The following is a 144,179-nucleotide window of genomic DNA, read 5'->3' as shown; positions in this document are numbered from 1 at the left end:
GTGAGGACTCTCTGTAGAATTCTAAGACAGCATACAAGAGACAAAGCTGATCTAGACTTTGTAACATACCGTCTTTTAAGACAACCTATCAGCCAGAGAACCCCCATGGGAACAGAATTTAACCCCCTCCCAAAGATCCCACTGCCCACAAAGCCTGTTCCTTTCTCACAGGAAGATGTCTACAACTTTCAGCACCAACACACACCAGAGGCAATGAATACTATACAGATCCCTGAGACCCACCTCTACTTCAGGGCTTGATTACTCACTCTGCTTCTGTATCCCCCAGCTTATTTCTGTTTCCTTCCCTCTCGTCAACCTGCATCTTTGCTGTCTCAGAGAACCAAACCCACCTAAGTTAGTATACTCACCACCTATTATTATTTACAAACTTATGGCTATGGCCTATAGCTCAAGCTCCTTGCTAGTTAGCTGTTATATCTTAAATTAACCCATTTCTATTAATCTATGTTTTGCCGCATGTTCCATGGCTTTACCGGTCTGCTGGCATGTTGTTCCTTCAGCAGCGGCTGGCATCTCCTCTGCCTCTCCCTTTCTTCTTCTGGTCTCCTCTTCAATTTCTTGCTTGGCTATAACCTGACTTGCCATAGACCAAACGACTTTATCAACCAATCAGAGCAACACATATTCACAGCATACAGAAAGACATCCCACAGCAGAGGAAACTTGAATGGAAGTGTCACTTGTATCGGTGGAGTGGGAACCAGGGGGCTAACAAAGGGATGTGGCTCCCAGAGACCACCAACAGACAACGGCGCTACCCCTTCCCCCTAGGACAGAAGACCAGGGGAGAGAAAGGGCACAGGAGCCCAATGAAGACTGGATTCCGCTTGGAAGGGTCACTCCAGAAGGATGGAGCTCCCTATCTAGCAGGTAGTGGACGTATTATTCCTCCACTTCCATCTGCCCTCGAATCTCAGGCAACTCCTCCCTTTGGTTCAATCTAAACCAAAGCCAGAATGCAAGAAGATTTAAAAAGTGCCGTCCATAGCTAAGGTTAACTTCCGGGGCACGGATCAAAACCCAAGCTGCTTCTGGGCAAGAAGTGGCAAGCAGATGGATACTTTGAGGCAGGGCCTTATTTTGTTTAACAATGGTGGCAGCTTCAGCTTTAGTAAGCCCTGACATGGCTCTCCTGGCCTCCCATCAAAGGGTTTCTCTTACACCCTTCATGAGGGTCTACCCAGCATAATGGTGTCCAGAATGTAAATTGCTAGTCCATCTACGTGGGTGTGAGTAGTTGGAGGCTGTGGCTCTGACTTCTCCCTGTGTCTAGGAGTGGTGGGTAAAGAAAAGGGATTCGGTGCTGGAGTCGCTGGGGACTTATGGGAAGAGGCTGTGGCCACATCTCTCCCAGGAACTGACCATGGCGAGCACAGGCAGCTTCAACAGAAACAAAGGTGAGGAAGAACACACTGGAAAGACAGAGAGGGCCTCTGGTCCATCCACTAGGCAAAGGAGGCAGAGAAAGGCCCTCTTTTCCTTCCAAAGGATGGCGACAGGGTCAGATGGCTTTGACAACCACAACCATAGAGCGGTGCCCATTCCAGGCTCACACCCCTCATTCTGAACCTAACACGAGAGTTCTTGTGTTCACACATGGACACATGCCATAATCCTGTGCTGAATTTCCTGAAATGGAAAATTTTCCTGCTAGAGAAAGGAGGGATATCCATAAGACTCAAGAAGTAAATGAAGCTTATAATTCTCAGGAGACGCCTTAAACATGTAAGACTCATAAAGCCCACTCCAACGTGACATATGCAGTAACAACTGCCAGGGAGATGGGGCTCTCCAGCCAGCCAAACTGCCTACAAGTTGTACAGAAAGCCTAGGGATGCAGCTTTCATGAGCTGTCACCCATTCTGGAAAGGGCTTTCTCGTGACAAAACTGCCCCCATATAAGTTAGTCTTGAGTCTGTCATCGGTGTCCTATCTGGGGTTCACATGCCCCCAGAAAAACTCCCCCAAATGTCTGCCTTCAGTACGTGCTTCTGCACCTGCTCTGGTTCTTCCTGCCTTTCTCGTCTTTTTTGTGCTATCCCTCACTCTTCTTATTGTCGCATAGTTCCAATGTTGTGTTATTGCCAAGTTAGCGACTTAAAAATATAGTTGCCATAACAGCTCCTGCAAAAATCACAGGCTGGGTGTTTCATTAAGCAGCTGGCAAGTCTTCCTAGAAACATACCTTGGGAAAAGGAGAGCCAGGTTTCTCTTTTATGGTGACTCAGCACCACAGTCACCACACTCACTGTTAGGCACATACATTAACTCATACAACCTTCCCATCGATCCTCTTAGTCTATTTTATAGATAAAGGAACTAAGGCTCATAGCCGTTGAGGAATGCATAATATTAATAAGGTCCAGAAGTGGGGCATATAAGTATATAGAAACAGGAATGGAATGTGGATTACCAGGGACAAAGAGAAGAGAGAGATGCGGGCCAATATGTCACAGGGCACAAAGATGTATTTGGATAAATGTATAAGTCTACAGATCTAACAAGAGCAAGATGACTATAGTTCACAACATTGTATTGAATGCTAAAACTTTTCCAAAAGAGAACTCAGGTGCACATCACACACACACACATACACACACACACACACACACACACACACACACACACACACACACACGCACGCACATGCATACTCAAGACCAAGCTAGAGGAACAGCTTGCAGACGTTATAACACAAGTGGGTTATAAACACATACCAAAATCCATAAACAATGTACTAGCTCCAGATGTGCAAGTCTCAACAAAGCACAAGCAACGTGAGAAACTAAAACAGAATATGTCCTCCCCAAACCACCAATACCATAGTAATGGTCCCTCATAGAGCAACTTGGATGAACCTCCAACCAAAGAATTCAAATGAACCATCATAAATGTGTTCAAAGACTTCAAAAAGGACACAGATAAACTACTGACTGAAGTTAAAGAGAGCAGAATAAACTCCTCAATGACTTCCAAAAGAACATAAACAAATAGCTGAATGAGATAAGGTTGACAATTCAAGACATGAAAATAGAGTTCAATAAGGAGAAAACGATGAAGAAAACCCAAACTGAAATGAGGCTATAATTCAAAGACTCACTGAGTCAAATAAAAAACTCAGTGGAAAGCCTCGCCAATAGAATGGATCATGAGGAAGACAGAATGTTGGAGCTTCAAGACAAGGTAAAGGAATTGGATCAAAGAAAATAAACTTTTTAAACCCATAAACTGAACACATGAGATTTTTCAGAAACCATGAAAAGGCAAAATCTTCAAATTCTGGGGATAAGGAGAATTCCATACTTAAACCCTAAATAAATAAATAATTAATAAATAAATAAATAAAATTTTCCAGATCTAGAGTAAGAGGTACCAGTACTAGAGGCATACAGAATATCAAATAGATATGTCATAAAAGAAATTCCTCACATAATAATATAGTTAAAACATTAAATACATAGAACAAAGAAAGAGTTTGAAAGGGGCGAGAGAGAAGGAGTAAGTCATATATAAGGATAAACCCATCAAAATCACAGCTAAATTTCCAACTGAGACTTTAAAAGACCTGGAGGTGAGCTCTTCATGGATCCTGACATAGTATGGCTTCTGACCTGGAAATTTTAAAAAGGCTTGGAACGCTGTATTTCAAGTTCTAAAAGATCAGAGATGCCAACTAGAGTATATTATACCTTGCAAAACTATCGATCACAAAAGGAGAAAGAAAAATTTTCTATGATAAAAGCTTGCTAAAGGAATTTATGATGTAAAAACCAGCCAAATAGAGAACAGTAGAAGGAACAATCTGGACTACACAGAAGGGCATAAGCACATCCAAGAGGCTACAGGGTTGGGGGGATTGAATTGGAATACTGTTAAGCAAAAGGGGACTAAGGAAAAACTACAAAATGACAGGAATTAATACACACCTGTCAGTCACAATCCACAGTGTTAATGGTCCTAATTCCCCAATCAAATGTCATAGAATAGCAGATTGGGTTAGAAAATAGAATCCATCTACAGGAACTATCTCATCTTCAAAGATAAGACACTACCCTAAAGTGAAAAGATGGAAAAAGGTATTCCAAGAAAATAGAGCCAATCCAATATCCGACAAAATATTCTTCAACCAAAACTAATCAGAACATTTCAAGACGGTCACTTCATACAGATCAAGGAAACAATCAATTGACAGCACACTTCAATTCTAAACACACCACATTCAAGTAAGCCCAATTTCATAAAACAACAACTACTAGACACCAGGCAAGATTAATCCCAACATATTAAATGTAGATTACTTCAATACCTCACTCTCACCAAAGGATAGGTTATCTGAAAGAAAAATAGACAAGCATTGAAGTTAAATGACATCAAAGATCAGATAGCCCTAACAGACAGCTAAAGAATATTCCATCCAAACACACAATCTTTTCAGTATCCCTTGGAACATTCTTGATAATAAGTCACATAATGGAGACATAAAGCAAGTCTTAACAAATATGGAAAAATTGAAATGGTTTCTTGTATTCTATCTGACTCACAACCAAATAATTCCCAACACTTTCATCAAAGTGGTAAGATACAAAATTAATATATAAAAGTCAGTAGACTTTCTGTATACCAATGACAGATATACTGAGAGAAAAATCAGAGAAACATTCCCCTACACTATAGTCTAAAAAAAAAAAAAAAAATCTTGGAATAAACCTAACCAAGGACATGAAAGAAATCTACAATGAAAACCCTAAAACACTGAAGAAAAAAATTAAGGAAAACAGAAAATGGATTAGAAAAATTAATGTTGTGAAAATGACCACCTTAACAAAATCAATCTACAGATTCAATGCTGTTCCACTCAAAATCTCTATGCCACTGTTTACATAAATAGAAAAAAAATCACATGAAAACACAAAAGACCTGAATAGTCATACAATGTGGGAGACATTACCATGCCTGATTTCATATTATAGTACAGAAGCATAGTAACTGGCACCAAACAGACATGTAGCTCAATGGAACAGAACAGAAAATCCAGATATGACTATGTAACTACAGTGACTTAATTTTTTATGAAGATGTCAAAAGTGACACTGCGGGGGGAAAACACATCTTCAACAAATGGTACTAGAGAACCAGATATCTACATGGAGAAGAATGAAGCCGAGGCCCTTTATCTGTCACTCTACACAAAAGTCAACTCCAAAATGGATCATGATAAGACCTGGAATTCTGAAACTGCTAATTTTATTAATTTGCTACATTCTAATTTACTAAATACACTATAAGTTATAGGCATAGGTGGGGCTGAAGGAATAGCTTGATGGTTAGGAGCACTTGCTGCTCTTCCAGAGGACCCAAGTTGGGTTTCTAGCACCCAAAATGGGCAACTCACAATAACCTGTAACTCCATCTCCAGGGGACCCAACACCTTCTTCTGTATCTGTAGAGACCTGCACATCCATGTTCATGGCTGCTCTATTCATGATAACTAGGAAATGGAAACATCCCAGATGTCCATCAACTGATGAATGGATTATGAAAATAGTGAGTAAGGTAACCTAAAACCATGAAGACAAACACTTTGTGCCCCCTTTTATATGGATCTTAGACTCAAATGTTGAGATTTCCATGATTAAGTAGGAGAGTCCATGGAGGCTGTGAAGCAAAAGAAGGAGCCATTAGATGCGGGGTAGTGAAAAAGTCTGAATGGAGCAATAGTAAACACATCTAATATGATTGTTGAAGGGAATACTAGAGTATGGAATGGTGATGTGGTATTGTTGTTGTTAAGACAGGGTTTCATTGTGCAGCCATGGCAGAGCAGAAACTCAGAGAGATCCACCTGCCTCTGCCTCCAGAGTGCTGGATTTAAAGGTACATACTACCATGACTTTAGAGTAGAGAATGTTTAAACAGAGTTGAGGATAGAGGGGTAGAGGGAAGATGGGAAAATGGAATGGTGAATCAAAATCATGTACCAAAAGACCATATAGAAACCTCGTACACTGTAAGCCAATTAAAATATGTGATTTTTGTTTTGTTTTGCCTTGGTTTTGATAGGGTCTCACTATGTATCCCTGGATGGCCTGGAACTTATTGTATAGACCTCTAACTCAGAGATCCACCTTCTTCTGCCTCCCGTATGCTGGGATTAAAGGTGTTAGCTACCACACATGGAATAACATAATCTTTTAATGGAGCTTTAGTGGAAGTACTCCACATGGGTGGACATCCCTGCTCACATGAGTCAAGTTTCTAAACCGAAATCCCTATCGAGTGTGCATGTTTCTTCTCTGTGAGTTTTTAGCCAAGGAGGTGCCAGAGGTACCCAATACAATGCAAGCTATTGCCATGTCTCATGATTGCCCATCAGAACTAGACAGTTAGACCTATTGCTGAAGGCAACACCAAGTTTGGATACAAGAGAATTCAGGCTATAACTGAGCTGGAAGCTTCCTCTTCATTGGCTAGTGTTCAAAATGCCAGAAAATGCTATTGGCGGTTGGGAGAGAAAAGTCACCCATTCTGTGGGGTGTCTCTTCATTTGATTGACTGTTCCCTGTATGAAGTTTTTTTAATTTCACATAATCCCATTTGCTGATTCTTGGTGCTATTTCCTGTGCTATTGGGGTCTAGTCAGAAAGTTCTTGATCTAAACCAATTGCCAGCCCCTGCTATTGGCTTCCCACCAGAACCATATGGTATGACTCTGTTGCTGAACACCAATAGAAGAATGGCAAGTCTGCTATGGGGAAACCAGTGTCTTCTGCTTGGATTTGAGACACATTCCACAAGTAGGAAGCCGTGCCTGGTACCATAAATTTGCTCAATGAGGGAGCTGATAGATCCTGGTGGGGAAACTACTGCTGTTGCTTTGCTAAATGAGAATGATATACCCATTAAACTGCCTCCTAAAAAACTATTGTTATGCCCGTAGATTATTACTACTGTCAGCTTCGGCTAGAGAAGCCTGTTTGCAGACTCAGCTTGACTGCAAAGACTCAGTAACTGATCCAAGTGTAGAGAGTATGCGACTGTTAAATGCTTAGCCAGAAAGGGCACATGTATATATCAGCTACCAGGAGGTTTCTGGAGCATCACAGAGGAGCAGGAAGAATGGAAAAGCCCTAGGAAGGCAGGGAACGTTGTGGAACACTGACTTCTGGAAATCCCATGCCTCTTGCACACTTGAACTCACAGCAGCTATGATTCCCTGCACAAGATCTACAGAAGATTTGTCTGTGGTGAATAGGGTGGGACTTATGGGAATTTTCCCCCAACTCTCCCGGAATATTTATACACAGTTAATGATTGGTGGAGAAGAGGAAAAGACATTTTCTTCAGTGATATAGCTGCTGTTTAAAGTGTCAGCAACCTCCTGAATGTATTCCTGTCAGCAACCTTAGCTGAATGTATTCAGCCAGAAAAATTAATTAATTAATTAAAGTAGAAGAGGGGTTCATTGGGAAGAGGAAGGAGGTCAGTAAGAGTGGGAGGGGACCTAGAGGGACCACAAGGAGTGAGTGTGTATACATTATATACATAGATGAAACTGTCACAATCAAACATAATACCCTAAAGAATATATATGCTAATAAAAACAGGTGGGAAAAAATAAAACTCCTGCATAGACCTGTACCCTAAAGGGCTTTATTTTGGCAGCTTTGGTGTTTCTGGTTCTACACTGAGGTCTTTGGTCTGGTCCAAACTGATAGGTGAAAAGGATTTTCCCAGTGCAACTTTTTACACATTTGGACTTATGATTTGCTTTTGTTCTGTGACTTTGAAAGTCCATGTAACCATTTCCATTTCCGTGTAGGAATATGCTATTCAGGTAAGCTGAGCCCATGTTCTTGGCACATGGCCACTCATATTTGGCTCAGATTAAGTTACTTTATTCTCTTTGAAATGAAAGCTATGTTTTTGTCAACAGTTCTAGGGTCTGAAGTGTGGTGCCAAGGATGATCCACTTGCACCAAATCAGTCACCCGGAGTGACACTGTGTCAACATGGGCCCCTTTATACTCAAATGTTTGTGTTGCCATCTCAGGTTCAAGTTGGTAAGTTCTTCCCGGGGCCTGGTCCTTCTTTTAATTTGATCAATAGTTCATTGAGTTATTGGAAATTCTCTCTCTCTCTCTCTCTCTCTCTCTCTCTCTCTCTCTCTCTCTCTGTGTGTGTGTGTGTGTGTGTCTGTCTGTCTGTCTGTCTGTCTGTCTGTGGTTTTGTGTCTCTGTCTCTGTTTCACATGCATATTTATTTGCTAGCATTTGGCCATTTTCTCCTGCCACCGCCCCCCCAATATCTAATTCTGCACTTCTGTCTGGATCCTCGAAAAGCCTATCAAAAGTTGATTCTTCTGGTTTAGAAATGCTGAGTGCCTGATGGTAAGTATGCTGAAGAGGCATTTATTCCTCCAGCCCAACAAGGGAGGGGGATATCAGAGGGGACTTCCCAGGATGTGCAATGGCCTCTTGAGAAAGCCAAGACAGCATACCTAGACTACAAGGAATCTTATTGGCTCAGCCAAGTAGATACACAAGGGAGGTCGTCACCCGGTGTCTTAACCCACTCACATTCCCACAAACATGCAGGGTAAACCAGCTACAGTGAGAAAGAACCAGTCTGGGGGTGAGAGCTGAGGGGGCCACTCCCACATGCAGCGCCTGGATTTGACCTGAGCACAAACTCCTCCAGCTGACAAAAAGAGGTTGTAACTTCCAGAAAAAAGAAAAATACTAAACTGGAAACAGCCCACCATTTGGTACTCCAGCTCATGTTGTGTTTGATTAGTATGATAATTTAGCTCACAAATATTTTTAAATGAGCAACATTTCCAAATTGTTTTGTTTTATGTTTTACACACTCAACTGAAATCCCGGGCAATGGAACTAAAGATCATAAATGGGCAGCCTACTTTATTTGAAATTTATAAATCTAAGGAAAAAAGATGATAATATTGTTAATTTACTTTAAAAAAAGAATTAAGAGTTTTGAAAACTGGAAAGAAGAGAGGGGGGTAGAGATTAAAGAACAAAATTAATAAGCACGTTTATAGGTGCATCAGAGTTAAAGATAAGCAACTCTTGGGACTCATGAGTCTCAGCTCAGCATCCTCTCTGCTTCTCTGACCTTCTGTATCATTCTCTCCCTCTGTTCTCTCCTCTAGTAACCTCTAGCAGAACAATTCTGTACCAACAGAAAGGTTGACTTCCTATAGGATTTCAGTCCCTACTTAAAACAAAACAGGACTTTCCAACTTTTATTAGGATGTCACTCTTTCTGACGATTAGCGCCTAAGACAGGGAAGGACATTCGAGTATTAGCCAAAGTCTGCCTAAGAAGCTTTGTCCTGCGGTCTTTCATGGGCCCCTATTACAACTTAAGACAGAGAGATATTTGATTTCAGCCTTGTTTTACTGAGACTGGACTCTGATTGATGGAAATGTGTTATGTGTTCTTCAGTTTGTGTTCATGAGAATCGTTAATTCCACATAGTCTCTGTGCTGTGCTGTCTGTTACCTGTTAGCCTAAGACTATGATTTGATATTCTTACTTGAGGCCATAATACAGAGGTTTTTATTTAACTACAAATGATGGGTTTGTAGGTGTGACCAATTAGCAAGCCGTCTTATGTTATCCTAATTCAGATTCCTACAACTTGTCTTACGACTAAATATTAAAAGTTATTTCATCTTTGTGTGTCAGTGAATATATGTGCTATCGTGAGATATATGTCTGTGGTACACTTACATAGTAAAGCCGTCTATTCTGTGTATGCTCTTGTGAGATATATGTTCTGTGGTATGCTTACATAGTAAAGCCTCCTACCCCATGTATACTGACATGCTACCATGTGTGTACATGTGTGCTACCATAAGATGTATGTTCTGTGGTATGTTTTCCATAGTAAAGCCTCTCACCCAAGAATGGTTTACTAAAACTGGTTTATAGGTCAGAACTCATGTAAAGTTAATTAAATTCCTTTTTGTTCAGAATGTAAAATAAATTTGAGGGCAAAATCTCCTCCACTCCAGCAGCCTCCAAAAGACTAGGTTTGGCTATCTGTCTCAATACGCCAATCAAAAAGACAAGTAAGGGCAAGAGACGAAGAAAATAAATTTGTCTGATGTGGCCCTATCAGGAAGACCAGGTAAAGGGACCCAGAGACCCGTGTATGTCTTCCGAGTATAACATCACTTTAAATTTAAAGAGATAACTGAGACAAGGGACAAGCGGTGCACGTGATTAATTAAGCAATATGGTCAGGGTGTAGTCTGTTGGTCATTTTTTGAGTTTTGGCTCTGCAAGGTGATTCAAAGAAGTCCTTATTGCTTGTGAGGTTATACTGGTTCTTGAGGGGTGATTGCTGCTGCCCCAGGATGTGGCCATGATGCTCTCATGGATAATTCTCTCATATGGAACATGGCACCCAGTTTGCCTTCTATTGCCATGATAAACACCATGACCAAAAGCATCTTGGTGAGGAAAGGGTTTATTTCATCTTACAAGTTTCAGCCCATTATCAAGGAAAGCCAAGACAGGAACTCAGGGCAGGAGCTTGAAGCACAAACCACAAAGGAGGGCTGCTTACTGGCTTACCCCCACCCCCTGACTTGCTCAGCTACCTTTCTTAGAAAGCCCAGACCCACTGCCCAGGAGTGGTACCACCCACAGTGGCTGGGCTTCCTCCATCAATTAACAATGAAGAAATGTCCCCACAGGCCTATCTGATGGATGCAGTTCCTCAACTGAGAATCCTTCTTCTCAGGGATGTCTACATTTGTGTCACGTTGACAAAAACTGATCAGCATGGGTGGTCTGTCCTGGGATCCAAGGTGACTACAGGTTTGGATTTATTCATATTTGAATGGGATGAAATGTAGACTTGCTTAAAGAATCAACACATCTACACAGAAACAAGCAGGCACATGGCCCTAAGCAAAAGAGACAGGCACAGGACAAAGACTGAGGTGCCAGACTTTATCCCAACCTTTGATGGTTTGTAGGCAGGCCCAATCAGTGGTTGATGCTTTTTAGAAAGGGCAGTGCCAGCTGGGGTGGTGGTGGGGCACGCCTTTAATTCCAGCACTTGCCAGGCAGATCTTTGGAGTTCAATGCCAGCCTGGTCTACAGAGCGAGATCCAGGACAGGCACCAAAGCTACACAGAGAAACCCTGTCTCGAAAAAAAAGGGAGGGGGCAGTGCCTTTGCACCCATTATAATAAGACCTGCCTCTTTAACAACTAGCCAATTTAAATTTGTCAGTGAGAGAAAATGGAAATGTCTCTGGGACAGTCAGCATATTCTGCACGTTTCAAATACAGCTTCTTGGTTTTTCATCAGAAAACAGAGTTATTTTATTAAGAAAGAAAATTTATAAAATTTATTAAGTAAGATAGAAAGTGTGAAGAGACAAAAAGGGATATGGGTGTGGAAATATGTTTTTGGTAAAAATGCAAATACTTTGGGGTAAGGAAAGATTTTGTATAGTAAAATACTATACAGTTTTGGCCTAAAAAATGAAGGATTGTGTCCCAAATTGACATATGAGGATGCTCTGAATGGAGAACCCTGTACCTGAGCCTGCCACCCAACTGGTTTGCGACTGTCTTAGTTAGGGTTTGTACTGCTATGAAGAGACACCATGAACACAGCAACTCTTGTAAAGGAAAACAGTTAATTGGCTGGCTTACAGTTCAGATGTTTAGTCCATTATCACCATGGTGAGACACGGAGGCATCCAGGCAGACATGGTGCTGGCTACATCTTGATCAGAAGGCAACAGGAAGTGCACTGAGTATGACACTGAGTGAAACTTGAGCAAAAGAGACCCCAAAGCCCACCCCCACAGTGACACACTTCCTCCAACAAGGCCACACCTCCTAATAGCACCACTCCCTATGAGTTAATAGTGGCCAGCTACATTCAAGCTACCACAAGGAACTGCATGCTAGTTCACTGGTCATGCCCCTTACTCTGGCTTTCAATTCTCCCTCTTAGGAAAAGCTAATTCCAGGGTCCACACCCTAACCACCCACGTTCCCTGATTAAAGGAGACTGCCAGAAACTCTGCCATCAAACTCACAGCTTTGGAAAGTTGTTACAGACTGTCCAAGAGGTGTCCTTAGAACTAGACAATTGCTACACAATCCTATAAAAAGATCCAATAGGATCCTATTTCTCTTTTAAATTGTCAACTAGACGCCACTTTACCTGACTTCTTTTACAAAGCTTCCAGGAGCTTGCTCCTTATGCAGGAGTCTGATAGAAACAAATGACTAATTACAGTTACCTCATCCTTCTACAGAGCTCTGGTACATGGTCCAGCCTGTTATACAATTACATTTATGCTAACTTTTATATTTAGCCTTATATTAATTTATCTTAATCTTGATTTTAAAATTTTCCTCATTAACTTTGTTCCTTAATGTCCCCCACAAAGTTGTACAGTTATTACCTCCCGACTTACGTTCTGAATCTTTGTTCTCTGTTAGGTTTTATTGTAGCCCCTTGGATGGACCCTGCTCTGAGGTGCTCTGACTGCTGCCCCTTCTACGTGGCCCGTTTTGTCTGCTGGAAACAGTTAAAGAGAGACCAGTGCCCCCAGACCCCTGAAAGCAATTTGGGTGATCTCTGTGGGGGACTAATGGGCCATGGGCCATCCAGCTCACCCCTGTTTTTACCACTCCAGGTATTGTTTTCTAGACTCAGAAATAAAGCAGCTAGGTTGAAGCCTTCTTTATGTCAATCAGCCTCTCGGTTTCATGAGCTCTCAAAATCCACTAGGAAAATATCAAGTAAATTTAACATCCTTCAAGACCAACTTGATTCTCTGGCTACTGTGGTACTCCAAAACTAGACCTGACTACTGCTGAGGATGGGATTTGTACCCTCCTCCACCAAAGATGCTGCTTCTGTACTAGAATTCTAACTGGTTTGAGATGGGCCCATAGACCAGACCAAAATTCAACCCCCGGCCTCCTCCTGTGTGCGGGCTTTGGATGCTCCCCACTCTGGCTCCTCCCTGTGATCACTTATGTTTCACCCTGTCTTTTAAATGTTTTACTTACTGAACTCCCCCTATACCCAAACAAAATGTTCCACATAGGCTCTCCCAGTGGTTCTCACCCTACAACAGCTCCATTTGCTCTGGTTGTTTCTGAAACATCTGCAAAAGGAACTTTCGGATGCTGTGGAGAAACTCTGGTTACAATAGACCTGCATCCCTTTCATCCTAGACCAGCTACAGTTCTTTACATTAGTCTCCTGTTTTCTTCTGTTCCCTCCCTTCAATGCTCTGTAGCTCCCTGATGTTTCTGCTGGCTCACTTTGGTGCAGCACTCTTGGCACTGGGACTAGTCACTGTCACCCTTAATCAACTCGATCCCTACTTGGTCTCACTGGCTCACTCTGTCTCTCCTGTCTCTACCCTTCCCCTCCCTCCACCACCCTGGGCAATCTCTCATTTTTACACTGAAACCAAATCATCTGCTTACAGCCCCAAAAAGAAATAGTACTTTTCAAATGTCTCTCCAGGAATGCAGGGCAGCAATCCCATGATCTATCAGGGTGGATCAAGTTAAAGCTCTCCTGCAGTCACCAGAGGACCCCTCTTCAAGGTGCGGGGGGTGGGGGTGCAGACCTGGCACTACTCCCCTCCAACAATGATGCTTCTCAGCAGGGAATGGCTAAGAAAGAACTTACACCCCCGCTCCACATTTTCTATACCCCTTTGGGGTTTGAAATGATGGGCTATCTGTCTTGGTTAGGCGACTCCAGGAGGGGGGGTCAGGCAGGACTGCAAGAGGAAACATGCTGCCCACATTCCCTTCCCTTTAGGATTGCAGCCATCTGTCCCCTCACTGGGTGTCCAATAAATACCGTCCTGACTGCTGAAACATTAGATTCCCGTCTCTTTAAGATACCTCAGAAATCTAACACATACACCCTCCCTCACACACAGACTCATGCACAAGAAGAGAAAATACACAAAATACATCTAAAATTTAGTAATTAAAACTTAAAAATTAAATTTTAAAAAGTACGTGGAGTAAGGACTTTACTAAATGTGCTGCCCTAGATTGGAACATTCATTTTTCATCTCTCCCGCTACCAGTTATACAAAATTTATTGGTGAAATTTGGCAGCTCAAGTTCCTGGATTCAGACTAGTCAATGCTGTTTACATATCAAAATGTTTCATTTCAAAATCGACTGAGCACTTCAGGTGGAAGCTTTGAAAACAGCTCAATAATTCTCTGTCCTCTGTGTCTTCTTTCCTTAGGGTTGTTTTTTTTTTTTTTTAATACATCACAAAAATTGATCATCTTCATTATTTTAAAATTATGGTTCAGTGGTACTACATATATTCATGTTGTCAAGCAGACCTCTGGGCATTTAAAACTTACAAATCTGGAACTCCATATGTATTAAACAACAGGGCCCTTTCTCTCCTTGCTCCAGCCCCAAACACCTTACACTAGTCACATTGTACTACCTGTTTCTATGAATGTAACTGAACTAGACAGCTACATGATTGCAATGACATGGAGTTGTGTTTCCTCTGTGACTGTCTTATGTCACCTGGCATGTGGTATGTCATCATCTTGTCATATTCATCATTTTTGTCAATGCACAAAACTTTGATGTGAACTCATTCACCTAATTTTGTCTTTTTCTTTTTTGGAGGGGGGGGTGTTATTGAGGAGTGCAAGAAATCAAAACTAATCCTCCCCCTCCACTTCCCTGAGAGCTGAGATTACACATGTGCGCCGCAATATCTGGTCTCAATGCCACAATATCTGGTCTTAATTTTCATTTACATGTTAGATTCCCTCCCTCCAATTTTTCAAAAGTATAAAAAGGGGCTGAAGAGATGACTCAGTGGATAAGAGCACTTACTACTCTTGCAGAGGACCCAAGTTCAGTTCCTAGCACCCATGTCAAGCAATTCAGAACAGCCTATAACTTCACCTCCAAGAGATCTGATGCCCTCTTCTGGCCTCTGGGTACACCAGCACTCACTGCACTCACCTGCTTATAACCACACATAGACACACATTCATGCACATAATTTAAAAATAAAGTATAAAAAGAAGAGAGTCGGCAGGTGACCCCCTTGTATTTCAATTTCACCTCACATATTTCATTCCAAAAGACATTTACTTCCTACCTTAACGCCGAAATATCATTCTCATCTTGATTCAAATTGTTCTTGTTAATTTATGATTTACTATAAAAAAGACTTTGTTATAAACATTTTCAAGCATGCAGAAAAGTCTGGCCTCGGATTCTAGCTTAGTAGTGGAGTACATATGCCTAGTACTAAAAAGACCGATAGACAGATAGGAAGCCAGATCTCTGGACTCACCAATATAATCACAACACTCAGCAATAACACTGAAACAGAAGCATTGACAGAAGCAGGCTAACACAGAATTCAGGATGCTTTTGGACAAACCGTGTTACTCCAGGGAGGCAGAGAGAATAGAGAAGGCTATGTTTATGCCCGTGTGTCATAAGCTCCAGATTGACAAGGTAAAAGCTTCAGAAGGTCTGAGGGAATCCTTATAAATCAAACATTATTATCCAGCACTGCAGAGATTGGCACTATTTCACACAAATGTGTGGTCAGTTACTATTCGGTCTCTGTGGTGAATTCTAACTGTGCCAACTTCCTCACCCTGGGACATTTTGAGAGGAAAAAAATGAACCCTGGGGGCTGGGCTGGAAGTACAGTCTAGAAGCAGAGCACTCAGCCTGGAGGTGATGGCATGTGCCTTTAATCCCAGAGGCAAGCGGATCTCTATGAGATCAAGGTCAGCCTGGTCTACAGAATGAGTGCCAGGAGAGCCAGGGCTACACAGAGAAAACTTGTCTCAAAAAAGAAGAGGAGGAGGAAGAGGAGGAGGAGGAGGAGGAGGAGGAGGAGGAGGAGGAGGAGGAGGGAAGAAGAGAAGGAGGAGGACTTGTCACATGCTGAAGGCCCTGGGAGAGAAAAAAGCAACTGAAAATGAGCCTTGCTGACTTGTCCCTGCTTATTGGCCTAGATCAATAAGAACCCTTGTCACAGGTCAGAGCCACTAAGAGCCTTGGAGCTGCTTCCCAGAAAATGTCTCCAGATTGCATGGTTTATTTCACTGTTAATGCAAACTATGTCACTCACCCTTGAGTTAGGAGAACCTTGGAGAACTTTGCCACAGGGTAATCAGGGAACTCTACTGCACTCAAAGGGCTTCCAGCTCATCATTATTCCATGTTCACACAAAGCAAGGCCCACTTTTCACTGTGTCTGATCTCTGCCCCACATATGGCCTATGAAACAATGTAAATGAATTTGTGTACAATACTGTGTTCTCACCCCAAATCCTCTGCTCCCCCCACCATCAAATCAAAGCCAAAGATTCCCAAGGACAGCTTTTTAATATTGTTTCCTGATATACTTTTAAGTACGTTTATTCCACCGGAATGAGAAAACCATTAGCATGGTCGTATACAGGATTCTACCATTTTCTTTCAAGAAAGCCTGAGAAGGATTATGGATGGATTGTAAAATTTTGTAAAAATCTAAATCATGCTTGAAATGGCTTTTAAAACAGAACCATGAGGGTAGAGGCATAGCTCTACTGTAGAGCATTTGCCAGCATATACAAGGCACTCGATTCTCAGCAGTACAAAAAGGAAATTTTGTGAAATGAAACTGATGAGAAAGTATGAATCTTTGTCCCCTGAATCCTTTCCTTGGGCTTTGGGTTTTTTGTTTTGTTTTGTTTGTTTATTTTGTTTTTTTTGTTTTTGTTTTTGTTTTGTTTTGAGACAGGGCCTTCCTATGTAGCCTAGACTAGCTTTGAACTCATAATCTCTCTGCCATCATACTTGGCTTAATTTTGACTTTTAAAAACTAGTTCCTGGGGCTGGAGAGATGGCTGCATGGTTAAGAGCACCGACTGCTCTTCCAAAGGTCCTGAGTTCAATTCCCAGCAACCACATGGTGGCTCACAACCATCTGTAATGAGATCTGGTGCCCTCTTCTGGCCTGCAGGGACACATGCAGGCAGAATACTGTATACATAATAATAAAATAAATAAATAAATCTTTAAAAAAAACTAGTTCCTGGACAAATGTGATTGGATTCTCATTATTTTATGCTTTATAATTTATAATTACTGGAAATGGAGACTATTAGCCTTCCATTTTCTTCTACTCTTCTCTTTTAAACTTATTTTATTAGTATTTTATGTGTATGAGTGCTTTTACTTGAATTTATGTCTGTGGACCACATGCGTGCCTGGCCCCATGGAGGTGAGAAGAGAGCTTCAGGCCCTTGGGAATGGAGATACAAATGGTTGCCAGCTTCCACGTGGGTGCTAAAAATCGAACCCAGATTCTCTGCAAGAGCAGTAATTTCTCTTAACCATTGAACCATCTCTTCAGCTTGCTTCTGGTCTTCTTGACTTGTCACATAACTATCTGGGACTTCTTCACTGTGACCTTTCAAAAGTCGTTTGCTCACTGGGAGTGTGTAATCAGTAAACCTATTTGGAGGCACACAGACACCACAGAGAGGAGACCACCAACAGTCCCTCCATGTTGGGGGGCGCACTCTCTTTCCTTAGGGCTTCATGCATAGGCCAGGAACCCCTATTGCCTACATTCCCCCAGCATGTCAGTGTCTGTTGAACCAGCCAATAGTAACAAGGTTTCAAATAGAAGTGAAATAACATCAGGTACTCTCTATTTTGTCCTTGCCTGGGCTGTGTCAGCCTGAGCATCTCTTCTAAGATCACTGTTCTAAAGCCCGTCTGATGGGCTGCCCATCACTCTCCAACCCCACAACCAGCAGCTAATCAGAGGAGGCCTGTGGATGACAGTCCAGCCTCTCCTCAGCCACAGTAGCAAGAAGTCGCTAACTCTTTCCCTCTACTTTTACCTGTCTGCCCCACACTATATTGTGTTCCTAACCCACACAGTCCCTGGCTCCCCAGTAAGGGATTATGCAAGTGAAAAATAGAAATCTGACTGTGCAGAAACTCATTTATAAACTGCACCACACAGCCTTTGAGCAATGATGTCCTCAGTCGCTGCCCAGAGCTGGTGCACCTGGGTGTGGGCTAGAATTCTGCCTTTATATACAGCTGTCTACTTGTTACTATAGTTGTGCATTCAAATCAGAACTTCAGTATTACACACCATATTTCTAGCTAACTCGTAGTTTAGGAAATTTCTAATAATTTGTGATGTCAACGCTTACACGGTTCATTGGTGAACATAGAACCATATCAAGGGCCTTGCACTTGTTGAATGAATAATTCCTCTAGACTTCCAGGAAGAAAATAACATTTTGTGCTAGTTGCTTAGGAAGAAATCTGCCTAGACTCTTACTGAAAGACTGAAATGCAGATTCATAATTGAGTGTCATTGTTGGAAGAATAGAGAAGCAAAAAATGGGTCATCAAGAAGATTTGTTGTTTTGTTCTTATAAAGACCTGGAAGAATTCTGTTTTTAAAACCATAATCATTTAAAAAAAAAACTTAGAGGCTCCAAGACACAGCCCCCGCCATAGCTGCCTCTGTTCCCACCGTTCTCTTTCTCCAAGAGCGTGGCTATGCCTCCCACATATGCTGATCTTGCCAAGTCTGCCAAAGATGTCGTCACCAAGGGCTACGGCTTTTCCTTAATAAAACTTGATTTGAAAACAAAATCCAAGATTGGACTGGAATTTACCATCTCAGGCTCAGCCAACACAGAGACCACCAAAGTGACTGGCAGCCTGGAAACCAAGCACAGAGTATAGGCTGACCTTTGCAGAAAGTGGACACAGACAACACCCTGGGCACCGAGATCACCAGCTTATGTGCAGACTGAAGCTGACCACTGATTCATTCTTCTTACCTCACACTGGGGGTGAAAATGCTAAAGTCAAGACAGAGTACCAGAGGGAGCATATTTGCTGTGGATGATTGATTGATAAATAAAGTGCTGATTGGCCAGTAGCCAGGCAGGAAGTATAGGCAGGAAAAGGAGAGAAGAGAATTCTGGGAAGTGGAGGCTGAGGCAGAGAGACGCTGCCAGCCACCATAATGAGAAGCAGATGTTAAGATACTGGTAAGCCACAAGCCACGTGGCAAACTTATAGATTAATAGAAATGGATTAATTTAAGATTAAGAACTAGATAGCAAGAAGCCTGCCACGGCCATATAGTTTATAAGTAATATAAGTCTCTGTATGTTTACTTGGTTGGGTCTGAGTGGCTTCGGGACTGGCGGGTGATAGAGATTTATCCTGACTGTGGGCTAGGCAGGACCAGGAAAACTCTAGCTACAGCGTATTAACTTGGACTGTGATGTGGACTTTGACATTGCTGGGCCCTCAGTCTGGGCCCCTTGGCTATGAGGGCTGGCTGGCTGGGTACCAGATGAATTTTGAGACCTTGAAATCCTGAGTGACCCAGAGCAACTTCACAGTTGGCTACAAGAGGGATGAATTTCAGCTTCATTCTAATGTGAATGACAGGACAGAATTTGGTGGCTCCATTTACCAGAAGGTGAACAAGAAGTTGGAGAGTCCTGTCAATCTCACCTGGACAACAGGAAACATGTAACACTCACTTTGGAATAGCAGCCAAGTATCTGTCAATCCTGATGCAAAGTAAACAACTCTAGCCTGACTGGCTTAGGAAACACTCAGACACTAAAGCCGGGTATCAAACTGATGCTTTCAGCTCTGCTGGACTGCAAGGACATTAATGTGGGTGGCCACAAGCTTAGTCTAAGACTGGAATTTCAAGCATAAATGAATATTGTACAATCACTAATTTTAAACTATTTTGCAGCATAGCTACCTTCAGAATTTAGTGTACCTTTCAATGTATGTTGGGGATGCAAGAATTGATACATACCATGTTAGAACTCCAGGCTAAGGATGACTCGGCTTTAAGGTGTTTACCATTTCAGAGGTACAGCAGAAACCCCATTCCTGAAAGGGTCCTTTTAGCTGTAGACATGTGGTTGAGGATGCCAGGCCTCAAGTGGAAGCTGGAAATGTGCCGGTCCTTTGTCAATCTGTATCAAGTCCACAGATGAAACTGTGACTTCCTGAGCATTGGTGTGAAGAAAGCACACACATGTGTGGAAGGGACCTCTTTTGACAGATCGCCATGGACTCTTCCCGTCCTAGCCCATCAGTTACTGTTTTACAGCAAGAGTAGTCTTTGGGGTGTGGTTCGCTATTTCTTTTGTGCCATTTTAGGGTGGAGAGGGTGGGCATGATGGAACCAGTCATTTTCTTTTCTTTTCTTTTTTTTTAAAGATGTATTTATTATGTATACAGCATGTATCCCTGCAGGCCAGAAGAGGGCGCCAGATCTCATTACAGATGGGTGTGAGCCACCATGTGGTTGCTGGGAATTGAACTCAGCACCTCTGGGAGAGCAGCCAGTGCTCTTAACCTCTGAGCCTTCTCTCCAGCCAGTCGTTTTCTTCCTTGTGCTGTAGTGTGGTTTTCTTTTCTTCTTTTCTTCTTCTTTTTTTTTAAAAAAATTTTTTTAACCATTGCACCAGAGTAGAAACAACTTCCAGGATCTCCAGCTCTGAGCTGGGCAGATGACTGTAGTCCCACCATGACAACGCTGGGAATCTAAATGACCTCTGTTAGAGCCTCACTGTTCTATTTAGCAGTTTAATGGGTACATTATAGAGTCTTCCATTTTGTGTGGAGTTAGCGCCTCTCCTTCAAATGCTGTAATTAACATCACTTAAAATAAAACTTGAAGAAAATATTGAAACCTAAAAAAAAAAAAAAGAAAAAAGAAAAGAAAAGAAAAAGAAACTCCAAACAAAGGATTTATGTCCATTCTCACTAGCTTTCAATGTTGCCTTGGGTGAATATGCTTTGATGAATTAATGATTGTAGCCATGTATGGGATGTACACTTTGAATCCTAGCACTCCAGAGCAGAAGCTGGAAGATCTCTGTGAGTTTGAGGTCAGTCTTGTCTACATAGTGAGTTCCAGGCTAGCTGGGGCTACACACTGAAAGTCTTTCTCATGAAAAACAAAACAACAACAAAATAGAAATGATAATATTGTATTGACTCACATGAGTCCACAAAGAAAGCCTTGTGTGGTTGTATGTTTGCCTCTGGAAATGGCTTTCAGTGAGATAATGATGTAGGCTCTGAACCAGAGAAAGGACCGAGGTTCTAATGCAACCATGGGACCCAAAAGTAGTGATGCTGCCATTGTGGTGAGGAGGATGTGAATTGTGGAGAGACCAGGGCTAGGCCTCTGGTCTCTTTCTATAGCAGAAATGGCTGAAGCAACATAGAAATAACCACTAAATAAAGCAAAGAATTTAGCACTCAGGGACTGTCCTGGCAGGAAGAAAATCAGAAAGCAATTAAAAAAAAAATGTGGGGTGGGGGCAATCACACCACTGCACAGAGATGTGTACACAGCAAGGCCTGGTAGTCTGGGGTTCCTCCAAGAGCCTGGCTTATTGAATTCTCCTAGGCTTTCATGACCTTGGCTAAGGGTCATACAACACTTGGCAGTAGAGCCCTTCATGATTCAGAACCCTCTCATGCTTGTCGTTCAAAACAACCGTATGAAAGGAAGCCCAAATGGAGACGCACAGATTTGGTGCACACGGAGTTGAGGGAAGACTGTGAGTTTCCTCCTCGAAGTGAAAGTGAAATGCAGGCATGCCTTACCTTAAGGTTGGACTAATACAAAAAGGTAGACATGTAACAGGGGATTACATGCATTCCACAGGACTGACGTAACAATGGACCATCAACTGATGGCTTCGAATGACAGGATGACATTCCTAGTTTGGAGCTAGAAGTCTGAAAGTGAGGTTCAACAGGCCACACACTCTCTGAAAGCTTCTCCTAGCTTCCCATCTTTACAGACCATCTTTCTATTCCTTGGTTACAGATGCCTCACACTACTCTGCACTCCCTCCCTATGTCTCTTTCCTCTTCCAATAAGGATGCTCACCATAACAGATAACTAGTCCCATGTTTCAGTATGACATCATCCTATTTAACTATATATGCAATTACCCTGTTTTCAATAAGGCCACATTCTTCTTCTTCTTTTTTTTTTTTTTAATGTGCATGTTTTGCCATGGGTGTTGGGTCCCCTGGAACTGGAATTACAGACAGTTGTGAGCTGCCATGTGGGTGCTGGGAATTGAACCCTGGGTCCTCTGGAAGAGCAGTCAGTGCTCTCAGCCGCTGAGCCAACTCTCCAGCCCCATAAAGCCACATTCTTAAGTTCCAATATTAGGGCTTCAACACAGTTTGGGGGAGGGGGGACACCATTTGTGCTAGTTAGGTGTGGTTGGTGGTGTTGTTGCCGCCGTCGTCATCATCATCATCATTATCATCATCATCGTCATCGTTGTCGTCAACTTGACCCAGTCTAGAGTCACCTGGCAAGAGAAAACCCCCAGTTAGGAATTGCCTCCATCAGACGGCCTATTGGGGCTTTTCTTGACTGATTGATATGGGAGGGCCCAGCTCACTATGGACAGTGCCACCCCTGGGCAGGTGGGCCTGGGTAGTTTAAGAAGCAGGCTAAGAAACCCACGGAGTAAGTCGGTAAGCAGCTCTCCTCTGTGGTTCCTGCCTCTGCTCCTGCTTGAGGTCCTGTCCTGACTTCCCTCAGTATTGACTGTGACCGAGACACAAGCCATATGTGCTGGTTTGAATGAGACCCTCCTAGGATCGGATGTTGGATGTTTGGGTAGGCGTGGGCTTTGAAGTATCTAAAGGCTCAGTCTCTCTTTCTCTCTGCCTGCGACTTGTGTATCAGCTGTGAGCTCTCAGCTACTGCTCCAGCACCATACCAGCCTGCCCCTGCCATGCTCCCGGCCATGATAGCCATGAATTAACCCTCTAAAACTGTAAGCAAGCCCCCAATTAAATGCTTTATTTTATAATTTACCTTGGTCATTTTTTTGTCACAGCTATAGAACAGTAACTAAACACCAAATCAGCCCTTTCCTTACAAGCTGTTTTTGGTCACAGCCTTTGACACAGCAGTAGAAAGTCAAGTAGAACACAGTTCAGTCCCACACGGGACCTGTTGGAGAAATGACTGAGGCCCCCGCAGCACTTACATTCTGTGTATCTCTGGGACAGTGAATGTGAAGTGCTGAAGAATCAGTAAATGACACATGTAAAGGGTCGTGGCTACGTCATGTGACCGTTGATGGGGACAAGGCTGGCTGAAGACGCCATTCTGACATCTGCCATCGGATTCTGCTTCATTCCTAACTGGACATGCTGGTCTGGCTGCTATTAGGGGAGACTCCCCTTAGGACAAGGGGACTGGCCCTTTGTAGCATCAGATCAGTTAGTCCTTAGCTGTGGCTGTGGGGTGAGGGGTGTGAAGGTAGAAGTTCCTGAGCAAGGACCCTACACAAGAAAAGGTCTGCATAGTGGATTGTTAGAAGCTAGTGGCCACCTTAGATGAGTGATATCCACACTGACTGATGAATCAGGTTCTTGTGCAGATCTAAAGCAAAACTTCTCCCAGCTGCCTTTCAAGTGGAACACCAACAGCATCCTCTACAGTTGGTACTATGTGTGTGGAAGAGAAAGGATTTGGGTCAGGTTATAGTGACCCGTACCAACTGGTTGTCCAGAACTTAAGATGTGGGCCCACAAGATAGCTCATGGGTGGAAGCATTTCCCACCAAGCCTGATGACCTGAGTTCAATCCCTGAGATACACATGGTAGAAGGAGAGAACTGACTCCTACAAGTTATCTTCTGACTTACACACACACACACACACACACACACACACACACACGGGTGTGTGCATGCCCATACACATAGACATATACAAAATAGACTAATGTAAATTTTTAAATTAAAATGCTTCATTGTGCTGGAAGTCTCCCTTTGTGATCTTGCTAGGAAACTCTGCCCGCTGTGCGCTCTAATTCCCAATGCCCAGAGGCTATTAGTACAATTTGCCCTGGTGCACGCTTGCTAGAATCACTGCTAACACTCAGTCAGACATCTCATTAGTATATTTCCCACAGCCATCTCAGAGCAGCTTATGCAACTGGAAGCAGGCTTTACTTTGCTATGAATTATACATCTGAGAACCCCCTTATTAAAGGTGATTTAAGTAACAGTGAGGGAGAAAACTATCAACTAGGCACGCTTGTTGTCTTCTGTTTCTAGAACATGTCCACTCGGTAATGGTGTTAGGAAATATGGGAGCATCTTGCTGGGAAAATGCTTCATGATAGCGTTTTACGCTGACACTGGTTGATAGCTGGAGTGTGATGGGACTCCCCAAATTGCTACTGATTTCTGCTGTATTGCAGAGAGAAGATAAATTGCTTTGGTTTTGTCATCCTCTCCTAAACAGTTGGCAATGACTTGCTTCTTGGTACAGAAGGTGTGAGTACTTGTGGGACCATTAGATGGGGAGCGGGCCAATGCTGTGGTTAACTGGGTGACCCTGAACTAAGAATAATTCCCTGAGATGCAGGACAAGGAACAAGACCTTCTCCCAAAAGCATCAGGGTGGGGCTTATGGCACCTAAAGGGCACACTGAAGCTTTTCAGAGGGGTCAAGGATCAGGCAAGGACATAAGTCTCAAGCCTGCTGACTCAACAGTGATTTACCCTTTACCATCACTGCAGCTGAAGGGAAGGGCATTGGTAGGCATCATGGAGCCACTGAGCCAGTTCTGAGATGGAAGAAAAGGCAGCTGGGAGAGGGAGGAGTTTTCAGTATCGATGAAAATTAGAAGAAAGGCCTTGTTGATTTTCTTGATCTACTTCTCTATTCATAAAGGATGTAGTTGGTGGAACATGGCAGCACACACCTTCAATTCCAGTGTGTGGAAATGGGAATAAGGAGGATAGTGTGTCCAAAGCTGCCCTGGGAATATAAAGCTAGTTCTAGACCACATTTGAGACTTTGTCTCTAAATAAAACAAAGAAAAAACCATCATGACTAAAGTAAAACAGTGTGAAAACACAAACAGTGTCTCCCCATAAATTCCACATCATTCCCAACCTATTATGAAGATAGTCGTGTCTACTCCCCCCATATGTACATGTGTGATTTACATAGATGAATTACATATGTGTGTAATGTGAGCATGAATATAAGAGCTACCCACTACTTCATTTATAATTTACATCTGTCTATATAATTTGTTGACAGGCTGTATGTGTAGGTCAATGGTTGAACACTTGCTTAGCAGATGCAAGGCCCTGGGTTCCATCCTAAGCAACCTCTAAAATAAAGGAATGGGGCATTCTGCTTTACAGTCTCTTGTGAGCACTTTTCCCACAAGACCTTTGTGGTGGTTTGAATGGAAATGGCCCTGACTTAGTCACTGTCCTTTTGTTGTGAAGTGACACCATGACCGAGCCAATTTATGGAAGAAAACATTTAATTGGAAGGGGAGCTTGCTTACAGCTTAAGAGTTAGTCCATTGTCATCATGGTGGGGAGCATGGTGACAGGTAGGCACAGTGCTGAAGAAGTAGCTGAGGCCTACATCCTGATCTGATGGCAGTGGGCAGAGAGAGCGGTACTGAGATTGACATGGACTTTTGAAACCTCAAAGCCCACACTGACAGTGGCACACCTCCTCCAACAAGGCCACACCTCCTAGTCCTTCCCAAACAGTTTTACTTCCTGGTGATTAAGCATTCAAATATATGAGCTGATGGGGCTCATTCCCATTCAAACCACCACAGGCCTCCATAGGTTCATGTGGGAGCCTGTGTGAGAAAGCTGTGAACTTACCGTGAACTATGGATGGGACAGAGTGTAGAATGTTCTCCCTGCAAGGTAGCCTTGCAGGCCAATCTGATGGAGGCATTTCCTCAACCGACTTTCCCTCTTCCTAGATGACTCTAGCTTGTGTCAAGTTGACAAAACCCAAACCACTAACCCCCACAACTGGGGAGAGAGGCAAGCCTGTCTGACTTGTGCTCAGCCCCACACAGGGGCCAACAGTCCCTGAGTTCATCAGAGGTGCTCGACAGAACGCAGCACATTCCAGCTCTCCAGGCTCCAAAGAACATGGTGCTTCATGGGCTTGTAGAACACACAGGTGTTTGCAAGCTCAACTTGCTCCTGGGTAGGCAATTCAACATTCCCAGGCAATCAACACTGCTTATCTAGTCAAGGGCACAGAGGCCTATGTATGAAGAAAAGTCAAGAAAAATTATAAGTTCAAGTATTTACTTGAGTTGGTTGGCAACTTGAAGCTATATGCCAATTTTTTAAAAAAGAAAACCTTATCAAATGCCTTCTTTTACATGTTTATCATTACATTTATTTATTCAGTGTGTGCTCACTTATGCATGCTCACAACATAATACATGTGTGGAGGTCAGAAAACAACTTTCAGGCTTAAGTTCTTTCCTTCCACCAAGTGGGTCCAAGGGATTGAACTCAGGTCATCAGGCTTAAGTCATGGACCAACCCAATGTGCCAATTTCCAGAATAATAGGAAAGTCCTTATCTTTAGGAAACACCAGGGAGACAGAATAGCCCAAACTAAGTGGAGTCCCAGCTTACTAAACTATTCCCTATACTTGTCTGTCTTAGAGGTGGGACAGGATTTGAGTGATAGATGAAGACAAGGTTAGAAGAGGTGAGCTAGTTAGGCTGGTACCTGGTCCTGGGGTGTGATGACAGGGGTATAGTAAGGTGGTAGAAGAGACCAGATGAGAAGTGAATGATTTGTGCAATAAAGTAGAAGTAAAATGTGTGTGTGTGTTCTACAAGTGACTTTTTTGTTTTATTTTTTGAAACAGAGTATAACTGTATAACTCGGGGGGAGAGGGGCCAGGAACAAAACTATATAGTTCTGGCTGTCCTGGAACTTGCTCTCTGTAGACCAGGCTGATCTTGAACTCACAGAGAATAGCCTGCCTCTGACTCCTGAGTGCTGGATTAAAGGCATGCACCACCATGCTTAGCATAAGTGTTACTTTATCTATTCTTATCACATCCTGAATGGCAAGAGAAGAGCCTGGCATCAGTGCCACCTGGGTGGTGTGTGAGCTGAGACAGGCAGGGAGGGGGTGGTGTTCAATCATTCAGACATCTTCTCATGGTTCCTTTTCTGGTGACAAAGACCTGTGCTGAACTTTCACTGTTGTTACCTTTAACTGACCATCCCTGTGAGATGCCCACAGCCACGGTTCAGATGGCCGCTTTCCTATCAGACCATTTGAAGCTGCCTAACTCAAACTGTGATGGCTGGACATTGACTCCCAGGGGCTCTGAAGTCAGCGTAGCCTTGCTCCCGCTCACCTTCTGATGCTGGTTAACAGTGTGGTTTTCTCTGTTTCTCAGCGCCCTTCTGCCCTTTTTGTGACATCGAAGTGATGCTTTCTAGCACTTTCTTTTTGTAAATGTGTTTAAGTGATGCTTTCCATAATTTGTTTAAGCAAAAATGACTGCTGTAGTTTTCCACATAGTCTTTTTGGGGTTAATAGTTAAGTGTCCTGAAAAAGACCTATATGTATTTGGGAGCCATGTAGCAGCTTCTAGAAATAATTGTGACTCCAAACATTAATGCGATGCCTTTAATATGCCCAAACAAAAGGACATAGTGTGGTTATAAATCATTTTTTTCCTAAATCCAGGCTTCCTTTTCAGCATGTCCATTTAATAGGTAGCAACCTGTGCAAGTCCATCAGCACACCCTGCAGACTTGGCTTCCTGCTGGAAGAAAGGCTTAGCAAATGGATTGGACTGCATTCTCGCCTCCACATCACTGCCCAGGCACCCTGTGTAACACAGGATCTGCACCACCGCACTCCAGTCTGAGTCCACGTGAGCCAGGCACCCTTCAGTTAAAGCCAGTCAACTGGGGCTGGGGAGATGGCTCAGAGGTTAAGAGCACTGCCTGTTCTTCCAAAGGATCCGAGTTCAATTCCCAGCAACCACATGGTGGCTCACAACCATCCTTAATGAGATTTGATGCCCTCTTCTGGAGTGCAGGCAGAACATGGTATACATAATAAATAAATATTTAAAGAGAGAGAGAGAGAGAGAGAGAGAGAGAGAGAGAGAGACCTTGTCTCTCAAAAAATAAAATAAAATAAAATAAAAAATAAAAATAAAAACAAAAAAGTAAAGCCAGTCAATTATCCAGATACCTTAGACACGCATTCCTGCAACAGCTCCGCCACTCCTGGTCCATTATGGAAATTCTTCTACTGTTCATAAGTTACAAGGATCTGAAGTCATGAAAAGGTCACAGGCAACAACGTCATCCACTGTGCCAAGCCTGGCATCATAGTCTGCATGCTCTGTGGGTGTTGCCCCAATCTGACAGCCTCCAGGTCAGAAAGTTGTCAGAGGAACAGTCAACAGCATGACCAACCCCCTTGGAGCTAGCCATTCCTGTGCACGCACTAGCTTCCAGCTGTGAGTGCTTGTAACTAAGTGCCCCCAAAACCACCTCTGGCTGGTGGATACTCTCAGCAGTAAGCGCAGTGCGTAGGGTGTGCCGAGATTCCATGTCCCCACAGGTTCTCTTCAGCCAAGAACAGAAGGGGATTGGAGGAAGGGCCTCACTCTTGGTGGTGGCAGCTCTGAGAGCTCCCTACAGCCTCACAAACACCCCACTGTCTGGTCTCCCCACTCCCTCTGTGGTCTCCTCCCAGACATTCCTGCATACAAACCATGTGTGCTCTCAGCCTTACCAGGTAAGTCAGCGCTTACTAGGTGAGGTAAGTTGATTCTGCCTTTCAATCTTTTTGTTATTGTTGTTTATTTTGTTTGTTTGCCTTTAGATCTTGACTTTCATTCTTCAGCCTCCAGTGTAGACAAGAAGTGATTTTCACAGAGGAATCTAAAATCTGCAAACTCCATTCAGTCAGCAGAGTAAAACTTACTACTTCTGGCAACCTCATTACGCTCACACTCACCAAATATCAGAAAAGAAAATGTCAAAACAGGTTACAGGAAAACACAACACAGCCATCAACCCCAGCCAACACTCTCAACCCCAGATGAACAAGCCTGTGCTGGAAGGAGCTCAGATCTCTAGAGTGGGGAGAGAAAAAAGGGAGAAGCAAGCATCGTCCCCCTCCAACATCCTCTCCACCTTCATTCAGCTGTCCTCCCATGCTCCTGGACCGTCCCTACCTCCAGAACAGCCCTAAAGGAAGTGCAAGAGCCTTGTGAGGAAATACTGGTACCCTGTCCACCTGTTCCCCGATCTTTTAGAGAATGAGGACTGGTAGTTTTCTTTGCTTCTTTCTTGCTCGGTTCTAGATAAAAAGCTTATCAATATAGTTGGCCTTTTCAGAGAATGAAATTTCTAGTCGTGGTAATTTTCCCAGTGTTCTTAGCCTCCATTTTCATCTCTAACGCTTGTTGCTCTCTTCTTCCCACTTAATTTAGGTTTACTTTGCTCCTTCTCATTTTCCTTCATCTTGAATTGTTTTCTAATCTCCCCTGTGAGTCCTTGTTTTCATTTCACAACCCATGAAGTGGCTGCAGCCTATCCAGTGCCTCGAGGTGACTTTATAGAAGACAGCCATTGGGTTTGCTCTATGTGGAGCCATCATCCTGACCTCCCTCTGCAGGGACATGGAATTGAAGAGATGCTGCCCTGAGGTACCACTACCAACGATCCTCCTTAATCACACAGATCTAAAATTTAAAAAAAAAAAAAAAAAAAAGGCAATTATACTCCAACTTTCTAACAGTGCTCAGTCATATCATAACCATTACAATCACATCAACCAGAATTTTAACTAACCTCAGGCTTCAAACTATCTGAGGAATAGTCTGGCAGTAAAGAAGCAATCGTTCCTGAAGGGTAAGATGGCTCAGTGGGCACAGGCGCTGGCCGCCAAGCCTGCCAACCTCAGTTCAAGCCACATGGAAAGGGAACCAATTCTGTCTCTGGGGGAAAAAAGAATTATTACCATTGCTTTGTGAGTTTTTTGTTTGTTTTCATGACAGGATCTCACTCTGTAGCCCAGGCTGGCTTCAAATTCACAGCAATCCTTCTTTCCTCTCAGGCACTGGGATCACAGGCATGCGCCACCACCCCTAGCTGACAAGTGACATTTGGATTGAAGGGTTAGGCAAGAGGACTGTCTGGGGGTCATGAACAACTAAATCCTAGGACTCAATATCATAATGAAGCAGGCAGCCTCCCATTTCACTTTCAGAGGTGCTCTAGGGTGTAAACAAAATGGTGCTAATAAAATCTTAGTCACAGAATAAGCTTCATTGTGGAGAGCTTTCAAAACATTACTGAAACTACTAATAAATCTTCCCACATAGTATTGTAATGGCTTACGATTATCATTATTTTATCAGTTCTGGTCCTCGTGTACTAAACTACATCCCAGCCTTATGATGGTCTATTTGAACATCTATCTTTCTGATTAATAACAGCCAAGGAATGACTTATTTGTCTCTGCTTATTATTTTCATAAGTGAAAGGACAATTCCAGGCCATTTACTCCTGCCATTACCTGAGGACCAAGGCTCCTTGTACATACCCAGTCCGTAGTATACAGGAAGGGGAGGGGAGGGGAGAGAAGGAGAGGGAAGGGGAGATGAAGGGAGGGGAGAGGAGAGGAGGGAAGGGGAAGGGAGGGGAGAGGAGGGGAAGGGAGAGGAGGGGAAGGACTTCAGAAGCCAGTGAATAGTCAGGATAGAGTTCTATACAGCAGCTTCTCCATTTCCCTAAATGCCTCAGGTTGTGTTTTTGGAAACTTCTACCCTCCCTTCCCACCAGGACTTATCAGAATCATCACTGACTGAAATTCCCCGACCTCAGTATGTTGATGACAGGATTCAGCTGGTGATGCATAGGAGAACCATGTTTCTCCCCCCACCCGGGTTCTCATTGCTCAGTTGCTTTGCTGGCTAGTGTTGCCAACCTGAGAGAACCCAGAGTCACCTGGAAGACAGCCTCTGAACAGGCCTTGGGAGTTTTCTTGTATTAACTGAGTAGAAAGATCCGCCCATGGGAATAGACTCTTCCAGGGTGGAAGCTTGGACTGTGTTATGGGAGGCCAGCTCCCACCTTTTGAAGAGTTCTTATGAAAGAAGGATAAAAAAAAAAAATATTAGGGGCTGGAGAGATGGCTCAGTGGTTAAGAGCACGGACTGTTCTCCCAGAGGTCCTGAGTTCAATTCCCAGCAACCACATGGTGGCTCACAACCATCTGTAATGAGATCTGGTGCCCTCTTCTGGCCTGCAGGGACACATGCAGGCAGAATACTGTATACATAATAAATAAATAAATCTTTTAAAAATATATTAGATAGAAAAAGAGACCTAGTTGACAAGAAGAAAGACAGAAGCACAGGATAGCTTCAGGAGGGCCTGGATCACTACCCAACGGCCTCTTCCATCCAAGGAGTGGGGCAAAAGACCTCCCCATCGCAAGATCAAAGCACATGGCACAGCCAAGTATAGCCCCTTCCAAACACCTGGTAACCATGCCTGTGGTCAAATCATCTCCTTATGCAGCCCTGCTGGACAAAGCAAGCTCAGATTCTTGAGCCCCGAGTAAGTTCTCACTAGGAAACCTCTGTGGGTCTTTACACTGTGTAAGTGGAGGAAGGGAGCCATAGGATATACTCACCCCTTTGTCCCCGATGGTGGATGGGACTGGAATTACAGACAATTGTGAGCTGCCATGTGGGTGCTGAGCATTGAACCTGAATTCTCTGGAAAAGCAGCCAGTGCTCTTAGCCACTGAGTCATCTCTCCAGCCCTCCACAAGTTATTGAGGACATAACTTTGCCTTGTTGTACATGCACCCAAAACCAGTTCAGGCTGGATCAGCTGCCTCTACCCTGTACCAGGAAATATTGAGAATATATTTGAATAGAAACTGTCCAAGTGATGGTCATTGAGGGGAGGAAACAAGTCCCATTGTTCCAAAGGGGGTATAAATGTAGCCCCAGTTCAGGTGGGGGTCCAAGGTGAAGACCCTGTGCACAGTATGTGCTGATGGAGCTAGGTGGCCAAGTGTATTATTAGAAGACAGAATGTGCACACCCAGGTCAAGCAGGTTACTATGCTTGCATGCCTCAACAGGAAAAAAAAAAAAAAAAAAAAAGACAAGACAGCCATTGAGCCAGCTCTTCAAAGTAGGGTGCCAACAACATGAAAAAGAAAAATAATCAGGTTTACTCAAATATACTTCAAAGACAAGAACCGAGTTTACAGGTGGGGTATGTATGTATGTGGTATGTATGCTTACATCTGTGAGCACATGTGTGTGGGAATATGGAGACTGGAGGTTGGTGTCTTCCTCAAGGTGTTTTCCTCTTGGCCAGCCTCGCCGGAAAGTTTATTCCAGGGGTTCCCTGTCTGCTTCCCAAGTGCTGAGGTTGCCAACAGGCCACCACACCCACATGGCTTTAGATGGGTTCAAGGGAGCCACCTTCCTAGCCTAGGGAGAACCAGGTTTTTCTTTCTCTTTTTTTAATTGAAAAACAATTTTTTTCACACAATATATTCTGATCACGTTTCCCACCCCCTACCTCTTCTCAGATCCTCCCATATCCCCACCCACACACAACTCTACCCCCCTTTAAAAAAACAAACAAAAAAAACAAATACACAAAACATAAAAATGAAAACCAAAATATACGAGCAGGTTATCAATAAGGGAAAAATAAAGCAACAGGAGACCAAATATCGACAGAAATAACATTGGAAGAAGCAGCTTTCAAGTATTTTATCCCTTGAGCTATCCAACGGAATAGCTTTTCAATTTGGCTACTGTCTTCTTTCATAGACTTCCAGCAAGCTTGAGAAACCTGCGCATGCTCCAAGGCCATGAAGTGGCCTCCTATGTTTTTTCTAGAAGCTTCATTGTCATTTGGGGGTGTGGTGCAGTCTGTAAAGCACTTGCCTGGCATGCACAGAGGCTTGCATTCCATCCCCAATACGGTGTAAATCTGGGAGTGATGGCAGTAGGCTCAGAAGTTCAAGGTCATTCTTGTCTACAAAATGAGTTCAAGGTCAGCCTGAGCTTCGTGAAACTGTCTCACCCTCAAGCCCTTGGGATAAACAACACACACACACACACACACACACAAACAAACAAAAAACACAAAGTTTGATTGTTTTACCTTTCACATCTGAATCCACAATCCACCTGATACAGATTTTTAAATCCAACGGGAAGTAACTTTTCACACATGGATAACTAACCATGACCACAGAAACTCTTATAAAGGAAAACAATTAATTGGATGACTTACAGTTCAGAGGTTTAGTCCATTATCATCATGGCAGGACATGGTGGCATGCAGGCAGACATGGTGCTCAAGAAGGAACTGAGAGTGCAGGAAGAGCTACCTTGATACCACAGGCAACAGGAAGTGAACTGTCTCACTGGGCATGGCTTGAGCATATCTGAGCCCTCAAAGCCCACCTCCACAGTAACACACTTCCTCCAACCTATTCCAACACACCTCCTAATAGTGCTACTCCCTTTGGGGGCCATTTTCTTTCAAGCCACCACAGTAGCACACACCTCATAGGGATGTAACTCAGTGGCAGAGTCCTCTCCTCGCCTCACATGTGCAGTTAAACACGGGGCGGGGGGGGGGGGGGTCCGTATGCATATGGCTCCATCTGTCTCCCTGCCTCACTTTCAGCTCCTTTTTCACAGGCTTTAAGGTTACCATGTAGGTTGCTAATTCATTTGTGTTTAGGCAGCAAGTGTTCCAGGGGCAGGACACAGTTTGTTAGAAAAGGCAAGAGAGACGCTGCTGCTTTCCCACGGTTAGCACGCCCCAGTTTTAGAAACTGGCTTGAGTTACTAGCATCATTCCGTAGCAGAAGTGTGTTTCAGTGTCATTATGGGTGCACACACCTAAATATAATGGGGACATTTCAATCAATCCCATGAATTATCCTGATTGATGTTCAAGACGTCCCATTTTACAAGCCCCTTCTTATTGGCTCAGAGTCGTTTGACAGTTTTTATAGCTTCCTTGTGCTCCCGTACTTACAACAACACATAGAAAGTCTTTGTCCAAAGGTCCAACAAGACAGAGTGGCCACCATGAAGAGTTCTGTGTGATGTCACTGAAAGGGAAAAATCAGTAGCCATCTTGAGAGATGCTTCCCCCTCCCCTTCTCCAAAGGTATTTGCTGACCAGTTTTAGAAGTGATCAAAAATTGAACTTATAAGGCCGGGATAATAAATCCATGTATTCTGGACTTGGCAAAACAAGATATGGGGAGTAATGAGCTCAACTGACCAGAAGTTGACCTTAGAGGACCGTAGGACTGCAACAATAAATCTGAATGTGTCAACAAAAGCAGGACATAGGGAATAAAAATTTGTCTCTATAGATACCCTGAATCCTGTTAGCAATTAGTAACCTTATGCTTACCTCACCCCAAACCCCCTCGTCTAATCCCAAGCTGCCTGTGAACTTTTCCTATATAAACCCCTTAAAGTGAGTGCTGGGGGCCGTTCTCCTCCATCCACTGTGTCGGATGCTGGACAGCAGACCAAGCTTGCTTGTTTTGTTAATAAAAACCTCTGTGTGCTTGCATCGGATAATGGCTCTGCAGTGGTCTTGCATAGGGATCTTGTGACCTGGGTACAACAGTCACTATGAGAGTGCTGCTCGGGACATGCTGGTCCAGACTGGGGCTCACTCCCTGCCCACAACAGGGCTATCGCCAAGATGACAGGGAAGGCTAACATCGGTGTGGGGTGCAGAGCTGCAGTCCCATACTTGGGAGACTAGAGCAGGAAGACGGCACATCCAAGTCAGACATGACTACATGGACTGGGTGGGTGAGAGAGAGGAAGGTGAAAGGCTGTGACAAGAAATAAAACAAAGGGGGCTGAAGAGATGGCTCAGCAATTACAAGCACTGACTGCTCTCCTGGAGGACCTGGGTTCAATTCCCGGCACCTGCCTGGCAGCTCACAACTGTCTATAACTCCAAGATCTGACTCCCTCACACAGACATACATGCAGGCAAAACACCAGTGCACATAAAATAAAAAAATAAATAAATTATTTTTAAAAGAAAAGAAAGGAAACAAAGGCCAAGTTCTCCACATAGACCAGAGGAGCGAAAGGGAAATAAATACAAGCGCTTTGTTGGAGGCAGTGGCTTTTGCTTTTGGATACTTAAGACAGAATCTCACTCTGTATCCCAGGATGCCCTGGAACTCAGCATCACTAGGCTAGCCTAGAACTCAGAGGACTCCTCCTGTCTCAGCTTCCTAAATACTGTAATTACAGGTATGAGCCACCGCCCGCAGCTGGCTAGGTTTATGAAGTTGACTACAGCTAGTGCTTATGAAAATGTACTGCGTGCCAAGAGGCTAGACATGCCCTGTGCAAGCAGAAGCTTATTCAACCCTTACCCTTGCATGGAGTGGTGCTATGGCTTGAATAGAGACTCTCCCCCCACGGGCTCGAGTACCTGGTCCCTAGTTGATGGCACCATTTGGAAAGGCTGGATAACTTTGGGGACATGGTGCTTCCGTGCAGGCCAGGGGGATGGACCTTGGAGGCTTCTGTCCCTCAACTACCTGCATTCCTAGTCTCTGCCTCCTGCTCTCTCTCACAAGACACCAGGGGCTGCTGCCTCCTGTCCTGTCACGATCAGGAAGGAGACGGCCACACTACAGCAGCCATGTCTACCCCACCATGGTGGGCTGTATCCCTCAAAGCTATGCATCCAAATAGCCCATCCCCTCCCTTACATTGCTGAAATGTAACTTATGCAGGTGGGCACTGCATGACTCATTATCCAGTGGTTCTCAATCTGTGGGCTGTGACCCCCTTTGGGGACTACATATCAGATATTTACATTATGATTACAACAGCAGCAACATTACAGTTATGAAGCAGCAATGAAATAATTTTATGGTCGGGGGCCACCACAACACGAGGCACTGCATTAAAGGACCGCAGCATTAGGAAGGTTGAGAACCACTGGGTCCTATGGTGAGGAAAAGTAACGTCTACGGGTGGGCACTGCATTGCTCATTACGTAGTGAGAAAACCACAGCACAGACAGGGTAACGAACCTGCCCAGTGCCACCCAGCCAATCAGGAGTCCCCCAACTGAAATAGGACAAGCCATTCACCTCTCCAGATGTGTTAGGACATCTGTGGAGGGAGGTCCAGCGCTGTCTACGAATCTGGACAAAGCCACGAAATAGTCAGCCGACAACATCACAATGTACTTTTAGTACCAGCTGGCCCTCAGGTGCCCGAGCTAAGTCAACTCTAGTCGTTATAACCTGCCTCCCTCCTTGTTCCCACAACTGAACTTGGCACACACGGCTGCAACATCCAACTCCGATTTGCCTGGAATACCGATGCCCGTTCTTTCCTTCACGTAGAAAGAGATTCACTTCTCAGACCATAGTGATAACGTTACAAACGGAAACTTCTGGCCAATGATTACTAGACGCTAGGAACTGGACAAGAGCTTTGCATATTTTCTCAGTTACCTCTACTTCATACAGAGGAGGCTGAGCGGTTGAGCCAGTTCATCAAGGCAGAAAAGCCAGTGAAGTTTGGGCTAGGATCCTGTTCAATTGTGTCCTGTGCTGGAGCACGAGTCTAGCTCCTGATTCACCACTGCCCTCTGCTGGGCCTATAACAGCACTGCCTGGCTGCAGTGGGTACTGCATCTTTGGTTTGGGTGTTTTTGTTTTTGAAAAAAAAAAAATTTTTTTTTAGATACTTACACATTTCCCCTTCACTTTCCTTCCCCCAAACCCTCCCAAATACCTTCCTAGCTCTCCTACAAATTAATGGCCTCCTTTTTCATTAATTGTTACACGTATGTACATATACAAATATATATTTCTAACTAGGTACTATGTTTTACTCAAGTCTCTCAAACTGCAAAGGTCAAGAACAGCAGTGTTTCCATCAAAGGAGGGATGGGGCAGAAAGAGGGGAGGGCATTTCTTCTTCTCCAACCTACTATGGGGCCCCTCAAATTTGCACCAGACAAGAGTTCACATATTATAGAAATGAGGGTGTAGCTCAGAGACAGTGCCTGCTAAGCATGTGCAAGCCCTTCTCTTTTACAAATGATCAGGATTAAAGTTGGTAATTTCTCAGGAATTCTGTATAATAAAGACGCCATACAAATGTAAATGTAAATGAAAAATGACAGTTCCTTTATTGCTATGAAACATTCATCTACATCACTAAACAAATACAGCAGGGTTGCTCTGGTTCTCTTTACTTGGGTTTTTTCTCCCTTTTTAAGAATCAGATACATTTTAGGTAGATAGGCATGTAGATAGTACATAGATAGGTAGATAGATGATAAATAGATAGATAGGTATATAGATGATTGGTAGGTAGATAGATAGATGGTAGGTAGATAGATGATAGAGATAGATAGATAGATAGATAGATAGATAGATAGATAGATAGATAGACAGACAGACAGACATAGTATGGTGATCTGAATGAGAATACCCACCATAGGCTCAGACGTTTGAATACTTGTCTCCTGTTGGTGCTGTTTGGTTAGGTTTAGAAGACATGGCCTGGCTGGAGGAAGTAAATCACTGGGGTGGGCTGTAAGGTTTCAAAGCCACACACCATTACCAATTCCTTCTCTCTGTTTGGTGCTTGTGAGCCTTTAGCTTCCCCTCCAGCTGCCATGCCTGCCGCCTGCTGCCTCCATGCCATCCTGGACTCTTAACTCTCTGGAACTATAAGTCCAAATACACTTCTTCTATAAGTCGCTTTTGTCATGGTGTTTTACCCAACAAACAGGAAAGTAACTTTTTTTTGGAGGGGGGTGGTTTCAAGACAGGGTTTCTCTGTTTAGTCCTGGATGCCCTGGAACTCACTCTGTAGATCAGGCTGGCCTCAAACTCAGAGATCCGCCTGCCTCTACCTCCCAAGTGCTGGGATTAAAGGTGTGCATCACCACCGCCCAGCAGGAAAGTAACTACTACAGATAGATAAGCCAGGTAGCTAGCTAGCTAGACAGACAGACAGGAAGACAGACAGCTTGTGCATCCGGGCATTTTGAAGCCCATGCTGAAATCCCGCCCTTTGTCAGGGTGTGAAAGTCATGCATCTTTGAGTTGGGTGGTTCCTGTTCTTAACAGCTGTTCCTGCTTTCTCTATTTCTGTTTGAATTATCAGGAAATGATTTAATGTGTAAACAAAATCCTTAATACCAAAAGTAAAATTATCCAACCTTAAACCATTGAAATCAGTTGTAAATAAGCTAATCGATTTTTAATCATAGAAATAAACACCTACTTTGGAAACGTGCAAATGATTATGCCATTTGAAGACATCCTGCCTGAGTGGGACAACTTGTAAAGTTTGTAACTTTAAAGAAGTATCTATGATTAAGAAGTTTTAGGTCAACTCAAACTTATAAATAAGGGACTAGAGGTGGTCACAGTGTTAGGGATGAAGGGGTATGGCAGCTTTCCAGAAAAAGACACACATACAAATTGTCTCCTATGGGAATTGCTAGGCAGGCCTCTGAAAGGAGAGTCCCCAGACAAGGTTTTGATACAGCCTGGTAATATAGGAGAAAATTGAGATTCGGCTCATTCAAATCCAAAAGGAACATTATTTTTACAGGAAAGTGTGTGTTTAATGGTCCTTGGTTTTTAAAAACAGGATCTCCTTAAGACCCTCTGCCGCTTCCTCCCAAATGTCTAGCTACAAGAAAGCCCATGCCTGGCCTTAGAAGATCACCCTCTTCTCTGCCCAGGGTTCTGGGTTCTTTGGGCCATCTCCAAAGCCTCCATCCAAGCCCCTATCCACAGCCCCTATCCACAGCCCCCATCCACAGCCCCCATCCACAGCCGCCCATCTGCAGTCCCCCATCCGCAGCCCCCCATCCACAGCCCCTATCCACAGCCCCCATCCACAGCCCCCATCCACAGCCCCCATCCATAACCCCCCATCCACAGCCCCCATCCGCAGCCCCCATCCACAGCCCCCATCCACAGCCCCCATCCACAGGCCCCATCCACAGCCCCCATCCACAGCCCCCATCCATAACCCCCCATCCACAGCCCCCATCCACAGCCCCTATCCACAGCCCCCATCCGCAGCCCCCCATCCGCAGCCCCCATCCACAGCCCCCATCCGCAGCCCCCATCCATAAGCCCCCATCCATAACCCCCCATCCACAGCCCCCATCCATAACCCCCCATCCATAACCCCCCATCCACAGCCCCCATCCACAGCCCCCATCCACAGCCCCCATCCACAGCCCCCTATCCACAGCCCCCATCCACAGCCCCCATCCACAGCCCCCATCCACACCCCCTATCCACAGCCCCCTATTCCATAACCCCCATCCATAGCCCCCATCCACAGCCCCCATCCACAGCCCCCATCTGCAGCCCCCATCCATAGCCCCCATCCATAACCCCCATCCACAGCCCCCATCCACAGCCCCCTATCCATAACCCCCATCCACAGCCCCCATCCACAGCCCCCATCCGCAGCCCCTATCCACAGCCCCCATCCGCAGCCCCCATCCATAGCCCCCATCCACAGCCCCCATCCATAGCCCCCATCCACAGCCCTTTTGTTTTGTTTTTCCTCTGCAGCATCCGGCTTTTACTTCTGTCTTCCACTTTCTTCCAGAAACTGGCCTTTCACGGAGTGGTTTTTGCAGCATGGCTCAAACAGGGGCTTAATATGCTAAGATGTGAGAAGAAACTGTCTAGAGCAGGTGAGTTAAAGAACAACTCTCGAGTCTCTGGGATTGGTTTTAACTAATATGAAGAAAGTGAGCCAAGTTTTCACCAACATTAACCAATCTAAACTGCTACTTGTATTTTCATTGAAAATACATTTTTTCATACATTCACCTTTTTAATTTCTTCTTCTCTCATACAGTACAGCCCCAGCACAGCCTCCCCTTTCTCTCCTCCTCTCAGTTTCTCTCTCTTATCCCTCCACCTTCCCTCCACCCCAGATCCATTGCTCCTCCATTTCCCTTCAGAAAGGAGCAGGCCTCAGAACATGGCACAACAAGATGCAATAAAACCAGGCATACACCCTCAAATTAAGGCTGAATGAGGCAACCAGTAGCAGGAAAAGGGTCCCATGAGTGGATCAAAGAGTCAAGACACCCCCACTCCTATTGTTAGGAGTCCAACAAAAATTCTACGCTAAAGAAGCACAGCATGAGCCGGGCGGTGGTGGCGCACACCTTTAATCTCAGCACTTGGGAGGCAGAGCCAGGTGGATCTCTGTGAGTTCAAGCCCAGCCTGGGCTACCAATTGAGTTTTAGGAAAGGCGCAAAGCTACATAGAGAAACCCTGTCTCAAAAAATCAAACCAAACAAAACAAAACAAAGAAGCACAGCATATATGCAGAGGGCCTGGTGCAGACCCATGCAAGCTCCGTGGTTGCCACTCCAGCCTCTGGGAGCCCCTATGGACCCTGCTTAATTGATTCTGTGGACCATGTTCTCCTAGTGCCGACCCCTCTGGATCCTACAATTCCTTCCTCCCTTCTTCTGGAGGGTTCTCTGAGCTCCACCTAATGTTGGGCTGTGGGTCTTTGTATCTACTCCCATCAGCTGCTGGAGGAAGTCTCTCTGATGATCACTGGGCCAGGCACCGATCTATGAGTAGAACAGAATATAATTAGGAATCATTTCATTGACTTTGCTGTAGTTGTGTTTGGTTCTACCCTGAGCCATCCAGCTTCCCAATCCTGGCCATCTAAGCAGTGTTGGGCATGGGCTCCCTCTTGTGGCATGGGCCTCAAATTAGACCAGTCATTGGCCTGAGCCACTATTGCCCCAGCAGATCTTGCAAGCAGGACAAGTTATGGGCTGTAGGTTTTGTGGCAGGGTTGGTGTCACAGCCCCACTGGAAGCCTAGCCTGGTTACAGAGGATGGCCGGTTCAGGCTCCATTATCCTCCATTACTAGGAGTCCTCACTAGGGTCACCCGCATAAGTTCCAGAAGTTTCCACAACACTAGGTTTCCAGATAGCCCCCTAAATGCCCACCTATTCTGGTCATCTCTCCTTGTACTCTCTGCCTCTGTCCCACACCCCCCACTGGATTCCTCTTGTTCCCATCACCACCCACCCCAGTCCACTCACAAAATTTATTCTATGTCCCCATTCCCAGGGAGAGTCATGATACCCCCTCAACCTCTCCTCTTTATCTAATTTCTCTGGGTCTGTGGATTGTAGCATGGTTATCCTTTATTTAACAGCTAATATCCACTTATAATTGAGCACATGTTTGTCTTTCTGGGTCTGGGTTGCCTCGCTCAGGAATGTTTTTTTTTTTTTTTCAAGTTCCATTCATCTGTCTGCAAACTTCATGATGTTATTTTTTTCTAATGGTTGAGTAATACTCCATTGTGTAAATGTACCACATTTTCTTTATGCATTCTTCAGTTGAAAGACATCTAGGTTGTTTCCAGTTTCTGACTATTATGAATAAAGCTGCTAGGAACATAGTTGAGCAAGCATCCTTGTGGTAGGATGGGTGTCTTTTGGGTATATATCCAAAAGTGGTATAGCTGGATCTTGAGGTAGATCAATCAATTCCCAATTGTCTGAGGAACTGCCATATTGATTTCCAAAGTGGCTGTGTAAGTTTGCACTCCCACCAGCAATGAAGAAGTGTTCCCCTTGTTCCACATCTTTGAATCCCAGCATGCAGGAGGCAGAGGCAGATGGATCTCTGAGTTCAAGGCCAGCCTGGTCTACAGAGTGAGTTCCAGGACAATCAGGGCTACACAGAGAAATCCTGTATTGACTCCATCCTACAAGATGAAGGTGTATTGATTCAGAGACTGCCTTCCTAGGAAGACAGGAGTCTCTACAAAGTGGCTTCCCTTATGAGTTACTATCTAAAACCATACAGTATATTTCTGATTATTGTTCTCCCATCATCTCCTCCAAGATCTTCCCCACCTTCCCATTCTTCCAACTCCATACCTTTCTTTCTCTCTTTAGAAAACAAATAAGCAAATAAACAAATAAACAGGGCTGGAGAGATGGCTGAGAGGTTAAGAGCACTGATTGGTCTTCCAGAGGTCCTGAGTTCAATTCCCAGCAACCACATGGTGGCTCACAACCATCTGTAATGAGATCTGGTGCCCTCTTCTGGTGTGCAGGCATGCATGCAGGCAGAACACAGTATATATAATAAATAAATCTTAAAAAAAAAAACAAATCAGAATTTTTTAAAAAAGCACTATAAACACATTCATATGTAAACACACAGACACACACAAAAAGACACACAGAGACATACACACAGAGAGTCACCAGCACACACACCAACACAGACACACAAACACACAAAGATACACACACACATAGACATTCCTAGACACACACACACACACACACACACACACACACACACACACACACACACTACAGGAACCCCAAAGGATAAACGTATATCCAGACACTGGCTGGCACAGCAGTGAGGGACTCGAGGAGCAGTCTGACTTAAGAATAAAGATGAGAAACTCAGGACCAAGAAACCAGGAGGCTGAAGGAGACAGATAGGAAATGTTACAGACACTTGCAACTCTGAGGTGCCAGAAGGACTGGGCAGAGGTATCAGAGATACACATCATCACTCTATACCATGGGCCACCATTGGCTCAAAGAGCCTGGCTACAGCAGAAAGGTCACCTCGGAGCATCCTGGGGATGTTCCAGCAGAGGGTACCAGCCACTGTGGAGGATGGAGGATGTCAGAAGACTGCATTCCCTTCAGGGAGAGTCAGCCATTCTTATTCATCCATTGCTGCATGTTGGAACCAGAGTGAGCTTTTTAAAAATAATGGTGTACAGGTCTGATCCTCAGCATTTCTGGTTTAATTGCCCTCGACTACCTGGGTACCGGAACTTTTTGAAACTCCTTTATATTTTTCATATGCAGCCAGGTTTGAGAATCTCTGGCTTCAAACACATAGCCTTGAGGGTACTGCAAACCTAAGAACAATGGACTGTGTGGTCAAGACCAGAGTCCACTCCTCCTGCAGAGATAACTCCTATTCCTGGTCACATGAGGATGGAATTTACCCTAAACTTCTCTGTCTGATGATGTGACATCTGCCAACTGTTACTGAACTCTACCACCATTCAGAAAGTTGTTGGGTTTTTTGGGGGGTTTTGTTTGTTTGTTTGTTTGTTTGTTTGGTGTGTGTGTATGTGTGTGTGTGTGTGTGTGTGTGTGTGTGTGTGTTTTCTTTTTACCATTTGGGAACTCCTTGAGTTTGGGTTGATTCCAGAACTGGTGTTCAATGTCTTTTGATAACTATGGGGAGACAGGGGCTGTGACTCAGAATGCCACAGCTGAGTCCTTCCTGTAAGGGTCCCCTTGACCCGGCTACTCTGAATCATCAAATGTGGAAGTCTCTTGCTTTGCTTCCTTCTCTCTCCTTCCCCCTTAAGGAGAAAACACTGCACTTTGAGAATCCTGCCCTCCCCAGGTAGAAATTAACAGCTGTCTGTGTCAGGCAAGGGCTGACCATCTGAAAACAAGCCTGTCTGGGCGCCCCTACAGGACTGTCTGAGGCAGAGGGAACCGCGTACTGCAAGGAAGAGACCAGTACTACAAAAAAAAAAGCACATCCTTAAATCAGAACTGAAGAAGGCTGGGCTTTGGACCTTGTGTTGGTTAGAATGAGAACGGCCCCCATAGGCTCATAGGTTTGAATGATTGGTTCCTAGTGGTGGAACTGTGTAGGGAGGATTAGGAGGTGGGCTTTGGACCTTGTGTTGGTTAGAATGAGAACGGCCCCCATAGGCTCATAGGTTTGAATGATTGGTTCCCAGTGGTGGAACTGTGTAGGGAGGATTAGGAGGTGTGGCCTTGTCGGAGGGGGTGTGTCACAGTGTGGGAGTTGGCTTTGAGGTTTTAAAAGCCCATACCATTCCCAGGTAAGCTTTTCTACTTGGTGCTTTTGGAAGAAGTACAGCTCTCAGCTATTGTGCCATGCTCCCCAACATGTGATCATGGACTCACCTTCTGAAACCATAAGCCCTCCAATTTTAATTTATTCAAGCGTTTAGGCTTTCTTTTCTAAGTTGCTTTGGCCATGGTGTCTCTTCACAGTAACAGAAAAGAAAGCTCAGACCGACCTCAGCTCTTTCCTGGTGATTTTATCCAGCCTCCGGACTCCCCTGGACCAGACATCCCCACGAGGATCATCCTCATTCCTACATGTGCCCACACCAAACTCTTCGTCTTCACTCTCCTGCGCCTCGACGGCTCAAAACTGGCGGTGTCGTTCTTCAGGGAACCAAGGACCATCTCCCAGCCACCCCTCGCTCTCCTTTCCCCCTCCCAAGCTGTCTCTAACCTTCCAGCTGATTCCGTTGGTCTGAGACTCTGCTCTTTCCAGCACTGCTGTCTCCTCCTCTCTGGTCCCCCTGCTCCCATCTAGCAGCTGCCAAGTGACCATCTGGAAACAACTCAGGCCGGAACTCTCCGTCAGCATCTTTTGCTCAGAGTCAAGTTGTCTCTGGGGCTGCATTTGCTGCCAGTGCCTCCTGCCAACTCACCAAGCCCCTCAGGTGCCTCCATGCCGTCTTCACCCTTGCTGCGAACTGGCATAGGACACCCTTCCCCACCCTGAACGTGCCCACTTGCCTGAGGCTGCAGTCTTCCCCCACCAGCACTCCATGCTCCTCTCTCCTGACTCCATTTGTCTCCATCTGAGCTCCATCAGAGTGGGGACTCTGTGACAGTGTGCCCAGTATGTAGGCAGGGCCTGGCCCACAGCAGCACTTCCTAAATGTTCACGGAATGGATGCTGGTTGTCAAGGCCCGTTTGAGAGCTCTGAATGGAAGGATACCGGCTGCAGCTCCTACACCAAGCCCCTGATGCCCCTGCAAGAAGCTCCTCAGAGCAAACGTGTGCACTTCCCAGGCAGACATACAGACAAACTGACCATACAGTTCACTCTAGCTGCACTGGAGCGCTCTCTGCCTGGTACAAAAACAGGAGAGCCAGAAACTGGTGCTTGTTATCAGGTTTGGTTAGGGCTATGACTTAGATACAAAATGTCCCCAAAGGCTCATGTGGAAGGCTGGGTCCCCACGTGGTGCTATTGAGAAGTGGTTAGAACATAAGGAGGGAGTTGGCTGTGGTAAGGCATGCCTGTAGTCCTATAACTAGAACATCAGGCAGGAGGACTGAGGCTGGGAGGCCAGCTTGGGCTACATAACAAAATCCTAGCTTAAGAAACAAAATAAAAAGATAGGTTTAGAGGGTGCTAATATCCTCAATGCATTAATACACGGACAAGATCATAGCTGAATGGGCTATTACAAGGTGGCACCTGGTTGAAAGGAGGTCACTGAGGATGTACCTTTGAAGGGTCTAGCTTGTCCCTGCCTCTCTGCTTTCTGGTTGCCCTGAAGTGAGCAGCTTTATCGTCAAGCCCTTCCACCATGCTCTGCTTGCTTGTTTTGAAGTCAACCAAAACAAAACCTCTGAAACTGTGAACCAAAATAAATCTTGCCCAATAACATGATCTCTGTCAGGCACTTGGTCACAGTGACAGAAAGCTAACACATTTCAAGAAAATAAATGCAATGGGTTTTGACCCTCAAATATTGGCAGGAAAACATTTAGTTAGTCCCTATGCTAGAATGTCACCAACACAGGCCTCTGTCTAAAAGGCTATAGCCATAAGCTCCACTGTGCTCAAGCATTAGCCCTGGTGAGGCTAGCCCTCTCCTCCTGGAGTTTGGATATGGCCCTATCTTCAACTCTCCCTCCAGGATCTACAATCTGCCAGGATAACAGGGTCCTGAGGCAGGAAACAGGGGACGAAGGAAGCACAGGGCCTTTTAGAAATCAGGCAGGAATGGCAGGTGCTAAGATCAGAAAATGAGTGTCTCGACAAAGAGGTGAACACCATGAGTGGCCAGCAAGAGCAGGGTCCGAGTGTATCCTCCAGAAACTGTAGTCACTAGTCAGGGCTGTACCCTAAGGCAGCAAAAGGTCCCAAGATAGGAAAACCCCAGCCATGGTATAAGGAATGATCATCAGAGGTGACCACGCTGCAGGGAGACAGCCAGAGACTGCCACAGAATTTCTGTCAGGAAAATGGGGCCTTACTCAGAGAGCCAGAGTGGCCACTCCAACTACTAATGAGGTCACTCACATTACTGGCTTGAAGAGCAGAGATGATGAGTCAAAGAACATGTTAGAAAAGTGTGGTGATATTTTGTTTGTGCTCTAACAAATAAAGCTTGCCTGGAGATCAGAGTGCAGAGCTAGCCACTAGTCAGTCATAGAGGCCAGGCAGTGGTGGCAGACACCTTTAATCCCAGTACTTGGGATCTCATGCCTTTGATCCCAGTAATTGGGAGTCACACACACCTTTAATCCCAGCACTAGAGAGGTGGAGACAGGAAGTGATATGGCTGGGCAGAGAGAGGAATATAAGGTGGGTAGAAACAGGAACTCACCTTTTTTGGGTCTGAAGATTAGGTAGAGGTGAGAAGTCTCTTTAGTGGCTGGTTCCATTACTTCTCTGATCTTTCAACACTTACCCCAATATCTGATTCTGGGTTTTTATTATTAAGACCAGTTAGAATTCATACTACAAAAAGGCCATGAGTTTGAGTTTGGTCATGTAAAGAAGCACCTACAAGCATAGGCCCTGGGAGCTAACATGGGAATGTGGTGACTGAAGCCCTCAGAATGATGGGAACACCTAGAAAACTAGAGCAGGCAGAGAAGCCTGGGCAGAATGCCCATCCATGAGATGGACAAGTGATGAGCCACTTAGAAAGAAGAAAGGCTGAGAAGGAGCAACCCCAAGGACGGGAAGAGGGCCAGGAGAGCTGGCACAAAGACCAAGGGCAGAGATGTCCCTAGGAGCAGGGGTGGCGGGCAGTGCCTTGGAAGGCAACACTGGCTAGACACAGTGCCCACCCCAGGAGCAGGAAGTAAACACACCAGGTCACCACGCTCCTGACCCGCTTTCAGGTTTCCAAACTTCCTGGGTGTTGAGGAAATGGCTCAGCAGTTAAAAGCACTTGTTTGTTCTTCCAGAGGACCTGGGTTTGATGCCCAGTACCCACACAGTGTTTTACAACCATCTGTAAGTCCAATTCCAGGGGATCCAATGCCATCTTCTGACCTCCCTGGGCACCAGGCATGCAAGTGCTGCACATACATACATGTAGGGAAAACACCCACACACAAAATAAAAAATGAATGAATCTAATTTTAAAGTTTCTAATATATTAAAAAACAAAACCAAAAACACTCCCCCCGTGCTGGGGAGATGGCTCAGCAGGTAAAAATGCTTGCTGTACAAACCTAAGTTCAGACCCCCAGAACTCACATAAAAAATAGATGGGCAGGGCAGCCTGCCTATAACCCCTTACTGCTGAGAAGACAGGGAACCCACCAGACTATCCAAAAGCTGAGCAATGGGTTCATCATGAGACCTTGCCTCAGTATATAAGGTGGAGAGCAAATGAGGAGAGACACCCAGTATCAAGCTGGGGGCCTCCACACACATGCAAGTACATCACACACACATATACATACAGGCAGTAAAAACAAACAAAACCGAAAAACTATCCATTTCCTGACAATGATATATGTGACCCCAGCATTCAGAGAACATTACATTCAACTGTCAGTCTAAGCTACATAGTAAGATTATCTAAAACAAATACAGAAAGCAACCCCTTGGGAAAAGAGAAATGGCTAGGAGATTAAGAGCACTGGCTGCTCTTCTAGAAAACCTAGCACCCATATGGTAGTTCACAACCATCCATAATTCCAGTTGCAGGGGGATCTGATGCCTTCTTTTGGCTTCTGCAGGCAACAGACACATGCATGTTACACACTCATATATGCAGGCAAAACATCCATACACGTAATTTATAAAAGGCTTCGCCCACCAAAAACCACACACAATCTAGAATTTAATATATGTTTATTTGTTTAATAGGAACATTCAGGTATATAAATAAGGTAAATACTTTCCAATATACAATATATCACATTCTTATACTGCACCAAAAAGAATCTACATGTGTCCTATACCCATCCTAAGTGCAGAGAGAAAGGTGGGACATCGTGAAAACACTGATTTAGCAAAACCTGGCTTGGAGAAGTGGTCCAACAGGAACACAAAAGCACGGACCTATCCGGGAAGACCCGAGGATTGTCACATGGATTCCACACAGCAGGCAGGCAGTGTAAGACAAGAGGATTCAGCAGGGCCCTCCACACAATGGATGAGGCTGAGAAACTGGGGGTGCTCTGCCCTGCCACTGTGATCCCCACTGCTATCTGGAAGGTGTTAAACTTCAGTTGAGAGTTGAGTCCACACAGGCTCTAGATGGGGCCAATGAGCCCCAAGACTCCCAGGACGGTTTTTCCGAGGTGCTCTCTGGTCCTACACCGCTGAGGAGCACTGAGCTGGTTTGAGTCTGCCTTTGGGGAGGGGACTCCCACCCTGTCCCCTGCTCTCGGTCTCCTTGCTGTCTCTGTGGCTTCTCAGGAGTCCCTGAGCGGGACAAAGAGCTGCTGCCTCCAGGGTCTGACTGGTAATCCTGCCTCTGCTCTTTTCCCCTTTGTATTCAGCCTTAGACATCCGCTCAGTGTGACCCAAGACAGAAACCAAGAAATGAGAAGAAACCTCACACAAAGGACTCTTTCTTATATACATATACACATTCAGCTCACTGCAAACACACTCTTACCCCTTTTCCTACACCAGTGTTCCTTTGAGGAAAGCCAGGAAAACCAACACACAAGCCCAGTGGGTGAGGAAAAGATAATTCTAGTAAGGAGGGCAGAGATGGCTAAGAAGGTGGCATCAGAAAGCACACTTTCACTTGGGGCACATGGCCGTGCGGTGAGTCTTTCTGAATGCTGTACTCATTCAAAGTCCTGCAAGAGCTACGGAGCTGGGCCAGGGTCTAGGAAAGCAGTGCCCCACGACCTCTGCTAACACTGGACTTTTCTCTCCAGGTAAAGGACTGCCTGGTCCATCAGATGGCACAAGGAAGGAGGAAGGGCTAGGGCTGGCCAACACAAGTCCAGAAGAGCTAGAAGAGCTCCAGTGTCTGAATTCCAGCAACAGACCCGCGGCTCCCATTAACACCCTGGGACAGTCCACAGTCAGACAGAAGTTCCTCTTCACATGCTCTGAGAATCCCCTAGGTCATGCTAGCAAATGCCACTCAATCAAAGTGAAGACTTGTCCAACACACACACACACACACACACACACACACACACACACACACACTCTCTCTCTCTCTCTCTCTCTCTCTCTCTCTCTCTCTCTCTCACTTTCTCTCACAATTCCTCACATCCACTCAGAAAACTGTTTAAACATTTCTCCATTCATGATTAATAATCTATGTGATATGTGATCCTGCTAATCTAGAACTGATAGAAACACATCACCTGCCCTCAATGGTCACCTGCTCTAACCTGTTCTTTTAAGAAACACAGGGTGGAACGGTTATGGTATCAAGAGTATAGGCAGGGCTTTTAGGGTTCTGGCTGGTGCACTCAGCCTCAGGACTGTTTTCTCTATCCTAATCTATTCTTGAAAATACCCACTTATAGAGAGAACCATGGATTCCTGAACTGTACAACAGAGTACAGGCCTTGGCTGGAGAAAGTGGAGTCCAGAGCAAGATAGGCCCTTGCTGTCCAGAGTGGAGGCACCCCCAAGTCAGAGCAAACAGCCTTCCTGTGAGCAATCTCAGCCACAGGGAAAAGAGGAACAGAAGCAGCCTCACATCTTCCCTCAGTCAGGGTGGCCTTGATGCCATGGAAAATGCCAAGCTGCTGCTAGGGCTCTTCCCAATTGGACTGCTGAAGTTCTTCTCTTGGATGGATGGTGCGGTCACTTTATAGGACACAAACTATGTGCAGGCAGTGAGAGTATAGTGGCTGAATACCCAGCAGCCCATCAGTGTGGGCCAAACTACTCACTGAGCTCAGTTTAAAAATTAAAAATAAAAAAGCAACTACCATTTATTGAGTGCTTACTATGTGCCAGGCACCTTGCTAAACGCTTACATGCATTAGCTTGTTAAATCCTCACAAGCATCCTCACAGCCAGCTGGCTGGAGTGAAGGCTGCCAGCAGCCTATAACCTAGCCAGATGTAGAGCTATCTGAGCCTCAAGTCCGTCTTCTACACATTGTTCTCAACCTCTAATACAGAGCCTCAGCTTTCCCATCAGTAAGATGAGATAACACCTAACCAGAGCATCTTCTGGATTAAAGGACGTAACACACGCAAACCCTTGGCACTGTGTCTGGCACGTATTAAGCACTATACGATTACAACTGTTAATAACACACTGCTGCTATTTCGTCAGCTGGAGAATAAGATAAAGAGCCGGGCAGATAGGCACCTGACAAATGGGAAGGATGGGGACAGAGTCTTCAAACAGCCAATGGACTTGAACATCACTGGTCAGAAAACTCTAGCTTTTGCATATTCTGCCTTTCTAGTCTCAAAATCAACCCTATGTCCTATAACCCCAACAGTTCAGCATCCAAAGCACACCTTTAAACTGCCCCAACACCAGAGCCTCTGGACCTTGGGAAACAACAGAGTGGCTTGCCAATGAAAGAGCAACCCAATGGTAACAGCCGCCACCCACAGGAGAGCCCAGAGCCCAGGTCGGGTCGCTGCCAGTCAACTTCAAGAGAGGAAGGCTAGAGGGAGCAGAAGGGTGGACCATGTTCTAACGGAAGCAGTCAGCAGCTATGAATGCTCCTAAGCAGGCCCACCCTCAAAGAATCTGAATGAGGCTTGGCTAGGATGCTGCAGATAATGACCCTCCTCTACCACCTGATCCAAACCCCAGCACCCTCCGTAAGGTCCCCACTCAACCAGGGAAACTGAGTCAGGAAGTGGAAGCTAATAATCTCTTTAAAAACAGGATGCTGCGCAACTGCCTAGAGTGATAAAGTGGAAAGGAAGTCTCATTTACCCAAAATAAGGAAGAGTCTGAAGCTCAGCCCCAGAAGCAGCCTCCTCTCTTCGGCAGCTGACGGTTCCTTCTGGGTGCCCTCTGCACCCCATGCTCCAGACATAGTCCACTCACTATCTCATATTACATCTGTGGCAGCCACCTTGTCACCCTCTCTTAGGCCTCCCTCCTCATCCTGACTGGGAAAGAACAAGCCTGGGTGTAGGCGAAACCACCCTCCTCCCTACATGAGCACAGTGTGCAGGAACAGTGGACACAAATATGATACTCTGAAAGACAAAAGACAACATGGCTGCGGATGTCCCTAACACAAGAACTTTTAGATGTGACATTCCCATTGGTAGTGAGGAAAAGTCTCCCATGGCTACCTCAAGCTGACTTCATAAGGAACATACAGTCTTGTGTGAGAGACACTCTGTCCTAAGCTCTTAAGTTTCTCCTCCTCCTAGCCCCATCAACACAGGGACTGACCTCAGCTTGCCATGGGCTCAGTGAACTCAGGGACTCATTCAAATCAGGTCCTTACAAACACAGCAATTAGCCTGTAAAGTCTTTGTTGATTCTTTTGAAATACACTGCTCAAATTTTCTTGCATAATACAGGCCAGGTTACAAGATGAAAGCAAGCATGGGTGAAATATCATAAGAATAGCTTCACAGTCCACCTATGTAAGATTACATATTAGATTGCATACCCCTGAAGACTGGTTCGTGTATACTACAGTACATTAAAAATAAATACATTTTAAATGTGGTTATAAAGCAGAAACTAAAAGGCTGAGACTGTGAAATAGGCCATGTGTGTGTGTGTGTGTGTGTGTGTGTGTGTGTGTGTGTGTACAAACTCTCCCAACTTCTTTACAGGACTTCACTTTCAGAAGTGCAAAGAGGAGCTTTGTTTCCATACTGAGGTGGTTAAGAGGATGGGAAATGCACACACAGAGGAAAGGCTCCTCTTCCTGGCAACGCTCATGAGCAGAACTCACCCTGGCTTGTTCTGTCAGCATAGGTTCTGGGAGCCCATTGTTCACCACATCCTTACCTCACCAGTTATAAGCTAACAGCCATCTAAGCACTGCCCAGGCCTGGCCTGGCTCAGGCCTTGCTCAGGCCTCAGGGGCCCAAGAGAAGGGACGCTGCAGCACTCCCGCCCGGTGTTGGGAACACAAGGACTGGATCCTCTGTATGCAGGCACACTGTAAGATGGAGCACTTTCTGGTTCCACCCCATGGCTCTCGTCTGAGTACCTCAGAAGGCTGTTATGAGTAGATGGCGTACGAACAGGAGAGCCAAGCCCTCGCAGTTAAGACTGCACAGTATTTACAGTCACACAACGGGAAATGTAAAGCCATGCATGAAAGGGACAAACACTGACTTCATAACAAGGAAAGGCACAAAAATTTTATTTCTAACAAAACAAAATGAGTGTAAAGCAAGTTATGTGAGCCATTGAGATCTGCATGGTGCATGTTAAAGTAGTCGCTGGGATCCTGCCTGCTTAATGGGACAGACAGCAAGCTGGACAGACACACGGTGGCATTGCTCTCCTGGAGACTTGATTGGGAAATTCTCCTCTTTCCCGAGAACTCAGGAAAGAATCCAAAACTCTTGGGTTTCAGTTTTTCAGACTCCAGCAACTATTTCCTCACGCCTCAGTCACTGCTGGGGACTGACTGGTGTGCCCTTCTCTATCTAGTTTGGTGATCCGAGGTCATTCTTTAGTCAGAAAAGGACAGTCTCACTCCTAACCTGAAAATCTTAAGAAGACACTGACTCATCTCAAGGGGCAACTGTAAAATACGCCTGGGTATATTTCCTTTTTTGGGTGCCCATGATATAACTCAGTAGCAACAGGAACTTTTCTGTAGAGTTACAGAACTGGTCAACTTCAAGGGTAAGTCAGAAAACGAGAACCCTGAGAGCAAAGCTTCCCACCTAGGGCCACACAGAAGAACCAAACCCAAGGCAGGTTCAACGCAGCCCTGGGGGCTGAGAAAGAAAAGCCACAAGGCTGACATGGAAGTTGAAGGTCAGAGCCAAAAATGTGTTCCAGCCCCTCCCACGTGGGAGGCATGGTGGCACATGACAGACATTCTGAGAGCTGTCTGTGCACTGGAGGGGACAGGAAGGCTGATCTGAAGACAAACTGGCACAGGCCACGGTGCTGAAAGCACATCCCTACACCCTCATCAGCAGTGGGTACGCCATGGTGTCAACACGCTTGAGGAACAAGTCCTTTCTCTGCCAGCTGCTCCTGGGCCTGACAAAGAACCAGCCTCTCAACTTATCAATCTCAACTTACGATTAAGAAGGAAAAGAACAATCACAGTTTATACAAACAGCAAGAGGTCCCCCAGTAAAGTACAAACTACATCTAAACTGGTCACATTTCATACAAAGTGTACACTGAGCCCTGATTAGCCTTGCCGCAGTTCTAAGGACTCAGGGAGGAAGTCCAGGTGTGACTGAAATCATGTAGGAAACAAGGGACTTTTAAACACAGACATACACTCACCCAAGAGTACTATATACACAACAGAGCAGCAACACAAGTGGGCTTCCAGGCAAAGGGGGTGTGAACCAAAGCCCTCTGCTCCCCACCTCTCGGGAGTCCCCAGAAGAATCAGCAGCAGCAAACCCACAGCACAAATGTGAAGGCCTCAGCTCTGCAGACCTCCCCAGAAGCCACTGGAGCCTGGGTGGCAGGGAAAGGCGGTGACAGTGCATCCTACTGCACACACATGACATACTACAGCGTGGGTTTCTCTTTTCAGACGCCCTAAGTTCTTCATGCCTTCTGAGAAAAATGAAGTCTGAAATCCTCTTTTGGTCTGGATGGTGAAAGCCAACTATAAACAAAGTGCATGTGCCTTCTGCAGGATTCTGGCTTGGACAGATGTGCATCTGGTCAGTAAGCCTCCCTCCCTCCCTCAGCTCTACAGAAGGCAGCCCTCCACTGCTCCCAGGCAGGGATGCCTGCAGAAGCCCCAGGGAAAGGTGTCGAGCAAAAGCCACAAGGCGATGAAGCCTCTGCCAGGTGGGAAAGTCTCTCTACTATCAGACACAGATCAATGTATGGCCTCTCACAGCCTAGAAACAACTAGATGCGTGGGGTTAGAACCACCAAGCAGACCCCCTGAGCTGGGCAACACTGTCTTTCATGTTGTTCAATACCTGTACTTAAAGAAACCCAAATGGTTCTTCCCTGTGACTTCTTTGCAACTCAAAGCGATAGCTTACTCACAGCCCACATTATAAACAGACTGTATATACAGATTTTTAAAAAACAAAACAGAACTCACAATTTAAAAAAAAAGACAGTGAGTTGAAGCTTTTCATTATCTAAGTCACAGCGTGTGGGCTGGCCTTGGAGACCTGCCCCTCACTCAGTCCTGCTCCGGCTCTCCTGGCCCTGGGGGGACACTACTCATCTTCCAAGGCAGAAGTCAGGATCCCCTTGTCAGTCAGATGAGACTTGAGTGTGTTGAAGATGTGGAGCTGCTGATCTGGCCGCAACGTCAGAAACTGCTGAATCAGTTTGCTCGGGTTTGGGCCCCTGCAACAGAACATGAGGCATCCCTGAGCAGGGGCAACCACTTTGCTAACCCCGTTATCTATGTGGAACTCAGATCCATGAATTCACTATTAGTGGAGGGAGGGACCTCAGATGACCCATCAACAGTAACAACTGAAAACCACACTCATGCTTAGGATGGTTTGTTCTGAACTTAAGAGACTAATTTGAGGATTTCACAATACTTAAATAATCCATAGCCAGGTATGGTGGTGATACACGCCTTTAATCCTAGTACTCAGGAGGCAGAGGCAAGTGGATCTCTGTGAGTTCGAAGCCAGCCTGGTCTATAGAGCAAGTTGCAGGACAACCAGGGCTAAATAGAGAAACCCCATCTCAAAAAAACAAAAAACACAACACACACACACACACACACACACACACACACACACACACACACATACTCACACACACACTCATACTCACACACACACTCATACTCACACACACACACACACACACACACACACACACACACACTCACACACACACACTCACACACACAAAATCCACTCATCTGGTTCGGGTAGAGTAGAACCATACCTGATAAAGCTGGCAATGTACACATTGACAAAGGTGGCCATCAGATACTGGCAGTCAAAGCGATCCATGATGCCTCCGTGACCAGGAATGGTATTGGCAAAATCCTGTTAGAGGCAGAGGAAAGAAGAATGAGCCTGGGGTACCAAATCCCAGACTAACAGATCCACCCCATAACCAAAACCCTGCTGGGTAGAGGAGGAGATGGGAAGAGGTACAGAATACAACTGTAAATTACATAGTGCTCTCTTGTTGAAACACTAACAAACTAAAAACTGACTTTTACTTTCATTTACTGCCTCCCAAATTCAGCACATAGGTCAAGAAGAGCAGACATTAAGTGCCAGGGTGCAAAAGCTGGTATGGTGAAGGGGTGGATGCTGATGGAACAGGGCAGAGAAGAGACCATGGATAGGCCAGCCACAAGGGGTAAGGGGTAGAGGGGAGCGCTTCCCTACTTTGATTTTAAAGGCTCGTTTGAATCCACTTGCGAAGAACCCTCCAAACGGACCGATGAGCGAGGCAAAGGTGGAGAGGGCTATGCTGTGGATCTGGAAAGGGTACATCCTCACTGTTTTCTGGAGAGAGAACGTGAAATCAAAGTCAAGGAGTGTGCAAGTCTGGCTTTTTACAGCTAATGGAACAAGTTAATAAAACTAGTCCTCTCTCTTTTCAATCAGAAGACTGAAGGGCCGGAGAGATGGCCCAGGGGTTAGGAGCACCTGCTGTGTCTGCAGAGAACCTGGGTTCAGTTTCTAGCACACACTGTGGCTCATAACCACCCATAACTCCAGTTCAAGGAGATCTGTGTTGTTTTTAGAGTAAATCTCAATCTTACAATTTTACCAATAAAGACTCTGAATCGGATGCTGGGGTGAAAGCCTGCTAGTTCAGAGAGGGCAAGGAGCAACCAGCCAACCTTCCTCTTCAGCCAACTTGAAAGAAAAGAGAGCTTTTCTTCCGCTGTCCCAAACCAAAAAGGCCACCAAACTCAAAAGTCCTCCCCTACTACTTCCTGTACGTTCCCGATCCATTTTCCTGATTCCCTCTAACTCTCTCTGGTTACTTCCTGCCAACTAGTTGCGGGCTCTGCCTCTTGACCCAAGGTTGATTTTATTTAACTAACACAATCTCATGGTTCACAGTGTGGTCAAATTCCCCACAAGAGATCTGTCGTCCTCTTCTGGCCTCCACTGGCACTGTACACACATACAGCCATGTAAGCAAAACACTCATACATGTAAAAGAAATTAGCCTTAAAATAAATAAAAGACTGGCCCATGTTTTTAAGTCTCTAACATCTGGCCCAATGGTAGACATTACGATATTCTGGCCTGGAGTAGTGGTACATGTCTATAATCCCAGCATGGGGAAGGCAGAAGCAGTCTGATAAGGAGTTCATGAGTACCATCAGCTGCAGAGAGAGAGTTTAGGGCCAGCCTAAACTACATAGAACTTGTCTCAAACAACAAACAAAAGGAGAAATTCTGCAATCAATTTCTTACACTGTTTTGCAGGCAATAAATGAGGAAGTTCAGCCTTAGCTTTAAAGAGAATGTAATTTCAAAAAGATAAGTATTTCAGCAGTCTTCTCAGAGAATTGTGGGTATTCTTTATCTTTTCACCAGAACTTGACAGGCATAGTTCCTTAAAACATGGGGGCAGGCTGGGGAGATGCTCATCAGTTAAAGTACTTGCCCTGCAAGCAAGAGGACCAAGTTCGGATCCCCAGAATTCATGGAAATGTTTGGTGTGCACGGCAGCCACCTGTAATTCCAGCCTCTGAAGAGGATCCCAGAGCAAGCTGGCTGCAAGAAGTGGTAAGCACATGCTTTACTCAAGAAACCCTGCCTCAAAAGAATATGGTAGAAGACCAGTTGAAAAAGATTCCTGCCATCAACCTTAGGCCTCCATACACATATGTATATATACACACCTGCAAATGTGCACATATTCATACACACACACACACACACAGAAGAAAAACAGCTGCAAGCCAGGTGGTGGCACACACCTATAATCCCGGCAGGAGGCAGAAGGATTCCAAGTTCATAGTGAGATCCTATCTCACAAAAACAAAGTAAAAAAAAGGTTAGGTATAGCATGGAACCCGAAATGCTCCTGATGAATTTTTTTGTGCTTCTTCACATAAATCCACTGGTCTACAATGTGCTGTGAGTGGATCTTTTATCCAGACATGACCTTGGAACACCATACACTGACCACTGAAGAAATACCAGGTCACTGTGATGCAACTCTTCCACAAAATGGCACACTCTGTTACGGGATGTCAGACAGCTTTGAAGTTCAAAGCCACCATGTTCATAATGACAGGTGCATGCCTTCAAAATTCTCATTTTCACCTGAAACGTGGATTGTTATCACTGGTAACAACAGTCATTTTCTTTGAAGAGACAGACTTACTTCATTCTTCAAGAAAAATGTCCATTACATTTTCAAATAAAAACTCTATACCAGGGTTGGGGATTTAGCTCAGTGGTAGAGAGGCCCTGGGTTTCAGTCCTCAGCTCCGGCAAAAAAAAAAAAAAAAAAACCAAAAAACGAAAACAAAAACAAAAACAAAAAAACACTCTATACTAAGAACTAAGCAGCAGGGTGCTGGAGAGATGGTTCATCAGTTAAGAGCACTGACTGCTCTTCCAGAGGACCAGGGTTCTATTCCCAGTAACCACATAGCAGCTCACAGCTATCTGTGACTCCAGTTCTAGAGGTCCCAATACCCATGGCAAAACACCAATGCATATAAAATTTAAAAAAAAAAAAAAAAAAAGAACTAAGCCAGCTGAGTTCACAACTTAAACAACTGTGCATGTTTTTCCTTGGGGCACTCTATGCTTCAGTATTTGGCAGAAATGTTTTCTATGTGTTTTCCATTTAGTACAGAGGATATTAAAATGGTGTCAAGGATCAGGAATATTTTAATGAAATTACTAATTTTAGAATCCCGTCAAGGGCACTCACCAGAGCAACTGGCTTGTCTACACTTGTCAGGAGGGCACACATGAATGAGCTGCTAGTTCAGGCGGCGCTGTGATTCTAACTCGTACCCAGTGGCCCAAGTTTCCACCACTAATTCTGTACCATCAGGAAAATGCCATCCTAGTCAAAGAGGCACATAGCATTCGGAAAGCAGCTGGGACTTCACAGAGTCCTTTAGAGATCTCAGGGTCCTCTAGGAACCCACACAATAGAGAACCAATCCTCTAAGTGACATGGAGTTGGGGAAAGGTCTCCTCACCCTGATCCTGACAGAGCTCAGAGCTCCGGGAGGGGGAAGCTACTATCTCTGGAGGGAACGCCTCTCTGCAGTCACCCCATTACACTGTACATACCCAGCCAACAATGGACTGGATCACTCCAGGAATGCTGTACTCCTGCAGACGGAACAGGTCGGATGGCTCACAGTCCACAGTGAAGCTGTTGGTGTCATTGTTGTATTCCACAGGACAGACGAAGCATCTGTACCCAGACATCACATAGGAGAGCTAGGGATGGAGAGCAGAGGGGCAAGCAGGAACACCAGTTACAGACATCCAGCCCAGCAGCAGGCCAGCACCTGATTGGGCCATGACTCTCAGAGTACCTCGCACCCTTGTTCACTGTGTGCCATGGACTCAAAGACAGGCCCGTGTTTCACCAACATATATTTTATCTGAATTGTTAAGCAAAAGGTTCATATGTTTCACTGGGTACTCACACATATATGTCCAAACACAAACCTTTAAAAATCCCAGGAAAGATCTGAGCAAAGAGCTGTAAGACGATTCTCTCAACCTGTGGAGCTCTGCCCCATTGTGCTAAGGATCTCTAAAGTCAGTGGTACATAGAAGCCATGGTGGGAGTGCGGGGAGGGTACAGTGACAGCCAGCCAACACTAGAAAGGGGAAGGACTGAGGATCAGCAGCAGGGAATGGTGTCTTCAAAAGGGCTAGAGGATGGGACTCCTCCAGGCAAGTCATGTGCAGAAGAAAATCTTGAATGGAAGCAGCACTTCTCACCTCACCCCTTACTCCAAGTTGCCAGTCATCACCCCAATCTTAGTATTACCTGGTGCCTGGCACAGAGGACATAAGGTATGCATGGACTCCTACACAATTACCTGAAAACCGGAAGCTGCCATGCCAGTTACAGAACATGTTCTTTTGGGCAAGGTTAGCATTGGGCAGGAAAGAGTCTGCTTTGGGAAGACATAGTTCCACTCCTGCACAGTCCTTGGAAGATGGTGTGAGGCCCCGTCCCTTCCCCATCCTGACAATAGCTACCACCTACCAGAAGGCCAAACACCACAGTGGCAAAGAAGCCCCCAATGAAGCCTTCCCAGGTCTTCTTCGGAGACAGCTGCAGACAGAAAACACTGTCAGCAAAGGATACTTCTGTAACTCCAGTTTGGTGCTTGATTACTTATGAAAAGTTATTTCTAGCTAGGGGTGATAGCACAAACCTTTAATCCCAGCTTGAAGAAGGTAGAAGCAGGAGGATCTCTTTGAAGCCAACCTGGTCTACACCAGTGAGTTCCAGACCAGCCAGGGCTACACAGTAAGACCATCTCAAAACCATACAAACAAGAAGTATTTCTACATAAAAATACCTCTTCAATTAATCATGTCACTTCCAAAACTCCCCCCAAAAAGTTTTTTCTTGTTTCCCATCCTATGTTCTTCAGATCTCATTAGTGACTTATACATTTAACTATATTATAAAAATATACATTAACAACAATAGTCAAATAAAGACCAGAGCCCCAAAAGTATGTCTACATAAAAATATTTTATTCGGTAGAGTATTTGAAATAAGTATTTGCCTGTGTCTCTTTGGGCTCTTTTTTCTCTTACATCTCCCTGGAATGACATGAAGACAGTGGACACACACCAGCAAGATCTCCTCTCTATGCATTGACAAACCCTACAGAAAGCATTACCACCCTGGGACAACCCACATCAAGGTGACCCACTTACCTTAATGAGTGGGGTCCGACCAAAGAAAAAGCCAAACATATAGGCCATGATATCATTACAGATGACACATGAAATGGGAACAATGAACCTAGGAAAAAACCCAAGAGAAGAATAACTACCAAGATGATCTCAGAAGTCTACCGAAGAGCCTCAATAATATTTCAGTACCAAAGGAACTCATGGTGTATTTGTAACTCATTAAAGTTCAAGATGAGACGGCAATAAGGGATGAACAATCAAAATACACTGTATACACATATGAAAGCACAGTAAAATACATTACTATGTTTAGTTGATATCTGTAAATGAAAACTTAAAAAGGGTGTAAGTCAGGCAGGTTGTACACGTCTCTGACACCAGCAGAGCAAGGTAAGAAAGGACTGCTCTAAGTTCAAGGCTGGCTTAGGCCACACACAGACACGATCTTTACAACAGAAAGCAGCAGGGGAACACACTATACCTAGTTCCTGGCATGGCTGGTAGTCAGATGTGCACTGAGTGACTGAACAAATGAAGACAGCATTTTATAACTGCCATTTGTTCCTTGTTCTTACAAAGTAGTACATGAGCAAGAGAATAAACTGTTCAAGGTGGCGGGGGGGGGGGGGGGTTGGTTATTTCTCCATTCCTACTACGATTCCCCAAAATAGCCATTTAAAATCTTTTTTTTTTTGCCTAGTATTTATCTTTGTTTTAAAGTAATATACATCATTTATGTCATAGTTAAATTTCCCACTGTTTATTACTAGCACTTATAGTCTCTATGATATCTGAATGAGAATGCCCCATGGGCCCATGTATGTGAATACTTAGTCATCAGTTGGTGGAACTGTTTGGGAAGGATTAAGTGTGTTCTTGTTAGAAGAGCAGTGTCATTGGAAGTGGGCTTTGAAGCTTCAAAAGCCCAAGCCATTTCTTTCTTTCTTTCTCTCTCCCTCCCTCCCTATGTGTTGTCTGTCTATGTCTGTATGTCCATCTCTGCCTTTCTCTCTATCTCTCTCTCTCTCTCTCTCTCTCTCTCTCTCTCTCTCTCTCGTGTGTGTGTGTGTGTGTGTGTGTGTGTGTGTGTGTGTGTATCCATGTCTGTGTCCGTCTGTCTGTCTGTCTCTCTCTCTCGGGTCATAAGCCCCAAATACAGTGTTTCCTCTCATGCTTTGGGGGGTTGGGGGGGGGGGAGACAGCTTGATAACACAGCTGCCATGACAGGCTTACCAGCAATCATCACCCAAATCCAGGAAAAGCCATAAACTGAAACCACCCAGGGACCCACCCAGTGATGGGCCAGCATCTAAGGGGAAGTACCTGACATCCCAAACATTCCAACCCTTAGATAAGATTAGATAAAATCGCCAGATGTCCCTGAGCCTAGCACACACCTATTTTCCCTTTCAACAAGATACCCGTAGACAAATGTCAGTCATTCAGGGTCCTGAGCCCTGGAAACGCCTTCATCCTAGCCTCTGCTATGATAAAAACCCCACCCAACCTGGGATCAGGGCCCTCTGCTCACACTGCTGTGTCAGACAGAGAGACCAAGCTCAAGCTTGAAATAAAGGCTCTTTGCTTTTACATATGGGATTTGGGCTCCATGGTGGTCTTTTGGGACTCCCCACAATCTGGGCATAACACTTTGGTCATGGTTTTTGTCATGGCAATACAAAGTAACTAAGACAAAACCAAGGAGTGAGCTATTGCTGTAACAGGCCTGGCCATGCTGGTTTTCGAAGGAATGTGGAAGACTTTGGGACTCTGGACGAGGTTTCAAAATACTTGCCATTCCAAATTAGCTCTCTCTCCGCTTCCTGGTTATATCTCATGATGTGAGATTTCAGGATCTCGGCCACTGCTCCAGGTGCCAGAGCTGCCTGCCTGATGCATGCTCCCTGCCTGATAATCAACCCTCGGGAACTATGAGCTTCAGTAAATCTTTTCTAAGTTTCTTTGGTCATGATATTTCTCACAACAATAAAATAGTAATTACAGAAAGACACAGGGAGAACAAGCCCAGTGCTCAGAGATACGCTTCTTCCTTGCTCCTCTCCTGCTGTCGTCGTTCAAAACAGAACTGGTCCAGTCCGCCCCTCTCCTCACTCTGACACTAAGTTCCTCTGTTACAGTTTCAACATGCTACATGTAAATCAGTTCCTGGCCCAACAACTACAGATGGTATTTCCTGGCTTACTCTGAGGGAGTTGAAAGTGTTTGAACATCCTCACTCTCTTCACCTCCAACTCCCACAGCATTTCCTTCATCGAGGCTCCTGGCAGTCTCTGTTCTATAGAACTGTGTGTGATGAAGCCTTTATTAGAAACATTAGTATTAGTCACAAATGATCCTCATGGTAAGATTGGTCCTGAATTTAGCACTCTTAAATACCTAGGTGCCTGGAGAGATGGCTCAGAGGTTAGAGCACTGGCTGCTCTTCCAGAGGTCCTGAGTCTAATTCCCAGCAACCACATGATGGCTCACAACCATCTGTAATGAGATCTGGTGCCCTCTTCTGGCATAAAGTCATACATGCAGATAGAGCACTTATACATGAACTAAATAAATAAATCTTAAAAAAAAGAAAAACATAATAAAAACCCAGACAGGGAAAGAGCTGGTTGGTGCCTCCCTGGGCCACTACACTTGTTTTAAATATAATACATAAGGCTAACATTTACAGGCACTCTTTAGAGGTGGACACATTCTGAGATGAAGCTTATGGGCTTGTTACCCACAACATTTACCATCTCTCTCATTACACCAGCTGTGACTTGACCTTCCACCAACAGCATCTATCTAGCTTCTCCAATCACCCTGTGACTAACAACAGACAAGTTTCCAGGGAAAACCACACACTTAATCCAAATCACACAGAAACAGGATACTGTTCTGCTGACCCACTGTCAGATTCAATTCTCCGGCATTTTATTTACTTTTAATTATGTTTCCCATCTATTTCTCCCTCTGTATGATCTTCAGTAGGGTCAGGTAACTACCTGCTTTTGACCCATGTGGCCCTGTTTCTTCTGCCAAGTGTGGAATTAACAGCTTTCAAAGCTCCTCTATAATTACTGACCTATTAAAGTGTGTACGTTGTGGAATAAACTTTTTGTATACTGTGAAGATGTGTCATTCTGATTGGTTTAATAAAAAGCTGAACAGCCAATAGCTAGGCAAGATTTTCAGGGCAGAGAGAATGCTGGGAAGGAGGCAGAGTCACCAGTCAGGCATGGAAGAAACAGGAAAGCAGCATGAGCAGTAGAGCGTAAAGGTAATAAAGCCACAAGGCAGAAAACTAATAAAAATGGGTTAATTTAAGTTATAAGAGCTAGCTAGAAACAAGCCTAAGCTATGGGATAAGAATTCATAATAGTCTCCATGTGGTTATTTGGAAGCTGGCCGGTGGGAGAGGAAAACCTGCTTGCATGTGTTCTTCACTGTCTTCCTTGTTCACAAGTTGCAGGAAATCATGATTTATTTTACCTATACTATCACATCAGTTGCCACAGCTTCTGACCTTTGGTTCTTTAACTTTCAATTAACCTGTCAATCTAGAGTAGAGCTTCTCAGTGTCTGGCTCTCAACAACAGCATCTACATCACCTGGGAATGGCCTACAAATTCAAATCAGCTGCCAGCCCAGACCTACTGAGTCAGCTACACACTGTAAACCAGCCCACAGAAAATTCTGATAGGCTCAAGGTGGAAAGCTTGGAAATGGAGGGAGAGGTCCTTAGCCTACCTGTGTATGAGAAACAACCCCCAACCCCGAAGGGAAAAAAGGCAACATCCCAGTATCCCAGTGTCACTACTTACCATATCATTCCTTCAAACAAGTTATGGATAACAAGGTGTGACTGGGTTACGACAATAAGCAAGGTCACATGGGTCCAGCCAAACTGCAAGAGAAGGAAATGAACTCTACCTACCAAGTTTATTGCCAAAATAGCTTCAAACAACAGTAAGGACCAAATGGGAAACTACTGAGAAATAGGGAAGACATGCTTTACTGCCTGGTTTACAGGCAGTGAGAAGTACAGAACAAGCTTCTCAAAGTAATACAATCCTTCCTAGTGACAGTCCATCAAAGCAGGGACTAAGTCAGACGTGGGTGAGGGGTACCTGAAATCTCAGCACTCCAGAGGCAGGAGGATTGTAAATGTGAGACCAGTCTTAGCTACATAGTAATACCCAATCAAACAATAGAAACTAGCAGGGTCTGCATCCTAGTGAGTGAGTCCTTTCATGCACTCGAGTCTGGAACATTTCGTTTTCCCTCAGACTGGGGCACAGAATGACAGCACCAAACAGGGAGAGAGATGGAGCCTCTGCAGCAATGTCTCTATGGCTGCAGCATGGCCCTCCTGGAGCCCACCTCAGGCCCAAGGGACAGACATCCCAGGGTGTAAATTGAGTGTCTGGTCTGTTGGATGAAGGACTGCAGCAGGACCCTTGTTCTTCCTGCCCTAGGTTCTAGATGAATGCAGAACAAACCCCGTCAAGTTTAGATTTGTCCCAGAAAACATGAAAGGCCTGATGAGTTTCTACAGATCATCTGGCCCACAAACTCAGCTGGTTAGTTTCTATAGATCTTCAAGTAAACCAAGAAATCAATTTCCATCTCTCACACATTCCCATAACATACACATTCCCCGCAGTGCACACACAATACACACACACACACACACACACACACACACACACACACTCCCCTTACCATGTAGAACTGCAGTCGATAATGCTTCTTAACTAGACTCAGTACAAACATACAGAACCCTAGTTGGAGACAGGAGAGAGAATAAAATGAATCATACTGCATTTCTTTCTCTTTTTCTTTAGCCAAGTTAAGTAGTCCATAGACTAACTTATTTGTAACAATCAGTGCAAAGATTTCAAATCCCATGGGGAAAATTAGTTTACAGTCACTGTAAGACAGAGCTGTCAGCTCACTTCAGCATGGTCAGTTAACATCAGAAAACTTTAACCAGCTCATACAAATGAAACATGATGGAACATGATGCCCAGAGGAGACTGGGAAACACACGATACATACCTGTGAGATACAGGGTAAAGGAAATGAACCGGTGGTATTTACTGAGAATCCGCAAAGGCTCTTCTCTTTGGACCAGAGTGAAGAAGTAATCTGTCACTGTCTCACCATAGAAGAAGTAGTTTACACACAGGAGAAAGTACCTGGGAATGAGAAGACAGCGCCAGGGGAGTGAGTGCATGCGGCTCTCCATGAAGCCACCTGCCAGCTCCGAAAAGAGAGAGCAACCTGCCATCTTGAGAGCTGATCTAGACATGTATGCACATTTTATTCACTCCCCTTTATTACAAACCTGGAAGTCAGTTGTCCCCCTTTTGTAGTGTTCCTACATCTTTGGGACCCCCCCAGAGTTGCCTTGCCCACCTCCCTAGGCTCACTGCCATTATTCCCATAGGAACTCTCCACTTCTGTCAAAAGTGGTTCACTTGCCATGGTCTGTTCTGCTTTACCTCTTCCTGCTTGGAACACCCCTTCATTTATACATTGTTTTCATTTGTTGCTCCAACATCATTTAAAAAAAAAAAAGCTGCATGACCTGACAGCCATCTACCACATTATATTTATTTCTATAGCAAGCAGAAGCTGATGACTTCATTAGGTGACCAGGCTTCATCTCAGGACATATCCCCCGTGGAAGCCTGGCTGTGACCCAGATCCTTTACCTAGCATTAACTATGCATTTGTCTACATCCCCTCTTCAACTGGAGGAACATGAGGGGGAAGCCACAACCAACACCTCCATTATGCTTCTGGATATGGGATCATGCTACGTCACCCCAAACTCTCAACAGAAGAAACCGAAGAGCTTCTCTTTCCCATCTTTTAATTATGAAGTACAAAAGCTCCCACATTGGGTTTATTTTCCATTGTGTGGAAAAATTTCCTTTGCGAAGTGACCATAGCAAGGGTCAGGCCTCCTGAGTACGTTAACAAAATTCAAAACACAGCTGTTTAACCAGAGAACAGCCACATAGAGAACAACATCTGAGTCCAGAGAGCAATCAAAAGGGCAGGTGGAAGCTGAGAGGCAGCTTGTACTGTTGAGTGACAGGATACACGTGGAAGAGTGTACACAAGTGTGAGAGGTCAGCTTCCTTGGCCATAACCAAGTTTCTTACGCACAAATCATAACTATCCATCATTAAGTCACAAAGCAATTAGCACAGTCAGTGCGTCTTGCCAGCTCTGCTAGAATAACACCCCTGAGAACAGTGTAGCCAACAGCAGGAGGGTCAGGAAGGGGCTCAGAAATCATATGCACTACAGTTCTTTATTTATTTAGCCTTTGCTGGTAGGCAGCCAAGCCTTTCTAGGAGAAGAAAAACAGTCTCTGAAGGAATTCAGATCCTAACCATGCTGGCACCGAGTGCCTCAGAAGAAGCAGGGCTCCAATACATGAAGCCTACAACAAGCTGCTGCACTGATGAGCAAATCAAGTCTCGGAAGACAGCAACACCAACACTAGAACCTGCCAGCTCCTGTTGACTCCAGTGAGGTGCTGGGTTGCAGTATAAACTACACAGATCCCGAGTGGGGATGCAAACTCCCATCCCTGGCTGGAGGAATCTAAGGAACCCTACTACTGAGGTAAACCCCCAGCCACAGACACATCTGTTTCTTCTAGGGAAGTCTCCAGCTACTGAAGACTCTACAAAGACAGCCACACAATCCAGCCTATGAAAGACACAGACTCAAGGATTCTGTGCAAGTCTGTGCCAAGGACTGTCTCCACCATCACTGTAAGTACCTGCCACAAATCACATCAGGCAAGGTGTCCCATGAACCAAGAGAGCTTACCAGCTGAGGGTCCTGAACCAGGGGAGGTCGTAGGAGTGGTATACATTGTAGCCAATAGTGATTATCTCGTGGAAACACTTAATCTGAACACACATCACCTAAAAAACAGAGGAATCGGAGAGCTCTTCTTAGGGTCTTCACAGGCCTTCAACACAGCTAAGGCACTTAAGAAATGTTTCCGTCTTACACCGATTCTGCTATCCTCCTTTTCTCTCATACCACCCCAAGGTAATGCAGCCCTTTATGGCACAATTTCTCAAAGTAAAATGCATAGTCCTGGTGTCTTGGTTAACGTTTTATTCTAGAACCTTCAAGGACTGAGCCAATCCTCTTCCCACTTTGACCTTGAATAACACATGTAGGGGCTTCAACTGCTTCAGCTGTCGTCATCTAGAACTGTCTGTAACGGTTGTACGTGTTGATTAAGTTTTGTCCACCTGACACACACTAGCAACATCTGAGAAGAGCAAAACTCAACTGAGAAAATGCCTCCACTAGACTGGTTGATGACTGATGTGGAAGGCTCAGTCCACTGTGGGTCGTGCCATCCCTGGGCAGGTGATCCTGGGATGTCTAAGGAAGCAGACTGTACAAGTCATGGGGAGCAAGCCAACAAGCAGTGTTCTTTATGGCCTTTGCCCTGACATCCCTTCATGATAGACTGTGATCAGGACATGTAAACTTAATAAACCCTTTCCTCCCCAAGTTTCCGTTGGTCATGGTATTTATCATTGCAACAGAAAGCATAACTAAAACAAGTAGGAAGATCGGACTCCTGTGGACTGCAACTTCTTAATGGACATTCAAGTCTGTGAGGAAAGCCCCAGGAAAACAAGAAAGGAAACCACAGTCTCGCACAAACCAACAGTCAGGATCAGGATCACCATTCACGCCAGTGACCCTACAGCTACACATGACAAATGGGAGGTTAGAGGTGCTCTAAGACAGAAGATTCTGAGATTCCCAGAACCAACCCAACCCAAGGCACTACAGATGATCAATCCCACAGGGAAAGCTGGATGCAGCACTCAAATGGCTTCTCAATGGTACTTACAATCATCATCAAAACCATTGGTCCCAGGTAAATGATAATGAAGAAAAATGCAATCATGGCCAAAGTCAGGATGCCTCTCACCCACCAGTTCTTCCATCTAGGTGAGAGAGAAAGACCTGTCAGGAGCCCTGAGAACCAAAGGACAAGCCTAAAGGAAGTGAGTCTGGCGGGCTCTGAATATAATCATCTCCAGAGCACCCCTTTCACTTCAACGGAGGCACAGCTGGTGAGGGCAGGACCTCCGCACCAATGCCTGCTCAGGGCCAAACTCAGCAGGCGCAGAAGCCACTCTAGGACACACCTTAAAGTCTGAGGGTAATGTGTTAGAGCCAGGGGATAAGATAGGCCCTTTGCTTCTGTGTCTACATGGATGGCTTCCATGGCCATTTCTAAGGCTAAAATCATTTTTTCCTACAGCGGGCTTCTACACGGCACGGCTCTGAAATCACAATGATAACTAAGCTGTCCTAGACAATGAGAGTACCAACTACCGCAAATATGCAACAGGCATATCTGTAAGAATTTTATGTATTAACCCATCCAACCCTCAACACAACTGTCTAAATAGGTTTTATTTCAAAGGGCATTTTTAAATCAGCATAAAATATTTGTGCATATTATGCTGAGAAATGGAAACTGATCCTGCAGCAAGCTAATGGTAATCTAGGCTTTGACCCCAGGATTCACGATGCCCTAATCCACAGAAGGCACACAGAAACACTTTCAGAAAACGCTTTAGAGTCTTACGGTTTGTGCTTCTCATACATGCACACAGCTGGGATTAAGAGGGCTGGTTTTTTGAGAGTCAGAAGTTTTTACCCCTGATTCACTTAAGCTGAGACACTTCTTAGTTCTTCCTGGAGACTGAAAAATATGTTCACAGCAGCTATATGTGGAGAGAAAAAATCCTGAAGCAGAAACCCTAAAAACCTCAGTCTCACACAGCAATGGGCACCGTGCACCACGAAGCCGGTTGGTTACCTTGAAGACAAGTTGGAAAGAGCCCTGTTCAGGACCTCTGGGGTGTCATCTATGGAGGTTGGCGGGGGAGCTGGTTCAGCTCGGCTCTCACTGTCTGATGCAGTCTCTCCATCTATTTTTGCTTCTGACTCCGATTCCTACAAGGCACAAACAGAAGAGCGCAGGTCAAAACTGTGGGGAGAGCTAAGAAGTGAGTAGCTATGGCAGCAGATCCACAGGAAAAGGACTCAGAGAGCACCTGGCACAGGGAGGTGACAGAGCAGATGGGACACAGTAATCCTGACAGTGTTCGGACAGTAGCGGCATCTGTGTCGTGCACACCATGGGGGGGGGGGGGGGGGGAGCGGAGGAGGCATGAGAAGACAGACATGGCTCACTTGGATCCAGAGGATGCAAAGAGGAGGAGGCTGTGGCTGACTTCCTGAGGGCCTGGCTGTGAGTCTGCCATTGTCTAAGTATCCCAGGCTCATCCCTGTCAGGCCCCTTCTGAAAACTCCTCGCCACCAGCACTTGAACCTGAGGCCCCTACTGTGCCAGGGCATGCTGTGGACTCTCATAACCTCCAGAGTGGTCAGTGGCATTGTCCAGGTTCTCAGAAGAAGCCAGATTTGGGGTTTCTTGCCCCCAGAAATTAGTAAATACCACTATGCCCCAATCCTGGAAGACTTCTGGACTTCACAAGAATACATGGGTGAAAGCTGGCACAGGCAGAGCGCAAGGCCACCTCTGGTCCATTCAAGTCAATGCTCTAGCCAGAACTGGGTACCCCACCTACCCCACACATGACCTTGGTTGGCATCAGCAAACCCTCTGCAATGTAACTTGCAGAGCTGCCATGCAGGATTATCCTCAAAGGAAACACCTGCAGAACTGACTTGTCCCATGCCCAAGAGGGAGGAACAAATGTATACCAGCCACACACTCTACCCCAGTACCAAGCAACAGACTACTCTGAGCCTACCCACCATCTTTTTTCCCAGCAGAAATGGACCGGGTGCTGTGAGAAGAGGTGGAGGGGAATCAGATCACTTAGAAGTGATAAACAGCACCACTTAGCGATTTGTGGACTGCCCCAACCCGGACTTCACACAGTGTGAACGAAGTTCAGACCTCCTCCCAGTGAGTGTGGAGCAGAACTGAGAGGAAAGGAGACACAGTCGGCCCTGTCTACAAATAAGAAACGGCTCTGGGAGCTAAGGGTGTAGCCCAGTGTCCCGTACTAACCCTTGACTACAGCATGTTCGTCCCACTACGTTTTCTTTCGGTCTGGAATTCATTTTATTCTTAAGAAATTCGCAACAAAATAAACTAAAAATGACAGACATTTTATCACATCTTCAAAACCTTATGAAATATGACACTTTTTGAAGTTAAATAAATTTTAATCTCTCTCATGCATAATTTCATAATTATTGACCATTGTAATCATCTTTTGTGAAATGTTTGTCAAGTTATCAGTAAGCTTTTCTCTTCTGAGCTTTCTGTCTTATTAGTTTATAGAAAATGTATCCTTTATTTAAGAACTCTGTGTCATAGACATGTTCTCTCCCTCAGCCTCAAGTTCTCTTAGCCCTGGGACGTTCCCTCCCAATGCTGCTCACAATGAGGGTTCTTTTATAAACGGTTTCCCGGGCAGCTTCTGAAGATTGGACTGTGACATCTTGTTCTCATTTCCTCGTGCCTGGCCCACAGCCAAAGGCCTACTAATGGACAGAAGGGAGGCGGGGGGGGGGGGGGGGGGGGCTAATCCCAGGTGTGACAGAGAGACCCAGATGCTGCCGTAAGAAAGATGGTTACAGCTGGGTCAGTTTACAACCATGATAAACTCTGACACAGGGCCTTGGCTAGTATGGACTGCTGACATAACAGACAGCTGCTGGCTCTGGGAAAGGACCTACAGACACAGCATACCCAGTGAGGAGAAGCCACAGCTTCTGTCACCACTGACCCAAGATGGCTCTGAATCCTCTGATGCAGTTCTTCGGGAGGAGTTCCTTTTTTGTGGGTTGTTTTGCTTTGTTTTACAAACACTGGAGATTAAAGCTAGGGCCTTGCACATGCTAGGCAGGCACACTACCTAACTACCAGGGACCCATATCCTCCCGTCTAGTACAGGGATTCCCTAGAGAGATAAGCAAATCCCACCAGAGCTGTGTTCTTCTCCACTGTCACAGAGACACACTATCACTTTCACGACGGATCCTCTCAGTTAGAGAAGTCCAGTCCTGGCACCAACAACAGTTTCTACTCTGTAACATTTACACTCACCCAGTACTGGCAACCAACTACCTGGAAGACCAGATAACAATGCCACGTGGTGGTTATCCAGGTCTGCCGCCTCCGCCTCAGGACTTCACAATGTAAGCCCACTGCCCCCGCCCCCCACCCCAGCCACTCACTGACACACTCAGGAGCATCCAGAAGCCCCAGGAACTGAGCCAAGCACCAGAGAAGGCTCAGCACAGGTTATTTTTAGCTTATCTATCCTGTCGTCATGGAGACTCACAAAGGCTGCTGGGTCCCCTGGTGAAAAGGACAAAACAGAGGCTAGGGCTGGGGAAGCTAAGAGAAGGATGCTCAGAACCTCTCTGGCCGTACAGTGTCTCGAACCTGCAATCCTGTGATCTCGGCCCAGGAGGATGAGGCAGGGAGACTGCTCTGAGTCTCAGGCCTGCCGGGGCCTACAGGGAATCTCAAGTCAGTCAAGGATACATAGTAAAACTGTCTCAAAAATAAGTCTCCAGGGGTCTTTGATGGACCTCAAGCATGACACTACACCTTCCCAAACCTGATTCCACTTCCCTGCAAAGCCCTTCGACTGCCGACACTACCAAGACCTCAGGGTGACTGGGATGAGGGACTGAAAAATGAAGTCTGGAAGGATCAAGACTGAAGGAAGGGAACTCCCTAGGTTTCACCTGCCTCCAATGAGCAAGCTCAGGCTCTCTCTTTTAGACAAGAGGCCGACACCCATTCACAACACCACACTCCTACCTGCGGCTGGGAAAGGTGAAGCTGCCCACCTCTCCAGCTATTCACACTTAGACCCAGGCGTGGAGGTCGGGACCAAGGACGACGCCAAGGAACAGAGACCTGCAAGAACGTAGAGCCTGCCGCTTTTCTGGCCTCTCCTCCACCCGCAGGCAAAGGCCTTCCACTCAGGAAAGCGGCTGCTCATGTGGACACGAGGGAGCAGAGTGCCTGCCCACAGCAGCTTCCTGGGTGGGCGGAAGGCAGGGACCTGGACCCAAATTCCAGCCGGGATCAAAGCAGCACCGACAACTGAGAATGGGCTGCTCTGCAGTGACGAGGGCTTGCTGCACATGAAACTTGAAGATTTGGGGTTGCTTGGTTTTTTTATTTTGTTTTGTTAAATCAGAACTGGAGCCAGAAAGATGGCTCAGTGGGTAGAGACAGTTGCTGTCAAGCCTGATGACCTCAGTTCAATCTCTGGGAACCACAGGGTAGGAGAGAACTGACTTCCATGCAAAGTTGTCCTCTGGCTTCCACACATGCCCTCATCCCACAATAAGTAAATAAATATAAATTTAAAAAACTAAAAATTCAGAAGTGCTGAGCTCCAGGTGATAGCAAGACAGACACCCAGCAAAGCCTTCTGCAGGAGGTAGTAGCTTCAGTCTGGAAAGCTAGGCTGGCTCACGTTGACCACACTTAGCACGAGTCTCCTTCTCTGCTCTTACAACAGGGCAAAGACTCCCTTGTCTAACGCATTGTTGGAAAGTCTGTTGGGGCTATCCTGCCAGCCTCTCCTGCACCCACCTCTCAGTAACACGCCCCAAACACACAGTTCAGAAGCAAGAGAACCTTAAACACCCAACCAACCTGGGCATCACTCCCAAGGAGGGCAGGGTCAAGGAAAAAAACAGTAGGCTGGGAATCTAACAAATTGTTTGAATGCAGCATTTGCCTGCAGGGCTTCCTTATTTCATATAGGCAACCCAACAAAAAATGAAGATTCCTTAAGCCAATGTGTGATGTCTAACACATGCAAGCTACCTGTTAAAGCATCAATGCATGTATGTGCTCACTCTCCACTGGGATGCACACAAAAGTGAGGGCTGCCTCCTCTACAAGTTTGTTCTTATTTTATAAGTGTTTGATTGTCTGCATGCATTATATGCATCATATACATGCTTATGCCCTTAAAGACCAGAAGAGGGTGTTGAATCCCCTGGAACTGGATTTACAGATGGTTGTGAGCCACCATGTGGTTGCTGGGAACTGAACCCAGTTGTCTGGAAGAGCAGCCAATGCTCTTAACCATTGAGCCATTCATTTTTCCAGACCCTGGATTTCTTATACATTTCTGAGAATGGGGGTGGTTTCACAGCTGATTCCCATGCAGGAGGCAGGGAATGTGGGAAGCAGGCTATTTGGCCAATGCTCTTTGATGTCTCACTTCCTAGATAAGATCCTGACACCTGAAGTCTGTTAACTGGGAAATCAGATAGTGTCTCGGTAGAGGGCTTATGGGTATCTGTGAGAGAACTGCTAAAGGTACTGTAGTCTGCTCAGACTGACCATGCTGTTTTTCTCTGGTACTGGGGCCTGAGTTCTCCTCAAAGCCCATGCAATGCTGTTTTCTGACTGTCTGTGCATTAATAACTCTTCAAACAAACTCCATGCCCAAAACAATCCATCTTAGTGTCCCTCTTGAACCTACATTCAAGACCTTATATAGCTCTACTGAAGGTACAGCAAGCTCACATGGATAGCACATAGCCTGCCTCTGTTGCTACTCAGTGCTCCTGGAATCCACTCTTGCCTCTGCTGGATGGGCAAAGGTCGGTGCATGAGGAATAGGTTGTTCCCAGGGCCCCTCCTACTTCCCAGGACCCTCATTTCTCCTCAGGACCCCATTTCTTTCTAGGGCCTCTCCTTCTCCAGGGCCCCCATTTCTTTCCAAGGCCCCTCCTCCTTCCCAAGGCCCCTCTTCCCTCCTAGGAAGCCCATTTCTTTCCAAGGCCCCTCCTCCTTCCCAAGAGCCTTCCTTCCTTTGGACTCCCCAGAGCCCAGAGCAGAGGATAAGTAGAGCAGCCCCTCAGCCTCCACCCATCCTCCCACAGTCCCTGAGCCAGTCCCAGAGGAGTGGGGATGCTGATAAACAGGAAACAGCACCACTCTGCAAGGATGGGGAAACCGCCCCTGTGGAAGCCTTTTCCTGTGGGTTCCACACAGACCCTTCAGGAAAGGGTAGTAGTAATTATAGTGAAGGCACATGTACAGTCCTGGACTCCAAGAGCCAAGCAAAGGACACTGGCATTTTTGGAGAAACTGTTACTCAAAAAGTTCCCCTAACCAGCCTTCCAAACTCTTCACCCCCGGCCCAGGACCCAACCAGTCTCAGCACAGCACAGAAGTCTGGCTCTGACAGAAAGAAATGGTGGAGGAAGCAGAGACAATGGGTGGGCAAGGAAGCTCCTGTGTCAAGGTCTGGCTTCTGCTGTGGAAGGACCTCACCCAGCCCGCAACAGTTCTCAAATATTATTATGGACAAGTCTTAATAATCTTCTTCCCAGGGGCCCAGAAGAGAAAATACAAACGGCGAGAATTATTTTTGGGAAAAGAATCTAAGTACACTGAGCTCTTAGTCTGTCTACTTTATTCCTCTGGGATTAAATTCTGTCTACACAGCTTCAGTTCTGCTCTCGTGCCTAGCTCCTTTCTTGCCTGATTTCTCTCCACATTTATCTGCGGTCCCCTCTAAGTTCTATCTTAATTCTCTCATCTTAGTTCTGTCCCTTCTAGGTTCTCATCCATCTAGTTCTTTCCCATCTTAGCTCCTCTCCCGTCTCCCTCTTCCTCATCTTCCATCTCGTTCCTCTTCTCCATCTAGTTCAGCCCTCTCCAGTTCTTCCACATCTAGCCCTTCCATTCTCTTTTCTCTTCTCCGTCTAGTCCTTCTGCGAAAATAAACTGCCCTTTTATGCCTCTGACCCTCATCTCTCCAAGCTATCTCTGCTCCCGCCATTTCTGGTAAGTGTGCTCGGTCGCTAGGCAACTTCCACCACAGCTAGATGTACCTGTAAAGTTGGAACCCTTTAGTTCTCAGTTAATTGTTAAGGGTGGATCTAAAACCAAGACTCCATGAGCCTCAGCTTGACCTCCAAAGGCCCTTGGCTTCTTCCAGGTGTTAGCTGAACTCCAACCTCACATATTTTGTGGCTTGCAGGAAAAAGCCTACACCAACTCATGCCTGCTCCTGCTTTCTAGGTGAAACCCCTGCTGTTGACTTACACCCTATTTTCTTCCCATATTTCAAGAAGGGCTGCCTCGGTCGGACTCACAAAAGTGCAACCATTTGAAGCTCCCCATATGACAGAGTCTGACCTTTTAGAAGTGTGGCTGGGGCCCAGGCTGGACAGAAGCCCCTGTGGACTGGGATCCAGGTATGTAGAACCCACTTGGCCTGCTCCATACCCCATTTCTTTACCAGACAATGACTCTCTTTTTGTATCCTGCTGAAAATTTCACATTTTCCCCAGTTTATCAAGAGCTAAAACCTGGGGCAAGGAGACAAGCAGCAGCACCCATAGGCTTCATTCCTTCACTCTTTCCCACGGAAACGTCAGGTGGTGGCATTTGGCATACTGGTCACTATGCTCCCCAAGCCCTTCCCTCTCTGGGGACCAACAGTCTAATCTGTAAGTTCCATCTACTGAAGGGACTCCACAGCTCACAAACTATCTTCTGCACTGCTTTATATGCAAATCGCAAGCCTCCTCCTGGAGCAAAGACAGTACTAAGGTTATGCTCCAGTTGAGTACCAACCCCATCATCTTAAAGAACCCTTCGGCCAGCTGCCTGGGTAATCAACTCCCCCCACTATGGAGACCGGTCCCTGGGAGAGAAACTGCTAGACAGAGGGTGCTTAAGAAATGTCAGGATCCCTATGTCCTTCTCTATGGGAAAGCCCAGTGGGTTTCCATCTGAGTTCTTATAGGACAAAATGATGAATGCCTGCATGTGTACTGTATGGGGGCAGGGGGTGTTGTTAGCAAGAACAAAGAACTATTTCTAGCCCTTTTCCATACTAATCCCATTTGACAAGTTCACGTGTCTGAAGAAAAGGTCAAAGATAACTTTACTATGAGGAGTTTGGGACTGTAGAAGCAAGTGAACTTCCTCCCTCCCCCACACAGATCAACAGGAAAGGCAGCATACAGTTTTTACCTCCAGAGGGAGGGGCAATCACAGGCAAGTGAACACTCAGAACCCCAGGGAACAGAAAAGCTTACTACGGGCGCTCCTCATGAGATCTGAGGGAAATGAGAGCCGGTGCTAACCGACCAAGTCTATGCTGCATGGCGTCAAGTCCTTCTGTGATGTGGTTCGGTAGCTAGCCGCTGAGGAATCTTCAAAAAGTCGGTGACAACTGCCACTCTGCTGGAGGACATGGCTGGCCCTTCCAGAACATTAAAGAAGTCCCCTGAGCATCACGACAGTTAGGTGGTCAGAGCGACTGCTCGAGATGTCACCAAAAGAAAGCACCAAGGATGTTGGTTCTGAGACTTAGAAAAAAAAAAAAAAAAAACTCAGCAGGCCAAAGTGCCACATGTTGGGGTATCATTTCTGAGCCCTAACAGAGCCACCCCACCATAGCACACCCCGCCCTCCGAAAGTCTCCATCAACGCTGAGATCTACAGAAAGTGCACTCCCCTTCCAGCAATGGTACTCAGAGAAAAGATCAAGGTGGGGATGCAGTCAGCTTTTAAAAACCTAACTGGCTGTGAACCACTTCACCAGTGCAGGCAGAACTGTGTAAAGGGGTAAAGGGCACTGCAGAGAACACAGCACTGAGGGCCATGGACCCCCCGGGCTCCTGGAAAGCTGGGGGGGGGGGTCCCCGCCATGAGCTTGCCTGGCCCTGGATGCACTCACCCACTGCTTCCGCCTTCGCCTCTCACCACTTCCTCCCAGCCGTCTAAGCACGCTCAGTGTAAACAACTCTAAAAGTTCATCCAGTACCGCACTTTCTTCAGCTCCACAGAAAACCTTAGTGGGGACCTACCCCTGGTGCACCAGTCCTCAAACCACAGCAAGCCAGCGTCATCTAAGCCGGGTCCACTAGGCAGCCCCCTCATCAACATAACCTCACCCCTGAACCCCTCTGAACGTTGGAAAGAAAGAAAGGAAACTTCTTCAGCTTTAAGCAGCACAGCCTCCTGGTCCCCATCTGCCTCTCTGGCCAGGCTGTCTTAGCCAGCCTTCTCTTTAGCCGCCCCTCTTTCTCAGCCTGTCCCTTAATGTGGGGGTTCCTCGGGAGCTTGTTCTACTACTGGACATGCTCTGAGTATCTCCCTCCAATTCAGGCCTCCAACTGTCCTTCTCCTTTGGGGGTGGGGGATGCTGGGGACCAAACCCAGGGTTTTGCACATGCTAGGCAAGCTTTCTATATGGCTAAGCTATATTCCAGCCATCAAGTCTCTCTTCCTCACTGCAGGAATCCATGTCCAAATACCCCTCAGAGGACTCCACAGCACGTAAAATTCTCCATGTGTCCAAAACTAAATCCACCAGTTCCTCTGCCAACCTCCTCCTACTGTGTAACCCATCTTTGCCCTTGAATTTCCTAGTGTGGCTCCTCCCCCGATCCTCACAGCCATCACTACATTTGTAAACACTACCTCCCAAACTGCTTTCAGCCACACTTCATCCTATACATCTCTGACTCCGTAATTCAAGCTGGTATCATCATCCCTCCTCTAAGAATGTCAATAGCCCAACCAGCCACCTTCCTCCAGCCTTGAACCCACTCTTCCCACTCTTGACACTGCAGCAAAGTGTCATCTAATCTCATCCCTCCCTGAGGAGGTCTGATGACATGGCCCCAAGTTGGTGATGTTTGGATACAATTAGGAAGTGCCCTTTTGGAGGAAATAAGTCACTAGGGGCAGGCTTTGAGAATTTGAAAGACGCTCCATTCCCAGTTCACTCTTCCTGCTTCCTTTTTGCAGTTCAAGATGCAAGCTCTCAGCTGCTGCTCCAGCAGCCACGCCTTCACTCCACCATCATGGACTGTGAGCCCAAATAAATCCTTTCTACTATATGGTGGTTTATCACAGCACTAGAAAAGTAACATACATATTACTACACTTCTTGTAGATTAGTCTGGTGTCCGAATGCTATGTCTAAAGCCTTTCAAACTCCCTTAGGAGCAGATCTTGGCTAAACTTTCAGCTTTGTCTCTTGCAGCCATTCTAAACGAGATTCATGTTTAAAAACTAGTGAGTTCTCAAACCACCTACTGATGCCCCTCAAGGCTCTAGAAAAACAAGAAGCTGAATTTGAAAAGATGGCTCTTCCAGTGAATTTGGTTCCCAGCAACCTTGTCAGGTGGGTCACAATCATTCGTAAATCTGGCTCCTGAGGATCCTATGCCTCTAGCTTCTAGGAGCACCTGCGTTCACATTACATACCCACACACAGACACACAGACACACAGACACACACACACACACACACACACACACACACACACACACACAATTAAAAATAAATCTTTTGTTAAGACACAGAAGAAAGATGTTTAAAATTCTTTGTTTCCCACAATTTAAAAAAAGAGACAGTGATTTAAGATTTTATTTTTAACTATGGGTAGATGAGGAAGGCAGTATGCACAATGCCTGCAGAGGCCACAAAGGGCACTAGATTCCTCTATAGCTGAAATTACTATGCAGTTATAACCCACCCAACATTGGTGCTGGCAACTGAATGAGCAGTATCACCTCTTAACCACTGAGCCTTATCTCCATCCCAGATCATTCTACCATGGGTTTAGAAGAACCTGAAAATTCAAGGCTCTTGGAACTAAGTCTCAGCTAAGCATTAACAGAGTTAGGTATCATTTCCAGCCTGATAGAGTCCCTAGGCGCATCCTCAAGCAGGAATTTCTGGATACAGACTGTGGGACATGACCTCAGCAGCTCTCAGTGTACCAACTCCCAGAGAAGCTAGTTAGAAGCAGTAGTCTCTCAATCAGAAGGCAAGGAGGACAGGACTGCTTAACTGAGGCTTCCAGGAGATATGCTAAGCCCCTGAGACATGGGCTAGACAGAAATCTCCTCAACAAGCTGCACTAGAGAGGCAAGGAAGGCACTAAGCTTTTCCTGTATGACAGCCCACACCATCTAGCCCTGCAGTTTCCATCTACCCTGAGACCAGAGGACAAATGTCAAGAAATCTTCCAAAACACCACCAAAGCAACAAGCAAATGGAAGTGACTCATGCTCAGAGTGCTAATATCGGCAGTTCACTAAAAAACGGTCTTCCTAGTGAACACCCTTTCTGAAAGCACATTAAGAGGGATACACTGAGCATAAAACCAGAACAGCTACAACGACCTTCTAAACAAGACACTCACTCCATCTCAGGAAGAGGACAACATGGGAACAAGACAAACAGCACAAGCCATGTGATCCTGGGAGAAACCAACTCATCTTGGCCTTCATCTTTTTCATCTACAAAAAAGAAAATACCTACTTCAAGAGTAATTAGATGATACATGGCTACATTTTTTCCAAGTAGCAAGTTGAGACCCACTAGGTCTTGAAATTAATTTAGTGGGTCACAACTAGCCACCCACACACACCCACACACACCCACACACCCACACCCACACCCACACACATGCCAGAAGGCAGGCTGCTCCCATGAGAGAGGTCATTGAAAGGAAGATGTCACACAGGAGCCTCCCCACGGCAGCCAGTCTCTTTAGGGACAGGGAATGCTCTGTTTGGTCTGATGCTGTTGATGGTATGTGTTTAATTTATGAAAAGTCACTGTGAAATTTCCATATGTGTATGTCTGTTACAGTCAACAAAGACTTATAGAAAGAAAAATCAAAGAGCAGCAAACTTTGACATGTTCACAGACAGTAAGATTACTGTTTTTCCGCCAGGAGGTGGTGGTGCAAGCCTTTAATCCCAGTACTTGGGAAGCAAAGGCAGGCAGATCTCTGTGAGTTCAAGGCCAGCCTGGTCTTCCACAACAGCCAGGGATGTACTGTTTTGTGAACCTTTTGTTCCCAAACAACATGTACATGGAAGGTGACATACACAGATGCAAATCCTAGTGTCGGGGGCCAACAAGGGGGTTGGGCAGACAGAAGACACCCTTTATTACAATGAAAATCTTGGGTTTGAGGGTACAGTTCAGCAGAAGAGCACTGGGGTAGCATGTGCCAGGCCCTGGGTGTGATCACCAGCACCAGACCCCAGCCCTGCCCCAGACCCCAGCCCTGTATGACACAATGCACTCTGAAGGGCAAGCCTGTATTCACTGTGAGGCAGGCTCACCTGTACCAGTATCAGAAGCCGCCTTCCCTGCAAAACCCTCAGGAGAAGACAAACAACCCACTGTCTCAATCATGTTCAAGGACTTTCTAAAGAGACAACTGAAGGGCAGCAAGGCAAACAGGATGTCCTGTGTTGGAGACATAGACCAGAGCCCACTGGCCTCGATGTCCTCAAAGTTACCACACACAGGGGACCCGGCAGCAACCCAGCACTAAGAGGAAGAGTGGCGGTGAACGGCCGCCATCCCTCCTCCTAGATGAACACAGGTCAGTGCCACCCTTGATGTGCGTCTTAAAAGGGACATTTCATTTTAAATCTATGTCTTGATTTGGTATTTAATAAACTCAGTTAAGGTGGGACATTTTGGTAAATTTTAATTGGAAATAATATTTAAATTTTATCTACTAACCTACCCAGGAACAATAATTGATGTTCAAAATTACATTTTTTATTAACTTAGTTTTTTTGTTTGTTTGTTTGTTTGGTTTTGGTTTTTCGAGACAGGGTTTCTCTGTAGCTTTGGTGCCTGTCCTGGACTAGCTCTGTAGACCAGGCTGGCCTCGAACTCACAGAGATCCGCCTGCCTCTGCCTCCTGAGTGCTGGGATTACAGGTGTGCGCCACCACCGCCCAGCTTAACTTAGTTTTTTAATTACTACTCTGTGGTACGTCCAAACCCTGACTATTTGAACTACTTGACCTTATTCATTTCTTAAATCCTAAGCCCTCTGGAATAAAATCCTTGGGTGTGTTCATGAAGCATTAACACAGGCACTGCAGCACTAAATAAAACACTGGCAGGCCCATTTTCTTTGTGCTTCCCAACACTTTGGTCACTAGCTGCCTCTAGATCAGAGGCCTGGTTCTCACTGCCAAGCAGCTGTTACTTCCCAGCTGACCCACCACCAACTTCACCTCAACCTCCTGCCAAGCCACACGTGCTAGGACCTCAGTCCATCCATCTGAGAGAGTTCATGACTGACTGCAGGAGAGCCAAACCTGGGAGTTGAACACCCCCCACACACCCCCCACACACACCCCCACACACACACACCCCCCACACCCCACACACACCCCACACACACCTATAAAAATAAGATAATTTTAAAATACAGGTCCAACATTTAGCTAAAATGTCTTATATCAACTCCAATTAGTCCTTTCCTATAACAAAGTATCACTCTGCTCTTTCTCAGCCTAGAGCCTGACTATTCAGAGTCCACAGGTCACTGAAAGATTGACAGCAACGCAGATACGAAGGAAGCCACATCATCATTGTGACTTCACCCAAACCAGAACACTAGGGAGCAGAGGGCGTGTCGCCCTGCTCAAGACCCAGTCGCACACCATCACTTCCATACCCAAAGACAGTGGCAGCTCTGGTCCTTGGCTGCTTGGCGAGTAACACACTTCATTACAGTGGCTGCTCTTAAAGTGGGGGTGGGGGGAGCAAAGACAGATATTTGCACACTCGTGTTGAAAGCAACACTTTTCACAACACTCACTGTACTGCAGGACTCCTACATCTCTGAATGGATACTCTAGACTTTGTCTCTCAGAGGCTATAAGTATAGAATCTCCATTGGGCAATCAATCACCTATGACTGGAAAGGCTTGATCACAAAAGGGAGGAGTTATTGTTTTGAGACCACCCATGCTGGCCTCAAGTTCACTATGTAGGTGACAGTGACCTTGAACTCTTGATCCTCTCATCTGCCTCCAGTGCTAGGATTACAGTGTGAGCAGGAATATGCCTCCAAACCTAGCTGGTTTGGGTATAAACAGCTTCCATACATACTGCCCAACCATTTTCTTGCACCACCATATACTCCCCAAACCATGCATTTGTTCTGCATATCTGTTAACTCTTAGTACTTTCATCCCTTTTGAATGTTAGCCATTGAGAAGGATAGTTTTAGCACGGCTTTAAATTTTCAGTGTTCTGATGATATTGATATTGGATAGAAACATCAGCACTTCAGATGATCAAACCATAAGAAAAAGTATTCAGGGCTTGAGAGAGGGCTCAGCAGTTAAGAATGCTTGCTGCTCTTATAGAAGACCCGAGTTCATTTCCCAGCGTCCATACTGAATGTCTCATAACTTGCCTAGAACTCCAGCTCCAGGGAATCCAAGGACCTCTTCTGGCCAATGCAGGCACAGACACGTGCACACACAAGCAAAATGAAAATCTTTAAAAAGAAAACAACACTTAGCCTGGTAAACACCTTTAATCCCAGCACTAGTGAGGCAGAGACAGGCAGACTTCTCAGTTCCAGGCCAGCCTGGTCTATCCAGTGAACTCTAGGACAGCTAATGCTACATAGTAAGACTCTATTTCTTGTTTTTCTTTTTTTTTTTTTTAAGATTTATTTATTTATTATGTATACAGCATGTATGCCTGCAGGCCAGAAGAGGGCACCAGCTCTCATTACAGATGGTTGTAAGCCACCATGTGGGTGCTGGGAATTGAACTCAGGACCTCTGGAAGTGCAGCTAGTGCTCTTCACCTCTGAGCCATCTCTCCAGCCCCGTAAGACTCTATTTCAAAAAGAAAAAAATAAAGAAAATTAAGTTCATTGTATTATAATAGATACCCAATATTAAAGAGCCAGAGGATGAATGTGCCTGTAGTTGAAGCTACTTGCAAGATGAGCAGAGGACTGTGAGAGCCCGAGAGTTCAGAGCAAGCCTGAACACAGCAAGACCAAACCTCTTTTGTTTCAGGTTTTGTTCACTTGTTTCTTTGAGACAGGGTCTCACTATGTAGTCCTGGCTGTCCTGGAACTCTCTATGTAGACCAGGCTGGCCTCAAACTCATAGAGATCTATCTGCCTGCCTCTGACTTCCAAGAACTGGGATTAAAAGGCATGCTGGCTTTTTCCAGACCTGGCTAAGACCACATATCTTAAAAAATTTTTAAATATAAATATGAAATATTCAAATATACCCAATAATTTCAATTATTTTCCTGCATAAGATTTATTAAATCAATATTCAAATAAAGTTCAGAAATCATTAATATTCTTAAAGTCTGTCAATGTGACAAGTGATTTTACCTTCCTACCATCTCTACCTTCCCCTCACACTCCCTGTCTCAAGGGGAAATAGAGTATCTCTGAGCCATTTATTTACAGAAGCACCTAGGCCATTAGTCCACTGTGTTTTTCAGAGCATTCTTCTGTCCTTCAATTTCCTGTCAATTAGTCTTTACAACTAAAAGTTCTGATCACTTGCAAGTGAGATTTTTCTAAGAACACTCCCCAGTCAGAAGCTATGGAATATATCTGGCTACCTCTATGATAGCACAATTACTATCTCATTCCATTAATTCAATGTGGGCTGACACAGCTCCATTATTGTTTTGGTGGTAATGGAGATTGAACTCAGGGTGTGACTATTCATCTATAGTTCCCCAGGCCCTAATACCCTATCACTCCATTACCACCTTCTATAAAGACAAACTTTCCCTAATCAACTATTTGGTTGCTCTAAGGTTCAGTGTGTGTCAACTTGACACAAGCTAGGGTCATTTTGGAAGAGGGAATCTCAGTTAAGAAGATGCCATCTTGCCAGGTAGTAGTGGCGCATACCTTTATTCAATCCCAGCACTCAAGAGGCAGAGGCACACAGATGGAGCTCTGTGAGTTCCAAGCCAGCCTGGTCTGCAGAACTAGTTCCAGGACAGCCAGGGCTACACAAAGAAATTCTGTCTTGAAAAACCAAAGGGAAAAAAGAAAAAGAAAGTGCCTCCATCAGAGGCTTGTGGGCAAGCCTGTGGTGCATTTTCTTGATTGATGACTGAAGAAGAAGAGCCCAATTCAGGGTAAGCAGTTTACCCCTGGGCTGGTAGTCCTGGGTGCTATCTACAAAAGCAGGCTGAGCAAGGCAGGAGGAAAGACTCCTCCACAGAGTTCCTGCTGACTTCCCTCGTGATGACTGACTGTGAGGAGGGACGGCAGGCGGAAACAAGCCCTTCCTCCCTTGCTTTGGTCACCATGTTAGACGACAGTTGAGCCCTCACTAAGACTCGAGCCTCCTCCTGCCCCTTTGTGTCCCTGTTGTCACTGTTCTGTTGGTTGTTTCACTGTTTCCAGACAAGGTCTCTCTGTAGCCCAGGCTGTCCTGGAACTCGCTCTGTTCCAGGCTGGCCTCCAACTCTGTGAACTCAGATCTGCCTGCCTCTGCCTCCAAATGCTGGGATTAAAGGCATGCGCCACCACACCCAGCAAGACACACCAATTCTTAAATCTTGGGTGTCAACTCCATATAAAGCAGTGGTTAGCAACCTTCCTAATGCTGCAACTTTTTAATACAGTCCCTCATGTTTTGGTGACCCCCAACTATAAAGTCATTTTCATTACTACTTCATAACTGTCATGTTATTTGTCATAACTGCTACATTATAAAGTGTAATGTAAATATCTGATGTGCAGGATATCTGATTCGACCTCTGTGAAAGGGATGTTTGACCCCCAAAGGGGTCACAACTCACAGGCTGAGAACCGCTGATCTAGTCATCTAACTGAATGTGGGCTCACATTTGGCAACAGGAAGAGCTTTCTATGGGAGGAATAACCAAAAATTCTAAATCAAACACATAATAAATTCAAGATGTTTGTGACAGCATTCCCACACTTTGCACAGCGTGGGGCCCTGGTTCTGAGCACATAGAAAGGGTACCTAGCACCAATGAACAAGCAGTGCCGGAAACACTTGGCTCAAATTCTAGGCGACTGTGTTGTGGATTTGTAATGTCTTTACACACAGTTTTCTGCTCTGACAGAAGCATAATAGTTTAATTATGAAAGACACAGATTTAATATGCTGTTGTCACTCAATATGTATTAAATTTGTTTTAATTTAATTTAATTGTATTAAATTTACTTTGTATATCTTTAGATTGTATTGTGTTAGAATATTTGATTTTAAAAACAGCTGTATGAGTTGCTGACTTAAGTTTCATAAAAAAATTATTAAATGAATTTTGGCTTCAGATCAGTTTCCAACAATTTCTGCCGTTTGAGAGATGGCTCAATGGTTAAGAGCACTTGCTGCTTTGCAGAGGACCTAGGTTTTTGGTTTCCAGCACTCATATGGCAGCTAACAACTGTCTGTAGCTCTAGTTCCCAATGATATATTGCCCCCTTCTGGCCTCTGGGGGCATTGCACACACATGGTACATAGACATATGCAGGCAAATATTCATGCACAATTTTTTTTTTTTTTTTTGAGACAGGGTTTCTCTGTGTAACAGGCCTAGCTGTCCTAGAACTCACTCTGCAGACCAGGCTGGCTTTGAACTCATAGAGATCCACCTGCCTCTGATTCCCTAGTGCTGTAATTAAAGGTGTGTGCCACCATGCCCAGCAATTTTTAAATTTAAGATTTCCTTTTCTAACTTTGTATTTATCTATGTGTGGGCACATGCCAGAGGCCTCAGGTTCATCAGAGTTGGAATTACAAACAGTTGTGAGCCACCTCATATGGGTGCTAGAAACTGAACCTGGGTCCTCTGCAAGAGCAGCATGTACTCTTAACTGCTGAGCCAATACTCCAGGGCTCCCAAAAGATAAAACCTTAAATTAAAAAAAAAAAAAAAAAAAAAAAAAAAAGAGGAAGGCAAGAAACTAAGACATCAGGTAAAGCCAACTGTTACCAAGTCTGACAAGTGAATCTGATCTCCCAGACCCACATGATGAGAGAGAATCAACTCCTGAAAGCTGTTCTCTGACACCACACATGCACCACGGCTAGTATACTCACACACACACAGTAGATCATAATATTTTCTGTTTGACTTTTGAGATAGGGTCCCTCTACTACATAGCTCCTGCTGTCCTAGAACTCACTATGTAGAACAAGCTGACGCCATATTCACAGATCTGCCTGTCTCTGCTTCCACAGTACTAGATTACAAGATGTGCCACCATGTCTAGCTTTTTTGGATGGGTTCTGGGTACCAAACTCAGTTCCTCATGCTCATGTAGCTAGCAATTTGATAGCTAAACTATCAGGGATGGCCCCATCCTTAAAATAAACTTACAAATTTAATTAAATGTTTGATTTGTATAGCTACTTTATTTATCTATATACCCAGAGTCAGGTAAAAATTCCTCTGGAGAAAAAGGGGTAGCCTGCTCGAAAGTATGCTTCATTCGGAGAATGAAAGAATGCCTCAGATCATTCCCAGCCCACTGTTCAGATGGCAAATTAGTACAATGCTACAGTATAAAGCAAGCAAGCCAACCCCCAAGGCTGCATTGTCATCACCAGGCTATAATACTTCTCTTGAAAATCAAGAAACAAGTGAAGGAAAGATTACACATTGTGGAATCTACAAATTTCCTGTAGAAGGAAATGCATTCATTGTATCAAAGGCGTATACAATGGACATCCTTTTCTGGGTCAGTAATCCTAAACAAAACAATCTTCCAAGAAGATTATGCAAGAATAAAAATTTAGTGTTGTTTTTAACCACAGTTCCCATATAGCACTACTTCTAAAAGCCAAATATTTAAAACAACTTAAACTCTAACCAGTTTAATAATAGCTCAGCACACAGCACAATGGCCTATGGCTATTAAAATGAAGGCTGGGGATAGAGAGATGGCTCAGTGGTAAGAGCACTTGCTGCTCTTGCAGAGGACCTGAGTTTGGTTTCCAGAACCTATATGACAGCTCATAACCTCCTATAACCCCAGTTCTAGGGGATCTAACACTCTCCTCTGGCTTCTGTGGGTTCCTTCACATACGGGGTGTACACAAACTTATGCAGACACATACACATAAAAATAATAATCTTTTTAAGTTTAAAAGCGCCAGCAAGACAGCTCATAAAGGAATGGCACCAGACACCAAGTCTGGTGGCCTAAATTAAGTCTCCAGAACCCACAAAGAAAAAAGAAAAAACCAAGTCCCACAAACTGTCCTTTGCCACATACACATAAATAAATAAATAAATAAATAAATAAATAAATAAATAAATAGATAAATAAAATAAAAAAGATTTTTTAAGGATGCTGAGGAGCTGGAGAGATGCTCAGCAGTTGTGAGCACTGGCTGCTCTTCAGAGGACTCAGGTCCGATTCCCAGCACTGATGTGACAGCTCACCATCTTCTGTAACTCCGGCTCCAAGGACTCTGAAACCCACTTTGGGCCTCCGCAGGCATCAGTCACACATTTGGTACTCAGATATGACATGCAGACAAAGCACACACACAAAATAAATAAAATTAACTAAATCTCTTTTAAAAAAAATACTGAGTTAAAAATCTCAATATTCAAATCACATTTTTAGAAAATGTGGAAATCATGAGTTGAGTCATAAAGCAGCTGTATACACAGAATGCAAGAATGTATAAAATGTCTACAATGAAATAACTTATATATCAAAATATTAGAGTGGTACCTAAACAGCAGAATTAAGACTTTTTCTCTCTCTCTCTTTTTGGTGCTTCTACAATAAGCATCTTTATCTTCATCTGTTTCTTCAAAATCATGAATAAGTTTGAAAAACTGTCTACAAAGAACCGTAAGGGCATTGTTTCCATCAGCACCACGAGGAAAGATAACTCGTGGCCACCATTTCAGTCACACGGCGGCCTGCACAGGAGCTGAACCGTGGTCGGGTCTCTCAGGGCTTCAGGGACAGATTTTATTCAGACATGCACACATTCGTTTGTTTCTGTAATATAGGCCTGAATCATTTCCGGTGAGAAGGTGGGATGTAACAAGCCAGAGTGGAAGAGGAGGACAGTGAAAGCTACTTCAGAGGTTGGAGCCAAGGACCACGATCAAGGACAGAGGCATCCAGCAGGAGGTGGCACCAGGGGAGACACAAAGGACTCCATGCTTTCTTCCTCAGTTCTCAGGGTGGCTTCAAGAGGGCTAGAGAGGCCAAGCACAGATGGGCTAGAACAGCAGGTGCTGGGAGCCAGTCCCGAGGAGCCAGAGGAAGCTCAATGGGAGAGTTTAAAGGTGACGGCATCGGTCCTGAACTCCTGGAGATGTGCCAGGGCAGGAGCTTAAGAAATCCAGGAAACACTTGGTCAGAACCCGAGTCCCGGCCTGGACTGAGCAGAAGAGCAGAGGAGATACACAAGACTAACCGATTTCTTTTTAATAATTTAGATTAATTTAGTGTGTGTGTGTGTGTGTGTGTGTGTGTGTGCACACCATGGCACACCTATGGAAGTCAGAGGACAATTTTCCACCATGTGGAACTCAGGGATCAACCTCAGGTTGTCAGATTTGACAGCAAGCTCATCCACAGGGCCCGAAGACTAGCAGATTCAAGCCTTAGTAGCTGAGGGATCCATGGTTCTAGCTGAGGAGTAAACAACTGTAGGAACAGGGTCATTATAGAGAATATGACAAACTCAGATACCAGACCAACCAAGTTTGCACTGTCGAAAGGCCGGGGGGTGCGTTCAGACTAGGAAACAAGGTAGGAAGACACAGCTCTAAGAGTCACTAAGCTGGGGGTGGAGAGGTGTGTATGACCGGCATCTCTGAGTATCAAAGACTCAAAAACACAGCATAGCCTGCAGATCCTAAGTCCCAAAGGCTTTTTCAAACTCTCAGCCAAGTCTACAGAACACTCAAGATGGCTCTGTAGGGACTCTATTGCAAAGAGATTGATGCCACAGTTCCCAAATCAAAAGGACATCTGATCTTGGCAAGACAGGCCAGGCCTTTCCACAGGTACCAGCCCTCAGGAGCTCTGCAGCTTACTATGAAAGGGGGTGTGTCTCTGGAGAAACACAAACAGGAGAAAGGTGCCTCCCAGAGCACCCTTCCCTTCCAATCCTGACCCAGCAAGCTCGGCCACTGAAATAACAGGATAAAATTGAACTTTCTTTTCGAGGTCGGGCAGCTCTCTGAACCCAATGCCATCCCTACTGCTGGATAAACACGCGGTCAAAGATCAGTGACTCCACAGGGAAGGTGGCTAAAGGGTCAGGGGGCACCTGACCACTCCCCCAATCAGACAGCTACTACAGAACAAGACTTGGAAAGCAGAAACTCTGCTTAATGCCAGGAACAAATCAGTATTCACTCAACAAGACTCTGGCAAACTTAACAGTCAAGAGCCCAAGTCTCCTTTCCAAACTGGAGGAGGGGCTGTACTTTTTAACCCCCCAGCCTCCTGTGCCAGTCAAGAACTAGAAACTGTCACAGCACAAGCACAGGCAAGCAAGCTGTGTGAAGGAATCCACTCAGCCTATACAGCGTCAGAATGGCAGACACTTATGAAACGGAGAAATATGGACACAGACGCTTTAAACGATCTCAAGAATGATTATGTGCACCATGAGATGTATGGCAAGCGTCACTTTCGATGAGTTCCTCAGCTGGGGACAGTGATGCATGCCTATAATCTCAGCACTTAAGAAGCAGAAGCAGGATGATCAAGAGTTCAGGGCTAGCCTGACTGTCTCAAAAACCCAAGGGTTTGACCTGAGAGATGGTTTGAACCTGAGTTCAAACCCAGGCATACAAATAGAAGTGGAAGGAGAGAACTGACTCCACAAAGCTGTCCTCCAACCTCCACACACTTACTGTAGGGTGTTCCCTACCTACACACACAGACACACACAGACACACAGACACACAGACACACACACACACACACACACACACACACACACAGACACACACACACACAGAGACACAGACACACACACACACAGAGACACAGACACACAGAGACACAGACACACACACAGAGACACAGACACACACACAGACACACACACAGACACACACACAGACACACACACACACACACACACACACACACACACACACACACACACACACACACACACACACACACACACACACACACACACACACACACACACACACACACAGACACACACACACACACACACAGACACAGACACAGACACACACACACAGACACACACACACAGACACACACACACAGACACACACACACACACAGACACACACACACACACACACACACAGACACACACACACAGACACACACACACAGACACACACACACACACACAGACACACACAGACACACACAGACACACACAGATGCACACACACACAGACGCACACACACACAGACGCACACACACACAGACGCACACACACACAGACGCACACACACAGACGCACACACACACAGACGCACACACACACACAGACGCACACACACACAGACGCACACACACAGACACACACACACACAGACACACAGACACACACACACACACAGACACACACACACACAGACACACACACAGACAGAGACACACACACACAGACAGAGACACACACACACACAGACGCACACACACACAGACAGAGACACACACACACACAGACACACACACACACACACACAGACACACACAGACACACACACACACAGAGACACAGACACAGAGACAGAGACACAGACACAGAGACACACACACACACAGACACACACAGACACACACACACACACACACACACAGAGACACACACACAGACACACACAGACACACAGACACACACAGACACACACAGACACACAGACACACACACACACACAGACACACACACACACACACACACACACACACACACACACACACACACACACACATACACACACACAGACACACACAGACACAGAGACAGAGACACAGACACAGAGACACACACACACACAGACACACACAGACACACACACACACAGACACACACAGACACACACACAGAGACACACACACAGACACACACACACACAGACACACACACACAGAGACACACACACACAGACACACACAGACACAGACACACACACACACACACACAGACACAGACACACACACACAGACACACACACAGACACAGACACACACACACACACACACACACAGACACACACACACACAGAGAAAGAGAGAAATTTTTTTAAGGGCTAGAGGTACAGAATACTACATACATACATGCACACAAAATAATTGTTTAATTTTTTTTTTAAAGGACTAGGGGTATATAATACTTGAAGTGCAACCATTATGGCCTGGGTTTGACCCCCTGCCAAAAACAAAAACAGTTATTTAAATCAGAAAAGAAAAAGGATCACTGGAAATCAAACTGGTATAGTGCCTGTGATATAGATCAGTTGGTAGATGACCTACCTAGCATGTACAAGACCCTGGGTTCCATCCCACATGTGAGCATGAGCACACATACTGGAACTAAACTATAGATATGACCCAGACATACTGACATCAACATCAACCAGAGCCACCAAGTATATTAGAGCCACAGGCAATGTCCAAAGCTGACTGGAAGAGAGAATGTTCTGGGAGCTGCTGACACCAATGACTGATAATGCTAGAACACACAGTTCTGATGCTTAGTCATGCCAGCCAGCACTTCCTCTAAGAGCCTCCTGAGTGGCGTTCTGTGGTGGCCAAGCCCAAACAGGGAGTTCCACTCAAGGATGCCCCAGCGGCTGCTCTCAGGGATGGACTTCAAAATATATAAATCAGAGAACAAATGACTGAGAATTGTCTAATCTTCTCTCTCCCTCTTTTCCTGTTTGTTTTTGTTTTGCTTTGTTTTTTGAGACAGTGTATAACAGCCCTGGCAGTCCTGAACTCACTAAAGCTGGCCGCAAACTCACAGAGGTCTGCCTGCCTCTGCCTCCCACTTGCTAGGATTAAAGGCCTGTGCCATCACTGCCCAGCCTGGAGAGGCTTTCCTGACCAGGAATAAAACCTAGACCACAGGGATTAAAGTGCCAAACCTTAATCACTAGACCACCAGGCTTCTCCCCAACACTCACTACATACACTGAAACCATACTTGCTTTTACATTTTAAAAGATGATTGTGCAGGTTGGGGATTTAGCTCAGTGGTAGAGTGCTTGCTTAGCAAGCGAGAGGCCCTGGGTTCGATCCTCAGCTCCAAAAAAAAAAAAAAAAAGATGACTGTGCACCGTTTTATTTATAACTACGTAAGAAAATTAGGCCTCAAGTAGTGGCACATTCCTTTAATCCCAACACTCAGGAGGCGGAGGATTTTTGAGTTCAAAGTCATCCTGGCCTACACACAGAGTTCCTGGACAGCCAGAAATACATAGTGAGATTCTGTCTCAAAAAAAAAAAAAAATAATTAAAGAATAAAGAAAAACAGATAAAATTTAGGCTTTTTTTTTCCAAATCAAAACTCATCAATATAGGAACTCCTAAAGACTGTAAATTAAAGCATTAATCCTATATTTTTTTTAAATACTTTCATTTTTTGTTTTTTTTTTTTAAGATTTATTTATTTATTATGCATACAGTGTTCTGCCTGCATGTACGCCTGCAGACCAGAAGAGGGCATCATTACAGATGGTTGTAAGCCACCATGTGGTTGCTGGGAATTGAACTCAGAACCTTTGGAAGAGGAGCCAGTGCTCTTAACTGTTGAGCCATCTCTCCAGCTCCTAATCCTATATTCTTAAAGACAGCATTTTACAACATGAGAGAAAAAACTTCACACTATCAACCCCTCTACAACTAATTAGCTATATTACTTAAAGAAATATGCAAATGTATACAGAGTATTTTGAATGAAATTAGCTTTGTGGGAAAAATGATTTTTAAGTAGTCATAAATTGGGAAGTAACTGAGTCTTTAAAATAAAATAATATTGTTTTACCAACATAAAGACCAGCAAGATGACTCAGTGGGTAGAGGTGTTTACTGCCAACCCAACTACCTAAATGCAATCTCTAGCATCCGACAGGTGGAAGGAAAGAACCCATTCCTCAAGCTATCCTCTGACCTCCACAGGTGCCAATGCACGCCTCACACAGGGTGGTTCAGCAGTCAATAGCACAGAGGACCATGGTTCAGTTCCTAGCACCTACACGGCTGCTCACAACCATCAATAAATAATTCCAGTCCCAGGGGATCTGATGCCCTTGTTTGACTCTGTGGGCACACATGCAAAACACTGATACATATAAAATAATCTTTTGTTTTGTTTTTGTTTGTTTGTTTGTTTGTTGTTTTTTTGAGACAGAGTTTCTCAGTAAAACCATCCTGGCTTTTCTGGAACTCACTCTGTAGCCCAGGCTGGCCTCAAACTCACAGAAATCCACCTGTCTCTGCCTCCCAAGCGCTGGTATTAAAAGGTGTGTGCCACCACTGCCCAGTAAAATAATCTTTTTTTAATTATAAAATTAGATATAAATTGTGCTTCTGAAAACCTAGTTATAGTTCTTAAAATAAGATTTCAGTGGTTTATTCTCAAAATCTACCAGAAAACCACTTTAATTATTCAGGAGAGTCTTGAAGTATATCCTAGCTAATGCTATGGAAGAAGGCAACTACAACCAGACCTGGTGCCACAAACCTGTAGCCTACCTATTCTCAGGACGCTGATGCCGGAGGAGCTCAACTTCAAGACCAGCCTCGTCAGCTTAATGACACGCACTCTCTGATAAAAGAAAAAGTAAAAAGAGGACTGGAGATATGGCTCAGTGGTAGAGCACTCGCCTAATGTTCTTGAAGCCCTGGGATCCACTTTTCCCAGGTTCCAAGGAGCCGAAGAAGACTGCACATACTAACCCTAATGCTCCTTCTACAGTTAAAGTGTGGCATTTGAGCACTGAAAAATTCATCAAGAAAATGAATTCAAAACAGGTCACAGAAGGTCAAGCATTATTCTAAACATAACTTGAAGGTTTAAACACATGCCAAAACAAGTAATAACAACAATAATTGAAATCCTACAAAAATCTACTTTAACCAGCAGCAACAGTAGCTGACATGTTCTTACGATGCACCATGCTGAGGGTATACCCGTGAACACACTGAATCCAGGCAGATGACTGGGAGCACATGCAGTTTCAGCGCCTAGAGTTTAGGGCTTGACAAGCTGACTTAGAGAAGTGGTAAGTGGCAGAGCCCAGGCACGAGGTAGATAATTTGCAGTTAAGATGAATTCTCCTTTCTAGCCAGGTGTGGCATATACCTGTAAGACCAGCCCTGGGAAGGCAGAGACAGAAGGACTTCAGTTCCAGACCAGCCTGAGATACACAGCAAGTCTGAGACCAGCCTGTGTGCCAGCAGGGAACAAAGACCATTTCAAAATACATACATAAATAGAGGGCTGGAGAGATGACTCAGAGGTTAAGAGCACTGGCTGCTCTTCCAGAGGTCCTGAGTTCAATTCCCAGCAACCACATGGTGGCTCACAACCATTTATAATGAGATCTTGTGGCATCCAGACAGAACACTGTATACACAATAAATAAATTTTTAAAAAATACATACATAAATAGATAGGCGGATCAATCAATAACTTGCTACCTATCTATACTAACTTTACCCATCTTGAATGGAAGCCTTTGAAACAACTAAAGCTGTAATTTTCACACCATTTCAGCATCTAAATAAAGCAGAAAACCCAGAACCTTCCATTTAAGTCCATAACAAAAGTCTCCTGAAATGCCAAACCAAACATTTTTAGTATTTTGGTCCAAGTTTCATCCTTTTGCTTCCTGAACTGTGCTGAGAAAACATGGCCAGGCAGCACAGAGCTGTGCTAAAGCTTAACTTCAAGGGTCTTAGTCTGGCAACTGCATTGGGACTCGAGATCTCAGAGAACATTTCCTTTATTAGCAACTGGCTTTGAGAATTCCATCCTCAGATGCTAAATATAACGAAATACCTTCTGACTTTTATAAACACATTCTCCAGATTATTTTGATAGTGATGATTGTCTATTAACGAGACAGATTTGCAAACACAGCTTAGCAACTGTAACATTTTGAGGAATCTTTCAAAATTGTTCTTTAAAGAAATGACCTGAAAAATGTTCCCTGGATTCTTGTACTATGAAGTAACAGAGTTCAAATTCCACAACTTCATTTCCCTAAAAAGGCACAGAAACACAAATAAAAACAAATCCTTTTTAAAAAATTAAGATTTTTAAAAATTTTATTACATATATTCATCAAAAGAAAATAATGTATTACACTGTTTCCTAAATGTACTTTATTAAAAATATTTTTATTGTTTGATTTTTATTTTTTAAATCCCATTTTTATCTCACTAAAATAATTTGTATTTTTGTATTTGTATAAATCCCATACACAACAATTTAGATATAAGTAACCATTACCCTGCATCAGCTAATTGCCTACAACAATTTTTAAGCAGAATGCATAACTGCTATATTTTAGGGAGCATATACCTAGCAGACCTCACAACCACAAGCCCCTATCGCTGCACACGTGCTTTAAATGCACCTGTAATTACTAAGGCTGGACAGCTCCTCGGAGCTTCTTATATAAAATATGGATGTGAATGGCAGAATCAACTGGCACTTAATGTTTGGGGAATGGAGCCAAAGAGCTGGGTGGGGAGTATAAAAGCTGCTTCACCTACTAATATCACAGTGGTTTTGTCTTATCTAGTTATTATAGTTAACTTAGAGAGAGACAGACAGACAGGCAGACTGTATTCCACCAGCTATCAGGCTCCCCCTCAAAAACAGAGTTTCTCTATGTAGCCCTGACTATCTCGGAACTTGCTCTGTAGACCAGGGTGGCCTCACTCAGAGGACTCAGATCCACCGGCCTCTGCAGGGACTCCACGTCCTCTAGACCTTCTTTCTTCTCCCACTTCTCATACCTCCTGGGTCCAGAACCCCCACTAACTTTAAGTATGCAGTCACCCTTCACTAGACAGGGTCACAGGGTAGCCTTCAAACTCACCCTCGAGTATCCAGGGTGAATACAGCATTCTTCAGGGCCAATCTACCATACCACAAGGGGAAGATTAGAGATATTTTGTTTGTTTGTTTTGTTTTTGTTTTTCGAGACAGGGTTTCTCTGTGTAGCTTTCCGCCTTTCTTGAAACTCACTCTGTAGCCCAGGCTGGCCTCGAACTCACAGAGATCTGCCTGGCTCTTTTTTAAGTACTGTCTTTGCAAGATCCTCCTAAGTCTGGACCTCTCAGCCCCAAGCTGTCTCCAAAGGGATAGGGAGCTCTCCTCTGATGATCCACTTTCCCAGTAGTAACATAGTTATTTAAGCCCTTTATCTTTCATCTGGAACATTCTTCCTAGTAAAATTACTGTTGGCATACTGTCACCAAAGCTTACACTCATTTCCTTCCTGACGATCTCTCTAATCAATTCAAACATAGCCAAATGGTACAAGCTGGCTGGGTGGCTCATGCCTTTAACTCCAGCACAGGGTAGGTAGAAATGGATGATGTCCAAGCCAGCTAGCAGAGCTTCATTAGAGAGATTCTGTCTAAAACCAAACAAAAGTCCAGAGGACAAAAGTGGGTGCTGTAAGGCTTGATGTATAAAAACTGGCATGGGGTGGGGTATTAAGCGGGGCATGGTGGCCCACATTTTTCATCCCAACACTCGGGAGGCAGAGGCAGGCAGATCTCTGGGTTTGAGGCCAGCCTGGTCTACAGAGCCAGTTCCAGGACATCCGGGACTACACAGAGAAACCCTGTCTCAAACAAACAAAAAGCTACTAAACGCTATCAACTATTCATCAGAGGAAACGCGGCAAACGCTCCAATATTGAAGACAGGCTAGAAACCATCAGAAGAACCCTTATTTCCCTAACAGCTTGTGGGCTTAGGAAAGCATCTGCAGGTCACCAGCTGACAACCCTGGGTTAATCAGTCTCCATCATTCTGGTCCAGGATCCCACAATGTGTTCTGCCCATCACTGATTCTGACCACTGCTAAGTCGGGAGGCGAACACGCTGCCATACGACGTCCACAGTGACACAACCACTCTCTCCACACAATCCTTGCACTTTCAATCAAAGGAGCGCCCCCACATTGGCTGTGTCCCTGCCAAAATGGCCTCCTCCTTACCTTCTTCCTTTACCCCATCAATGCCCACACTTGGCGCAGTAAACAAACCCACCATGGGGAGCACGCACACACCTGCTTATTAACGCGGACGGCACACCACGTGAATCAAGATGCCTCCCTGACAGAACCCAACAGATTTCATGCGTTAATCACACTCAAGAAAGGGTTTTAACCTCCCAAGGGACAAATGCTATGGCCTGAAGTCTCCCCACTCCCCAGTTAACAGCAGCGTTTGTTAAACGAGCGGTGAGCCTACATCGCACTCGCGGGGCCCCAGGCAAGGTCTGTGGGGTGTCCGGTCTCCACGTTAGGAAGGCCTAGGGAAGGCGTGGACACCCCCCACCCCTCAGAGCTCACGCGCTACTCCCCGCGCCCACAGGCGGCGGTCCCCACGAGCGGAGGACGCCGGCCGACCCTCTGCGCAGCCCAGGCCTGGTGCCTGAGGCCGCGACAAAGGTCAGAGGACGAGGCTGCGGGTGCCGGCACCCTCCCCGCGTCCCCCGCACTCAACGACGCCTCTACCTTGTCCTCCGGCGGTGCGTCCTCGCGGACAGCCCTCTGCCGTAGCTCGGTCATGCTGGGGACCCCGGGACGACGTCACCCAGAGCGAGCAGCGCGGTGGCCGCGGAGGTCGGCTGAGCGCGCACGGCCTCTCCGCGGGCCCGAGCGCCTCGCAGCCCCGCAGTGCCTCGCACAGCCCCTGCAGCCGCGCCGCTAGCCCCGAGCCCGGCCCCGCCCAGCACCGCTGCCGCCGCCCTTGCCGGGAGAGGGGAGCCGCTGCCTCCCCAGCGGCCGCTCGCTCCTCCTCCCGGGAAGCTGTAAGCCAGCGCGCACGCGCACCGCCGCCATCTCGGCCCGGGAGCCTAGACGCCAGGGGGCGGAGCAGCGGGACAGGGGGAGGCGGAGTTCGAGGCGCTCATTGGATAACGACAGGAGGGAGGGGCACGACGAACCAATAGGCGCTTGCGTCCTACCGCGTGTGCCCGCGCTGATGGTAACCCGTTACTGGGAGACGACAGCGCCTCTCAGCGGTCGAGATTGGCCAGCCCTTGCGGCTCTCAGATTGAAGTCCAAGTGAGGTGGACCGCTGAACAAGAGACATCGCAGCGGAGACGAAACCCAAACTTCAGAGCACGTTGCCTTGCCAAGCCGTGGTTGCTAGTAAATAGTGAGCACTGATTCCGTTTAGGCACCGAGCTCAGAAATCGCTTTGGTTGGTTTGTCTCGTTCAAATCACATGCCTTTTTTCTTCCCAGCACAAGTGAAGAGACAGAGACAAGTGACAAGTGGATCTGATCTATGTAGTAGCTACACAATGAGACCTTGTCTCAAAAAAAAAAAAAAAAAAAAAAAAAAAAAAAAAAAAAAAACCTGCACACACACTTGGAAATGGATAGATAATGATTTTTGCAGGTAAGATCATCCAAAGTATTACAAATTTCTTGTCTTAAGTCTTTGTCTCGTTTTGTGCTGAAGATAGAACCCAAGCCTATCTTATGTTAACAAATTGTATCAGTGAGCTTTTCCTGCAATTGATTATTGGAAGATGTTTTGGCTGACAGGAATGTTTTCTATGGCTCCCCTATATCCCTGATACAGCCTAATCAGTTGGTGATTTTAAACTTCTAGAGGAAAAGCATTTAGCTGGAAACTACAAAATAACTAGTAAGAATTAGAACCCAGGGGACTGGAGAGACGGCTCAGAGGTTAAGAGCACTGGCTGAGGTTAAGAGCACTTCCAGAGGTCCTGAGTTCCATTCCCAGCAACCATGGTGGCTGACAACCATCTGTAATGAGATCTGGCGCCCTCTTCTGGCATTCAGGTGTACATGCGGGCAGAACACTACATAATAATTTTTTTTTTAAAGAATTAGAACCCAGATGTTTGTTACCAAAATCACCCTGTAGCCACTGTTCTCAGGGGCTGCCTGAACTCAGTAACACCAGTATTGTGCCAGCATTGCCCTGTGCAAACCAGGGACTCCCAGGCCTAAACCACACTGTAATCTAACAGTAAGAGGTCTTCACCTCAGGCAAGATTGTTTCCTAGCGATTTTGATCCGAGTTGTGAGTTTTCAGAAAATATCTGGAAAAAAGACATTAATAGCACTGGTCTTTGAGTATATTCTGAAGTTCTTGTTAAGACGTTTCAAAGTGACAGTAAAATAGTTAGACAGCCTTCAGAACCTCTGAACTCTGAATTTTGTTTCCTGTTTAACAGCTTTGCCCAAATACTTGGGTGCTCTTGCTGCTTGGCTGGTTGTTGATGTTTTTGTTGGGTTTGGGTTTGGTTTGGTTTTGTTAGGAAAAAAAAAAAAAAGAGGTATCACTGCCTTCAGACCACAAAAGCTGCTCTTGTCTCTAAAATAAACATGCGGGAGATAATTATAAAATTCTTACAAATGCTTTGAAGTCTGTGTGAACACCAGTTTGACCTTCACCATTTGTCTCTGCTTACCAAACTAAAGGACTTAGAGCATCAGTTCAGAGTGACCACACCTTTGGGACAAGTAAAGGTATTAGTGTGCAGAGCCACACCTTTTGAGTACCAATCATGTAGTTGAAGAATATTGCATTGGTCTGTACAAGCTCAGCTCTTCCATTTCAAGCCCAGTCTCTACCAATTGAGCTAGGGTTGTAGCTCAATTGGTAGAGTGCTTGCCTAGCATCCACAAAGCCTGGGTTCAATCCCCAGCACCATACAAACTGGGTGTGGTAAGAGGGTACACATCTGTAATACCAATATGAGAAAGGAGAATCGAAAGTTTGAAGTCATCTTCATCTATATAGTGAGTTCAAGTCTAACCCAGAATACATGAGACCATCCCAAAAACTGAAATATGGGGCTAGAGAGAAGGCTCAATGGTTAAGAGCACTTGTGGGTCTTGCCTAGCCATTTGCTTGATTCTCAGCACTCACATGGCTCACAACTGCCTATAATTCTGATTCCAACTTCTTCTCATGGCCTCCAGGAGCTCCTGCATGCACATGGTCCACATGTACACATAAACTCATGCAGGTGCACAATACACCAAAATAAAATAAATATCATTTTACAAAATAAAACCAAAGGGGGAAAAAGCCAATTAGTGGTGTCACATACCTTTAATCTCAGCAATCAGGAAGCAGAGGCAGGTGAATCTCTGTGAGTTCAAGGCCAGCCGGGTCTACAAATCGAGTTCCAGGACAGCTAGAGCTGTTACACAGAGAAACCCTGTGTAATATGAAATCTAATTTGGACTTTTTAATAATAAAAAAAATCCGGAGCCAGATATTGGGGTAAATGCTGAAAGATAAGAGAGACAAAGGAATAAGCCACTGCCACATCTTACCCTTAGGACTCCTCAGCCTGAAAAGTTTTAGTTCCTGTCTCCTCACGCCTTATATACCTTTCTCTGCCCAGTCATATCATTTCCGTCTTGGAGCTGGGATCAAAGATATATGTGCTTCCCAAGCAAAGGCAAGAGAGATCTCAAGTGATGGGATTAAAGGCATGTGACTCCCAAGTATTGAGATTAAAGGTATGTGCCACCACTGCCTGGCCTCTAGGTTTAATCTAGTGGCTTGTTCTGTTCTGATCTTCAGGCAAATTTTATTAGGGTACACATTGTATCACCTCAACCCTGTCTCAAAAAACTAACTAAATAAACAGATAGATAGGTAGATAGATAGATAGATAGACTGACAGACAGACAGACAGGTAAAACAAGACTAGAGAGATAACTCAGTGGCTATCATACTCCCAAAGTCTTGGAAATGTAGGCATAGTTTTCTCCATATTGCCTCCTGCTGTCTGTGGACTAAGTTATCTTTAGAATCCCAAAGAGAAAATTTGAGATAATGGCCAAATCCTGGGAAGACCAGCTTATAATCTTCGTTGATAGATATCACCTGTCAAGGTTCAGGAGGTCTCCCTTGATCAAACCTGATCCATATTATTCCTTTTTTTTTTTTTAAAGATTTATTATTTATTATGTATACAGTGTTCTGCCTGCATGTGTCCTTGCAGGCCAGAAGAGAAAACCAGATCTCATTACAGATGGTTGTAGGCCACCATGTGGTTGGTTGCTGGGAATTGAACTCAGGACCTCTGCAAGAACCACCAGTGCTCTTAACCACTGAGCCATCTCGCCAGCCCTCCATATTATTCCTAAAGGAATCCACAACCCCTTGTCTGTGGGAACAAAACTCAAAAGCATTTTTTATTTCCATTTGACAAATATATTTTATGACTTTTTTTTAAAGTTATAGTAGCCCTAAAATAGCTAGGTTGGTTCAATTTAGCTAGCAGTCCTGCTCACAATCCCATGTCTCCCAGCAGCTGTTGTTTGCTTATCAACAATCAAAAAATTCAAAGTCAACATAGTAACATACAGGATCCAGACTCCCTGTGTATCCCAGCTCTATGTGGCTATTTTTTATTATTTTACTTCTCTCTTTAAATACTTTATTTTTAAACTATTCGTTTTCTTTATGAGTATACATACCCCTTTTCTTAAGGCCACACATATTGTTAAACACACTGTAACCCATTTAGAGGTTTTTTCATCTGGACCTCTTTCACTGCTTATCTCTAGTCTTTTTTGACCCCACGAACAAACTTTAGGACTGCTAAGCTACACCTGAATCCTCCAAGGTGCTCTCTTGGCTGGATTTGCCCGCTTCTAGGTTTGTGAGAACCAAGCCTAAAGCTTCAGGCCTGGTTGGAGGTTTGTTTTACCTGAAACCACATTCAACCCCCCGTTATGGAACGCCAGTGCCCTGCACTGTGGCGGGCACTTTTTACCTAGTTGTTTGTTTCTGTCTAGCATGGGGAAAGGCAGTCAAGTGCTCTGCTGTGCCCTCTTTCCTCTTCTTTTCAGCTTTCTCAGGCTCTAGGGGTAGTCAAGCCTCACGCTGGCACGCCAAAAGGTTGTTCAGCTTCGTACGATCCCGTGTCGGAATGCCAAAATGTTGTTGGTTGTTTTTACTTATTTACTCTTTTTGGCTCTTTTGAGGGGCCCACCAACCAGCTCCCAAATAAATCACACACGGAGGCTTATCCCATCTACGTTTTGCCACTGGGCTTTCACCTTTCTATAAATCTTACTTTCATTGTTACACCATGGCTGGCTGGGTGGCTGTCCCCTGGCATCCTCTGCTCCTTGTTCTCTTGCTCCTTCTTCTCCTCCCAGATTTTTCCTCCTATGTATTCTCTCTGCCTGCCAGCCCTGCCTATCCTTTCTGCTGCCTTGCTATTGGCTGGTCAGCTCTTTATTAGACCATCAGGTGTTTTAGACAGGCACAGTAACACAGCTTCACAGGGTTAAACAAATAGAACATAAAAGAATGCAACACATCTTTGCAACATTAAACAAATGTAACACATCTTAAAATAATACTACACAACACAAGATCTCATAAGAATTTACCAAAATATTTTTCTTAATGAATTTACATTCATTTGAACTTAAATTTGACAGCCCCCACCCCCACCCCCTTCTCATTTTGGGCGGGGGGCAAAGGGGGGAGGAGGCAAGGTCTCATGTAGCTCAAGCTGACTGCAAACTTGTCATGTAGCTAGGGATGACCTCAAACTCCTGATCCTCTCGGGACAGTAGTGGTGCACTCTTTTAATCCCAGCATTCGGGAGGCAGAGGCTGGCAGATCTCTGAGGTCACCTTGGTCTTCAGAACAAATTCCAGGTCAGCCAGGGCTACACAGAAAGAACAAACAAACAAACAAACCAAACAAACAAAAAAGACTTCAGTCCCAAGTCCAGTTTGCATTCTCATTTTTATATTCTAGAACCATAGGATGAGGTGAGCAGGCAAGCAAGCTGGACTTCTTCCAGAGCATGCATGGCATTTAGCCCTCTGCTGGTTACAGTTGACAGGTGTATGCTTTTGTAGTCAGGTTGCTAAGGGCAACGACTGCCTTGGAGCTGGGAGTTTTCAACTGTCTCCGTCCTTGTCCAGGTCATTCTGTTCTAGGTAGCAAGATGAAGTTATGTTTGACAACACGCAGTACAAGCAGTGCTTTCATAAAATAAATCAATAAACCAGTATCTGATAATTCCTCTTTTCACTTCATCACCAACTTTTGTCACCACACCTAGCTTAAATTTGAATTCTTCACCTGGAATTTGAAGAATGGTTATTGGGAAGAGTCCATAGATATATTCTACAAGTTTAATCAGGCATCAGTTAAAAATGTGCATAATATATTTATATCTTTTCTAAATGTTAAGGAGATTCCTCGAAAATGTAAATTGAGTCATTTCAAAGACATGTTGTGGAAGGGTCCTAAGTTTAAGGCTAGTCTATGCTATGTAGCAAGTTCCAGGGTAGCCTAACCTACACAGAGAGACTTTGTATTGAAAGTGGAGGGGTCTGTTTTAACGTTTCCTTGTGCTTACAAAGGACAGACACAGTCCTCATGATCCACCCTGCTTCTCTCTGCAACCTCACCTGCATCATCCCCCCACTGTTTATATTCCCGCCATGCCAACCTCTGAGTTCTACCACAGCTACTGAATTGCACATCTCAGCATGCCTCTGTCTCTTTCCCTCTCCTCCACCCCCCCCCCCGTGTGTGTGTGTGTGTGTGTGTGTGTGTGTGTGTGTGTGTGTGTGTGCTGGGGATGGAACCTAGAGACTTGTGTGTGTTTGGCAAGCACTCTCCCACTGAGCTACAACCCCAGCCCTAACACCATTTCAATCATTCTCTTCTCTCAGCCTCCTCTGCTCTTTCTTCCGCTCTTCAAACAGCTAGCGTCTCTGGAAAAATGCTCCCTCCTCAGGCAGGCTTTCTCCAACTACAGCGTAGCTATTTTTAAGTACCTGTTTGCAACTAATTCATGGGCACTGCAGGTACCATGCCAACTGAGTTTATGTGCCATTTAAAATATCTTCAGGGGTCTGGGGTATGGCTCAGTGGCAGAGCTCATGCTTAGTTTGCATGAGGTCCTGACATCAGTTCCCAGCATTAAAAAACAGTCTTTCAAATGATTACTCTGTGACTAGGCATTAAAGAAAATATTATGTAAGCCCCCTCGCACTGAGACAGAGCAACAGAAAATGCACATTTATTGTCAGCAAAGCAGTACCATGGGTGGGAAAGAATATATTCTATGGTTTACAAAGGAAATAAGATTTTTTTTGGGGGGGGGGGCGGAGACAGGGTTTCTCCATGTTGTTTTGGTGCCTGTCCTAGATCTCGCTCTGTAGACCAGGCTGGCCTCAAACTCACAGAGATCCACCTGGCTCTGCCTCCCGAGTGCTGGGATTAAAGGTGTGCGCCACCACCACCTGGCGGAAATAAGATTTTAAGATGCCCAAGAAAAGAAAATCCTCACAAATGTATGTAGCTATTTTATTTTATTTTTTTGTGGTGCTAGAGATCTAACCCAAGGTCCTAACCACACACATAGTAACACTAACCTACAAGCAAGCCCCACTCCACTTATATTTTGATATGTGAAGGAATAATTCAGGCTGCCAAGGTGGCTTAGCAGGTAAAGGCACTTACCACCAACCCTGGCAACCTGAGTTTCGATCCTGGGATCCACATGGTGGAGGAATGAACCAAGTCTTGAAAGATTTCGTCTGACCTCCATACACCAGCTTGCATGCACCACATAGGAATGAATGTTAATAAAGCAAGAAAGTGCCCACATCAAAACTTACAAATGGATGGCAGGGGCTTGGAAGAAATTCCAGAGACAACAGAGTAGCATTCTTTTTAAAATTATTCTTATTTTACTTTATGTATATGAGTATTTGTATGCAAGTATATCTGTATACCTCGTGCATGCCTGGTGCTCTTGGAGTCCAGAAGAGGGTGTGAGGTTCCCTAGAAGTTCAGTTACAGAGGTTTATAAGCTGCCGTGTGGGTGCTGGGAACTGAAGGCTCTGCAAGAGCAGCCACCCCCTCCAGCCCTAGACTGGTACGCTGGAGTTGCTGCATCAATGGTCCGAACAAAGCAGAGTGTAATACATTAAAAACAGCAGTAGCAGCAACTGAGTGAGAAACTCGGAATGTAAGAGCATAAGCAAATGCCTCTCTGTCTCTCTTGTGATGTTGTGGATCATGGACATATTGGGGGGGGGGAAGCTGAGGAATTCTACAAACGAAGATAAGATATTTAAAGCAACTAAAGAGTTAGGGGGAAACAAAAGAGTTAAGCTTAGTGGCACAGCCCTGTAGTCCCAGCTACTCCAGAGGCTGTGGCACTGGATTGTGAGGTCAAGGCCAGAATGGACAACAGAATGAGTTTGAGGCTAGCCTCTTAGCAGAATGGGGTTGTAGCTCAATGAAATTTTCTGGCTAGATCTCCGAGACAGGAAAAGCAAAAACAAACAAGATGAACTAAAGAGAAATGCTGTAAACAAGGAAAAGATAAATATACAAGATACGTGATCAACATTATCATATGTAAAATATCATAACCCCCCCCCACCCCACCCCCCACCCCGCTTTGTGTCAGTCTTGGTAGACGTCCAAGCCAACTTTAAACTCCAGGCCTTCCCACCTCAGTCTTCCCACGTGCTGGAATTACGGTTGTAAACCACTCTGAGCAGCTAAAACATTCCTTTTAAGTTTTTGAAATTTTATAAACCTTATTTTAAAAACTTGCAAATAAAAACAACACACACCAAAGTCTATACACTCAATGAACTTCTATACAGTTAGAAGCATTCGAAATAGAAGCTGTGGAGTTTCACATTAACATTTTACGCTTTCAGTATCAAATATATTTTATCCATCACCAAAAACGAAAAGAAAAAATATTAGAAGTAGAAAATCAATTAGCTTTATATTCGTTTGTAGCTGGTGTTCATTATCTGCATTCAGTTTTCCTCAACCTTGTAATCAACAGGAAAAAGAAATTTCAGTAAAACAAAACGCAGCAGCCCAGAAACACCTGAGAGTCGTTCCACCTGTTAATAGCGGACACTTTCACGAATGGGTAGAGGTACAGATTTCAAAGTGAGGTTAATGGTGCTCAGCGTCTGGCTCAAAGAGATCTGTCTAGGCCCTGGGTTCATGCCCCCCAGCCTAGATGGGGGTTCAGGCTGGATTCATCTCCAACCTAAAATTAAGATGAGAACACTAATTACACAGGAAAATAAGGGAAGCAGGCGTAACAGGAAACAAATTAGGTGGCACCTATGGATTATGTATCTTGAGAGACAGTAATACTTTGGGGTTCTTTGCAGAAGTGTTCACGTTCATGGCAAGAAGTATTCTTTAATCTTTAGGGAGGAAAGTTCAGAGCGACGCACACAGTAAAGTGATATGAAATTGAGGTTGTTAAGATATGGTGGCCTCTTTATGACTCGATATTTTGCTGCGAATTTCGCTTACGCAGTAGTAAAAGGAAAGCGTTCTGTAGTGTTTGAAGCATGTATATGCTTCGGCTTTAGGCGGGCCGCCGCGCACTGCTTGCATGTGACTTTCATTTCCGTGGCGCGGAAACGTTTTAGGAAAGAAACAGCACCCACCCACCCGGAGCCACAAAGCTGGGCCTTGACGACAGCCTACGCTGATCCCATCATGCCCTACGCCTCCCACGCTCGCACGCCGCGGCCCCGCCCCTGTATACGCAGAGGGGCGGGCCTTGAGCGGAACAAGGATACAATTGGTCCTGAAGGGGAGATGGGTGGGGCACCGCTGTGACGTCGCGCTCCTCGCGCACGGGAAGAGCGCGCGCCTAGGACGCGGCAGCATTAAACGGTTGCGGGCGCAGCGGGCTGGTAGTCCTTCCCTCCGGGTCCTCGCTGCGAGTTCTGCATCGCCAACCGAGAGACCTTAGCGGCTAGCTCTCGCTCCTGTTACAGTCTCTAGCATCTAGTCGTCGCGACTCCGCCACGATGTTCGAGGCTCGTCTGGTCCAGGGCTCCATCCTGAAGAAGGTGTTGGAGGCTCTCAAAGACCTCATCAATGAGGCCTGCTGGGACATCAGCTCGGGCGGCGTGAACCTGCAGAGCATGGACTCGTCGCACGTCTCCTTGGTGCAGCTCACTCTGCGTTCCGAAGGCTTCGACACCTACCGCTGCGACCGCAACCTGGCCATGGGCGTGAACCTCACCAGGTGAGCGGGTGGCGGGAACTGGGCCCTAGCCCTCCCGCTTCGGGTCTTGGCGGGGCTCCGGCCCCGTGTCCTCATTGGCTGACGTGGTCATCCTCGCCTTCTGATTGGTCTGCGGGGCGGGGGGCGGAACCCCGCGAAGCGCGCGTTTCCGAAAAGCCCGCGCTGGCGGCCCCGCGAACCCGCAGTTTCCGCGCCAAAGCCACATAACGGGTGTCGGCGGGAAAATGCCTGCTGAGTCCTGCTCATTAAGTGCCTGCAGCCTTTTTATTTTCAGTGGCACAACCTGGTCCTGGTTAATCTGACCTGCCCATGAAACGTGTTCTAGTGAAAATGTGGTACTGTCCACTTGGACCATGGGCTTTTTCTGTTTCGGGTTCTAGAATCTCACTACGTATCACTTGTGAGAAAATTTAACAGTCTTAGCTTTTAACTTTGCTACAGCTACGTGAATTAGTGCCACCTGTATACGTATTCAGGGGCTATGTATGACTTAATTTTGCTACAGGTACCTAGATTAGTGCCACCTGTATACACTTGAAAAGACCAGAGGTGATGGACACACTCCTACTGGAAGCCAAGGACACCCTGTTCAAAAATGTTTCCTTGCATATTACCTTTTAGGGGGTTTTACGAAGCCTGTTCTTTTTTTTTTTTTTTTTTTTTTTTTTTTTTGGTTTGGTATTTTTGAGAGAAGGTTTCTCTGTGAAACATGAACCAGTCCTGCCTTTCCTGGAACTCTGTAGACCAGGCTGACTTCAAGATCCACCTGCCTCTGCCTCCATGGTGGGATTAAAAGTTTTTGCCACCATTGCCCAGCTACAAAGCCATTTTTTAAGGTTCACATATTCCTGATTTACTTCATCCTGTGAGAGGATTTGGGGTACTCTTAGCCTCTAACAGTTCCTACATCGGGGTGGGTGTGAAATGGTAACATCTTGTAATTGCCTTTAAAAATATAGTTGTTGAGCACATGTGTTGATAAGCCCTGTGTCTTGTTTTCTAGCATGTCCAAAATACTAAAATGTGCTGGTAATGAAGACATCATTACATTAAGAGCTGAAGATAATGCTGATACCTTAGCGCTAGTATTTGAAGCACCAAGTAAGTTACATCTTTAAAGCACAGTTGTTACAGAAAGCAAAGTATAATGTTCTGTTTCTCAAAACTAAGAATATTAACAGAATTGTGGTTGTGAATTTTACGCCATAGATAGGAATGTGTGCTTCAGTAACATTTGCTTTCTTTTGTTAGATCAAGAGAAAGTTTCAGACTATGAAATGAAGTTAATGGATTTAGATGTTGAACAACTTGGAATCCCGGTGAGTATCTTGCTTTGGTTTTTCAAGCCAGGGTTTCTCTGTGTAGCCCTGGCTGGCCTTGAACTCAACAGAGATGTGGCTGCCTCTGCCTTCCTGGTGCTGAGAGTATCTTGTTTTTGATGATGCATTTTACCAAGTTGTGATATCAGCTGATGCATGTTCCAAAGTGGGGTTGTGTATTGAAGGGAATGACACGATTTCCCTAAGCTATGAGAGTCTAAAATTGAGTTGTAAAGAAATCAGAAGTTTTGCGTTCTGAGAGAAGTGAAGCAGTGTTCACACTTCTCTTTACTGACCTTTAACTTTGGGATTTACAGGAACAGGAGTACAGCTGTGTAGTAAAGATGCCTTCTGGTGAATTTGCACGCATATGCCGAGACCTTAGCCATATTGGAGATGCTGTTGTAATATCCTGTGCAAAGGACGGGGTGAAGTTTTCTGCAAGTGGAGAGCTTGGAAATGGAAACATTAAGTTGTCACAAACAAGTAATGTTGATAAAGAGGAGGAAGCTGTAAGTAAGAGTTGTTGCCCAACCAATGTCTGAAAGCTTCACTATGGAGCTAGCCCTCCAGCCCTAGCTTTTGAGATGGAGTCTGAGTAGATCAGGCTCTTTGAACTCAGATGATGCCATATGCCACATATGCTTTCACCAATGAGGTTGGAAAGCTACAAATCCAACCTAAAAATGACTGACAAAGAAGTGAGGATTAGCAAGTGAGCAGAAGAAAATGGTTGGGGGTTGTAAAAGAGTTGATCGTGTAGAAATTCTTGAAGCTCTATGTGTTGGAGGTTCACTTGCTAGCCCATTTAATGGTACAAAAGCAGACTGAGTCGCAGGCAACAGGGCTTAATATAGAGTACCCACAGGAACAAAGGAAATAGACTTCATACAACATTTTTTTTATAATTGTATTCAGTTTTTTAAAAAGTCTTGCCATCTAGCCTAAGCATCAAACACTCTAAATTGCAGACAGAAGTCTGAACTAAAAAAGTTTTTGGTTGTTTTGTTTTGTTTTGTCTTTTGTTTTGTTTTGTTTTTTTAAGTGTTAAATATAGTGAAACTCGGGTTGGGGACTTAGCAAGGCCCTGGGTTCGATCTTCAGCTCAAAAAAAAAAAAACAAAAAAAAAAATACAGTGAAACTCGAGTGCTTATCACAAAGTATTTAATATATTCTTTTCTTGCCTTCTGCATGAATTTAAAATAAATGTATAACTAAGGATTAGAACATAGATATATATACAATCCATAGGGATTGGTTCTTAATTTTAATCTGTCTGCTGAATTATTTCTACTTCCCTGCCATCAGATCTCAAGACATTTAATTCATAAGTATTTTTGTTTGAAGTATAAGCATTACTACAAGGAAAATTAAGGAATTTTTCAGAATTCACATGCTCCTTACTTCATTAGTTTGAATTGGGACTTGAATAAAATTGGTGATAATAGAGTTGGTTATGAGATGCTGGCTGTGGATGCTGTGAACCAAATTTGGGGCTTCTGGGAAAGCATCGAGTATTAACTGCTGAGCCAGCTTTCCAGCCCTGGGTACTTTTGGGGGTGGGAATTGAGTGTTCGGCATTGAACCCAGGACTTTACTCCTACTAGTCAAGTGCTTTACTGATTAGCTGTCATTCCACTTCTTTTTCCCCTCTATATTTTTTGGAAGAGATTAGTGTTTGCAATCTGTATAACAGCAGCCTCCTTTGTCTTGGTTGCTTGAGGTATGGTTCTGTGGGAGAGACAAGCTAAATACATTTCTTTTCCTCAGTCTTCAAAATTTTCATAAAACCCTCCAAAGTGATAAAGGTTTTTGTTTTGTTTTGTACTGTATATTATGAACTAATTTAGTATAAGTTTTTGATGTCTATAGTGAGCCTGTTTTCTCCTCCAGGTAGCCATAGAGATGAATGAGCCAGTCCAGCTAACTTTTGCACTGAGGTACCTGAACTTTTTCACAAAAGCCACTCCACTGTCTCCTACAGTAACACTCAGTATGTCTGCAGATGTACCCCTTGGTAAGATATTAAGTTTGAACATTGTTTTGTAGTGTGGTATTTATAGTACTGCTTGGTAATTAATTTTTCCTGTCTTTTCAGTTGTAGAGTATAAAATTTCTGACATGGGACACTTAAAGTACTATTTGGCTCCCAAGATCGAGGATGAAGAAGGATCTTAGGCATTGCTAGAATCTGAGAAAAACGAAGTCTTGGAGAACATCTTCTGAGATGCCAGCATGTTTTGAAGTCTCTTCTGTCACCAAGTTTGTACCTGAGTACATATGTAGATATCTTCTGTAAATAACCTACTTTTTCCTCTCTATTCTCCACCATTTGTCTAAAGAATAAACTCCAAAGTAAAAACTGGTTCTTTTAACATAAATATTTCTGCTTTAGAAATACTGGCAATTTTATAAAGGATTTTGATGCTAAATGCAGTTTCAAGAAATGTTTTTCAATTTAAATAAAGTTAACTGAATTTCAAAAGTCAAAAAGCAGTGTCTTTTGAACCATGTCTGTTGGACTCTGAGTGAAAGTTACCCTTTTATGTAAATGGGTTTTTGGTCTCCCATTTTAAAGCATCCTGGAGTTAAGACATCATAGAGATAACAAAAACGGTTTAGCTTTAGTCTGTGTGATTAGGTTATACAAAAAATTTTCTAGTATGAGTAGTCTTGTTTGGGATGTAGCTTTTAAAATACTTGCAGCCCAGAGGCAAGGGGCAGGCGATCTCTTCCTAAGCCAGCCAGGACTACATAGACACCCCCCATCTCGTATAAAGGCCTGATTAAATCTTATGGATACTTGGTCCAAGCAAGGGTTAAAAAGGCTTCGTGGGTTTGAAGAAAAGTCATGACATGCTACATACTAAAGAATACTTGAATGCTTTGTAGCCACTGTGTATGTGGAGGCTCATATGTGGAGTGCAGAGGACACTTACAGGAATTTGTACACCCACTACAATGTAGCTTCCAGGGATTAAATGCAGTTCTTAAGGTTTGGAGACAAGTACCTTCACTCAGTAAGCATTGCTTGTCCCAAATTACCCCACCATCCCTTTTCAGTTTTTATGTGAGTGTATTTTGCAGGTATCTGGGTATACAAGTAGAAAACCTGGGTTGATGGAGGGAGTCATTTTTTGTGTTTCTGCCTTGTTGAGGCAGGGTCTCAAACCCAGGGCTAATAGAGCAAACCCTATCTGCTTCCAGGCTGAATTTATGGGTGGGCCACACTTTGGAGGGCTTTTAAATACTAAGCTATCCCCACAGTCCCCAAATTAGTTTTCCCATTGTATATTGTATTTGGCAGTTTGTGGAGGGTACAGCTTTGATAATTGTAGGATGTTGTTGATTAGCGCTCATAGCCAGTAGCTGCTACTACAAAGTTTTGTGCCAACAGGTAGAGGAGGAAATTGGCTGCAAATACACCTCACTTAGAACGAACTCTGGGGTGATGGACATGCTTTATGAAGACTGGTCACTGTTGCATGTAACTGTCTAGTCGGTAGGACTCTAACTGGGTGTGGTCTGATAACAAGACAGGGTAACCAGCACAAAAGTAGGGCTAAGAATGCCAGTGGGCAGAGACCAGTGTCAGCTTAGGGCTGTCTAGGACAGAGAGAGTCCTGGCCGGTCCCTTGCACACCCCTCCGGGTCCCGGGGACTCCCGCTGTGCAAACTTGTCCGTGAAGGGTCTGGGCTGGAACCACATTAACAGGCAGGCTAGCTAGCTAGGTAGGGTTCGATCCCGGTGGGAGGGACCACCCACCATAGGGAGGTGGCAGGCCCAGGTCACCAGCCCAAGCCCAAACTGCTGGCCCGCTGGATGTTCCCAGTACTCGGGAAGCAGAAGCAGGGGGAACTTTGAGTTCGAGGCCAGCCTGGTCAGCGTAGTAAGACAACATAGAGAAACTTAAGATTAAAAAAAGTTGAAGCTCTCCAACCTTGCGTCGCTGGGTGCGATGACGTAGCTTCCTGGTGGCGCCACTTCCGGTGCGCCTCCATTCGCACACCACTTCCGGCGGGCTAGCGCTCTGACCGCGGTTGGCTGTTGGGCGAGCGCCGCTAGCGCGCCTAACGGAGAACGGGGCGCGCTGCGCGGGTAGGGGCGGGAGCACGCTCCCGGAAGCCAGCCGCGAGGCCTCGCCCCGCCACCGAGGCTCTTCCCGGAGCCAGTTTTCTTAGCGCTAAGTTCGCGTGGGTCCTGACCGTGGGTAGAGACGGCGGAGGCCGGCGGGAGGCTGCCCACAGCGCCACGCGCAGGTGCTTGCGGGGTCGTGGGGTGGCGAAGGTGGCGGTGGGACCCGTGAAAGAGCGTAGTAGAAACTTGGGCTGCTGTTATGTAGACTTGTCATTTCGGATGCGATAACTCCCTTCTGGAATCCTTTGCTAAGGAAAGCACAAATCTTCTCGCTCATACCCCGCAACATTTTTGTTTTGATGCGAGTTTAATGGCAAAGCATGTAACTTTGTAGCATGTAATCAAACCAGGCGTGGTTTATTGCCTCAGAACTCCTGTTTATTGTTAGCTTGAACTTCCAGGCTTGAGGAATTAAGCATGTTATGGGATGGCAACACCAAAAACCTGGTACTTAACACAACTTGATCTAACGTTTTTTAGAACTGTAAGTGGATTTGCGTTGCTCCATTTTGATACTCAGCTTCTGAACTAGGATGTAATTAACAAAAAGGCAGGACCACTTGGCGGTAGATTTTGCATGTTAGTTACCTTAGGTCGACTGTAATAGCAGTGTCTGGCACCTCACCAACATGGAATAAATACCACATGCCATTGTGGAGATGATGTGCAAAATACCACACCAGTGAAGGCCTGGCTACTGAAATACTTAGTTTTCTTCTTAAAGATAGGCTTTTACACTTAAAATTCAAATATTTTTGCAATTGGAATAGTCTGTTTTGCTTACATAATTTTATGACTTTATAAAGAATCAACAAATTTCAGTTGTAGGGGAGAGCATCTGGTCTCAATATACAGCCTAGGCTGGCCCTCAACTTCATGTATTCACACCAGTCCTCCCAATTAGCTAGTATTACAGTCGTCTACTGCAGTACTGAGCTCAAATTTCAAATTTTTAACATTTAAACGTCATTGTTTTTTAATCTTAACTACTCTCAAATGATACAGTAGATGTGATTTTATTACTGCTGTCTGAATAGTTGGAGTAAAACAGACTTTTAAATCCATTTTTTCAGGAGCTACATGATGTGGAAAGTAGAATCACTTGTTTCATTCTTGGGATGGGAGCAGAGAGGCAGGTGGCTCTGAAGTGTCTGGTGTGGTATTGATAGCCAGTAAGTTACCCACAATGATAAGATTTTTCGGACCGCTTGCACTTAGGATGATATCACATTTGAGTAGACAAGATGCTGATGTGAGTGTACACCACTCCTCATCCTCCCCTTTGATAGCAAACAGAAAGAGTTCCTTGAAGAGAAGCGCTGAGGGAACATTAAGGAGCAAGCAATACTGTTGTGATGGGGAGCTTGAAAATGTGAACACTGGGTCCAAATCTTCACTCATCTCCGGGTGACTTTGGAAAAATTAGGCAGGAAACATTGGTGGCAAAGTACAGCGGGTCTGATTCTTTGTGAAATGCCTTTGCTGTCATTCTGTGAAGATAAGCCAGATACATAAAGGAAGTATGCTTAGTGTGTCTAAGAAGTATCAGGTCGTTGTAAGAGCAGTGAAGCCTGTGTTGCCTTGTGATACATAACATGGCAACCCAGAACTCCAGGACACGGTATCTGATGTCCTTGCCCGTAATGTCCTGTTATTCCTACAGACAGTAACAGTCTTTCCCTTTCAGACTAGCTGTGTCACCGTGTTATGATGCCATCTCGTACCAACCTGGCCACTGGAATCCCCAGTAGTAAAGTAAAGTATTCAAGGCTTTCCAGCACAGATGATGGCTACATTGATCTTCAGGTAACACAATTTAAAAAAAAAAAAAAAAAAGACAAAGCCATTTAGCTGCTGTGTATCTGTTATCAGGACCAGCAAAAAGCAAGCTTATTTCCAAGACCCTTTCAGTCCCAGTTGGAGAAGGGATTTTGGTGGGGGCAGTTTTAGATAGTTCCAGGGTTATCTGCTTGAGGTTTCTGTTGAAGTACCAAACCTATGTAGCTACAAACTTTTTAACTTACCCAGAAAATATCTTCTTTCATGGTGTCATGAGATGCAGTTAGTTCCAGATACTCTTTACGGCAAACAGAAAGTAATAAAGTTTGTGCCCTCTCCTGACCCTTACCTAGTAAGTGGGCTAGCATCTCCTTTGTCCTGCTCTCCCTTACGATAGAGTAGTCTAGGTGGAGCTTGAGCCAGGAGTGAAGTAGCAGGCAGGGATCCATTCTTTTAAAGACAAATAAATCAATTGTTCTTTGGACTTACTTGAAGAAGAGGTAAGAATAGCTCTGGGGTGCTTCCAAACACTTAACATCAGATTCATTAATGAGCCAAACCTTAGAAGGTTGCCTTTAAACCTTTTTTTTTTTTTTTTTTTTTAAAGATTTGTTTATTTATTATGTATACAGTGTTTTGCCTGCACGCATCCCTGCAGGCCAGAAGAGGGCACCAGCTCTCATTACAGATGGCTGTGAACCACCATGTGGTTGCTGGGAATTGAACTCAGGACCTTTGGAAGAGCAGCCAGTGCTCTTAACCTCTGAGCCATCTCTCCAGCCCCGCCTCTAAACCTTTTTAAAAATGTTTTTAATAGAATATAGTTTGTATATAATAATGGGCTTCATTATGACATTTTTATAAGTGTTCATGCTGTATTTTAGCCTGAATCTTAGCTGAATTTACTCATAATGCAGGTCTTTGAGAAAACTGAAATTTAGGCGGGAGAGTGGCTCAGCAGTTAAGAGTACATGCTGTTCTAGTGTTTTTAATATTTTATATTTATGTTTTATGTGTATAAGTGTCTTGCTCTCATATGCACCATGTGTGTGCATAATGCCCAAGGCAGCCAAAAGTAGGCATTGGGTCTCCTGGAAGTAGAGTTACAGATGGTTATGAGCCACCATGTGGGTACTAGGAACCAAACCTGGGTCCATGTACCATGAATATACAGTACCCAAAGAGGCAGAAGAGTTCCAGAAGATCTTCTGGAACTGGAGTTACAGACTGTGAGTCACCATGTGGGTGTTGGAATTGAACTCAGATCATCTGGAAGGCAAACGTTTTGACCCAGGAGCCATCTCTCTGGACTACACGTACTATTCTGGCAGAGAACCCAAGTTGTTTCCTGGCAACTATGTCCGGTGACTTACACTGCCTGTAACTCCAGCTCTTGGAGGATCCAATTCCTTTGATTTGCATAGGCATCTGTACTCACAGGTATGTATCCACACACAGACACATAATTTAAAACAAAATGAATCTTTAAAAAGAAAGAAAAGCTGAAATTCTGTTTCTAAACTTTTGACTGACTGCATGCTAAGTTACCTTCATTTCCAGAAGTCACCTTTTCACTTTGCGTAGCACGGAGCTCACTCTGAAATCCCTGCAGGTTAGCACAAGCTTCCATGCAATGCACTTAGTAAACTCGTGTCCAACACCTAGGAGACAGAGTAGTTTCAAAGGGCTTTCCTTGGTTGTAATGAGGAGTCTGGAATAGCAGGAGCTCCACCTCCTCATGCCCCTGCTTTGCTGCACTTACTGGTGGACATACTCCAGACACTTGACGTGTCCACTTTGGTTTTGAATGCCCTCCCTCTTTAAGTACACTAGGCCTGGCATTTTCATAATGTTCTTTGTCATTTGTTTTTCTCTCTTCCAGTTTAAGAAAAGCCCTCCTAAGATTCCTTATAAGGCCATTGCACTTGCCACCGTGCTGTTTTTGATTGGCACCTTTCTCATAATCATAGGCTCTCTCCTGCTATCGGGCTACATCAGCAAAGGGGTAAGCTAATGGGTGTGTGAGAATATGCCATGGGTCTTTCACCTGTGAGCCAGAGCACTGCGTTGTGTTCCAGAAGTGCAGTGGATTCCACTGAAGTAGTGCGGCATGGTGTCCTTTGTTTTGCTTTCCCCTTTGAGCAGATGTCTCCATAATCCCTCTAAGGCGGGCGCTCGCCAGGTATGGCTTCTGACACAGTATAGAATAATGCAGCTGTGCCTGGTTTGGGGCTTCCAGGCTAGTACAAGGCTGTAGGTAGAGTAACGTACCATCATTGTAGTTTTGCAGCAGTATGGACATGCTGATCAGTGTCTGGGGAAAAGCAGTGAGTCTTGTGTATGTGGCCACTGCACCTTGTAATTGGTTTCCTTCTTCCATTGGTTTGCTCAGAGTCCTGTTGAGTATCTGTTTTCAAAGCCTCAGTGGTGCTTGGTAGTTCTTACCCTTGGGTAATGTTTATATATTCTGTGTTGTGAGTTCTTCTGAAGAAGTATTCTGATCATAATGCAGGTCCATTCTTTTACACCCTAGAAAAAATGCAGTTCCTACTGGTGTTTTATAGTTTAAAAAAGCAAAAATTAAGCATCTAGTTGCTCAAATGACAGTTAAATAAAATTGTGGGACATGCATTTCAGAGAAATGTTATATGCCATTATAGCTTAAGCAATATTTGGGGTGTTTTTGTTTTGTTTTTAAAACAGGGTTTCCCCTAGCCAGGCAGGTGGCACATGCTTTTAATCCCAGCACTCAGGAGGCAGAACCAGATCTCTGTGAGTTCAAGGCCAGCTTGATCTATAGAGCAAGATCCAGGACAGGCACCAAAACTACACAGAGAAACCCTGTTTTGAAACCCCCCCCCCCAAAAAAAGACAGGGTTTCCCTACACAGGCCTAGCTGTCCTAGAACTCAACTGTGTAGACCAGGCTGGCTTTGAACTTAGAAATCCTCCTGCCTCTGCCTCCAGGGTGCTGCAATTAAAGGTGTGTCCACCTTAAGTAATATTAACTAAATATTACTTAATATTAGTAATATTAGAGGACAAGAGTGTGGTGTGTTTGCAACAAGAACTTGAAAAAAGTGATAGGAAGGTTGCTTCTCAAGAAAGTGCTTAAGGACCTGAGTTCTGATTCCTAGCACCTGCATAAAAGCCAGATGTGTTGGCATGCTTCTGCAGGGCGGAGGCAGATCCCCCAGCCAAGCCATTCTAGCCAAATTCATGAGCTCCAGGTTCAGTAAGAGATGAGACTGTCTCACAAATAAGGCAGACGAGCTGGAAAGATGGCTTCACCATTAAGAACTTACACTGCTCTTGCAGAGGACCCAAGCTGGATTTCTAAAACTCAAGTTGGGTGGCTCACAACTGCAAGTCCAGGGGAACCCAAAGCTTTTGACCACTTCCAGCACCTACTCTTAGGAACGTAATTAAAAAATAACTCTTGGGGCTGAAGGGATAGCTCAGTGGTTAAAAGCACTGGCTGCTCTTCCAGGGGATTGGGTTCAATTTCTAACACCCACATGACTGCTCACAACTGTCTGTAACTCCAGTTCTAGGGCATCCTCTGACCTCTATAGGGATTAGGTACGCTTGTGGTGCAGAGACATTCATACATGCAAAATATATGCCTTAGGTTTGGGGGTTTTTTGTTTGTTTTTTGGAGCTGAAGACTGAACCCAGGGCCCTGCTAGGCAAGCGCTCTACCACTGAACTATATCCCCAACTCTTGTTTTTTTTAAATATTTATTTATTATGTCTAGTGTTTGCCTGAACCCCAGAAGAGGGCACCATATCCCATTACAGATGGTTGTGAGCTGTGATGTGGTTGCTGGGAATTGAACTCAGGACCTCTGGAAGAGTAGCCAGTACTCTTAACCTCTGAGCCATCTTGGCAGCCAATTTTTTGTTATTTTATTTTACGTATTATTTATTTTGAAAAATGTCTTTTGAAATTTTACTTATTTATTTATTTAATTCGGTATTTTGAGACAAGGTCTCACTACGTAGCACTAGCCGTCATGGAACTTGCTCTGTAGACCAGGCTGCCCTCAAAGAGATCCACCTCTCTGCCTCCCTAGTGCTTTAATTTTTTTGTTTGTTTGTTTGTTTTTTTTAAGATTTATTTATTGGGCTGGAGAGATGGCTCAGAGGTTAAGAGCACCAACTGCTCTTCCAGAGGTCCTGAGTTCAATTCCCATTAACCACATGGTGGCTCACAACCATCTGTAATGAGATCTGGTGCCCTCTTCTGTATATATAATAAATAAATAAATCGTTTTTAAAAAAGATTTATTTATTATGTATACAGTGTTCTGACTGCATGTATGCTTGCATACCAGAAGAGGGCACCAGATCTCATAGATGGTTGTGAGCCAACATGTGGTTGCTGGGAATTGAACTCATGACCTCTGAAAGAGAAACCAATGCTCTCTTCCTCTGAGCTATCTCTCCAGCCCCCGCCTTAGTTCTTTTTAATTGCTGTGATAAGATACCATGGCCAAGGTAACTTATAAAGAAAGCATGTAATTCAGGACTCACAGTCCAGGGACGGGTAGAGTCATGACTGTGGGTCTCAGAATAGTCTTTAGACTTTTAAACTGTTGAGACTGTGAAAGGTTGTGCAGACTTTGGAGTTGGACTAATACATGTTACATTATGATAGGGCAACAAGTCTACGGGGACCAACGTGTGGAATGTGGTGGTTTGTGTGAGAACAGGCTTCATAGGCTCCTTTATTTGAGAGATTGGTCCATAGTTGGTGGACTGTTTAGGAAGGACTAGCTCTGTTTTCTCTGCCTTGTGCTTGTGGATTAGATGAAGGGTCTCAGCTACTGCTCCAGTGCCCTGCCACACTCCCCACCATGACAGTCAGGGCTAGAGTCTGTAGCAAGTCTCCGGTAAATTCCTTATTCTGTAAATTGCCTTGGTCATGGTTTCTCTTAACAATAGAAAAGTGACCAAGACATACCCATACAAACATATTTAAAATAAGTAAGTCTTTTTAAAAATTAAATAGGGGTTGGGGATTTAGCTCAGTGGTAGAGTGCTTGCCTAGCAAGCACAAGGCCCTGGGTTCGATCCTCAGCTCTGGCAAAAATAAATAAATAAATAAAAATAAACAAACAAATAAATAAGGTGGAGAGCCTTGAGGAAGTTGCTTGAGGTCAACCTCTGGTGCACATGTATACATCTGCATGCACACTTTTAGACACAGATAGTATGTACCCACCAAACACACACACACACACACACACACACACACACACACACACACACACACAGCTTGAAAGAAAGAGCAGAAGGAAATAAGCATAGTACCTGGTTAAAAATTGTTTTTCTTTTTTATAATTTTGAATTTATGGCATAATTTGTAATCAGAAGGAAATTGGGAGTGTAGTGCTTGCCTAACATGCCTAAGGTCTTAATTTGATCCCCAACACAGATAAGAAAAAGAAGAGTTGACAATTTATGATCAGAAAGAAGATATAAAGGTGTGATTTATATGATACTAATGTGTTCCTTCTGCCACCAGGGGGCAGACCGAGCTGTTCCTGTCCTCATCATTGGCATCTTGGTGTTCCTGCCAGGGTTTTACCACTTGCGCATCGCCTACTACGCATCCAAAGGCTACCGGGGTTACTCCTATGATGACATTCCAGACTTTGATGACTAGCAGTCACCTCAGCCTTGAGAAGAGACACAGTGTACCCACTTTAAGACACCAAGCAGGAACTATGGCTAAGGGCTGAGGAAGTCTACAATTTGCAGATGTTTAACAAAACAATGGCCAGATTGTATGAGTCCTTTTCCAAAATGCTCATGCTTTATAATTAGCTAATTAGGACCTGTTATGTTTTCATCTGCTGGCCCTGGCAAAGCTTGACAAGTTTTCCACATGCGTATGCATCATGTAAGAACTGTGAGGCTAATTGTCTGGAAAGGCAGGCTGTATTCTGAGGTGGAAAGTGTTCTTTTGGGGTGAGCCTGCCTTGTGCCTCCATCGTCAATTTGTTTTTGTAGCATATGGAAAATGTATTATGTCTGGTTTCTTACTACTAAGTAATTTATTTTTAAAATATCTATCTTATCTCTCACACTCTCCTCTCCCTTTACATCCTGGTAAAATTAAAATATCTCTTATCCCATATACTTTCCTCTATCTTCATATCCTGATAAAACCAAATATCTGTGATCCATCTGTAACAGGCTTTTAAAAAAAAAAATTGACAGCAACCTAGAATTGTTAAACCCCAAAGTAGGTTTTCAAATTGTAAACTTCGTGGGGCCCGAGAGATAGCTCAGTGGTTAAGAGCACTGGCTGCTCCTCCAGAGGTCCTGAGTTCAATTCCCAGAAACCACATAGTGGCTCACAACCATCTATAGTGGGATCTGATGCCCTTCAGGCAAAATTTTGATAGACCACTCATAAACATAAACAGATCTTTAAAAAAAAAAAACTTTGCTGGATATGGTAGCACACCCCTTGATCCCAGCACCTCAGAGGCAGAAGCAGGTTGATTTCTGTGAGTTCAAGGCCAGCCTGGTCTTCGTATGGAGTTTTAGGACAACCAAACCTACCAAATGAAAGCCTGTCTCAAATAAAAAAAACAATAACAAAATACTTCCTCTGGTTTCTCCGTAGGTTACCCACCAAAACACTTGGGTAAATCTGTCTTTCATAGATCAGGAGGTTGTGTGAATCATCTTCAAGGACTAGACTTTGGCTGCTTCTTAGTAAAACTGTAGATAAGTGTACTTGGAGTTTGTAACCCACTGCTGGCACCTAGTACTATGACATCATTCTGCTAAATATTACAAGACTTGGCCAGGATCCCTACAAATGTATTAGGTCAAATCTGGTTTTTAGCTTCCAAAAGGTGATGTTTAATAAAATATTAAAGTGTCATAATTCAAATTCTAGGCTTAAAACGATTAACTTTAGGCATGTTTTAGAAAAGCATTCTAATGATTTGATGTATTTAATCCCTGTATTTAATCCCGGTACCCAGGACTACCTTTGTTTTTAGGTAACCGGCTTTATGAGTCAGACTCTGCTTTCCAGTCAGTGTTTCCTCTGAGGTTATGGACTTGGGCAACTAGAAGTCTGGATGTGTCATCAACTGAGACTTGGAAGGCTGTGAATAGGGGCGTTTGGGTGGAAAGGTAACTTTCGGATGTGTTGAAACTAGATGTCAACTCAGCACCCAAGGAGAGCTATGGAGAGGGGAGAGAGTTGCAGTGCTGTGTGTCTGGAAATTGGATTGGGTCTCACCTGGAGATAGAGATGTTAGAGTCGTGTTTGGATAGTATCTTCAGAGCCATGGGGCTAGGGAGCTCACCAGTGGAGTTATACGCATAGAAGTAAGACAATAACCCCCAGCAGCTGCCGTGTTAAATTGGAGGAGAGCCCTAAGGGTTTGGTGCTGAACACGTATGTCTAGAACCTTGCTGGTAAAGGTACGAAGTGGCATAGGATATTTAAAGCTCCCTGGTGGGCACTGCTCACAAAGCTAAGGCTAGATTGGCTCAGCCAAACCAAAGAGCTTGATGCTACAAAGAAAAAGAAATGATAAAGGACATAGAGTGCAAGGGGAACATCTGTTCGGGGTCATCTCCATGTTGTCCACATAAGCTCCTGTGTTCCTTTCCAGACGGCTGTGAGCACAGAAACCCATGCCCCTGCTGGGCGTGGTGGTGTGGCACACACCTTTAATCCCAGCTCTCTGGAGGCAAAGGCAGATGGTTCTCTGAGTTCAAAGCCAAGCTGGTCTACATAGTGAATTCTAGTACATCTAAGGCTAGACAGTGAGATCCTGTCTCAAAAGAAAAGAAACCGAAAACAGGCACAGTTGTGTGGTTCTGTGATCCCTTTTCTGTTTTATTACACATGGCTTTATATATCCAAGGAAGGCAGCCACATTTTCCCCAGTGCCCAGTCTGGAGGCCTCACTGTTGCCTGCACTCTACAATTCAGGGTCTCTGCAAGAGTACTACATGCGCTTATCCACTGAGCCATCTCTCCAGTCAGTAAACATTTCTTAAACTGTTTGCTGAGACCTTATGCACCTAGTCTCATTAATTCTGTATGATTTTAATCTCTGCAAAAGTCCTGTGTTGGGAAAAAAATTCCCAAGCTTAAATTAATGCCTTTGGGGATTGAGCAAGAAAAAGGAATGGGAACAGGGTTTGTACAGTAGGAGCAGTAGAGACCAAGGCCATTTATCAAAGAAGTATTTGCCTAAATGCAGCCTGCTGTCTTGGGCTGTTGACTCAACTAGATGGCACCAGTAATTGTGACAACTATTACACTTTCCAGGAAATCCAAAGCAGAATCTACCCAGTTACTTGTGGTATTCTGCATGTGATGGAGAGTCCAGACCTATCCATTGCTGTTGTAGTGGAAAATGCCACATATGGCTGGTATATCAGGCATGAATTGACCGATTCTTTCTTCTGCAGGTACAACAAAAAAAGATGGAATGATCACTGAGGAACAGAGGTTGCAAACTAATGGTCACTTGTTGGCTTGCATTTTGTTTAAAAGAGTATGTGGTGCTGATGTTTGATTTCTTTTAAAAAGGAGGTTGTTGAGCATGTTGGAGCAAATTGTAAAGGTAGCTTTAACTGAGCATGACTTCCCAATTCACTGTAGTCCCCACTACTTGGTTATTTCTTTACCAGACTACAAATTTCCTCCCAACAGCTATTTGTCAAATGAAGCACTGAAATGTAGGCATTACATTTTCCTTTGCCTTATGGACAGGTGAGCTGGCTCTGCTTAATTCAGATTTCCTCTGTGGTCCTCCACCTGCTGCCATATAGGCCAGCTACACTTTGAACAGTTGATGAGTCAGGCCTCCATGGATCCAGAATCTACACTGACTAGCTAGCTCAGAAGAGTGTCTTGGTGTACAACAAAGCAACCTAATACTAGGACAATGCCACAGTGACCTCTGGCCTTTGACGTATCGCCTGCCAATCATTGCCCTTTGGCTTTTTGACCTGTCATCTTAATCTTACCCGGAGACTACTTGTCCCAAAGTTGTGTGGCTTATGGTTTAATACATGGGAGCAAAGGGTACTCTTAGCTATGAGGTGTTGGGCAAATCACCTTACTTGCTCTATAAAGTGGCGTAACTTTCCTTAGGGAGAAATTAGCAGAGTTCACTGAAGCAGTTTCTGCACATACCTAAGTCCGTCAGCATTCAGTAAATGAAGCTGTTGCTGGAAAAAGTGAAGGTCAGTCCGTTCGGGGCAGGGCCTGGAATAAGGCCAAGGATGCCAGAGAGCTTGTTTGTCATCCTTCCCTTCTGAGAAACCTGTTCTGTGACAGGGCTGCCCCAGAGGCAGGGCTGCTTTCCTAGATAGAAAGCACAGGAGGGTGTGAAGTAATCCTTTGCCTGGATGCGGCTGGGCCTGGGCCTGGGCCTTTGTGTGGCCGGGTTCTTAAAGGCCTAAGACAGGACCTTGCCGAGAAGACCTTGGAGATGAGGTGTGTGACAGCAGCCCCTGTGACCTCTGCTGAAGCTCATCCATTCTGTTTCCACCCTCTGCTTTACTTGCTCGTGCCCCTGGCACCTCAGAAGCAGTCCTCCTTTTCTGTGGCTGTGAAGAGACAGAAGAGTTTGTTGGGGCTTGCTTAGTTTCAGAGGGTGAGTCCATGACCATCATGGTGGGGAGCATGGCAGCAGGCAGAGAGGCATGGCATTGGAGCAGTTGCTGATCTTCCAGTACAAGGTAGAGAAAAGAGCTAACTGGGAATGGCCTAGTGATAGACCTCTGAATCTACCCAAGCAGCTCCCACCAACTGCGGACCACTCGCAAATACATGAGCCTAGGGGGCCATTCCCATTCAGACCACCACAGAAGCTTGCTCTGGGCCAGCAGCATGAGTCCCACGTGGGAGCTTGTCAGAATGCAGCCATGTGGACCTGCCTGCTTGGTCAGTTTGCCGTGTTAACAAGACCCTGGGATTCTCATTATCCCTGAGCACTTGGCACCTCCTATTCCATTTCCTCAGCTTAGGGCTAGACCTCTTCCAGCAGCGCTAGTGATTGGGGGTGGGGGAGAAAATTCAGGGCAGCCCTCTTTAGCTACCACCACTCTAAGTAAAGCTAACAAGGGCAGGGGGTGAGGATGCTTCACGTCAGGTCAGGGAAACGGTGCAGAAAGACTCAGAAAACTTTTGTGAGGCATGAGAAACCAAAACAGCCCCAAGATGGGAACAGAACAGCAGCCAGTGCAGTGTTTCCCCCCAAGAGAGGCATTTGCAAGCATGATGTAAGGGGTTGTTAGTCCTGATCATTGGTGGTGGTGGCTTTCCTCCTCTGTAAGTCTGACAACCCCATTCTTCCATCCCTTCCATAACTTGAGAAAGCGATCTAGAAAACACTCCAGTCTGAGGTAATCCTTTGAGAAGGTTGTCTCTGGAATTCATAGAAATCTGCAGATTGCTGAATCTTTCTCCCCTCCCCCCCAGGCCCATGTCTCTTAAAGCTGAAGATGGCAACAGTGGAATCACCGACAGCCTGGGAGGGTTTATGGTCTGGCACAGCGGAGACTGGCACTCCTTACACTTGAAGCAGGTGCTGGGTGTGGCCACAAGAGCAGCCCCGGGGCAAGTCAGGCCACCTGCTCTGGTGTCTGGCTTTTATTTTTGCAGTGCTGACAGAAGCCAGGGTCTCACATCTGCTAGGCAGTTGCTCTACCTCTAGTCCAGCTCTAAGTGTTGGTTTTGTATCCTGAAACTTGGCTTAGTTTGATTCTAGTAGATTTGAGGAGTGGAGTTTGTACTGTTTCTAAATTAAGGTCATGACCTCTGCAAACGGACTGGCTTCCTTGTAATGTGGATGCCCCTCCATTTCTTTTCACCAGTGTGTGGTGGGTGAATGAAGGCTCCCAGAAAGAAGCTGACCTTCCACTGAACCTCCTGCAAGGCTGATTAACTAATTAGAACTTCGAGGATTGTAGAGAGTTTGGAATGTTGCAAGCCTAATTGCAATTTATATAAATAGGCATTTCTTGCCCACTTCTGTGTCTGACCTAACATCCTGTGACTAACAGATAAACCCTTTGGAATACATCAACAAAACTAGTCCACCAACCGAAAAAGCTAAGAATGTCATCAGAGAGCATCTGAAGCCTATAGTAAGGTTTCCTAGCTTGCCATAACCCACCTTCCTAATGTTCCCACCAGGTGTTCAAATAGTGCCTTAACCAATGTTTGTTACGTTACCTTAAAAACTCCCTAAATCTGCCTCCATATTGGAACGTGGAATCTGGGGTTACCTAAACCTGTTCCTGGGCCATGGTCACTCATTTTTGGCTCAAGAATAAATTCTTTTGGGACTGGAGAGATGGCTCAGCGATTAAGAACACTACCTGTTCATCTTGTGAACCTGAGTTTGATTCCTAGCACCCATGTGGTGACTCACAACTGTTTAACTCCAGTCTCAAGAAATATGACACCCTCTTCTGAACTCTAGGCACTAGAAACATAAATGGTGCACAGACATGCAGGCAAGACACCCATACATATAAAAATAAATAAAAAATTTAAAAGATATAAACGATTTCATAAACCATTTGAGATAAATGTTGTTTTGGTATTGATGTGTGTATGATCTTTATTATTCGAAGGCATATTCCTTCTGTACCTACCTTATTGAGAGCTTTTACTATAAGAGGATGCTGAGGTTTTGGGGGTTTTTTGTTTTTAAGATAAGGTTTCTCTGTGTACGAACTCACTCTATAGACCAGGCTGGCCTCGAACTCAGAGAGATCCACCTGCTTCTGCCCCCTGAGTGCTGGGATTAAAGGCATATGCCACCACTGCTCAGCAGGATGCTGAGTTTTACTGTTTTTCTACATCTTGTAAGGCGATAAGTACTTTTTGTTTATTCTTTTAATGTGGTACATTGTTGGTTTGCCTATGTTGCACAGGGAACATCAGAAAATGGTAAGACCGGAGGGAGGGGGAACAAGGGTTGGTATGTAAAAGGAAAGAAAATCTTTTTTTTTAAATAAAAAAATATAGATATAAAAACCAAAAAACACATTCTTGTTATAACCACCTAATGGAAACAAAGCCTTGGCAAGGAAAAGCCACTTTCCAAGGCCACACCAAGGGCAACGAAGCCAGCATTTCAATGTAAAGAATATGAATATGATTCAGTATCCTATATTCCAGGAAGTGAGTGGGAAGATAGGGTGTTGGGAAAGAGAGAGGGAGAAAGAATGGTATTTAAAATTTTATCTGCTTCCATCCTTTTTACAGCAACCCAATATTAGTATATATGTTTATTTCTCATCAGAAAAAAAATGGCAAGACTTTCCCCCATTTAATGGGGGTTTACCCAAAGAGCCATGGAATGGTGCTGGTCTAAGGCCAAGCCTGTTTGTTCTGAACATTGATACAAGTTCTACTGTGCTGCCATTCTGGTGCTTCTGTGGCGCTCCTCCAACAAGGGGCAAGAAAGCCTTCTCTCTCCCACAGTCTTACCAGATTGGCATCGAAGACGTTAACCTCTCACTAATTTTGCAATTTAGAAAACCAAAGGAGGCCGGTACGGAGTCTATAAAGGCATTTCGAGTATTGGTGGAGTGGACCTGCGTTTGCCTACCAAGCCCCAAATCACTGAAACTAAGCATTACAGAGTACTTTTGGAGCAAAATACCTCTGTTAAAACAGTTCAACTTAAACATTAACCAACAAAGCAGAGCAGGAACTTTGAAGTCTATCATACAATTAGATCCTTTACATATTTTAACTATAATCAGTCACAGCATTAATCTAACCTTGACTTTTATCTCAAGACTTTGACTTAAAATTACATATGAATTCACCTTGAATCCTACCTTTTCCCATGTATATAATTTGAGCACCTACTATAGACACAGCACTTTAATCAGACATCAAAAAAGGAATCGCCTGCAGCCTGATGTCTTGCTAACCAGTGTGGGCACCAGGCACACACACCTGGTGCCCATACATACACACAAGCAAAGCACTCCTGCACATAATTAGTTCAAAGTTGACTCAGCAAGAAATGGAAGTCTGGATGGACCAGCTATTGAAGAAAATTAATTCTAGTGGACTGGAAAAGGTGATCAAAAATCTTATTTCAGAGGCTACAGAAATGCCTCAGCAGTTAAGAACACTGGCTGGCTGCTCTTCCAGAGGATCCAGGTTCAATTCCCATCACCCTCATGGTGGCTCCACAACCATCTGTAACTCCAGTGTCAGGAACTCCAATGCCTTTTCTGGCCTCCATGAGTTCTGCTTGCACGTGGTGCACAGATATACAACCCAGTGAAGCAGCCATACACATAAAAGTAATAAAATGTTCAAGAAACTTTTTTAAAAGAACTTGCTGTTTAAGAATGAGGACCTGAGTTTGAATCCCCGGAGTCTCAGTAAAGCCAGGCTAGGTAGCACATACCTTTTACCCCAGTGTGTGCCCCCTCTCCCCGACAGCAAGAAGGGAAGCACCTTTGAAAGCTCATGAGCCTGCTAACCTGTCATGTGCAACAGCAAGTAACAAAGAGACCTGAGATTATCCTCTGACTTACACACACACACACACACACACACACACACACACAAAATCTAGACTGTAGCTGTGGATCTGGTAGAATGCTAACCTTGCATTTATTTTGGTTATGAGCCTAGCCTTTAAGGGCTGAGCCATCTCTCTAGCCCTAACCTTGGCATTTATAAGGCCCTGATTCCTAGCACAGAAGAAAGAAAAAGTCTCAGTAGTTAAGAGCACTTGTTCACTTCTCAGGACCCACATGGCAGCTGAGCTCCAGAGACTCCAAACCCCTTCTGACTCTTCTATGGGCACCAGCATGCACATGCCGTTACACACACACACACACATAAATATTAAGCTGGGTGGTAGTGGTACATGCCTTTAATCCCAGCACTCAGGAGGCAGAGGCAGGCAGGTGAGTTTGAGGCCTGTTCCAGCTAGTTCCAGGACAGCCAAGACACAGAGAAATCCTGTCTTGAAAAACCAAAACAACAGAAAGCACACACACATACACACACACACACACACACACACACACACACACACACACAAATTTTAAAGTCTTCCCTAAATTTTCAGACCTAGTTAATAATATGCTGTAAAATTTCTCATAAGCCTAAGGACTGTGGGTGGTTTTAGAGTCTAGACCATGAAGAATGTTTAGCTGTATCACTGTTTACAAACCTAGTATAACCCTCATAAAATCTTGCCCAGATTAATATCCAAATATTGATTTTAAGATTATAAATAAATTACAAAAGGATAAAGCCTAGCTTTTGATTAAAACAAGTAGGCAAAGCCAAGGATATTGTGTTGTGTATTTACCTGCCTTCATAGGTAGAGGAGAAAAATCATATGACCATTTTGACAGGTACCCAAAACTGCAACTGGTAAAACTAAATAGATACTTATCCTGACTTAGTGTTTACAAATAAACCCCACCCGACTTCAAACAGATGGCGGTGCCTAACCTCATCAAAAATGAATAATTAAATTTTAAAAAATTCCACTGAATTTTGACTTACTATCATGAGTCACCATATTTTCAGGTGATGGAAATTTCCTCTCAGTCATTATGGGCATATTCCCCTTCCTGGCAGCTTTGCCATCTCATTTGGGAGCAAAGACGTCACTTAGGGTCAAGAGCTCCAGAAAGAGGAAGTCTCTGACCCATGAGTGTCTACACTAGTATTTGGTTTGTAGGTTTTAATTTTTTTTTAATTTTTTTTTGTTGTGTGTGTGAGTGAGGGCATGTGTACCGGTGTGATCATGCACACGTGGCAGTGTGTGTTTTTGCGGGGTGGGGGGGGGGGGGGGGTTCCAAGGACAGCTTTGGGGACTTGGTCTTTGTCTTCCACCTTGCTGAGGCAGGGTCTCTGTGCTGTGTAGTCCAGGCTGGCTGACCTGAAGGAGTTCTGGGTGTTTCTCCTGTTTCTGCCCCTTATCTCACCACAGGACTGGCAAGATGACAGATGTGCCCGCCGTGTCCTACACCCTCAGGTCATCAGGCTTGTGCATTTACTCACAGAGCCATCTCCTTGACCCTGACATTTTTGTTGTTGCGTTTGTTTGATCCGTACTTAAGTGACGTCAGGGTCCGTCTGGAATTGTGCCCTCTCTAATCGATTGGTTGTGACACCATCTGGGAAAGCTCATAAGGGCTTGTCCTCCATATCTGTGACACCCAGCTCAGGCACTTGGGTCAACATTGAGGAACCTGGCATATGGTCACTGCTTCATCTGCTGTCCCACAGCTGACAGAGACTCGGGAGGGTGACTTCCTTTTCCTCCGTTCTGCTGGGTCACCCCTTCCCCTAAGTCAGCAGACAGATAGCACTAGAGCTAGAAAGAATGAGTCCTGAGGTCCCAGAAAATAGTGGAAATGAAAACTGTCTCGTCCAACATGGCAAGTTTCACTCTTGCCACAGAAATAAGATGTTCCTAGTTGGGGAAACTTAATCACAATTTGTAAGTAAGTTGATGACAGCCCTCAAAGAAACAAGAGAATGTTTTAAAAAGCAGAGCCAAGCTTAATGGCTGGTGCACGACTTTGATCCCAGCACTCGGGAGACATAGGGGGCGGATCTCAGTGAATTGGAAGCCAGCCTGCTTTACAGAGTGAGTTCCAGGACAGGTAAGCCTACACAATGAAACCCTGTCTATAAACACATAAATAAGTGGATAAATAAATATATAAATGAATAAATACATACACTGGCTGCTCTTCAGAAGTGGTAAGGCTACACAGTGAGACTCTACCTACAGATAGATAGATAGATAGATAGATAGATAGATAGATAGATAGATAGATAGATATAGATAGATTAGATAGATAGGAGCTGGAGAGATGGCTCAGTGGTTAAGAGCACTGGCTGCTCTTCCAGAAGTGGTAAGCCTACACAGTGAGACTCTACCTACAGATAGATAGACAGATAGGTAGATAGATAGATAGATAGATAGAGAGAGAGATAGATAGATAGATAGATAGATAGGAAGGAAGGAGCTGGAGAGATGGCTCAGTGGTTAAGAGCACTGGCTGTTCTTCCAGAGGTCCTGGCTTCAATTCCCAGCAACCACATGGTGGCACAACCATCTGTAATGAGATCTGGTGCCCTCTTCGGGCCTGCAAAGCATACATGCAGGCAGAACACTGTATACAAAATAAATAAATCTTAAAAATAATCAGCACAAATAAGAGAATTTAGTAAAATAAATGATTATTGAGAATATAAGCATTGAGAGTGTTTCCACTATAGCATGATAACATCTAGGTAATACTTATCTTACTTGTCTCCATGTTCAATAAAACAAAGTCTATTCACAAGAAAACTGAAAACACTTGAGGATTAAGTTAATGGGAAGTTACTTAACCCATTTGATAAAAATCGTGGAACCTTACTGAGATTCGTAAAAATTTTGTTAATTTAGTAAATCTCAGTTTTCCAAAGCAGAAGTGTCTCTACAACTGCAATTCCATCCTAATTAGAACCCTACAGGAAGAGTGGGGAGGGGGTCTCAGAGTGACCCTAAAGTCTATCTAAAAAGTAAAGCTGAAAGCTGTAATGTAAGCCAGAAAGAGTTTCAGAGGGACTTGAAGAAATACTGCCCTCCGACATTAAACAGTGTTATATAGACGTTACAATGGTGATTCTGTGAAGGAACCTACAGGGAAATCAATAGAAAGGAAATCTGGCCAAGAAGAAGCCCAGGCAAAGGTGGTGGCTGTTGGTTAAGTGCTTGCTACCCAAGTCTAAGAAGTCCAGATCCCCAGAACCCACATAAGGTTAAATAAATAAAATCTAAAAATAAGTGGAAACTCAGGGTACTGGTAGAACATTAGGACCTTCTATGTGTAGGTCTATGGAGCCGTGAAGCTCTCCCTAGCTGCAACTGATTGACTGGCAACCTCCCTTCTCCCTTGAGTGACTTTCCCTGCTAATCGGCCTGAGATCACACTTCCCTGGGGCAGCCGTGCTGGTGTGTGTGGGGTCCATTTGTGACGTCAACCGTCAGATGCCGTCCTTTATGCTCTTGGTCCCTAAATCTGATTCATTTTTCTTCTAAATCTTTACCACCATCTGCCACAGTGTGTGTGTGTGTGTGTGTGTGTGTGTGTGTGTGTGTGTGTGTGTGTATCTCATTACATCATATATATACCCATTTACTTCTGCCCCTCGACTAGAATGTAATGCAGAGGAGCACAGGCTTCTGTGAGTTCCTCACTTCGGCCGCTGCTAAAAGGATGTTTGCTGAGAGAAGGAGTGAACGAATCAGAGAATACATGGCATGCATCTGCACATTGGTGGGCCCGTGTGTTCAGCTGGTTTTGTCTGTCCAGTCTTTGCACACCATCCTCTGGGGCACAAGACAAGCCCACAGCATCTGCTTCGAAACATCCCCTGTCCATGAGGGAATAGTGGGCATTTGGGGTCCTAATGGGGTTCTGAAGCATGTCCCAGGATACCATGAGATTGTGTGCTATGGGGAAACTATTCTTTTAAAAATCTTTTACTAGCTGGGCATGGTGGCACACCTTCACTTCCAGCACTGGGGAGGCAGAGGCAAGCAATCTCTTCAAGTTGCAGCCTGGCCAACAGGCTAGAGTTTCAGAACAGCCAAGCCTACACAGAGAGGCCCTGTTCTGGGGACAAAAAAAAAAAAAGGACAAGTCCTGTGCTATAAAATGTACTCCATTCTAACTTTACAGCTAGATGAACACGTGTATACCAGCATTCTACAGAATTCTAAAATGGTGCTTAAGAAACATACTGCTAAGCTTCCCAATTCAGTCATATTTATTTATTCATGCATTTATGTATTTATTTACGTGTGTGCATATGTGGGTACATGCATACTGTGGCTTGTGCATGTAGCAAAAGACAGCTCTAAGGACTCTGTTTTCCCCCCTTCCTGTGGGATGAGGGGGATCTAGTGCAGACTGTCAATTCTGAGCCATGAGGCTGGTCTGACTTTGGCGTTTTTAAGTTGCAGATCAGCAGTGGTAAGCCATTGTCGTCCACCGTGCCTGAACCTCTTCATCTTGCAGAACAAGCTCGCTCTCAGTCAACACCAATCCCTCCCCCTCCTCACCACCCCTCACACCTCCCCCCTAGGGAACGAGCTCTTTTTGATTCACTCTTGAAAGTGGAGCATTCAGGATATTTAAAGAACTCTTGAAAATGATCTCAAAATACAGCTGCTTCCAAAAAGAGCCAGTGAATGATTCAGGGCTCATGAGAGAGCAAATTTTCAAAACACTACTCAAGTTGACTAAAATGGACAAGGGGATATGGGAACTGCTGGGGCTCAAATGGTGTGGCTGGGCCTACATCTCATTCTTGCTGGGTCAGGATGGTCTCCAGGGTTCTCCCCTTCACAGACAGCCTGGCAGCACAAGTGATCGTGGCCTGTATTGTACATCCTTTTTTCACAGTCCTCTTCCTGGGCTTTTCAAACTGGCTAACCTGTTTCCTCCTAGAAACCCGAGCAGAGGCCTCCTCAGGTCTCTGGTGGGTCTGTTTGGGTCTGCTGGCCACAATGGCCAGAGAAATGAACCCGTTTCAGGGAAGTGAATGTCAGTTACATTGCTGCTTGGCCTCTTTCTCAGGTCATCAAACACCACAGGGAGGCTGGAGCCAAGTTCTCAAGATGCTTCAAGCTCATGTGCATGGCCAGTTCTCTCCTAAGATCCCCAGGTAGAAACATCCCAGGGCGAGTTCTGCTTGGCCGCCATAGATGGTGTGTGCTTCCCTAGAACTATCTCATGGGCAGAGAAGACTCAAAACAAACAAAAACAAAACCCTACACATTTACAAAGTGGAACTGGTCAGTTTTACACAGTGCAGGGCTAAGACAAGAGACCTGACTATTCACCAGGTACCCTTGAAGGTTTGTGATCAGGGACAGGAGGTAGCTTAAATCTATAGAAAGATCGCTGCCTGGCAGGATACGGGGCCCATGGCTCAGTGGGTGGGTGTGCCTGCCACCCAACAACCTGAGACATACAAGGTGGAGGAACAGAACCAACCCCCACAGTTTGTCTTCACACCTCCATTCATGTACTGTGAGACACACACACACACACACACACAAACACACACACACACACACACACACACACACACACACACACTAGATACCAAACATCTACTAGTAATAAGTCATAAATTTATTTTTAAAAATTTCTTTGATACACATATCATTTTAATACTTTTTATTAAACACAAAAGCAAATTTACATGCTAATGACATGGATGTGATTCTGTCTACATAAGAAAGTGTTGGCTGAGTGTTCGACACTTCAGATGGAGAAGGGCTTGAGTGTTTTTCAGAGTTGATTGACATTTTGACTTTATAATGCTGAGATGCCATTTGCACAAATTAGTATCATAAAATGACAGAAGTGTGTGTAGGGTCATTTCAGAAACTATTGGGAATTCTCTCCTAATCACAAGTCAAATTAATATTTTTCCTTTTTACTTTTTTAACAATTTATTTTTATTTTATATTCATTGATATTTTGCCTGCATGTATGTCTGTGTGAGGGTGTCAGAAGCCCTGGAACTGAAGTTACAAATAGGCATGAGCTGCCATGTAGGTGCTGGGAATTGAACCTGGGTCCTTTGGAAAAGCAGCCAGTGCTCTTAACCACTGAGCTATCTCTCCAGCCCTTTAATCCATTACTTTGTTTGTTTGTTTTTTGAGACAGGGTTTCTCTGTGTAACAGTCCTGGCTGTCCTAGAACTTGCTTTGTAGACCAGGCTGGCCTGGAACTCACAGAGATCCACCTGCCCTCTGCCTCCACTAACCTCAGTGGAGTGCTGGGATTTTTGAGACAGGGTTTCTCTGTGTAGCTTTGGAGCCTGTCCTGGAACTCGTTCTGTAGACCAGGCTGGCCTCGAACTCACAGAGATCCACCTGCCTCTGCCTCCCGAGTACTGGGACTGAAGGTGTGTGTTGCCACCACCCTACTGTCATATTTGATTTTTTTATAATTTAATTTAATTTTACATATCAGCCATGGATTCCCCTGCGCCCCCCCCCCCCGATATTTCTTACAGAGGTATGTGCACATGAGTGCTGGTGCCCTTGGAGGTCAGAGGCATCAGATTCCCCTGAAAATAGGCTTACAGGTGACTGTGACCTGCCCAATGAGGCTGCTGGGAACTGAACTAAGTTCCTCTATATGACCAGTTCATGCTCTTAATAGCAGAGCCATCTCTCCAGTCCCTTGTATAACAATTTTTTTTAGCTGGGCATTGGTGGTGCACGCCTGTAATACCAGCACTCGGGAGGCCGGTGGATATCTGTGAGTTCGAGGCCAGCCTGGTCTACAAAGCGAGTTCCAGGAAAGGTGCAAAGCTACAGAGAAACCCTGTCTCAAAAAACAAAAAACAAAAAAAAAATTTTTTTTTTAAATGAAACTCGGGGTTGGGGATTTAGCTCAGTGGTAGAGTGCTTGCTTAGCAAGCACAAGGCCCTAGGTTCGGTCCTCAGCTCCAAAAAAAAAAAAGAAAGAAAAAAGAAAGGAAGGAAGGAAGGAAGGAAGGAAGGGAGGAAGGGAGGAAGGGAGGGAGGGAAGGAACTCAAGCGATGGTTTTAAAGTCTTTGTTTTCCATAGTTAAACCATCATGCTTCTCTAAGAGCAGAAGACCGTGTGTGCTCATTTACAGTTCAGAGCATAAAGCACTCTGGAGTCTGAGCCCCAGTGTTTCAGAGCATGTGCAGAACCAAGGCTGCAATGAAGTTGTGAGTGCAACATGGTGAGCACCACCAGCAGTAACGCCATGCATCGGGTATTTTATTTTGAACTATTTTTTGGTCGTTGTGCATTCAGAAACCTTTCACTGTTGCTGAATTTCCAGTGAACCTCACAGTCAGTTACATGGGTCAGCACAGGGCTTCCACCTCATAGTTTTAAGAGGCTGGAGTCTAGGGAGTGTCCTGCTATGTAGGAGATCCTAACACAGACAGTAGATGGCCTCGGTTTGTTGCCTTCCTATAGCCTAAATGTGGATGGGGCTGTCCAGCCTCCGAAGAGGAAATCAGGACACATGTGAGTCAGCACTTTCTTGTTTCAATTCTGACACAATTAGTGATTTCTGGTTTTAATTTCTGGCCTGATTTCTTGTAGAGGACTCAGAAAGCATCTGATTCAGTGCCGGCCCACTATACTGCTTCAAGGGTAAGCCTAGTGTCTCCCAGGGGCTTCAGACAAACGCGATCTCCAAAGCAAGCACCGTTCCTACCTGGATGATCTAGATTTTAATTCTTGTGTTTTGAGACAGGATCTCATCATGTAGCCTGTGCTGTCTTTGATTAGACAGGTCTTTCTGTCTCAGGACTTTACCTCCAGGTACAGCTCCAGAATTAAAGTTTTTGGAACCTGTGCTGGTTAGTTTTCTGTCAACTTGACACAAGCTGGAGTCACTTGTTAAGAGGGAACCTCATTTGAGGAAATGACTCCCTCAAACTGGCTGGTAATCACGTCGGGGGGGGGGGCATTTTCTTGATAAAAGATTGGTGTGGGAAGGCCCAGCCCAGTGTGGGGCAGTGCCACCCCTGTGCAGGTGGTTCTGGGCTGTGTAAGAAAGCAAGTCAACTATGAGGTGCAAGGCAGTATGCAGCACTCCTCCACAGCCTCTGCATCAGTTCCTGCCTCCAGGTTCCTGCCCCAACTTCCCCCAGGGATGGAGTGTGACATGGGAATAGAATGGCGAGATGAAATTAGTCCTTCCTCGCCAAGTTAATTATGGTTAATGTTTTATTGTGCAGGAGAGAAGGAAACTAAGACATTATACTTATTCGCTCTCTCTCTCTCTCTCTCTCTCTCTCTCTTTCTCTCTCTCTCTCTCTCTTGCCCTACAAGAGTTTTGGTTTTTTATTTTGGTTCCTCCCCGCCCCCACCCCAGTAGCTGGGACTACAGGTTCTCACTGACACACCCATTGAACTTTCACTTTTTAATCATGTTTATTGACAAATACTGTAAAACAGTTTCGCCAGGCGGTGGTGGTGCATGCCTTTAATCCCAGCACTTGGGAGGCAGAGGCAGGCAGATCTCTGTGAGTTCGAGGCCAGCCTGGGCTACCAAGTGAGTTCCAGGAAAGGTGCAAAGCTACACAGAGAAACCCTGTCTTAAAAAAACAAAACAAAAAACAAACAAACAAACAAAACAATTACAGTGCTAAATAAAGTGATCACATGCTCCACTCTCCTAAAAGTTTTTGTGTATTACACCCCAGTCTTTGTCAGCGGAACATTTTTTTTATGGGCATGCCTCATGCCCTCAGAGGTCAGAAGGAGACATTGGATCCCCCAGAACTAGAGTTCAGGGTGTTTGAGAGCTACTTTGTAGATGTTGGGAACTAAATCCAGGTCCTTTGCAAGAATAGTAACAAGTACTCTTAACTGCAGAGTACCAATGGGCCATATTCTTGAACATTTTTATAATCATACCTAATAGTATACATGCTATTCTTCATACCAATTTTTAAAAACTATTTCCATGAAAAATTTAAAGAATATTCTAAGCCAGGCAGTGATGGTTTACAAGTCCCAGCACTAAAGGGAGGCAGAGTCAGGTGAATCTTTAAGTTCAAAGCCAGCCTGGTCTACAGAGTGAGTTCCAAGACAGCCAGGGCTACACAGAGAAACCCTGTCTGGGGGGGGGGGGCAGCCAGTTGTGGTGGCACAAGCCAGTAGGATTTGCTGAAGGAGGTGGAGGCAGGAGGATCACAAGTTCGAGGGCAGCCTGGGCTATATATTAAAAATAATAATAATAAAGAGGAAAAAGAAGAAGGAATATTTTTAGGCTGTTTGGAAGTTTCAATAGTCATAAATGGGTTTGAAAGAATAACACAAATACAGAAACTTTAAGAATATCTTTGAGGCTGGAGAGATGGCTCAGCGGTTAAGAGCACTGGCTGCTCTTCCTGAGGTCCTGAGTTCAATTCCCAGCAACCACATGGTGGCTCATAACTGTCTGTAATGAGATCTGGCACCCTCTTCTGGCCTGCAGACAGAACACTGTATACATAATAAATAAATCTTTAAAAAAAAAAAAAAAGAGTATCTTCAAGTTGCCAGCCCTCTCATAATTCTCTCCCTGTACAGATACTTGTATTTATCACACATAGATAAGTTACCTGAGTGTGTATATGCCTCGGGCATCTATATTTCTATATATTTATTTCACTAAACGCAGATATTAATGTCTACGTTTATTCTGCTGTGAATCTATTACTGTGTTTATAGATCCATACTCCAATCCCATCTGTCTCCAGCTCCACAGAGCCACACCCATCCCTGCATCTGCTGTGTGTTTTGTGCTGTTGATTGTCCTGCCTTGTGTTAGGCTATGTGCAGCTCAGTGGTGCATACTTCCTGAACTGAGGCATTCACTCATGACTAGGGTCAAGTGTATTCACCATTATTTCTGAGGCATCTAGGATGTGGTCATCTGTGTGTGTGTGTGTGTGTGTGTGTGTGTGTGTGTGTGTGTGTGTGCCTCCTGACAATCACCCCCTTGCTTTTCACCTAGAAATGGGGCCTCCACCGCTTCTGGAAGACAAAAACAACAAACAGAACGCCCAGGCATCTTCAGAAAAGGCGCTGTCCTTCTGCCACATTTGCTCCAAAGCAACAGCCCAAACAAAAACACAACACAGAGAGATGGGGCAGGAGTGAGGTGGGAGTGTAATTTGTCAGGTTATTCACAGGGAAGGAACACAAATCTCTTTATGCAAATATCTATGGTGTCTTCACCCACTCCATAATTAAATCCTACTTTCCACTTACATCTGCCTGAGTGCAACCACCAGCTGCCATCTGCCAGCCATTAGCGCACCTGGAGCAGGCGGTGGGCAGACAAGGGGAGCTGGCATTCCTGGGTGATTAAAACAGACTTCAGCTCCTGGCTCAGTGGCTCTTCTGGTTCCCTGTTCCTAAATTGCAAATGCTAACACTCAGTTTCGGAACACTTGTTTTGTGTATTATGTGTGGGGGAGATGATGGGGCCCAGATCAGTCCTCACTTGGATTGGGTTGGGTTTGTGTGTTGGTTATGGTAGCAAGTCATCTGAAGACTTGATTGGCTCCAAATTCAGGACGGCTCATTCATACGGCTGGCAGTTGATGCTAGTGGTTAAGAACTCAGCTGGAGCGCCTTCCTAAGATGGCCTTCCAAAGTGAGTTGAGACTCCTCATGAAGAAGTGGTTGGAGACTAAGGGGGTGTGTCACAAAAACATACATTTAAGATGGCCAGATAGATGAGAGCTACGTGGCTTCTTAGGACTGAGTCCTGAGCTCCCCAAATGCCGCTACCACTCACAGAGGCCGTGCCCAGTTCAAAGGAAGAGTTAGACAGCTCTTAAAGTGCTTTGCCAAATTCACATGTAGAGAGGGAAGTAAATGGAGCAGTGACGCTCTTCAGGGCTAACTTACTCTTTTCATTCAATGAAGGACAGTTCAGAACCAAGCAATGAACAAGCAGATCTCAAGCTGCTGACTCACACGGGCCCTTGGGGGGTAATGTCTGCAGGGCAAGGCTTCCTGATGACTAACATTCCTTGTGGATTTCAGAGGTTGGTAACACGGGGAACCTTATGATGAGATTGGTGACATTGAGAGAGGGTATCTCTAGGGTGTCAAGGTCACATCACAGGAGCAATGCAGAGCGGTACAGTGGCCGCACTGTGCATACATGCCACAAAGGAAGAAGTCCCAGAAAATGACTCAGCTCAAGGCTTCTAGAAAGAAGAAGGAAGACGGTATCATTTGATATGGGTGCAGAGGTGCCCTCAGTTTGGGATGAACAACGTGCTTGTGTCTGGGGCATAAGTATTTGAACACAAAACAATTGGTTGTAAGATGTGGTGAAGCTTCCTGTGCTAAGAGCAGGACCTGTGGAAAGAATGCCATAGATGGCCAGGGAAATGGGCAAAAGGGGTCCCTGCTGCCCTCCTACCCACTATGCTTCTCCTCCATAGAGTGACAAGAACGTCCCCAGACCCTTGGCTCCATTCTGCTTGGTGCCTTCTCCTTCCGGCCATGCTTGCTATTCAGAGCAATGTTTTAGAAGATGGGATGATCCTATTCTCCAAAATGGACTGCCTCGTGGTGTGAACAACAGGAGGCAGGGCTGAAGGCTACAGTCCTAAGCTTATTTCCCTCTATTTCCTGGCAATAGAATAATGAAATCTTGGTTGACTACATTACCTGAACTTGGCCACCAATGTAAATAAAAACTTTTCGTTGGGTGGTGGTGGCGCACTCCTTTAATCCCAGCACTCGGGAGGCAGAGGCAGGTGGATCTCTGTGAGTTCGAGGCCAGCCTGGTCTACAGAGCTAGTCCAGGACAGGCTCCAAAGAAACCCTGTCTCGAAAAACCAAAAAAACAAAACAACAACAACAACAAAAACACTTTCCCACGGTGGTGGCACATGCCTTTCGTCCCAGCACTTGGGAGGCAGAGGCAGGCAGATCTCTGAGTTCAAGGCCAGCCTGGTGTACAAGTAAGTTCCAGGACAGTAGGAGAAACACAGAGAAGCCTGTCCCAAAAAACAAAAACAAAACAAAAAACCCCAAAACTGTTTCCCAGTACCCCTTGTGGATAAGCATGGTCATATAATTACATCTGGTCAATAGAATGTAGGTGGAAAAACTTTTCTTGGGGGAAAAAACTACATAAGAAGAACATGTTAGGGGCTTGGAGGTGCATCAGTGAGTAAAGTGCTTGCTGCTGAAGCATGGCGACCTGGGTTCAAAACCCAGACCCCACATAAAAGTCAGGCCTGATTGTGTGTGAGCTTGGAACCCCAGTGCTGTGGAGGGCAGAGACAAGAGGGTGCTGGGCTTACTGGCTACCATCAAGTTCCAGTTCAGTGAGAGACCCTGCCTCAAAGGAATAAGGCAGTCTCCTACTTAGCTTCAGCTGTCAATTTGACAGTCTAGAATTATCCGAGGGACTCTTTTTATTTTTAAATTAAATGTATTCATTTTATTTTGTGTGTGAATATTTGGCTGCATGTATGTATGTGCATCACTTGCATTCTTGGTATCTAAGGAAGTCAGAAGAGGACATCAGATACCCTAGAACTGGAATTAAGGATGCTTGTGAACCACTATGTAGGTACTGGGAATCGAACCCAGGTCCTCTGGAAGAGCAACAAATGCTCTTAACCACTGAACCATCCTTCCAGCCCCTTTGAAGGGATCTTAACTGGAGAATCCTTTGATCAGATTGGGCAGTGGGCATGTCCATGGGGCTATTTTCTTGATTGCTAATTGATGTGGGAGGCCAGCCCACTGTGGGCAGTACTATCTCGGTGGTGGGTACTGGGCTGTATGAGAAAGCTCCCTGAGCAGAAAGAAGCTAGGGAGTGAGGCAGTAAGTAGGTTTCCCCTGTTGTTTCTGCTCCAGGTTCCTTTTCTGACTTCCCTCAATGATGGATTGTGACCTCGACGTGTAAGATGGAATAAACCTTCCCCTAAATTCCTTTTGGTTAGAGTATTTCATCACAGCGACAGAAAAGTAAACTAGAACAGGCTGAGAGTGCTAGGTCCAGTCACCTGATGTCCTCCCCCGGCCACTGTACACATGCACACACACACACATGTGCACATACAACACACAGAGGGAGAGGGGAGACAGACAAACAGACGAGAGCGAGCTGTTATTGTTATATGTAGTTTTACCTTTCTACCTGCCTGGGACATAGATGTGGTTTCTTGGCTTTCCAGCCATGAAGAACTCTTGATGGTGGGTGTGGGACAAGAAACATTCATACCTGATACTACTGCTATACCCACATATGCCCACTTCAAAAGCCTCAGAATCTTCTCCAACACACGACCATTCCTCCAGCCTGGGACATACTTGTGCTTTTGCAACCTAAGCACACCCCTCAACCAAGCACCAGGCCTCTGTTTCCTTTTATCAGACCCCTCTGAATAACCTTCAGCAGGACTACTCAGAGCGACCCAACAGGCCTGAGCCTGTGTCTCACGGTGATAGTCTGTGCTTTAACACGCCCTCCTTCCTTGACTCACTACCCCACTTCTTGGAATAGTTTCCAAACAACCTATACACAGAATTCACTTTTGCAGAAGTCAGGAGAGGCGGACGCAGCATTTGCTTCATTTAAAAGTCAGTTTGAGCACTGAGATCATTAAAAAGGGGCTCACATGGCTGTAGGTTGGAAGCAGGGGACCATAGAGGTAGAGGCAGGGGGCTGGAAACAAAGAGGTTAGCAGGGAGATGAACATACTTTTGTTCACAGGTGGTAAGGAGAGCTGACCCACATGAGTGGCCTTCAAGGTATGACTTCTTGACCTATGTGATACTAGAATACACTCCTCTGGGTGTGTTTGAGTTTTGACATTTTTTTTTTGTTTGCGTTTTTTATTTTTATTTATTTTTTTGCTGCTTTGCTTTGATTTTTTTTAAAGACAGGATCTCACTGCATAGCCTAGATTGTCCTTGACCTAGCTATGTAGTCCAGGCTAGCCTCAAATTCATGTCTCACCACCCTATCTTACAACATTTTTGTTTTTAAAGAAATGCTCTTTGCTCCTCCACATTGTCTTTTCTGGAATGCTCTACGAGGAGAAAGAAGCACTTCACCTCCATCTGAAGAAGACAGTGTCTTCCAAAGAATGACTCATCCTGCCTGGCTGGCCCAGTGGCCTGAGGCCAGAGCCTGGAACTTAGCTAGCCAGTCCCAGCCCCATCCAGGAGGCAGGACAGCGTGGCAATGATGTGTCACCTACTTGGTTTACTGGATTTGGTTGGTCTGACCATGACTGAGCAAGACTGTGAGGTTCCCAGTATGTGCCAGTGTGGGAATGGGGACCACACAGCATGATGCCTAAGCAGAACTCCAGAGTTTAGAGCTGTGGTGTTGTGGAATATTATTTTAACTGGGCAAAGATGTGTTGCATTTGTTTATGCTATAGAATAGAATATTACTTTAGCTGTGTAAAGGTGTGTGGTGTTTTTTTTTTTGTTTGTTTGTTTTGTTTGTTTGTTTCCGAGACATGGTTTCTCTGTAGCTTTGGAGGCTGTCCTGGAACTCCCTTTGTAGACCAGGCTGGCCTCGAACTCACAGAGATCCACCTGCCTCTGCCTCCTGAGTGCTGGGATTACAGGCGTGCACCACCACCGCCCGGTGTGTGTTATTTTTGTTTATGCTGCATTTGTTAATTATGAAAAGATGTGTTGTATTTGTTTCACCTTGCCTGCTTACGGCTCCTGATTGATCTAATAAAAAGCTAAACATCCAATAGCTAGGTAGAGAAAGGATGGGCGAGGCTGGCAGGCAGAGAGAATACATAGAAGGAGAAATCTGGACTTGGGAAGAGAAGAAAGAATGAGAAAAGGATGAGAGAATGAGGGACACATCTGGGACACGAAGCCATGCAGACGCTGCCAGACAGACAGACAGACATAGACAAGCAGTGAAAGTAAGATACACAGATGTAAGAAAGTAATAAGCCCTGAGGCAAAAGGTAGATAAAGAGAAAGGGGTTAATTTAAGTGAAAAGAGCTAGCCAGAAACGCGCCTAAGCAAGACAGAGCTTTCAAAACTAATAATAAGTCTCTGTGTCATGATTGGGGAGCTGGTTGGTGGCCCCAAAGAAAAAGTCTGGTACACTTTGGGGCAACTTCCCCTGTATGGCAGCTTCTGGTGCAGCCCCGGTACTGCGGCTCCGGCTCCTCTGGTCTCCTCAGCCCCCACCCAATATGGCATTGGTGGTCTCCAGAGAAGCCCTGGCGGGATGTGGTCAGTACCCCATAAGCCAGTGAGTCAGAGTCTTTCTGTGGTCCAGTCACTTCCTGTTCTTTGTGTGCCCCGGGACTAGATCCTGCCCTGATGCCCTGTCAGCAGAGGGACCCCGTTTTGTCTTTTAATATTCTTATTCATTCTTTGAGATTTTCATACAATGTATTTTGACGATACTCAACCCCTACCTCTCCTAACTCTGCTCCAAACCACCCCACCTCCTTATATCCCTCCAAATTCATGCTTTTCTTTTTTCTTCTTTTTAATTTTATAAAAAATGAACCCCGTTGAGTTCAGTCCAGGCATTGGGATATCCACGGGAGTGTGGTTGACTTATTAAGGTCCATACCCTCAAAAAAAACTGACTCTCCTTCCCCTGGAAGCCGTCAGCTCTCCCTAGCTCCTTCTGTGGGGACGTGGCTCGGGAACGCGGCTCACCACTGCCGTCTCCAGGCTAGAATGCTGACTGGCTTGACCTTGTACGAGAACAGCTGCTGTGAGTTCATGAGCCCAGCAGTTCTGCCACATTCAGAACACCCTCTCTGGTCCTCCCTGACTTCTGGCTCTTACCATCTTTCCGGCCGCTCTTCCATGATGGTCTCTGAGCCTTTGGGAAGAGGGTGTTACAGAAGTCCCGTTGTGGCTGAGAACTCCATGGACACTTATCCTGTGCACTTCGGCCAGTTGTGAATTTCTGGGTTAACGATGGTCACAACAAAACTTCTTGGAGAAGGTCTGGTTTTAACCTAATTATCCCTCACTCGACTTGAGCAGGCTTGAGAAGCTGGTGGAGGGGAGGAGAAAGGAGTGGTGGGAGCCTCCCCTGGGGTGCAGGCCCATGCCCGTGCTCAGTCTATGCCCTGCTGTTTGTCCCCTGC

General features: G+C 45.0%; 3 protein-coding genes and 1 pseudogene across 3 annotated transcripts; 3 read left to right on the top strand and 1 right to left on the bottom strand.

Moving 5' to 3' along the window:
• Positions 1 to 18,632: 18,632 nt before the first annotated feature.
• LOC118583158 lies at positions 18,633 to 19,820 on the top strand (annotated as a pseudogene).
• Positions 19,821 to 52,390: 32,570 nt separating this feature from the next.
• On the bottom strand, positions 52,391 to 98,043 carry Cds2 (CDP-diacylglycerol synthase 2). Its single transcript, XM_036183615.1, has 13 exons — positions 97,699 to 98,043; positions 68,971 to 69,107; positions 67,990 to 68,086; positions 66,936 to 67,033; positions 65,142 to 65,281; positions 64,806 to 64,864; positions 63,905 to 63,987; positions 60,102 to 60,189; positions 59,416 to 59,484; positions 58,479 to 58,631; positions 55,584 to 55,703; positions 55,129 to 55,232; positions 52,391 to 54,567 (listed from the first exon to the last, which is right to left on the bottom strand). Exons 1-13 carry the CDS (start codon positions 97,750 to 97,752, stop codon positions 54,435 to 54,437), a joined length of 1,335 nt encoding a protein of 444 aa, XP_036039508.1. The 5' UTR covers positions 97,753 to 98,043; the 3' UTR covers positions 52,391 to 54,434.
• Positions 98,044 to 106,852: 8,809 nt separating this feature from the next.
• Pcna (proliferating cell nuclear antigen) lies at positions 106,853 to 111,050 on the top strand. Its single transcript, XM_036184871.1, has 6 exons — positions 106,853 to 107,251; positions 108,255 to 108,352; positions 108,503 to 108,570; positions 108,888 to 109,082; positions 110,465 to 110,588; positions 110,670 to 111,050. The coding sequence occupies exons 1-6, from the start codon at positions 107,031 to 107,033 to the stop codon at positions 110,747 to 110,749; spliced, it is 786 nt and encodes a 261-aa protein (XP_036040764.1). The 5' UTR covers positions 106,853 to 107,030; the 3' UTR covers positions 110,750 to 111,050.
• A 1,539-nt stretch (positions 111,051 to 112,589) lies between these two features.
• Tmem230 (transmembrane protein 230) lies at positions 112,590 to 120,632 on the top strand. Its single transcript, XM_036186475.1, has 4 exons — positions 112,590 to 112,831; positions 114,397 to 114,515; positions 116,371 to 116,493; positions 120,018 to 120,632. The coding sequence occupies exons 2-4, from the start codon at positions 114,417 to 114,419 to the stop codon at positions 120,156 to 120,158; spliced, it is 363 nt and encodes a 120-aa protein (XP_036042368.1). The 5' UTR covers positions 112,590 to 112,831; positions 114,397 to 114,416; the 3' UTR covers positions 120,159 to 120,632.
• Positions 120,633 to 144,179: the final 23,547 nt, after the last annotated feature.

The sequence above is a fragment of the Onychomys torridus genome, chromosome 4 (assembly GCF_903995425.1).
Source record: "Onychomys torridus chromosome 4, mOncTor1.1, whole genome shotgun sequence".
Classification (NCBI taxonomy): Eukaryota; Metazoa; Chordata; class Mammalia; order Rodentia; family Cricetidae; genus Onychomys; species Onychomys torridus.
The sequence above is the reverse complement of the archived record's forward strand: the minus strand, read 5'-3'. Positions and strand labels throughout refer to the sequence as shown.

Coding starts and splice junctions, on each gene's coding strand:
- Cds2 (XM_036183615.1), bottom strand. CDS start 97,752: ATGACCGAGCTACGGCAGAGGGCTGTCCGCGAGGACGCACCGCCGGAG. Junction 58,632..59,415: donor CTGTGGTGTTTGGCCTTCTG/GTAGGTGGTAGC, acceptor CTCCATCCCTAG/CTCTCCTATGTGATGTCTGG. Junction 55,704..58,478: donor TCCAGTCCATTGTTGGCTGG/GTATGTACAGTG, acceptor TTCTCTCTCCAG/AAAACAGTGAGGATGTACCC.
- Pcna (XM_036184871.1), top strand. CDS start 107,031: ATGTTCGAGGCTCGTCTGGTCCAGGGCTCCATCCTGAAGAAGGTGTTG. Junction 107,252..108,254: donor ATGGGCGTGAACCTCACCAG/GTGAGCGGGTGG, acceptor CTTGTTTTCTAG/CATGTCCAAAATACTAAAAT. Junction 108,571..108,887: donor TTGAACAACTTGGAATCCCG/GTGAGTATCTTG, acceptor TGGGATTTACAG/GAACAGGAGTACAGCTGTGT.
- Tmem230 (XM_036186475.1), top strand. CDS start 114,417: ATGATGCCATCTCGTACCAACCTGGCCACTGGAATCCCCAGTAGTAAA. Junction 114,516..116,370: donor ATGGCTACATTGATCTTCAG/GTAACACAATTT, acceptor TCTCTCTTCCAG/TTTAAGAAAAGCCCTCCTAA. Junction 116,494..120,017: donor CGGGCTACATCAGCAAAGGG/GTAAGCTAATGG, acceptor TTCTGCCACCAG/GGGGCAGACCGAGCTGTTCC.